The 144,179-nt window shown below is 44.7% G+C and overlaps 4 protein-coding genes across 7 annotated transcripts; 1 reads left to right on the forward strand and 3 right to left on the reverse strand.

The window, feature by feature from the left end:
- Positions 1-1,663: 1,663 nt before the first annotated feature.
- LOC106561605 (sodium- and chloride-dependent glycine transporter 2) lies at positions 1,664-19,087 on the forward strand. Its single transcript, XM_014125722.2, has 15 exons — positions 1,664-1,892; positions 2,768-3,208; positions 3,673-3,817; positions 4,268-4,399; positions 4,529-4,702; positions 6,648-6,798; positions 7,129-7,261; positions 7,479-7,717; positions 7,886-8,010; positions 8,105-8,217; positions 8,720-8,851; positions 9,138-9,237; positions 9,453-9,553; positions 10,049-10,216; positions 17,409-19,087. Exons 1-15 carry the CDS (start codon positions 1,890-1,892, stop codon positions 17,565-17,567), a joined length of 2,316 nt encoding a protein of 771 aa, XP_013981197.1. The 5' UTR covers positions 1,664-1,889; the 3' UTR covers positions 17,568-19,087.
- A 1,651-nt stretch (positions 19,088-20,738) lies between these two features.
- On the reverse strand, positions 20,739-64,073 carry LOC106561606 (cytoskeleton-associated protein 5-A). Of its 3 annotated transcripts, none has more exons than XM_014125724.2 (44): positions 63,919-64,073; positions 62,427-62,523; positions 61,704-61,897; positions 60,850-61,056; positions 60,535-60,706; positions 60,179-60,311; positions 59,632-59,732; positions 59,371-59,484; positions 59,143-59,247; positions 58,944-59,033; positions 58,380-58,544; positions 57,999-58,127; positions 54,898-55,062; positions 54,378-54,476; positions 54,039-54,149; positions 51,437-51,529; positions 51,033-51,218; positions 48,252-48,346; positions 47,896-48,079; positions 45,715-45,857; positions 45,334-45,508; positions 45,049-45,162; positions 44,695-44,823; positions 44,290-44,484; positions 42,378-42,510; positions 39,980-40,080; positions 39,059-39,181; positions 38,410-38,562; positions 37,899-38,102; positions 33,869-34,004; positions 33,332-33,525; positions 31,757-31,953; positions 31,205-31,228; positions 30,691-30,864; positions 29,980-30,100; positions 29,347-29,526; positions 28,936-29,123; positions 28,645-28,720; positions 26,805-26,993; positions 26,298-26,426; positions 26,096-26,179; positions 24,009-24,171; positions 22,104-22,228; positions 20,739-21,883 (listed from the first exon to the last, which is right to left on the reverse strand). In XM_014125724.2, the coding sequence occupies exons 2-44, from the start codon at positions 62,481-62,483 to the stop codon at positions 21,629-21,631; spliced, it is 6,105 nt and encodes a 2,034-aa protein (XP_013981199.2). In that variant the 5' UTR covers positions 62,484-62,523; positions 63,919-64,073; the 3' UTR covers positions 20,739-21,628. The 3 variants fall into 3 exon arrangements, with proteins under 3 accessions (XP_013981199.2, XP_013981198.2, XP_045544412.1); XM_014125723.2 differs by having other exon boundaries at positions 63,773-64,059; XM_045688456.1 differs by lacking the exon at positions 31,205-31,228.
- Positions 64,074-82,187: 18,114 nt separating this feature from the next.
- Positions 82,188-83,877, reverse strand: LOC106561635 (ladderlectin). The gene is made up of 5 exons (XM_014125761.2): positions 83,671-83,877; positions 83,250-83,383; positions 82,947-83,081; positions 82,524-82,635; positions 82,188-82,363 (listed from the first exon to the last, which is right to left on the reverse strand). Exons 1-5 carry the CDS (start codon positions 83,744-83,746, stop codon positions 82,293-82,295), a joined length of 528 nt encoding a protein of 175 aa, XP_013981236.2. The 5' UTR covers positions 83,747-83,877; the 3' UTR covers positions 82,188-82,292.
- Positions 83,878-112,345: 28,468 nt separating this feature from the next.
- LOC123723969 (ladderlectin-like) lies at positions 112,346-115,116 on the reverse strand. 2 transcript variants are annotated; one of them, XM_045688785.1, is made up of 6 exons: positions 114,973-115,078; positions 114,096-114,180; positions 113,745-113,878; positions 113,442-113,576; positions 113,019-113,130; positions 112,346-112,858 (listed from the first exon to the last, which is right to left on the reverse strand). In XM_045688785.1, exons 2-6 carry the CDS (start codon positions 114,169-114,171, stop codon positions 112,788-112,790), a joined length of 528 nt encoding a protein of 175 aa, XP_045544741.1. In that variant the 5' UTR covers positions 114,172-114,180; positions 114,973-115,078; the 3' UTR covers positions 112,346-112,787. The 2 variants fall into 2 exon arrangements, with proteins under 2 accessions (XP_045544741.1, XP_045544740.1); XM_045688784.1 differs by having other exon boundaries at positions 112,354-112,858; positions 114,096-114,183; positions 114,973-115,116.
- Positions 115,117-144,179: the final 29,063 nt, after the last annotated feature.

Below are 144,179 nucleotides of genomic sequence, written 5' to 3' on the forward strand. Positions count from 1 at the left end.
GCCGCCATTCTAGAGTAGTTTAGTAAGCCAACCATCCCTGTGCCTTATTCTGGTGAGTGTGAGGAGCTCACGCTTCACTAAACCCCATACAACCCCATTATCTGGCTGTTCCTAAGACATGCTACTGACGTGTATCAGACACACGCTGTTCCCACATGATACCAGTAAAGGAAAGCTGATTAATTACTCCCTGTACCTTTTGAGGTTGGTCCTGATAAGTATCTATTTCACCCTGCCTAGGGAGAGATAGCAGTGTTTTGTCTCTCTCCCTCCCCCTCTTCTTTATTTTACCAGGCAAGTCAGTTAAGAAACAAATTCTTATTTACAGTGACGGCCTACTCTGGCTAAACCCAGACGACACTGGGCCAATTGGCACTCCCAATCACGACCAGTTGTGATACAGCCTGGAATCAAACCAGGGTCTGTAGTTACGCCTCTAGCACTGAGATGCAGTGCCTTAGACTGCTGCGCCACTCGGGAGCTCTTCTGCCTCTTGGCTGCAAACAGTTTGTTTAGGAGATGGCATCTTGAGGAGTCCTTTAGTGAGATGCCAGAGTTCATTAAAGGACTATCCCCCGATACACACACACACACACACACACACACACACACACACACACACACACACACACACACACACACACACACACACACACACACACACACACACACACACACCCACCCAACGAACTGGGCCCAGAGCTTTGGGTTTTTCTCTGCTGTTGGGAGCAGGAAGCTGTTTCAGGACTAAAAGCTATTAGTTCTGCATCATTGGCCCCTCCAAGCACCCTCAACACATAGATCAACAGAAGCTGTTAGGAAATAACACACAGAAACTCTCACCTCCAGATACACATTCAAATATATTTACTGAAATAATCAAATATTATTAATGAGTATGAGGTTATTATGGTGTTGATTATTCATTTCAGCCATAATTACTTTATCTTTCGTAAGGTCAGATGTGTTTTATATAGGCCTATATTGATTAATTAAATGCAATAAATAGTAATTATTTTTCAATGAACATGTTTTCCTGTTTGTTTTTAGCAAATATGATAAGCACGATATCCAATAGCAAATATTTCCGATCCACTCGATAAAAATGTGATAACAATTATTTTTTACAACAATGTATTTCTTCTCAGAATGGTCTTGGTCTGAGAAACAAAGTATGGTGTAAGGGGAGACGAAAAGAGATCAATTACAATTAATCTTGGTTGAGAAAGTAATTAAACCCGTATTGGCCAGTTAAATGTGGAAGAGCGTATCACTGCCAAGCACAGATGTTCAGCTTGGCTCGCGATGCGAGGCGTTCATTCCTGCTGAATGGCTAAAATGTGCTGTATCGCTACCTGGCATAGGTGATGATGAAAACAGAAAATTGTCAGATCTGGATGCACTCTGACATTGTAGGTTTACTAATCATAATATGGAAACTATAAAATAATTATAATTGTATTTCAATATAATTCAATTATTGAGGTCATTGCCCTGAAACGAACCCGTGAAGTCCATGGTTAGGTCGCATTTCTCTTTATGTGACGAGATTCATGTTGGTTTTTATTGTTTTGTGTATTCCCTCGTGTATTCTTTGTCCATTAATTTGTCCAGCCAAACACCAGAGCTGGCAGCGAACGACGAGTGACAAAGCGTGCACACTGCAGTAGGCATGCATAGTTGTTCCTGGAAGAATTGTGAATCTCCAACTGAAGATGCATTGAATATATATTAGCAGTAAAACGTTCCTCGAAGGGCACCTTGCAATACTCTGACGTAGGCTAAAGAAACTCCCACCGACAGAGCTTTGCGTTTGCAGTTTCTTTCAATCTCGCTGCAGTCCTGACTTCTCTTCTCAGCTTCCGGCTGTCCTGGAATTTACTACAAACATGGTGAGATGCGTTCATTGATCCTCAATTCCTAGCCTAAATAATGATTGTGGCTACTTACAGTTATTTTAGACTAACATTTATGAAAAATCACAAGTGGCACTTATTCAGTCAACACAGTGGACTACTGTAGACTGTACAGTAGTCGAACCACTGTCACCGTCCATTGTGCTGAAATGCATTGTGCTGAAACTATGATGCGTCTGTTTATTGCTCATTCCCTCTACTCCAGGCAGCGAAACATTCCTTACTCGACTTCTTCTGTTCAGTTTAATCTGTCATTTTATTTGGCTAATCTTATTCTAGCATCTTTTTTAATTTTTGCAAGATTCTCTTCTATTGTCATTAGCTTAGTCATTTTTATAGCATACGTGCCTGTGTTTGTGTGTTTTTACTTTGGCAAAGTAGCTTTATGTATCTCAATTTTAAAACAATAACGATTATTGGTTCTACGCGGGTAATCATTTGATCTGTTTGGTGTGTTTATGTTTTACTTCCGTGGAGAATGCCTGCTGGGCAGGGACTGGGGAGAGGGGGCTCAACAGCTTGTCTATTGCCTGTTCAATCAGAGAGAGGGGCCGCTGCTGCTGCACGGAATGACCGAGCGCAAATGAGCCGTAAAATTAAAGAATCTCTGCAATAATGAATACATAACCAATCCAGAGTCGACCAATGCCCCACCAAGGAATTGCCACAAATATGCAATAATAGTATTTAAATAATAAACACATGCACTAGGCCTAACTGTATATATGTTATCCAATATGTGAATAGCCACCAATTAAGCCACTTGATTTTCCAGTCTATTTTACCATTTATTTTGTACAGTTATATGTATATGCCTATATTCTAACGAATCTTAATTTCACCTTTTGTAGGATTGGTCTGAAGAGATGAACAACCGCCAGGTATCTGATCCTTCCACTCAGGAGTCGTTACCACAATCAGATAATGGAGCGGTAGGAGTAGCAATAAACAAACAAGAGAATGTCCCAGATCTACCCTCTTCAAACTGGCAGCATCCCTCAAAAACCGAGGAACAAACTTTTTCTCAACCGGTGGATAGGCCTAACACAAGAAATGGAACGTTTAAAACCGACGCACCTGCAACGCATAATACCGACATTGATGGAGCCGAATGTGCCTCTGTGGATCATTTTACGATACACTGTCATGGCACAGCTTCCTGTCCCAATCAAAGTGTTACAACGAGCCCAGTAGAGCAAAATGGCACGGGGACGGCGATTAGTCCCACCACTGTGATACTGGGGACAGATGGAAACATTTCGGTTCTACCTGGCACAGTGACCGGGGACGGGGTAAGAGTCCGTTATTTTATTACTCAGGCATGACGCGACTAAAAAGCATGCCCAGAACATAGCCAGTGGCTGATTTCATCTGACAAGTGTAAACTGGTGTGCTGCCTAAACGAATTTCACTTTCCTGAGAGCATTTTGCTGGTGTTCTTTCCCAATGCATTACTTACCGCAGAGCAGGGTGTTGCGGAGTAATTTGTAGCGCTGCAGGCCCTCTCCATTGTTCTATTCCCTGGGGACATATCAAACCAAATAGCGCCCTTCGTGTGGAAGTGATGGAAAGCATCATGATTGTAGCCTAATCGAAACAGAATCATTAGAATGAATAGTCCTACATTTATAAATACAAAAACGGTGAAATGTGCAGGAATAGATTACATTGATCGGTGATAATTAAACACTTTTCGACATCAATCATTTATATTTGTGTTTTTAAATAACCGTTAAACGTTAATTGTTTCCTTCAGGATGATGATGATGAAGGAGGAGATGAGAATAAAGCGAGGGGAAACTGGTCCAAAAAAATGGACTTCATTCTCTCTATGGTTGGATATGCTGTTGGTTTGGGGAATGTCTGGAGATTCCCATACCTAGCCTTCAAAAATGGAGGAGGTAAAGGACACATTTATGTTGCAAAACAATTTTATTCGTTTGCATACTTCATCATCAACTGCATCTGCTTATCGCAGCAAAGAAAACGGAATACATAAAAATAATTAAATCCCTATCTGTTTATTTCTTTTGGAGACTTTATTCGTTTTAGCGTTTGACTATTATTTCAATAGCCTATTTTAATAAATTAAATAATAATAAATTAACAATTTACATACAAGAATAATAATTACAATAATAATTGTGTGATTCGTTTAATATTGATACTAATGCAGTTTATATTATTAAATAAAACGAATAATAATTGTGATTCATCTACAATTTACATTTATATGTTGTGAAATTACATATTTCTTGTCCAATAATTTCACCATTCAGCCTGTTTCATGCAAAACTGTAATCGGATTGAGCTGCCTGACATTCAACTCCGTTTCCACTTTCTTCCTGTAGGTGCTTTCTTGATTCCTTATCTAATCATGTTGGGCCTTGCTGGAATCCCCATATTCTTATTGGAGGTGTCCTTGGGGCAGTTTGCAAGCCAAGGACCCGTGTCCGTATGGAAAGCAATCCCTGCTCTTCAAGGTAAGCCAAACAACAGCGATCATACTTGAACAGTACGTAAGTATAGTCTATTTTTTATTTTTTATTATAACCTATACATTTCAGGTGCAAAAGAGTAATTTCTATATTTCGTCTCATTCGTTATTTTAGGTTGCGGGATTGCCATGTTGATAATATCAGTCTTGATAGCCATATACTATAACATAGTAATGTGCTGGACATTGTACTACCTGTTCGCTTCGTTGAAGGGCTCACTCCCCTGGGCGAACTGTAAGAATAAATGGAACACTCAAGATTGCAAGGACAAAGACATGCTTCTTCTTGGTAAGTATTCAGAAGGCAGAACACCTTCCAATTTGGAATGCAAGGATTAATTGTTGTTAGAAATGTTTATTGTGGGAAAATACTGTGTATTTCATTTATTCAGGGATATAAAATCAAAATACATTGTATTTGGATTGTAAGTCATATAAATAGGGCACAATCGAATACTATGGCAAAGCATTAATGTCAGGTACTGTACAAACGCTTACTAGACACAATTCTTGCAGGAGGGCAGGCTACTGTGACGCCCTCTAGCGTCCATCTGTTCTTCTTGCGCTGCATAGTGGATTTATTCATACCACCTCAATTTTAGCCACCACAGAACTTAACTACTCACACATGCTACCAGGGGCGAAAATCTGATATCAACTTTGGAGGGGACAATTACATGACATTTTCTCAAGAGCAATTCCTGAGGGGGACACCAAAAGTAGTGCTGTAACACATAGCCTACATTGTAATATGGTAAATGTATATTGAGGAACCAAATAAATAGTGTTTTTGCCGTTCTCCTAACTACCGGTACCCAAAACTACACAACTAATCACAACAGCAATACCATTGCCTTTAACAAATCTTAGTTCAGTCACCAGTTTAAGCAGAGTCTGGGTGTATCCATGCCATTTTCCAATTATGTTCCTATTTTACAAGTTAAAAAAAATTGAGAACCTTTCATAATGTTGCCAAACAAAGACTCAACAAACTTACCTGAGACTCCCTGTCTCTGCCAGTCTGTCCCTGCATATCTGTCCCCAACTCTGCTGTGTGTGCCATCTGTTGCCTGCTCTGCCTAATGACATCATTGTGAAACATTTCCATTAGAATTTCATTTCTTTCTTATGAACATTTTATCAACTAGTCTTTGAGATATTAGGCTACTAGGGTTCTTACTTTGCGTTTTGGTGTACTGAAAAATACTCTGATGTCCGTCTTTTATTTTTCTGCCATTTTTCTACCTGGCTGGCTACACACACACGCAGTGTGTAGGTTATTTACAGTAGGAGATGGGCTTCTATCATCTTATCTTTTATCATTCTATTTGGGCTTCGATCTAAAAGGTAGCTAGCAAATGTGAAACGGATTAAAATGACAAGAGTTGACAGCTGTATGAGTTCACCATTTACACAACATATGCTGCAACCTTTTGTAATTTTAATAGTTTGTTTCATATTGGCTGGCTTCCAACAATTGCTGAATTTGCAAAGCTAGCGAGCACCAATTCCGTTTCAGTGGTGTTTGCTATAATCTTTGCTACCCGGGTTAAATAAAGATGAAATAAAATAAATAAATAAAAGTTCCCTTGCGACAATTTAGCTTTTGCAACGAGACCATTAAATATATTTAAGACAATGGTAGAAGAGAGTGTAGTTCTGTTCAGTTTGGACTTCAGTTTATCGCTAACCTTATCACAGGGACTTTGAAGCACTAACTTACATCATCTGCGTGCTGATCTTGGAATAAATTGACGATAGCAAAGATTCCATCTTTGACGAGGCCACATAAATGGAATAGGTACTAGCTAGCTTAATAGTTAATATTTGCGCGCTAGCTCTGCATATTCAGCTAGTGTGTGTGCGCGATTGACTGGATTAACCTCACGTCAGTTACGTTCATTGAGTGCCTTTCAGACAGTAGACACGACCCCTCTGTTACCTTGCCAACTAAGGAACTGGCAGTGGATCAAACCATTGTGAGGCTAAGGGTGGGGGGGGGTCGCAATCTTTTGAAACTTAAAAACGCGCTATTAAGTGTCTATAATCAGCACAATTGCTTTCATTGTGTATTATTAATATTATTTAAATGACATAGTTATGTTTCAGTGATATGTTGGGGGGGACAAATCATATTTTTCCCAGGATGGGGGGGTCATGTCCCCCCCGTCCCCCCCGGGATTTCCGCCCCTGCATGCTACCACCCACTTTCTTCGCTTTTGTTCTCCTGTCAGATTCATGCATTTTGCGCGATGGGAACGCCACCTCTATAAGGAATACTACACTATGTTTGTCTGCTGATGTCATTGGGAATCTGAGCAAACTCACTAACATCACATCTGAGATCAACAAAACCTATGTCAGTCCAAGTGAAGAGTATTTTAAGTAAGTATTGTTTATTATGTTAGGCTATGTAATAAAATAAAAAATATATGGTGTGTGTGTGTGTGTGTGTGTGTGTGTGTGTGTGTGTGTGTGTGTGTGTGTGTGTGTGTGTGTGTGTGTGTGTGTGTGTGTGTGTGTGTGTGTGTGTGTGTGTGTGTGTGTGTGTGTGTGTGTGTGTGTGTGTGTGTGTGTGTGTGTGTGTGTGTGTGTGTGTGTGTGTGTGTGTGTGTGTGTGTGACTGAAGTTAGATCTTTCAGTGAAAATAATATCTTATTGATTTGAAGACATAGCGTTGTAGCCTGATGTCTCCCACTCCCTCTCTCCATGCAGATATAATGTACTGAACATCTCCAAAGGAATAGAATACCCAGGGGAAATCCGCTGGCCTCTGGCCCTCTGTCTTCTCTTGGCCTGGGTTATTGTCTACGCCTCACTGGCTAAAGGAATCAAATCATCTGGGAAGGTAATCATTGTCACTTTCCAGCCAACATACTTAAATGATCCTTTTGAGGCTTTTCTTAAGAGAGATATGTTGTGGTTATTGGTGTCTGTTTTTGGATTGCTGTCTTTGTGTCTACGTTGCTGCACTGATTGACAATAGGATTAAAGGATTATTAAAGTTTTTCTATTCTATTTTATTGGATTGGATTGGATTCTTTGGATTCTGTTCTATTCTATAGGTGGTGTATTTCACGGCTACGTTTCCCTACGTGGTGCTGGTGATTCTGCTGGTCAGAGGAGTTACTCTACCTGGAGCTGGAGATGGCATCCTCTACTTCATCACTCCCAGGTGGGAGAAACTCTACGATGCCAAGGTGTGGAAGGATGCTGCAACCCAGATCTTCTTCTCCTTGTCAGCAGCCTGGGGTGGACTTATCACGCTGTCCTCCTACAACAAGTTCCATAACAACTGCTACAGGTGATCAGGGTTAAACCTTATGGGACGTTTTCCCAGACACAGATTCTCTATTGAGTATGCTTCTCACTCCAGGACTAGTCGGGTCCAGGAAACATGCCCTACAGGCAAACTATACTGTAGATGCAACAACTTCTTTCAGACAGTTTCAGACTGTCTTTGATCTTTTAGGGACACCATCATTGTGACCTGCACCAACAGTGCCACCAGCATCTTTGCAGGGTTTGTCATCTTCTCTGTCATCGGGTTTATGGCTCATGAGCTGAAAGTGCCCATCGAACAGGTGGCTGATGGGGGTAAAGAAAACCGTTATTCTATTCTATTAAAATAACTTATTGAACTAACATTAGTGTAACCAGACAGTTCTATTGTCTTGTTGTGATTCTGCAGGTCCTGGCATAGCCTTCGTAGTGTATCCAGAGGCCCTCACCAGACTTCCTCTCTCTCCTTTCTGGGCCATCATCTTCTTCCTCATGCTACTCACCCTGGGATTGGATACCATGGTAACTATTGTTCTGCTTTCTGTTTTGTGTGGATGTAAGTGTTTGTATTTAATTACTTGGTGGTCTTTTATTTTTATTTTATCTTTATTTAACTAGGCAAGTCAGTTAAGAACTCATTTTTATTTTAAAATGATGGCCTACCCTGACCAAACCCTCCCCTAACCCAGACGATGCTGGGCCAATTGTGCGCCGCCCTAATGATTCATAAGACCTCCACAAGGTCTTAGTGGTTGATAAGACCTCCACAAGGTCTTAGTGGTTGATAAGACTTCCGCAAGGTCTTAGCGGTTGATAAGACCTCCACAAGGTCTTAGTGGTTGATAAGACCTCCACAAGGTCTTAGTGGTTGATAAGACCTCCGCAAGGTCTTAGTGGTTGATAAGACCTCCGCAAGGTCTTAGTGGTTCATTGTAAGTGTGTGTAGTACCAAGATTGTCATTTTGCTTTCTGTTGCTCGACGGAATCTATTGTATTAACTAAGTATCTACTGTCCCTGTCTCAGTTTGCCACCATTGAGACCATAGTGACGTCTGTGTCAGATGAGTTCCCCAGATATCTGAGGAAGTACAAGGCCCTCTTCACCCTGGGGTGCTGCACCTCTTTCTACATCCTGGGGTACCCCATGATCACAGAGGTAAGGCCTAATCTGATCCTCAACATGCATCTGTAGTGTTTACCATAAATGGCGAATGCCTTGAGAAGGCGCTGTGTAGTGCGCTGCTCTGCAACAACTAGATCCCGGCCCTAGTCATTTTGTCAATACCGCAAATGTATTATACAGTTTAGGTGTCTGAGTGGCACGTCTCAAACACTAAGGATACACAGTCAAACTAATAGAATGACATTGAGAGTCAGTGAGGCTGTATAGAGGACTGCTACGTTTTCAGTGCTCTGATGGGTCTTGTATCCCATCCTGGCAGAATGGGATGTATATGCTTCAGCTGGTGGACACATATGCAGCCTCATACTCTCTGATCATCATCGCCATCTTTGAACTTGTGGGAGTTTCATACATTTATGGTGAGTCATGTATAGCCTTGACAGGCATTGGTCCAGTGTTTGTACAGTTTTTTCAGACCGTATTCGAAAGATACCTTATTCGACAAAGACCTTATTTGGCATAGGCCATCCTGTAAATGTTTTCAAGATATGCTTTACTAATTGTGGTTGAGTAACATTATCAACCTTGGTACTGTGCGTGAAAGGACTCAAACTAACTGGTTGTTGTGTTCTAGGTCTGAAGAGGTTCTGTGAAGACATTGAAATGATGATCGGGTTCCAGCCAAACATGTTCTGGAGGGTCTGCTGGGCCTTTGTGACCCCCTCCATTCTCACAGTAGGTGCTACCATCCCCAGGCCAAGATGAAATATATTCTATATTCCCATGTTGCACTGTGTGATTTTATATAGAACATGTTGCTTTCAGCATAAGAAACGGTGTTAACTGCATAAAAATCTAATTACATGGACATTGTGCATCACTATACCATGTCAGTCATATTGAGTGTTTGCATGAGTGTTCTAGTCCAGGGTTTCCCAAACTCGGTCCTGGGGCCCACCCTGGGTGAACATTTTGTTTTTTGCCCTAGCACTACACAGCTGATTCAAATAACCAACTCATCATCAAGCTTTGATTATTGAATCATCTGTGTAGTGCTAGGGTAAAAAAACAAAACGTGCACCCAGGGTGGGCCCCAGGACCAAAAACGTGCACCCTGTTCTAGCCAAATGCAGGGGCTTTATCCCTTCTAATAATTATATTTCTATAGTTCACCTAATGCTCAGTAGCCTTTAATGTCTTGGTTGTCCCTGTCTTCTGCCTGCACTACAGTTTATCCTGGGTCTGAGTCTGTACCACTGGAAGGTGATGACCTATGAGACCTACACCTACCCCACCTGGTCCATGGTGATGGGCTGGCTCATGGTGGTGTGTTCTGTTATCTGGATCCCCATCATGTTTGGCATCAAGATGCACCTGGCCCCCGGCAGCTTCATCCAGGTATGAGATGATTTACAGTAGCTATCCCCCCACTAAAGACATTTACTGTAGCTCCCCTCCCCCCACTAAAGACATTTACTGTAGCTCCCCTCCCCCTGCTAAAGACATTTACTGTAGCTCCCCTCCCCCCACTAAAGATATTTACTGTAGCTCCCCTCCCCCTGTTAAAGACATTTACTGTAGCTCCCCTCCCCCTGCTAAAGACATTTACTGTAGCTCCCCTCCCCCTGCTAAAGATATTTACTGTAGCTCCCCTCCCCCTGTTAAAGTCATTTACTGTAGCTCACCTCTCCCCCGCTAAAGACATTTACTGTAGCTCCCCTCTCCCCCCACTAAAGACATTTACTGTAGCTCCCCTCCCCTGCTAAAGACATTTACTTTAGCTTTCCTCCCACTAAAGACATTTACTGTAGCTCCCCTCCCCCTGCTAAAGACATTTACTGTAGCTCCCCTCCCCCTGCTAAAGACATTTACTGTAGCTCCCCTCCCCCACTAAAGATATTTACTGTAGCTCCCCTCCCCTGCTAAAGACATTTACTGTAGCTCCCCTCCCCCTGCTAAAGATATTTACTGTAGCTCCCCTCCCCCTGTTAAAGTCATTTACTGTAGCTCACCTCTCCCCCGCTAAAGACATTTACTGTAGCTCCCCTCTCCCCCACTAAAGACATTTACTGTAGCTCCCCTCCCCCTGCTAAAGACATTTACTGTAGCTCCCCTCTCCCCCCACTAAAGACATTTACTGTAGCTCCCCTCCCCCACTAAAGACATTTACTGTAGCTCCCCTCCCCTGCTAAAGACATTTACTGTAGCTACCCTCCCCCACTAAAGACATTTACTGTAGCTCCCCTCCCCCTGCTAAAGACATTTACTGTAGCTCCCCTCTCCCCCCACTAAAGACATTTACTGTAGCTCCCCTCCCCCTGCTAAAGACATTTACTGTAGCTCCCCTCCCCCTGCTAAAGACATTTACTGTAGCTACCCTCTCCCCCACTAAAGACATTTACTGTAGCTCCCATCCCCCGCTAAAGATATTTACTGTAGCTCCCCTCCCTCTGCTAAAGACATTTACTGTAGCTCCCCTCCCCCTGCTAAAGACATTTACTGTAGCTCCCCTCCCCCACTAAAGACATTTACTGTAGCTCCCCTCTCCCCCCGCTAAAGACATTTACTGTAGCTCCCCCTCCCTCTGCTAAAGACATTTCATGTTGCTCCCCTCCCCCACTAAAGACATTTACTGTAGCTCCCCCTCCCTCTGCTAAAGACATTTACTGTAGCTCCCCCTCCCCCTGCTAAAGACATTTACTGTAGCTCCCCTCTCTCTGCTAAAGACATTTACTGTAGCTCCCCTCCCCCTGCTAAAGACATTTACTGTAGCTCCCCTCCCTCTGCTAAAGACATTTACTGTAGCTCCCCTCCCCCACTAAAGATATTTACTGTAGCTCCCCCTCCCTCTGCTAAAGACATTTACTGTAGCTCCCCTCCCTCTGCTAAAGATATTTACTGTAGCTCCCCCCTGCTAAAGTCATTTACTGTAGCTCACCTCCCCCCGCTAAAGACATTTACTGTAGCTCCCCTCTCCCCCCACTAAAGACATTTACTGTAGCTCCCCTCCCCCCACTAAAGACATTTACTGTAGCTCCCCTCCCCCTGCTAAAGACATTTACTGTAGCTCCCCTCTCCCCCCACTAAAGATATTTACTGTAGCTCCCCTCCCTCTGCTAAAGACATTTACTGTAGCTCCCCTCCCTCTGCTAAAGACATTTACTGTAGCTCCCCTCTCCCCCTGCTAAAGACATTTACTGTAGCTCATCCCCCCGCTAAAGATATTTACTGTAGCTCCCCTCCCTCTGCTAAAGACATTTACTGTAGCTCCCCTCCCCCTGCTAAAGACATTTACTGTAGCTCCCCTCCCCCCACTAAAGACATTTACTGTAGCTCCCCTCTCCCCCGCTAAAGACATTTACTGTAGCTCCCCTCCCCCTGCTAAAGACATTTAATGTTGCTCCCCTCCCCCACTAAAGACATTTACTGTAGCTCCCCTCCCTCTGCTAAAGACATTTACTGTAGCTCCCCTCCCCCTGCTAAAGACATTTACTGTAGCTCCCCTCCCTCTGCTAAAGACATTTACTGTAGCTCCCCTCCCCCTGTTAAAGTCATTTACTGTAGCTCACCTCCCCCTGCTAAAGACATTTACTGTAGCTCCCCTTCCCCCACTAAAGACATTTACTGTAGCTCCCCCTCCCCTGCTAAAGACATTTACTGTAGCTTTCCTCCCCTGCTAAAGACATTTACTGTAGCTCCCCTCCCTCTGCTAAAGACATTTACTGTAGCTCCCCTCCCCTGCTAAAGACATTTACTGTAGCTCCCTCTCCCCCACTAAAGATATTTACTGTAGCTCCCCTCCCCCTGCTAAAGACATTTACTGTAGCTCCCCTCTCCCCCCACTAAAGATATTTACTGTAGCTCCCCTCCCTCTGCTAAAGACATTTACTGTAGCTCACCTCCCTCTGCTAAAGGCATTTACTGTAGCTCCCCTCCCCCTGCTAAAGACATTTACTGTAGCTCCCCTCTCCCCCGCTAAAGACATTTACTGTAGCTCCCCCTCCCCCTGCTAAAGACATTTACTGTAGCTCCCCTCTCCCCCCACTAAAGACATTTACTGTAGCTCCCCTCCCCTGCTAAAGACATTTACTGTAGCTCCCCTCTCCCCCACTAAAGACATTTACTGTAGCTCCCCTCCCTCTGCTAAAGACATTTACTGTAGCTCCCCTCTCCCCCCACTAAAGATATTTACTGTAGCTCCCCTCCCCCTGCTAAAGACATTTACTGTAGCTCCCCTCCCCCTGCTAAAGACATTTACTGTAGCTCCCCTCCCCCACTAAAGACATTTACTGTAGCTCCCCTCCCTCTGCTAAAGACATTTACTGTAGCTATCCCCCCGCTAAAGATATTTACTGTAGCTCCCCTCCCTCTGCTAAAGACATTTACTGTAGCTCCCCTCCCCTGCTAAAGACATTTACTGTAGCTCCCCTCCCCCCACTAAAGACATTTACTGTAGCTCCCCTCTCCCCCCGCTAAAGACATTTACTGTAGCTCCCCCTCCCTCTGCTAAAGACATTTCATGTTGCTCCCCTCCCCCCACTAAAGACATTTACTGTAGCTCCCCCTCCCTCTGCTAAAGACATTTACTGTAGCTCCCCCTCCCCTGCTAAAGACATTTACTGTAGTACCCCTCTCTCTGCTAAAGACATTTACTGTAGCTCCCCTCCCCCTGCTAAAGACATTTACTGTAGCTCCCCTCCCTCTGCTAAAGACATTTACTGTAGCTCCCCTCCCCCACTAAAGATATTTACTGTAGCTCCCCCTCCCTCTGCTAAAGACATTTACTGTAGCTCCCCTCCCCCTGCTAAAGATATTTACTGTAGCTCCCCATCCCCCTGTTAAAGTCATTTACTGTAGCTCACCTCTCCCCCCGCTAAAGACATTTACTGTAGCTCCCCTCTCCCCCCACTAAAGACATTTACTGTAGCTCCCCTCCCCCTGCTAAAGACATTTACTGTAGCTCCCCTCTCCCCCCACTAAAGACATTTACTGTAGCTCCCCTCCCCCCACTAAAGACATTTACTGTAGCTCCCCTCCCCCTGCTAAAGACATTTACTGTAGCTCCCCTCTCCCCCCACTAAAGACATTTACTGTAGCTCCCCTCCCCTGCTAAAGACATTTACTGTAGCTCCCCTCCCCCTGCTAAAGACATTTACTGTAGCTCCCCTCTCCCCCTGCTAAAGACATTTACTGTAGCTATCCCCCCGCTAAAGATATTTACTGTAGCTCCCCTCCCTCTGCTAAAGACATTTACTGTAGCTCCCCTCCCCTGCTAAAGACATTTACTGTAGCTCCCCTCCCCCACTAAAGACATTTACTGTAGCTCCCCTCTCCCCCCGCTAAAGACATTTACTGTAGCTCCCCCTCCCTCTGCTAAAGACATTTCATGTTGCTCCCCTCCCCCCACTAAAGACATTTACTGTAGCTCCCCCTCCCTCTGCTAAAGACATTTACTGTAGCTCCCCCTCCCCCTGCTAAAGACATTTACTGTAGCTCCCCTCCCTCTGCTAAAGACATTTACTGTAGCTCCCCTCCCCCTGCTAAAGACATTTACTGTAGCTCCCCTCCCTCTGCTAAAGACATTTACTGTAGCTCCCCTCCCCCACTAAAGATATTTACTGTAGCTCCCCCTCCCTCTGCTAAAGACATTTACTGTAGCTCCCCTCCCTCTGCTAAAGTCATTTACTGTAGCTCCCCTCCCTCTGCTAAAGACATTTACTGTAGCTCCCCTCCCTCCACTAAAGACATTTACTGTAGCTCCCCTCTCCCCCCACTAAAGACATTTACTGTAGCTCCCCTCCCCCTGCTAAAGACATTTACTGTAGCTCCCCTCTCCCCCACTAAAGATATTTACTGTAGCTCCCCTCCCTCTGCTAAAGACATTTACTGTAGCTCCCCTCCCTCTGCTAAAGGCATTTACTGTAGCTCCCCCTCCCTCTGCTAAAGACATTTACTGTAGCTCCCCTCTCCCCCCACTAAAGACATTTACTGTAGCTCCCCCTCCCCCTGCTAAAGACATTTACTGTAGCTCCCCTCTCCCCCCCACTAAAGACATTTACTGTAGCTCCCCTCCCCCTGCTAAAGACATTTACTGTAGCTCCCCTCTCCCCCACTAAAGACATTTACTGTAGCTCCCCTCCCTCTGCTAAAGACATTTACTGTAGCTCCCCTCTCCCCCCCACTAAAGATATTTACTGTAGCTCCCCTCCCTCTGCTAAAGACATTTACTGTAGCTCCCCTCCCCCTGCTAAAGACATTTACTGTAGCTCCCCTCCCCCCACTAAAGACATTTACTGTAGCTCCCCCTCCCTCTGCTAAAGACATTTACTGTAGCTCCCCTCTCCCTGCTAAAGACATTTACTGTAGCTCCCCTCCCTCTGCTAAAGACATTTACTGTAGCTCCCCCTCCCTCTGCTAAAGACATTTACTGTAGCTCCCCCTCCCTCTGCTAAAGACATTTACTGTAGCTCCCCTCCCCCTGCTAAAGACATTTACTGTAGCTCCCCTCCCCCTGCTAAAGTAATTTACTGTAGCTCACCTCTCCCCCGCTAAAGGCATTTACTGTAGCTCCCCCTCCCCCTGCTAAAGACATTTACTGTAGCTCCCCTCCCCCTGCTAAAGACATTTACTGTAGCTACCCTCTCCCCCCACTAAAGACATTTACTGTAGCTCCCCTCCCCCTGCTAAAGACATTTACTGTAGCTCCCCTCCCCCTGCTAAAGACATTTACTGTAGCTATCCCCCCGCTAAAGACATTTACTGTAGTTCCCCTCCCTCTGCTAAAGACATTTACTGTAGCTCCCCTCCCCCTGCTAAAGACATTTACTGTAGCTCCCCTCCCCCCACTAAAGACATTTACTGTAGCTCCCCTCTCCCCCCGCTAAAGACATTTACTGTAGCTCCCCCTCCCTCTGCTAAAGACATTTCATGTTGCTCCCCTCCCCCCACTAAAGACATTTACTGTAGCTCCCCCTCCCTCTGCTAAATACATTTACTGTAGCTCCCCCTCCCCCTGCTAAAGACATTTACTGTAGCTCCCCTCCCTCTGCTAAAGACATTTACTGTAGCTCCCCTCCCCCTGCTAAAGACATTTACTGTAGCTCCCTCCCTCTGCTAAAGACATTTACTGTAGCTCCCCTCCCCCACTAAAGATATTTACTGTAGCTCCCCCTCCCTCTGCTAAAGACATTTACTGTAGCTCCCCTCCCTCTGCTAAAGTCATTTACTGTAGCTCCCCTCCCTCTGCTAAAGACATTTACTGTAGCTCCCCTCCCCCCACTAAAGACATTTACTGTAGCTCCCCCTCCCTCTGCTAAAGACATTTACTGTAGCTCCCCTCTCCCCCCACTAAAGACATTTCATGTTGCTCCCCTCCCCCCACTAAAGACATTTACTGTAGCTCCCCCTCCCTCTGCTAAAGACATTTACTGTAGCTCCCCCTCCCTCTGCTAAAGACATTTACTGTAGCTCCCCTCCCTCTGTTAAAGATATTTACTGTAGCTCCCCCTCCCTCTGCTAAAGACATTTACTGTAGCTCCCCTCTCCCCCCACTAAAGACATTTACTGTAGCTCCCCTCCCCTGCTAAAGACATTTACTGTAGCTCCCCTCTCCCCCCACTAAAGACATTTACTGTAGCTCCCCTCCCCTGCTAAAGACATTTACTGTAGCTCCCCTCTCCCCCCACTAAAGACATTTACTGTAGCTCCCCTCCCTCTGCTAAAGACATTTACTGTAGCTCCCCTCTCCCCCCACTAAAGATATTTACTGTGGCTCCCCTCCCTCTGCTAAAGACATTTACTGTAGCTCCCCTCCCCCTGCTAAAGACATTTACTGTAGCTCCCCTCCCCCCACTAAAGACATTTACTGTAGCTCCCCCTCCCTCTGCTAAAGACATTTACTGTAGCTCCCCTCCCCTGCTAAAGACATTTACTGTAGCTCCCCTCCCCCGCTAAAGACATTTACTGTAGCTCCCCTCCCCCTGTTAAAGACATTTACTGTAGCTCCCCCTCTCCCTGCTAAAGACATTTACTGTAGCTCCCCCTCCCTCTGCTAAAGACATTTACTGTAGCTCCCCTCCCCCGCTAAAGACATTTACTGTAGCTCCCCTCCCCTGTTAAAGACATTTACTGTAGCTCCCCTCCCCCTGTTAAAGACATTTACTGTAGCTCCCCCTCTCCCTGCTAAAGACATTTACTGTAGCTCCCCCTCCCTCTGCTAAAGACATTTACTGTAGCTCCCCCTCTCTCTGCTAAAGACATTTACTGTAGCTCCCCCCTCCCCCTACTAAAGACATTTACTGTCTCTCTCATCTTCCATGTTATGTAGTGGTCCAATAATGTAGCCTAATAATGCTTAATGTAGCCTAATAATGCCTAATGTAGCTTGATAGTGAAATTGAGATGCTTGGTAAGATCATCCTACAAAAGAGTGAAAATAATTGGAATATTCTTCTGATGCTATGTTGCTACACATGTTCCAGAACATCTGGCTCAACGGACAATGGTTTTTATACAGCAGTGTTCTAATGTTGTCCTGCTGTGTACCCTGGTATTACGACATGTTATGGTAATGAATTGAACTATGTTTCAGCGTCTGAAGCTAGTGTGCTCCCCTCAGCCGGACTGGGGCCCCTTCCTGATAAAGCACAGAGGAGAACGCTACAAGAACATGATCGACCCGCTAGGAACCAACTCCCTGGGGCTCAAACTCCCTCCTAAAGGCCTTCTACTGGGCCAGACCCAGTGCTAATGTCTATTCCTGGACAGTAACAAAGTTCACCAACTCTGCAGTAGTCATCTGTTGTTCGCTCTATTCACCGTTTGCACACTTTTCTATAGATTACACCAAGGGAAATTGAAAGTCAAAGTCCAAGATTATGCATGTTGTCTTCTGACAAAGACCATCCCTTTAATACAGCAGTAGAGCTATGATCGATTTTACAGTAAACAGGGCTGATTTGGTGCCTACTGTGCTTAATCTCCAGTCTTCCACATTGCTGTTTATTTTATGTGTTAAAATAACTATTCTGAGCCCACTGAATAGGAGAATGGTTATAGACATGTACCTCCCAGCACATAAAACAGGTCACTTCTCAACACTGTTACTAAATAGATTTGAATAATGAGATTTGTTGTGATGCATGTCATTGTCAAGAAATCTGCAACAGGAAACATGTGGATGAAAGATATATTGCCACCCCTATCTGTTTGCGTGTACTGTTGCATAGTTATATGTAAACATTCCATGTCAGCTACTCAATGAACTAATAAGCACATCCCAACAGAGAAAAACTGCTGCTACAACGAATGCATCAACCTCAAACGTCTCTTGTTCTAAAATGACACTGCCTTTTGTATAAGCAACGTGTAACTTGTATGTCAAATAATTTGTGTTGCATGTGCCTACAACTGAATCAGAAAACATTGTCCTTTGTCAAGAATTTGGCACGTTACACATAATGTTGCCGTCCTTGTGTGTCATGCTTCTATTTGTCTTTGGCTGCTGAGAGTGTTTCTAAATGTATTGTATGCTTGCACTTGTTTGAATACAGCCCTCATCTTCCCTTGCATGTAGTCACAAAGCATGCTTGGAGGCTGTACTGTTGAATCTACTGTGTTTTCCATTCTTTTACATTAACTTAGGATGTACAAAACCAAAGATGGAGTGCTTAGTGAAAGATTTGTAGACAGAAACATCGATGGGAAGTTGAATATACTGCCAGTCAATTTCAATTTGATCACAAATGTTTTCCAGCATGTTTATGCCACATCTTCAGGTAACCTTTGGCCTTTGAGATGTACTCGAATTTTAGAAGATTGTATGGATTGAAAATTAATTAAGTTATTAGATTGTTTAAAATAGTGTGCTTTTGCAGTACTTTATGGATATTTGAGGCAATACCTCAGATTTTGTATTTATCTACACAATTGCGATATGTATATTTGCCTTTATTGTAAATGTTGAAAATACAATTTTAAGACTTGGATTCAATCCGACCCATGCTATAGTGCAGCTGCGGTATAGGGGACATTTTGCCTTTGAAAAGGTCATTTACACTTGAGCCGACATTCAAAGCGTTTACCATGAATGTGAACTCTGCAAAGGGCAGGGAAGTAGCCTTTAACAGGCAAATTGTCAGCTGTTTAGCGCAGCAGCATTAAAAACCATGTTCGGATTAAATCTTGGCCTAAACCTGATGACATCCTGAAATACCTTTATTAATATACATTGTGTATACTGAACAAAAATATAAACGCAACGTGCAACAATGTCAATGATTTTACTGAGTTACAGATCATATAAGGAAATCAGTCAGTTGAAATAAATTCATTAGACCCTAATCTATGGATTTCACATGACTGCAGGGAGGCGAGAGAAACGCACGCCTGTTTAGGCGAGGTGCTGGCTAGCGGAGTAGAACACTTGAAAAAGAAAAGGAGAGCCGCACACTAGGAGCTCAGATGCAATAACCTCATAACCAACATTTCGACAGACAAACTGTCGTCATATAATGACGAACACTGCGGGTCACTAGTTAATATAATGTCAAAGAACACAAACAGCTGTCGGTAATCATGGCCGGGCGTGGTTTGATATCATTGGTTAATTTACAGTTGATATCATTGGTTAATTTACAGTTGATATCATCGGTTAATTTACAGATATAAATAGAACACATAAAAAACATAAATGAATAGCATACGATCATAGATACAATTTGGCTGCATAGACCTACAAACATTTTCAATGAATTGCAAAATTACAATAATGGTTTCAGGTCAAAGTCGACGTTGAGACCGAAGGGAGCAAGGTTCTTTAAATTAAAGATCCAGGCAGCCTTTCGTTTTAACAATAAATTGTCGATGTCAACCCCTCTCCTAGGGATGGTGACGTGTTCAATGCCGATATAACGTAGGGACAGATCGAGTGGTTCACTTCCAAAAAGTGGTCCATAACTGGGTACGTAGAGTTTTTTTTTACCACAAGGACGAAGATAAATAACTGCACTTGTAGTTTCCATCCGGTAGAGGCGCAAATGGACGTTGTGCCGGGGTATTTTGGGGTGGTAAATCAGAGTTTACCAATTGATCTCTGAGATGTCTTTCCCCGTGAGAATACGACCAAGGGAGGGTCCAAAAACACATTACCGATACGGTCATCGGATCTTAGAATGTGCCAATGTTTGTAAACGATTCCCTTAGTTTGTTCAGAGCGTTTCGAATAGCGGGTAGTAAAAACGCAAGAATGCTTCTTTTTGCGAGACTGTCCTTGAAATATATCATGCTTAGAGTCGTTTAATTTTCTTTGTCTCAGCCATATTTCGGTTGAAATCTGATTGTGTATGGGCCTGTTTTTTTTTATTTTACCTTTATTTAACTAGGCAAGTCAGTTAAGAACAAATTATTATTTTCAATGACGGCCTAGGAACAGTGGGTTAACTGCCTTGTTCAGGGGCAGAACTACATATTTACCTTTGGTTACTAGAAGCTTTAACCACTAGGCTACCTGCTGCCCACTGGGGAGCCAGGCCCAGCCAACCAGAATGAGTTTTTCCCCACAAAAGGATTTATTACAGACAGAAATACTCCTCAGTTTCATCAGCTGTCCGGGTGGTTTAGATGATCCCACAGGTGAAGAAGCTGGATGTGGAGGTCCTGGGCTGGCGTGGTTATGCGTGGTCGCCGGTTGTACGTACTGCCAAATTCTCCAAAATGACATTGAATGCGGCTTATGGTAGAGAAATGAACATTCAATTATCTGGAGGACATGCCTGCAGTCAGCATGCCAATTGCACACGCCCTCAAAACTGGAGGTATCTGTGGCATTGTGTTGTGACAAAACTGCACATTTTAGAGTGCCCCTTTGTCTCCAGCACAAGGTGCACCTGTGTCATGATCAAGAATAAAATGCAAAACATAGTTTGTTCAAAAACAAACTTGCTTTATTGCCATTTTCACTACAGATTAAACACTCATAAGAGCAACAATTTAAGACTACTTCCATTTGAATTAAATACAAAAACAATGAGTCAGAATTAGCAACATTCTGCTACAGTATGCAAGATGGGCGCATCATTAAATCAATGATTTAATAAGCAGATTTTAGTAATGCAAACTTTATTTACAAAACATTAATTCCTTCATGCCATGCTCCTTCCTTCACTTTGAGAACAGAATCCTTCAGGTTTTATGAGTCTTAACTTCATAGATGAAAAAGCTCATTAGCAAGTTCAGCAAACAGTGGTATAAACTAACAAGGCCTGGAAACAGGTTTGGGGTCAATTCCATTTCAATTTCAGAAGTAAACTGATATTCCAATTCTGATTTTCCGCAATACTTCTCTATGACAATCTTTTAAAAATGGGAATGTCAGTTTACTTCATGAATTGAAATGGAACACACTGCAACCTTGCTGGAGGCTCAGAGAAGAGACATGTTATGGTTTAACCAAGGAATTCTAAAACCTAAAAAAGGATAGGTTAACTTACACATATTACAGCATTTTGCACATGGAAACTGTACACTATAACCCTAACTTGACACTTAAAAGCATTGAGTGGTTAGCACACATGAGTATATACAAACAATTGTGCCACGATACTAAACAAAAACTAGTCCACTTATAGAATATTATACAATGACAGGTTCTTTTTTTCTAATTTATACACAGAAGAGGGGATTGCCCTGAAAAATAAGGCCAGGATAAGAGCAGGGTTTTGGGGCAGGTAAAGCCAATGCTTGCTGGGTTTCAGGGTGGAGGCTGGCTAACACATTGGATAGACTGGTTATAGAGGTGGGGTTAGGGGTCACTCATTGGCGGTTGCTCTTTATCCGCTCCAGCCTCTTCTTGAGGTCGTCGAGGTTGGCGGCGGGGGACGAGGAGCGTGTGGGGCTGTGGGAGTGGGACTGCTCCTGCTGGAAGTGGGACTCACGGGACTCCTTGAGCTGAGACAGTTTGCTTTGGAGCATGTCTGTGGAGGAGGCCACTGAGGGCTTGGACAGCAGGGACGTGGTGGGACGCATCTGTCCACTGTCCCCCTCCACCTGCTGCAATAACTGAGCCTGCTGTTATGACAGAGAGGAGGGAAGAGGAGAGAATATATAGAGAAAAAGGTCAAGAGAGAACAGGTGATACAGTTTAAAATTGTGTGACACTAGCTATAATATAATGGGGACACTCATCAATACAGCAAGTATTACAAATCTACATCATAATATCAATATATACATCTAAATGTGAAATTGCTAAGCCAAGTGGCATCAATGTGATCAATATTAAACTAACCCTGGAGTTGTTCTCCAGTCCCTGTCTCTGTCTCAGTATCTTCAGTCTCTCATAGTACACTGCAGGTTTCATCTCCTCTCCGTTCAGAGGCACTGAGCCAGAGTCTAGGCCATGTTGGGGAATCACTGGAACAGAGAGAGAAACATCACACTTCAACTCTTCACAGCTACTGAGCTGCTTTTTAACCAGTCCAGCAGATGCATATAATATCAATGAATTGACATACAGTAGCTCGCTACTAGTAAACCACAACAGTAATAACACTCCTTATACCAGAGCACTGGAGCCAATGTTACAGGATTACATTCCCTACTGCTCAGGTAAAGGGTAGGGACTAAAGTCTGTGGGTTGGACATGGTAGACACTAGTCGTATCAGATAACCTGTTGAGGGTAGGGGGCAGTATTGACACGGCTGGATAAAAAAAACATACCCGATTTAATCTGGTTACTACTCCTGCCCAGTAACTAGAATATGCATATAATTACTGGCTTTGGATAGAAAACACTCTAAAGTTTCTAAAACTGTTTGAATGGTGTCTGTGAGTAAAACAGAACTCATATGGCAGGCAAAAACCTGAGAAGATTTCATGCAGGAAGTGGCCTGTCTGACAAGGTGTCGTTCTTCTTGTCTCTGTTTATTGAAGACTGAGGATCTTAGCTGTCCCGTGACACTTCCTACGGCTGCCATAGGCTCTCAGAAGGCGGCAAAATGCTGAATCGTGGCTTTGCAGGCTCTGGCTGAAACAAAGTAGCGCGTTTGGGTAGTGGCTGGTTACAGTACTGTGAGACTCAGGCTCGTGCCCGCGTCGACCGAAAGCTTTGTTTTCTTTCCTCTGTTTAGCTAAATGGACATTCCCGGTTGGAATATTATCGCTTTTTTACGAGAAAAATGGCATAAAAATGGATTTTAAACAGCGGTTGACATGCTTCGAAGTACGGTAATGGAATATTTAGATTTTTTTTGTCACGAATTGCGCCATGCGTGCGACCCTGATTTACCATTTCGGATAGTGTCTGGGACGCACGAACAAAACGCCGCTATTCGGATATAACGATGGATTATTTTGGACCAAACCAACATTTGTTATTGAAGTAGCAGTCCTGGGAGTGCATTCTGACGAAGACAACAAAAGGTAATCAAACTTTTGTAATAGTAAATCTGATATTGGTGAGTGCTAAACTTGCCGGGTGTCTAAATAGCTAGCCCGTGATGGCTGGGCTATGTACTTAGAATATTGCAAAATGTGCGTTCACCAAAAAGCTATTTTGAAATCGGACATATCGAGTGCATAGAGGAGTTCTGTATCTATAATTCTTAAAATAATTGTTATGCTTTTTGTGAACGTTTATCGTGAGTAATTTAGTAAATTGTTAGTGAATTCGCTGGAAGTTTGCGGGGGGTATGCTAGTTCTGAACGTCACATGCTAATGTAAAAAGCTGGTTTTTGATATAAATATGAACTTGATTGAACAAAACATGCATGTATTGTATAACATAATGTCCTAGGTGTGTCATCTGATGAAGATCATCAAAGGTTAGTGCTGCATTTAGCTGTCTTCTGGGTTTTTGTGACATTATATGCTAGCTTGAAAAATGGGTGTCTGATTATTTCTGGCTTGGTACTCTGCTGACATAATCTAATGTTTTGCTTTCGTTGTAAAGCCTTTTTGAAATCGGACCGTGTGGTTAGATTAACGAGAGTCTTGTCTTTAAATAGCTGTAAAATAGTCATATGTTTGAGAAATTGAAGTAATAGGATTTTTAAGGTATTTGAAAATCGCGCCACTGGATTAGACTGGCTGTTGCGTAGGTGGGACGAATTCGTCCCGCCTAGCCCAGAGAGGATAAAGTATCAAAAAAGGTAAAGACCAATAATTCCCTTTTAATCCTGCAGGGTTATTACCTGTGCTAGAGGACTGGATCCTGCCTTTGCCCTCTCTCTCAGACTCAATCATGCGCAGGCCTCTCTCCACATAACTCTGGAAGAACTGAGACGTGTTCCTCAGGAAGGGCTCCAGGTCAGCGTCTGAGTACTTCTGTTTATACTCATACAGCTCTGTCAGACCCTGGAGAGAACACAACACACAGAGTCACAACACAACACACAGAGTCACAACACAACACGCCCCCGCCCAGCCAGCCACAACACGCCCCCGCCCAGCCAGCCACAACACGCCCCCGCCCAGCCAGCCACAACACGCCCCCCGCCCAGCCAGCCACAACACGCCCCCCGCCCAGCCAGCCACAACACGCCCCCCCGCCCAGCCAGCTACAACACGCCCCCCGCCCAGCCAGCCACAACACGCCCCCGCCCAGCCAGCCACAACACGCACACGCCCAGCCAGCCAGCCAGCCACACACACCCAGCCACAACACACACGCCCAGCCAGCCAGCCAGCCACACACACCCAGCCACAACACACACACACACCCAGCCAGCCAGCCACAGACACGCACACACACACACACACACACACACACACACAGCCAGCCAGCCACAACACACACACACCCAGCCAGCCAGCCAGCCACAACACACACACACCAGCCAGCCAGCCAGCCAGCCAGCCACAAACACACACACACACACACCCAGCCAGCCAGCCACAACACACACACCCAGCCAGCCACAACACACACACACACCCAGCCAGACACCAGCCAGCCAGCCACAACACACACACACACCCAGCCAGCCAGCCAGCCACAACCAGCCACACACACACACCCAGCCAGCCAGCCAGCCAGCCACAACACACACACACACACACACCCACACCCAGCCAGCCAGCCACAACACACACACCCAGCCAGCCAGCCAGCCAGCCACAACACACACACACACACACACCCAGCCAGCCACAACACACACACACACACACCCAGCCAGCCAGCCACAACACACACACACACCCACCCAGCCAGCCAGCCACAACACACACCCACCCAGCCAGCCAGCCACAACACACACCCACCCAGCCAGCCAGCCACAACACACACCCAGCCAGCCAGCCAGCCACAACACACACACCCAGCCAGCCAGCCAGCCACAACACACACACCCAGCCAGCCAGCCAGCCACAACACACACACCCAGCCAGCCAGCCAGCCACAACACACACACCCAGCCAGCCAGCCAGCCACAACACACACACCCAGCCAGCCAGCCAGCCAGCCACAACACACACCCAGCCAGCCAGCCAGCCAGCCACAACACACACACCCAGCCAGCCAGCCAGCCAGCCACAACACACACCCAGCCAGCCAGCCAGCCAGCCACAACACACACCCAGCCAGCCAGCCAGCCAGCCACAACACACACCCAGCCAGCCAGCCAGCCAGCCACAACACACACCCAGCCAGCCACAACACACACCCAGCCAGCCAGCCAGCCAGCCACAACACACACCCAGCCAGCCAGCCAGCCAGCCACAACACACACCCAGCCAGCCAGCCAGCCACAACACACACCCAGCCAGCCAGCCAGCCAGCCACAACACACACCCAGCCAGCCACAACACACACCCAGCCAGCCAGCCAGCCAGCCAGCCACAACACACACCCAGCCAGCCACAACACACACCCAGCCAGCCAGCCAGCCACAACACACACCCAGCCAGCCAGCCAGCCAGCCACAACACACACCCAGCCAGCCAGCCAGCCACCAACACACACACCCAGCCAGCCAGCCAGCCAGCCAGCCACAACACACACCCAGCCAGCCAGCCAGCCAGCCACAACACACACCCAGCCAGCCAGCCAGCCAGCCAGCCACAACACACACGCCAGCCAGCCACAACACACACCCAGCCAGCCACAACACACACAGCCAACTTAAAACCGTTCTGGAGTGGTACTGGAAATTCATTTAACCAGTTATTGAGAACGCATTCTCTTTTACAATTAGGATCTGAGCAGGGGGGGGGGAGTTAGGTGTGCAAACAGTAAAACTAAGATACATGAACAGGAAAAATAAAGAAAATACATCACCTCTTTTGTGTTTTCCTTGGAACCAATCTTCTTGAAGATCTCAGAGAGGATGTCGCTCACTTTAGCTTTCGACATCCTGTCATCCTGGAAGCAGTAAGAAGAGATTAGGCTTTATGGAAGCTGACTGAATTATTTTTAATTCAGTATATTGACTTGGTGTTCAATAAATCTAATAATTAGAGGTGGGGTTAAGTGAACAGACCTGTCCTTTCTCTGAGCCCCTGTCAGACTTCATGCCAGAGAAGTTTCCAGAGTGTTTAACCACACGTCTCAGGTGGGCCTCCAGCTCAGACTCATTCCTGTTCTCGATCATGGACATGTGGTCTAGGATCTAGCCACCGCAAAACAACATGGTCAAAACAACCACAACAGCCCACCTATGGTCTACTTAATGAAAACCAGTGAAAATAGACAGCAGTACCTCTGAATAATGAAAACCAGTGAAAATACACAGCAGTACCTCTGAATAATGAAAACCAGTGAAAATAGACAGCAGTACCTCTGAATAATGAAAACCAGTGAAAATACACAGCAGTACCTCTGAATAATGAAAACCAGTGAAAATACACAGCAGTACCTCTGAATAATGCACTAATAAATAGTAAGGTGGTTCAATTCAACACAACTTAATTGTTCCTCAAGGGGGAAATTAATCTGTGTACATAAAACATAACTGAACCATTGGCTGTGAATGACGTGTGTATAGTACCTTGCCTCCAGTGAGTTTACACAGTGTGTGCAGCAGGGTCTTGAGGGTCCTGTGGGGTACGTCACTCTTCAGCTGCTTGAGCTTCTCTTTGGGAAACACCTTCATGAAGTTGTGAACATCCAGCAGGATGCGGTCCAGATTGATGCTGTTGATGGTCTCTGGCAGTAACCGGATCATTCGCCACAGGCACTGAAGACACAAAACAAAATGAATTCCATGTAACTCCAATCATCAGTTTAGATTGTACCGTCAGTGTAAAGGGAGAAATTCACCACTTTTTAAAGTCAAATTCATTATCCTCCATTTGTGTTAGTTGGGAATACAAATAACAGGAAGTTTATGTCTGACAAAATCACGTGACAATGTACATAGTATGTAGTGATTGGGGGGAATAGATAGTTACAAATTACAATATTATATTGATACTTTGACAGCAAGTATTCATTCTGTAAAAATATAAATAGTAATTGCTAGGTAGTGTTAGCTAGCGCTAGTCGGCTGTACCGGTGTCAAAACTCAGGGATTTTTCATCCTATAGCTTGTTCTCCATTTTGTTTTTAAATAATGAGCCAAAATGTTTTCAGCACTCATTTTCTCGTCTCTCTGTAGCAGACATATCGTGAGCAATGTTTGTAACATCAAATTGTAATAAATCCTCAGTAACGAATCGCAATACATAGAATCATGAGAACCACGATACATATCAGCACCTGAGTATGGTGATAATATATTGTGAGGTCCTTAATAACCTGTTTGGGATAGGGGGCAGTATTTTCACGGCCGGATGAAAAACGTACCCAAATTAAACTGGTTACTACTCTTGCCCAGAAACTAGAATATGCATATTATTAGTAGATTTGGATAGAAAACACTCTGAAGTTTCTAAAACTGTTTGAATGGTGTCTGTGAGTATAACAGAACTCATATGGCAGGCAAAAACCTGAGAAAAATCCAACCAGGAAGTGGAAAGTCTGAGAATTGTAGTTCTTCTTTTGAATCTCTATCGAAACTACAGTGTCTGTGGGGTCACGTTGCACTTCCTAAGGCTTCCATTGGCTGTCAACAGCCTTCAGAAAGTTCTTTCAGCATTCTCCTGTCACTGGGCAGAGTATAGGAGCTCAGTCACTGAGTGGACTGCCTGGGGACAAAGGGATTGGATATGCGCGGTCCGGCAAGTGAGCCGTTCCTTCTTGAATGAATATGCTATTGTCCGGTTGGAATATTATCGCATTTTTACGTTAAAAATACCATAAAGATTGATTTTAAACAGCGTTTGACATGCTTCTAAGAACGGTAATGGAACATTTTGACTTTTCGTCTCTGGTACTGCGCTCGTGCGTTATGCTTTTGGATAGTGCTCTGTACGTACGAACAAAACGGAGGTATTTGGACATAAATATGGATTATTTCGAACAAAAACAACATTTCTTGTGGAAGTAGCAGTCCTGGGAGTGCATTCTGACGAAGATCAGCAAAGGTAAGAGAATATTTATAGTACTAATTCTGAGTTTAGGTGACCCCGAACTTGGCGGGTGTCTGTATAGCTTGCTGTGATGGCGAGCTATGAACTCAGAATATTGAAAAAATGTGCTTTCTCCGTAAAGCTATTTCAAAATCTGACACAGCGGTTGCATAAAGGAGTACTGTATCTATAATTCTTAAAATAATTATGTATTTTTGTAAATTCACCGGAAGTTTTTGGTGGGAATACATTTTCTGAACATCACGCGCCAATGTAAAATCCTGTCCTCAACAGGTTAACAATTCTCAGCCCAAATAGTACGTGAAACGACAAAAGTAAACTCTCCCACAACAAAATATAGTGAAACAGTGATATTACCTTCATGACCAGTTCAGAGAACATAGGTGACCCTGAAGAAGTGGTAAGACTGTCCTGTAGCAGCACTAGAAGGGCGCTGCAGAGACATAGAACAGAGACTCTGTATAAACACTAGATACTGGAACTCACTGGAAACTCCAACATATAAAATCAGGAAACGTAGGATGTTTGTTTGGGGGTAGGTACATTTCAATATGAATAGAAGATGTGAGAAAAGTAGAAATTCCTTATTAAATCAGGAAGAAGGAAAATGACATCCCTGTCAGTCTCAGAGAGTGAGTGGAATCTGACCTGAGGATGTTGGTCTGGTCAGACTTCTCCAGTACTCTGACCACCAGCAGGTTGACAGAGCGGATGAGCTGCTGCCCGTCCTCGATGTCCTCCACCCGGGCATCCAGCATCAGGGTGATCAGACCGTGCATCAGGTCCTTCAGCACGCCCATCGACGCCTCCCGTGCAAGGCTCTCCATGGAGAACAGCTACAGGAGACAGACCCAGGGCAGGAACACAGATGTCAACACCAGTCTACTCTGGTGTGCTTGGCAAAAAACGTTTGGTAAAATGTTTTAATAAATACAATGACAAAGAACAATTCCTTTATAATTTCTCTCTAGAAAGATCTGCCAGGATACACTGACAATCTTCAGGCCTTAAATGGTCGAACAGAACCCCCTAGTGGTGTTCATGTGTAGTCACACTCACTGAGAGCATATTGCCGATGATGCAGCTGTAGAGCTTGAAGATGTCCTTCTTGTCGAGGCGGTCGTCAGCCATGTGTGTGTTGTAGATGAGGCGCAGCTGCATGAAGGTAGCAATGAGGAACTGGTCAATGTGACCTGACATGGCATCTGCCTTGTCCTCCTGCCTCAACACCTCGTCAATCTGGGGACAGGGGGAGGCACAAGGGTTACAGAGAGAATCACACACACTTTGGTACTGTCGTTATCAACCGTTTACTCTCTCCTAACCAGAGCAGAGTACCTCAGGTAAATAGATGGGTGTTAAGAGGTTACCTTACTTCCATTTCTTGTGATTGTGAGAGCTTGGGTAAATAGAATTTCTAATGTATTCATTACACATTGCAACAACGAAAAAGAAAAAAAGAGCTGAGGTTTAAAGTTGAACAGTAAAGCCTGGTATTGCCCCAGTGAGTGATGTTGCTATGCCTCAGTGGAGGCGGCTGAGGGGAGAACGGCTCATAATGTCTAGAACGGAGCAAATTAAATGGCATCAAACCACCTGGACACCATGAGTTTGATACCATTCCACTGATTCTCCCCAGCTAAGGTGCCACCAACCTCCTGTGCTATGCCTACACTAGAGTCAATGCTGTACCTGGGCCAGAGCCTGGATGCTGGTGTTGATGTCGCCACTGGCCACCTGGGAGATGACAAAGTTGATGGTGGACGCAGTGCTGTTGTGGAGGTCGTCAAAGTGGGGCGACACAGAGCGGATCCTGAGGGAACACAAGCAACTCACACCTTAAATAACCATGTGTCTTATGAGATCTCTTGATGATTAGTCTGAGGATGACAGAGTTGTTAAGTCTCTTGCACTTAAGATCCATCAACACACATCTCTCCCAGCCAGCTAACAACATGGCTATTTCAGAACAAAGTAATAAAGTTGGCAGGCAGAGCTCCCAACTTGTGTTGGTAGAGTATCGGGGCTCGGGGCAGCCGGGTAGAGTATCGGGGCTCGGGGCAGCCGGGTAGAGTATCGGGGCTCGGGGCAGCCGGGTAGAGTATCGGGGCTCGGGGCAGCCGGGTAGAGTATCGGGGCTCGGGGCAGCCGGGTAGAGTATCAGGGCTCGGGGCAGCCGGGTAGAGTATCAGGGCTCGGGGCAGCCGGGTAGAGTATCAGGGCTCGGGGCAGCCGGGTAGAGTATCAGGGCTCGGGGCAGCCGGGTAGAGTATTAGGGCTCAGTGCAGCCGGTAGAGTATTAGGGCTCAGTGCAGCCGGTAGAGTATTAGGGCTCAGTGCAGCCGGTAGAGTATTAGGGCTCAGTGCAGCCGGTAGAGTATTAGGGCTCAGGTGGACACTTACTTGGGCTCTGGCATCATGATGGGCTCCAGCAGTTCATCCAGTTTGTGTTGGACCAGGTCAGGCAGCTCACTGACCCGCGTGTGGTCATTCTCAATCATGTCTAGATCCAGCTGAAACTCCTTGGGGATAGAGGGGTGTGAGTGTTCCCGTTCTGCGTTCTGAGCCCGCGCTTGGCTGGTGGAGGGAGGACAGAAGAGGATCATACAGAATCAGAACCATGTCATGGAAACCAACACGGACAGAGAGGCAGGCAGGCAGCACACATTAGCTCTGTTCCAATATCCTCCACTAGCTTACTACTTAGAATGCATGCTCAATACAATGTGGTTTGTTAGTATGGACACTGGAAGGGTACCATGGACACATTAAGACAGTTACTACGAACGAGAAGGGGAGGACACCATAAATTAACTACTTAGTTTAGACTGGTGAGTGTTACATTACAGCCCCATTCTGAGTGCTTCTGGAGGAGAGCAGAGGGCACACTGTCTGGGAGAAGCTCGGCGGTACTCACATCCTATAAGTGCGATACATTATTCTGTCCATGGAGAGCAGAGCAGCGATAAGAGAAGAGCAATTATAAAGGAGAAGAGAGGCTCTGGATTAAGAGACCACACCATGCAACGAAACTGGGAAAACTAAAGGGTGACTGACCAGGGAACACGTGGAATTTCTAATTGGTTCAAGTTAGGTTGGAGGTTTGCATTAGGGGTTTGTTCAAGGTTAGGGTCATTTTAGGGTTGCCCATATTGGACTGTCAATGAGTTGCAGGCCAGTCACATGCCTTTAGTTGTACCCAATGAAACATAGGTTAGAGCAGGAGGAAAGACATTCAAGAGACATTGAGGAGGAGCATTAAAATATTCTTACGAGGGTTTGTAGATCTTAAGACATGGACAGAATGTATTTACCATGAATGTTAGTAATGGTAAAAAAGTGGTACTATCTACTAGATCACCAAACTTAAGTATAGTAAAAACCCCATAGGCAGGTTTGTTAGAAGAGAGAGAGCCATGCTGTGGCAGGTAGTAGAGGCACTAGGCCAGGGACTTGATCCTTCCCATACTTGAGCTTGTTGGGCACTTCTTCCTGAGGTTGCTGAACAGGCTTCCTCATGAAGGTAGCATTGGGGTTGGAGGGGTGCTCTCTCTGGGGCCTCTCCCTCTCTGCAGCCTGTCTGTTGGGTGGTGGGGCAGCTGTCGTGGTCTTCTTAGCCGAGCGCTTGACCCTCTCCTCTAACATACTCATCTCCTTCTCAGACAACTGCAGGAGAAAGACAGGATGTTTGAGATTAACACCGGAGATGATATATCCAGAGGGGTCTAGTCCAAAGCAGGATAGTAAATTGGCCAACTTTGATAAACATTCAGATTTGAATGGTTCATTAATAAATTAAATGGGTTGTTGGTTGAAACAGTCCATTCCCATTTCAAGCATATCTTTTCAAATGTATTCATTCCAGAAGATTTAAGCAAGTTAGCTGGTTAACTCATTGATCCTGCGTTGTGACATACCCTCTATTGTATTGAAGTTTACACTGTGTACAAAACATTATGAACACCTTCCTAATATTGAGGTGCGTGTTGCAGTTCTCGACACTCAAACCGGTGTGCACTTGGCACCTACTACAATACCGCATTCAAAGTGATTTAAATCTCGTCTTGCCCATTCACCCTCTAAATGGCACACATGGCCCTCGCTACCTATTCATCGCCAGACTCACTGGCTCCAGGTCATCTATAAGTCTATGCTAGGTTAAGCTCCGCCTTATCTCAGCTCACTGGTCACGATAACAACACCCACTCGTAGCATGCGCTCCAGCAGGTATATCTCACTGGTCATCCCCAAAGCCAACACCTCCTTTGGCCGCCTTTCCTTACAGTTCTCTGCTGCCAATGACTGGAAGGAATAGCAAAAATCACTGAAGCTGGAGACTTCTATTTCCTCACTAACTTTAAACATCAGCTATCTGAGCAGCTAACCGATCGCTGCAGCTGTACATAGCTCATCTGTAAAAAAGCCCATCCAATCTACCTACCTCATCCCCATATTGTTTATATTTACTTTTCTGCTCGTTTGCACACCAGTATTTCTACTTGCACATCATCATCTGCACATCTATCACTCAAGTGTTAATTTGCTAAATTGTAATTACTTCGCTACTATGGCCTATTTATTGCCTTACCTCCTCACGCCATTTGCAGACACTGTATATAGACTTTCTTTTTTTGTATTGTGTTATTGACTGTACGCTTATTTATTCCATGTGTAACTCTGTGTTGTTGTATGTGTCGCACTGCTTTGCTTTATCTTGGCCAGGTCGCAGTTGTAAATGGGAACTTGTTCTCAACTAGCCTACCTAGTTAAATAAAAGTGAAATAAAAATAAAATACACAATCCATATCTCAAGGCTTGAAACTTCTTTAACCTGTCTCCTCCCCTTCATTTACACTAATTGAAGTGGATTTAACAAGTGACATCAATAAGGGATCATAGCTTTCACCTGGATTCACCTGGTCAGTCTGTCATGGAAAGAGCAGGTGTTCCTAATGTTTTGTACACTGTGTTTCAGTACATTGAGGGCTCGGGGCAGGGGGAAATATAAGTATCTTACATTGCCAATGGAATAAATGTATCTTACATTGCCAATGAGTTTGTAGACTTGGTCGCCACAGACGTTGTACACAGCCACCACTGTGTTGAGGGCAGCATTGCGTACTGAGTTGTCCCTGTCTCCGATGTGAACAGCGATCTCTTTCAGGGACTTGGCCGGTGTTGGCTGACACACGTTCATCCCATAGTTTTCTATCAGACAGCCCAGCTCCTCAAGACATTCTGGGGAAATACAGGGATAGATGGATGGTAAGATCTGGAGCTTTTCAGACAGGAACGTCACATTTCAGGTATTCAGACAGTTTCCCCAAACACAGATTAAGCTTAGTCTTGGACTAAAACATCTTTTAATATCCCCCCATAAAATGGAATAGCTTTTATCCAGGACTAAGCATAATCTGTGTCTGGGAAACTAGCCCATAGAGTATTTATATAAGAACCTGAATGTTCTTACAATGAATTACAACATTTCTGACATAATCACTTACTGTAATGAATTCTAGAACCTGTTTAAGTCTTTATAGCCTTGGTCAACCTCAGTCACAACAAAGAGATTTTTACTTACCAGCTCTCTGTTTGGAGTTCTTGGACTTGGTCCCGTCCATGAGGAATGGGAAGACTTTGCTGGCGGGGTAGACCTTACACAACATGGTGAGGATGGCACGCACATCTTTACGCACCACATCCTTCGACTCTCCAACCTGGCAGGTGAAAAAGGGTTACAGATGGTTAGTCAATAGTCATATTGGCATTTGCAGCTTCACCGTGTATCGAATTTTCTACTAAACCTTTCCTTTTTTGTTAAGACTTGTTGTTTTTTATTTAACTAGGCAAGTCTATTAAAAACAAATTCTTATTTTCAATGACGGCCTAGGAACAGTGGGTTAACTGCCTTGTTCAGGGGCAGAACTACAGATTCTTACCTTGTGAGCTCGGGGATTCGATCCAGCAACCTTTTGGTTACTGGCTCAACGCTCTAACCACTAGGCTACCTGCCACTGAAATTCATACATGAAAACAACTTTTACGGCACAATTCACAGGGGACGCCCTACTTGGAGGACGAGGTGGCGGGACGCCCTACTTGGAGGACGAGGTGGCGGGACGCCCTACTTGGAGGACGAGGTAGGACAATGGTCACCAACCTTTTGAGTCAAGATCACTTTGAGTCCAAAAGCAAGCAGAGCTATACCGCTCAGATTTATTTTTATTTTTTTATAAACATGGCTTAAAAACGTAAGCCTACACATTAACCCATTAAAAACATAAGCCTATGCTACATTAACCTACTAAAAACAGTTTGTTTTATAGCAATGAGGTTTGTACAGTAAGCTATAGGCCCAATACATTATCACTGCATATTGGCAATGCTTGAATTACCCTGCCATTGTTCTTCACAGACCATTATGAAATTATTTCAACATTTTAGGTATATGATCACACTGGTAATACACTGCTCAAAAAAATAAAGGGAACACTAAAATAACACATCCTAGATCTGAATGAATGAAATAATCTTATGAAATACTTTTTTCTTTACATACCGTAATTTCCGGACTATTAAGCGCACCTGAATATAAGCCGTACCCACAGAATTTAAAAAAATATATTATTTTGAACATAAATAAGCCGCACATGTCTATAAGCCGCAGGTGCCTACCGGTACATTGAAACAAATGAACTTTACACAGGCTTTAACGAAACACGGCTTGTAACAAAAATTAAAAATTAGCAGTAAGCTTTAGTTGTCTTTCTGCACTGAGTCAATTCCTCACGCTGCCGTTTCCAACGTCTTATCATCGACTCATTAAGACCAAGCTTCCGTGCAGCAGCTCTATTTCCTTTTCCAACAGCCAGATCAATCGCCTTCAACTTCAAAGCTGCATCATATGCATTTCTCCGTGTCTTTACCATGATGAGGGTGACAAAATGACTACCGTAATCAGAATGATGGGAAGTTTGAGAGCGCTCGATTTAATCTAAACAGTAAACAAAAAAGTTGTTTGACCTTTCATTGGTCTAATGAAAGCTTCATGCCGGCAAAAAACTAAGCACGTCACAGAATGTTTAAAAAAAATAAAAAATTGAAAGCGGGAAAAATCCATATATTAGCTGCGTCATTGTTTAAGCCGCGAGGTTCAAAGCCTGGGAAAAAAGTTGCTGCTTATAGTCCGGAATTTACGGTAGTTGAGTGTGCTGACAACAAAATAACACAAAAATAATCAATGGAAATCCAATTTATCAACCCATGGAGGTCTGGATTTGGAGTCACACTCAAAATTAAAGTGGAAAACCACACTACAGGCTGATCCAACTTTGATGTAATGTCCTTAAAACAAGTCAAAATGAGGCTCAGTAGTGTGTGTGGCCTCCACGTGCCTGTATGACCTCCCTACAACGCCTGGGCATGCTCCTGATGAGGTGGCGGATGGTCTCCTGAGGGATCTCCTCCCAGACCTGGACTAAAGCATCTGCCAACTCCTGGACAGTCTGTGGTGCAACGTGGCGTTGGTGGATGGAGCGAGACATGATGTCCCAGATGTGCTCAATTGGATTCAGGTCTGGGAACGGGCGGGCCAGTCCATAGCATCAATGCCTTCCTCTTGCAGGAACTGCTGACACACTCCAGCCACATGAGGTCTAGCATTGTCTTGCATTAGGAGGAACCCAGGGCCAACCGCACCAGCATATGGTCTCACAAGGGGACTGAGGATCTCATCTCGGTACCTAATGGCAGTCAGGTTGCCTCTGGCGAGCACATGGAGGGCTGTGCGGCCCCCCAAAGAAATGCCACCCCACACCATGACTGACCCACCACCAAACCGGTCATGCTGGAGGATGTTGCAGGCAGCAGAACGTTCTCCACGGCGTCTCCAGACTCTCACGTCTGTCACATGTGCTCAGTGTGAACCTGCTTTCATCTGTGAAGAGCACAGGGCGCCAGTGGCGAATTTGCTAATCTTGGTGTTCTCTGGAAAATGCCAAACGTCCTGCACGGTGTTGGGCAGTAAGCACAACCCCCACCTGTGGACGTCGGGCCCTCATACCACCCTCATGGAGTCTGTTTCTGACCGTTTGAGCAGACACATGCACATTTGTGGACTGCTGGAGGTCATTTTGCAGGGCTCTGGCAGTGCTCCTCCTGCTCCTCCTTGCACAAATGCGGAGGTAGCGGTACTGCTGCTGGGTTGTTGCCCTCCTACGGCCTCCTCCACGTCTCCTGATGTACTGGCCTGTCTCCTGGTAGCGCCTCCATGCTCTGGACACTACGCTGACAGACACAGCAAACCTTCTTGCCACAGCTCGCATTGATGTGCCATCCTGGATGAGCTGCACTACCTGAGCCACTTGTGTGGGTTGTAGACTCCGTCTCATGCTACCAATAGAGCGAAAGCACCGCCAGCATTCAAAAGTGACCAAAACATCAGCCAGGAAGCATAGGAACTGAGAAGTGGTCTGTGGTCACCACCTGCAGAACCACTCCTTTATTGGGGGTGTCTTGCTAATTGCCTATAATTTCCACCTGTTGTCTATTCCATTTGCACAACAGCATGTGAAATTTATTGTCAATCAGTGTTGCTTCCTAAGTGGACAGTTTGATTTCACAGAAGTGTGATAGACTTGGAGTTACATTGTGTTCTTTAAGTGTTCCCTTTATTTTTTTGAGCAGTGTATATAATGTGTTGTATTACTTGTGAGGCACAGTGGAGTGAGCATAATAATTAGCTTTTTTCATTTTACTGGACTGATGGCCTGCATCTGATTGGCAGTGTGAGGGGAGGGAGCAGAGGTGAGGCTGCCTCTCACCCAACTCACCATCTCTCTCCCCCTCCCTCCGCTGAGAAAAGGGGACAGTCTTCCAGCTGATGACGAAACTGAATTCGTCATCATTATTTCTGCATTATTTCTGCCTCATGCGCCAACTTACACCAAGTTACTCGGAGGAAGGAATGACCAGAGGAAGAGAAATATTCCTTGATATTAAAATGGAAACAAGCCACTAATAATAAGAATGCAAGCTTATGGGAACACTTTGCTATACTCATTCATTACAGCTGCACCGCTGGTTGTAGCATGAGTGGAAGAAGAGAGAACACACATTTTATGTATTGACAGTGATGAATAACAACTTAAACATGAACTTACTCATAAAAACAGCAGCTAGTCATGGTTTTAAAAGTTTAGAAAACTCAAAGTATCAACTTTGCTGTGTGTTCGAGGTTTCTTATCACAACCTATGGCTTGAGGAAACTGTGCAGACACGGTGATCTGAGCTATCTGATTGGCCAGCGGTAGGTGCCCCTGATTTTCTCCCTAGGCCTGCCGTGTATGCAGAGTTCTACTTTCAGGCACGTGAAATGGTTCATAATGGGAATACCTTTCTTTCCAGGCACTAGGGCTGCTGAAGCAAGTGCACCAACCACCAACAGCACAAACCCCCCCCCCACCACCAAAGAAGGAACGCAAGGCTTTATCGTTGTTTTTTTTACACAGAAATGTTTGGTGATCGACTACGAATGCCTTGGAGATCGACCAGTTGGTGACCACTGAGGTAGGGGAATTACTTACTTTGAGGATGAGGTAGGGATGACTTACTTTGAGGATGAGGTAGGGAATGAAGGAGGAGGCCTCGTATTCATTGAGGTGGTAGTTCTCTCTACTCAGTGTGGGGAAGAGCTGCTTGAGGTACTCCAGCACCTTCATCAGCACAGTACTGTTGGTCTCAAAGAAACGCAGCGTGAACCACTTCAGGATCAGGTCCAAGCAGCTGACTGTGCCCTCAAGCTCATCCTCCATTCGCTACAGAGTGGAAACATAAGATTGTAGTCAGTCAAGTACACAAGCAACTCCCTTAGGTTTCTAAGAAACACTAATGGTTTTGGTCTAAGAGAAACTAAAAATCAAGATTCGATTTTTGAAGCCTTTTCAGTCTTCAGACTCAAACAACAAAAGCGGTTATGTAGAGAGTGCAGGTCCCTATTGCAAAAGAGATTTCATCTCAGTAACACACACCTGTATAAATAAAGGTTAAAGAAAAAAAGAAAACACTCAACCAAGGGCTCCATCTAATCATTAGTGCGTTTCACTGTCTCCTGCAGGTTCTCACCTCTCCCATGACCCCGATAGCCTTGACCTGGCGTTGGAAGTCAGAAGCATGGAAGAGCTCATCCTGGAGCCATCTGGCAAAGCAGGTGGACATCTGAGTCTTTAGCTGATCCACGTACTCATCTCGTGGGGTCTGGAAGTTCCACTTCAACACCTGCATCACAAGTTAGACGATTATCATTAGTCAAGAATGATAAAATCAGCATTCTTATTCACATTACAATCGTTATTTCTTGTTCAGCAAGAAAGGTTTTCAAAGTAAATACGAATTTGTTCTAATATTATTTGGCAGGTTAAATAAAAGGATAAAATAAAACAATATTTTCCTTTACACTTTTGCAGGGCTCCCTTGCAAAAGAGACTTTGCTCTCAATGGGACTCCAAGATTAAATAAAGAGTTAAAATGTCTTGCTCAGCAAACAGTCTTATCCTGGGCATCCAGAACACACTGTCAGGGAGCAGATGAAACATGACTGTCCTTTACAGCAACCTCTAGCTTCCATCTCCACCGCACAATTTACTTTGATTTTTGATTTATTCTTTATTTAACCAGAGAATTCACATTGAGATGTACATCTCCTTTTCAAGTGATTACAAAGAGAAATCTCACACTACTTTTATCAAAAGTGAAAAGGTCAAAGGTGACGTGCCTTCAGCCCTTTCTCTTCCTTTATCCTCTGCTCCTTGCCATTGGGGACCAGGATGAAGATGACACCAGACCGGTCCTCCTCATCCTTGGCCTTCGTGACCGGGGCCTTCTTCCCAAGCACACCCTGAAGACGGGGGAGAGAGATGGGGAGGTTTACAAGACAAAGCACAGAAATAGCATCATTAAAGATCCAAAGGTAGATACAAGCTAAAGGGTTGTGCTCAGAATGTGGTAGAGGTTTAACAGACAGAAACATTACTACAACATGTACAGCTATATATAAAAGCTGTAAAACTCATGTATAGTGTGGTCAGACAAAGACCAAGGTTAAGACAACACCAAAACACCATCCTCTTCATAATGTAAAGAGCTTTGTGATTTCAGCCTGTAAATGAAAAGCGCTATACACTAACCATATTTTTCACCAAGAATACAAAGATGAATATAAAGCTAGATTTAAAAGTCTTAGATACTGTGCAACGCCTTGGACAGAGCGCAGTGTCTGAACTCCCGACACAAGGCTCCACCCAGTTAGTCATTCCTGAGTCACACATTAGTAACACAGTGGTGCTTGACTCAGACCATGTACCTGCTGGCTGCTAGGCTTCCCCTTTGTAAGTCTTTTAGGACTACTGACTATCTTTATACGAGCTCGCAACAGATTCCTGGGTGGCATTCTATTAAATGCAAAATGAAATATCAATTTCACCGAGAGAAAAGCTGGCACATTGTAGGAGTTTGGTGTGCCAAGAGCTGAATGAGATGGTACTGAAATGATATTTTCATGACATTGGCAAGTAAGATTCCCAGGGACTGGAGATGAACATTATCAGTCCAACTATGTGGAACAATGCATCAAATGTAACTACATGGTCCCTGACAAATAAACTTAATACAAAAGAAAAGCTGAACAATTGCACACCTTTTTGGCTGCTCCAGGCTTGACCACTTTCTTAGACTTAGTCTCAGGCTCAGGATCGTCATCATCATAGTCATCAATGACAGGTTTAGGTTTAGACAGACCTGCACAAAAAACAACAGCGGTCAGGAAGTTTCTCTCCACACTCCAAAATAAATAAATAAATATGAAATTGTCAACAACTACAGCCACCCAAGTCATAGACTGTCCTCTCTGTCACAGCACGGCAAGCAGTACCGGAGCGCCAAGTCTGGGACTAAAAAGCTCCTGAACAGCTTCTACCCCCAAGCCATAAGACTGCTGAAAAGTTAATCAAATGGCTACCCAGACTATTTGCATTGCCCCTCCACCCCTTTTCTTTGGCACTGGCTCTATGCACACTCACTGGACTCTACCCACACATTACAACACACATGTTCAAACGTTTGGGGTCACTTAGAAATGTCCTTGTTTTTGAAAGAAAAGCACATTTTTTTGTTCATAAAAATAACATAAAATTTATCAGAAATACAGTGTAGACATTGTTAATGTTGATTTAAAAATGTTATTTTATGGAATATCTACATAGTACAGAGGCCCACTATTAGCAACCATCACTCCTGTGTTCCAATGGCACGTTGTGTTAGCATCTACGTTTATCATTTTAAAAGACTAATTGATCATTAGAAAACACTTTTGCAATTATGTTAGCACAGCCTCACAAGTCCTCAACTGGCAGCTTCATTAAATAGTACCTGAAAAACACCAGTCTCAACGTCAACAGTGAAGAGGTGACTCTGGGATACTGGCCTTCTAGGCAGAGTTGCAAAGAAAAAGCCATATCTCAGACTGGCCAATAAAAATAAAAGATTAAGAGGGGCAAAAGAACACAGACACTGGACAGAGGAACTCTGCCTAGAAGGCCAGCATCCCGGAGTCACCTCTTCACTGTTGACGTTGAGACTGGTGTTTTGTGGGTACTATTTAATGAAGCTGCCAGTTGAGGACTTGTGAGGCTGTGCTAACATAATTGCAAAAGTGTTTTCTAATGATCAATTAGTCTTTTAAAATGATAAACGTAGATGCTAACACAACGTGCCATTGGAACACAGGAGTGATGGTTGCTGATAATGGGCCTCTGTACGACTATGTAGATATTCCATAAAATATTTGTTTTAAATCTGCTGTTTCCAGCTACAATAGTCATTTACAACATTAACAATGTCTACTGTATTTCTGATCAATTTAATGTTATTTTAAAAATGAAAAAAATAAGTGCTTTTCTTTCAAAAACAAGGAAATCTCTAAGTGACCCCAAACTTTTGAACGGTAATACACACACACACACACACACACACACACACACACACACACACCTACTCTGGTTATTATCTACCTTGATTGCCTAGTCACCTTCACCCCTACCTACATGTTACCTCAAATAACTCGTAACCCTGCACGTTGACTCAGTGCTCCTTGTATATAGCCTTATTATTTTATTGACTCAGTGCTCCTTGTATATAGCCTTATTATTTTATTGACGCAGTACTCCTTGTATATAGCCTTATTATTTTATTGACGCAGTACTCCTTGTATATAGCCTTATTATTTTATTGACTCAGTGCTCCTTGTATATAGCCTTATTATTTTATTGACTCAGTGCTCCTTGTATATAGCCTTATTATTTTATTGACGCAGTACTCCTTGTATATAGCCTTATTATTTTATTGACTCAGTACTCCTTGTATATAGCCTTATTATTTTATTGACGCAGTACTCCTTGTATATAGCCTTATTATTTTATTGACGCAGTACTCCTTGTATATAGCCTTATTATTTTATTGACTCAGTACTCCTTGTATATAGCCTTATTATTTTATTGACGCAGTACTCCTTGTATATAGCCTTATTATTTTATTGACGCAGTACTCCTTGTATATAGCCTTATTATTTTATTGACGCAGTACTCCTTGTATATAGCTTTATTATTTTATTGACGCAGTACTCCTTGTATATAGCCTTATTATTTTATTGTGTGACTATTTCCTTTTTTCCTTCTTATTTGCCAATTTTTTTAAATTTTCTTACTTTTCAGGGCTCGTAAGTAAGCATTTCACAGTAAATTCCACACGCACATTAGAAATACCATTTGATTGGATTATTGCTCAAGATTAGAACACTGGAAAGAGAGATCCCCTCCTGGCTGACGTTACTTAGTTGGTGTAGCACATAAGGAATGTACTGGTGGCAGACATTGTGTCCCAAATGGCACCCTATTCTCTACATAGTGCACTACTTTTGACCAGAGCTCTATGGACCCTGGTCAAAAGTAGTGCACTTAATAGGGTGCAATTGGGGATGAACTCTCATCCATCATTCAGACTCATCCATCATTCAGACAGTAATGGAGAGGCAAGCCAACCTGACTTTGCAGTGGGGGCGCCGTCGCTGCTAGACTTGGCTGCGCCAGCTTTGCCAGGTGGTGGAGCAGGCTTGGCTGGCATCACTGCCCGGGCCTTCTCCAGCAGGGCAGACACTGGCTCCTTGGAGGCCGGCTATAGGGAGGAGGAGGACATGGACACACACAGAGTCAGATGACAGAACAATACCCCAGCCCATTGTCTTGTGAGTCCCTACCCAATAACAATACCCCAGCCCATTGTCTTGTGAGTCCCTACCCAATAACAATACCCCAGCCCATTGTCTTGTGAGTCCCTACCCAATAACAATACCCCAGCCCATTGTCTTGTGAGTCCCTACCCAATAACAATACCCCAGCCCATGGTCTTGTGAGTCCCTACCCAATAACAATACCCCAGCCCATTGTCTTGTGAGTCCCTACCCAATAACAATACCCCAGCCCATTGTCTTGTGAGTCCCTACCCAATAACAATACCCCAGCCCATTGTCTTGTGAGTCACTACCCAATAACAATACCCCAGCCCATTGTCTTGTGAGTCACTACCCAATAACAATACCCCAGCCCATTGTCTTGTGAGTCCCTACCCAATAACAATACCCCAGCCCATTGTCTTGTGAGTCCCTACCCAATAACAATACCCCAGCCCATTGTCTTGTGAGTCCCTACCCAATAACAATACCCCAGCCCATTGTCTTGTGAGTCCCTACCCAATAACAATACCCCAGCCCATTGTCTTGTGAGTCCCTACCCAATAACAATACCCCAGCCCATGGTCTTGTGAGTCCCTACCCAATAACAATACCCCAGCCCATTGTCTTGTGAGTCCCTACCCAATAACAATACCCCAGCCCATTGTCTTGTGAGTCCCTACCCAATAACAATACCCCAGCCCATTGTGTTCACACAGATGGCGTCATTCTAACGCAAGTGTTGCCATGAACCACTGCACTATCTGACCTAAGACAATGTATTCTAGCCTCGAAATCCAGACTGAGTTCAGCTCTGTTTTCCACTATGAATCCAGACTGAGTTCAGCTCTGTTTTCCACTATGAATCCAGACTGAGTCCAGCTCTGTTTTCCACTATGAATCCAGACTGAGTCCAGCTCTGATTTCCACTATGAATCCAGACTGAATCCAGCTCTGATTTCCACTATGAATCCAGCTCTGATTTCCACTATGAATCCAGCTCTGATTTCCACTATGAATCCAGCTCTGATTTCCACTATGAATCCAGCTCTGATTTCCACTATGAATCCAGCTCTGATTTCCACTATGAATCCAGCTCTGATTTCCACTATGAATCCAGCTCTGATTTCCACTATGAATCCAGCTCTGATTTCCACTATGAATCCAGCTCTGATTTCCACTATGAATCCAGCTCTGATTTCCACTATGAATCCAGCTCTGATTTCCACTATGAATCCAGCTCTGATTTCCACTATGAATCCAGCTCTGATTTCCACTATGAATCCAGCTCTGATTTCCACTATGAATCCAGCTCTGATTTCCACTATGAATCCAGCTCTGATTTCCACTATGAATCCAGCTCTGATTTCCACTATGAATCCAGCTCTGTTTTCCACTATGAATCCAGCTCTGTTTTCCACTATGAATCCAGCTCTGTTTTCCACTATGAATCCAGCTCTGTTTTCCACTATGAATCCAGCTCTGTTTTCCACTATGAATCCAGCTCTGTTTTCCACTATGAATTAGTAATTCAAATTATACTCTACCATCTACTGTAATTCAATTGTTTTCAAAAGCTATTCAATGAACTTGCACCTCACCCATTTCTGGTAGATATATTTTAGCCAAGTTATCTTTAATTGAACCTGTCCTAGTCGTCTCTTTCATCCATAACGCACCTTGAGTTAGTGTCTCTAAGTCATCTCCTCCATGGCATAATGTACCTTCAGTTTGCCAGTGGCCTTCAACATCTTCTCATAGCCCAGGTGCATCATGAAGGTGGGCAGGGCGTCCTGGGCCTTCTTCCTCACGTCTCCGTTGCGGTCCTCCAGGCAAATGAACAGGTAGGGCACACACAGCATCAGGTCAGAGGGCACCGTACGCATGGTGGGGAGCTTCTCTGCCAGCCAGCCCAGCACCTGGGGAGAGGAGGGGTTACATGGGTCTTCCTCAAACATGGTTGGAGGTATTATGCTCCCCCTTTTTTTAACAGTCCAAATGCCCCCAGTGAATCCACACAATACCCATGACAGACATCTAACCACATTGTCAGTACACATTACTGCCAGCTACAAGAGGTAGGCTTTAACAGAGATTCTAAGAGATGACCTGAAGGGCTGTGTTTGTACCTCCTGCCTGAGGAAAGGGTTCTCCCTCTTGAGCTCTTCAGACAGGTCCTCTCCCTCCAGCCAGTCCTTCATGCCGGTCTGTTCTACCCAGGCCTGCAGGGTTGTCATGGCAGCAGCACGCACATTGGTCTACAGGGGAGGAGGGGACACAGAGCGCCAACACCATTATTCACTCAATCCAATACAGAGAGTGACAAGTGATTCTGATAACTCTACACTAGTCTATCAATGGAATGAGATTGTTATGCTTGTATTATGTATGTTCTATGCATACAGTATAATATCCTCTATCACATTAATCCTAATGCCTACCTATTCCTTTGTGTAGGTATTTTAGAGTATGATAGTCTTTACCTTACTGTCTCCCAGTACAGTGATGATGGGCATGCCCAGGCTCTTAACATGTTGTTTCAGAGCTGGGCCCATCGCTACGGCTATTTGTTGAAGAATAGTCAGGGTTTGCTGGCACTGGGGAGAGACATAATTCAGTGTCAGAAATACCTACAATATGGCAGGACATCTACAAATGATGTTTGCACTGATACTCCAATATCCTGGAGAAAAACAGATGACTAAGGATCTCTAAAATGGTCATTTTTTTATGTCATGGTATCTGTCAGAGCAGAGTCCATTTCTTACCAGGATCTTGTTGGAGTCGTTGAGTCGGCCCTTCAGTGCCATGGGCAGCTCTCCTATACTGGGCTGGATGAACTTGGCCTCAGAGATGACTGCTGCCACCTCATCCAGACCTTCCTTACGGATCTTCCAGTTCTTATCAGCCATCTTATCCACCATGTCTTGTGTGATCTTATCACTGACAGGAGATGAAGAAAATAGATTCATAAGGTGAAATGGCTAAACCATTAAACATCAAAACCAAAATAGTCCAAGTAGTATAGGGCTTTTCACACCAAACCAATCGAAGCAGGACTGAGCTGGCCTGTTTACACATCCAGCATACTTGTTGAAAATATGGAACAGTGCTGAAAAGGAGCGGTGAGGTAGTGTGTGAATTCAAACCTGACGTCAGTTCTAGGTAGCAGATCCATGATGTTAGGTGCTCCTCCTCCATCCTCCTCCTGCTCGTCTGCCTCCTCACCGTCCTCCTCTGCACCTCCTTTCTTGGTTCCTCTGAACGCAGCTGGAGGAGACTGGCCTTGCATCTGAAGAGGCAAAAGCAGCAATCTCAGTCACATTGGAAAATATATACCTGTGCATATAAACATTTCTTATATGCCTTCCTGACATCAATCTTATGTTGATCTCAGTTAAACCATAAAGAGGGGGGGGCGTTACAAATTGAGATTTCTGGTCTGGGGAAGTCTCCACTAGGGATGCAAATGTCAGTCAATTTTGCTGCAGACTAACTGACCCTCAACAAACGGTTACATTTAAAAAATAAAAAAGTAAAATGACGTGACCAACAGAAAATACTATCAGAGATCGGCATATAATAACAAGATGTTTATGTTTCCACCCCAACAATGGCAAGGCGGGAAGGCAGGTGACAAGCTTATGCCCAAAATAAGCCTAAAGAAATCGCATTGAACTTGTTTTGGCAAGAGCGAAACCGCTCGCGTCGCTTCTTCCTCCCTGATACTGACATGCATGCATACAAGGACTGGATATTTTTCATGAATCGCAAGTCTATCGTCTTACAGTCAAAAAGCTATAGCCTATTATTGAACAAGCAACTGCTGTAATGAAGCAGCTAATAAATACAATTAATGGAAAACAGTTATTTCATGGAAAACACAGTTCTAAACTACACACCTAATGGCGAGCATTTTCATGTGACAGACGGAAATCTCAGTTAGAAACGTGCAAAAAGGGGGAATCTAATGGCAACTACTATGATGGGTTGCTAATATGACTTGGATTGTGGCTTTGGCTTCTGGACAACGAAAGTAAGTTGATATGAAATCCAATAGAACAGGAGAGAAATGCTGGTTAATGGCATGAGGAAGTCTTTAGAAAATAATTACCTGCACACTTCTATGGATGGATTTTCGCATGGCTACTTTGAAGTAAAGTAAAACGTCCAGCTCACATTACACTCCCCTGCCTCCAGCTCACATCTCACTCCCCTGCCTCCAGCTCACTCCCCTGCCTCCAGCTCACTCCCCTGCCTCCAGCTCACTCCCCTGCCTCCAGCTCACTCCCCTGCCTCCAGCTCACTCCCCTGCCTCCAGCTCACTCCCCTGCCTCCAGCTCACTCCCCTGCCTCCAGCTCACTCCCCTGCCTCCAGCTCACATTGAAAAGAAGTGTGTGATGTGCTGATAGTAAGACAGTAAGCAGTCTATAGCCTATGCATCCTAAAGACAAATGGGAGGTGCGCTTCACCAAAAAAAGAAATGCTACTTTTTTGATATCGTGGCCACCAAAGTTAAACACGCGATTGCATTTAGAATTGTTATTTGCTGCCAATGACTGGGCTTATAAAAGCAGGTTTCACTCCAGTAACCTACAGGCTTTTTAAGGAGCTACTCTCGTGCTGACTGACAGGTGGTAGGCTATTCAGCTCCTCAAACTAGGGTCTGTATGCTGTGATAAATTAAATGCATGACGACTACGAAAATAGACGAGCTAATTTAATTCCACAAAATTATGAAAACAACCTATAGACCATTAAGCATGTATTTTCGGCAGCTAACCGATTAACATCACTAGTCTCCACCCTTGCAAAATAAAACCCTCAGCCCCACCCCCCCGATAATTCTGGATGTTTTTATTCAGGCTGGATATCCCCACCCCCCGATAATTCTGGATGTTTTTATTCAGGCTGGATATCCCCACCCCCCCGATAATTCTGGATGTTTTTATTCAGGCTGGATATCCCCACCCCCCCGATAATTCTGGATGTTTTTATTCAGGCTGGATATCCTCACCCCCAGTTGGACCACTGCCTTCGCCCAAACCCAATTCGTCTAAATAACCAGAGACGAAAATCCAAACACTGAACTAATTCTGCTCGTTATCTCATGCAGCCCAAATCCTGATGACAGATCGACGGTACCAGAATGTTAAAATAGTCGGTTCACAAGAGATTCATCTTATGTTGACCAAACAGATCAAAGTTTAAATAAACCTCTAGCTACAAATTTCAAACAGAGGCCAGTCATTAGGAAGAAGGGAAAAAAACACATCAAATACTATATTGTTTACTTCACTCAACATGTTGCTCACACGTTTTTTCCTACCTTTTCAAACTCATCGTCTATCTGTTTCAGCAGGGCAGGTTTCTCATCCTCGAAGAACATGCGTAGAGGAGCTCCCATGTACAGGTACATGACTCCTAGGAGGGTGATGGCTGCTGTCCGCACCGCAGGGTTGGTCGCTCCCAACGCTGTCTTTACATTGTTGATGAAACCCTTCACATTGATGCTGCAGGGGATAAACATGATCATAAATGTTTATAACGCAAAGCATTCTACCTGCAGACTTGTGTTACCACAATGATTTGGTGAATTCAAATATCTAAATCATAGGACGTTAAAGGCTTTGATACTGTTATTGGTAGATGAATACACCTCCAATAATGGAAATTAAGACTAACCCAGTAAATCCAAATTCCTTCATGGCGTTAGACAACCAGTTGAGGGTTTCAGCTTGATTTTTTGGATTCTTCTGTGCAAAAACCATGGAGACCACCTGAGGGATGAAGCACACTAGTGAACAACTACACGATGTCCATGAACGTCCTGGGAACGTCCTAAAATGGTCCTCTGATGTCCTGGGAACGTACAGGGAACTAGACAAAGGTCCCACAGAGAATGTTCCCTTAGGACCATCAGGCGACGTTCTTAGAGAAAGTGGAATCATATCTAGAAACCAGTCAAATCATAGTTTACAGACCAGGGACCGGTTGAAAAAATAAAAAAGGCCCATGACTGAAACTGAAGAGGATCTCAGTTTGATTGGTTGGGGCCAAGTTAAACTCCCTTCATGTATTGAAAGTCATGACCATCATCATGCTTTTAGGGGAAAATTATCATTTTGTACATGTACTAAACAGAGTCCACCTCCAGAAATGGCCCAAAAACAAACATGTTGATAAAAATGTTAACATCATTTTAACATGTATGGCCTATGCATGGTCTATATTATCAGATGTGCTATTAGCAATAAGCATTATCACCTGTAGCCCAACTGATGAAGCATAGTGGCTATAAAATGTACATAGATTAACATTCTTCAGCCTGCATTTATCCCATTGGACACATCCTGATTGTCATTAATATTATGAATATATGACTATACTTAACTCTGAAAATGGAGAAAAAAATATATACAGTTGAAGTCAGAAGTACACATACAGCTTAGCCAAATACATTTCAAACTCAGTTTAACAATTCCTGACATTTAATCCTAGTAAATATTCCCTGTCTTAGGTCAGTTAGGATCACCACTTTATTTTAAGAATGTGAAATGTCAGAATAATAGTAGAGAGAGTGATTTATTTCAGCTTTTATTTCTTTCATCACATTCCCAGTGGGTCAGAAGTTTACATACACTCAATTAGTATTTGGTAGCATTGCCTTTAAATTGTTTAACTTGGGTCAAACATGACAAAACAGGTCCTCATGATGCCATCTGTTTTGTGAAGTGCACCAGTCCCTCCTGCAGCAAAGCACGCCCAAAACATGATGCTGCCAGCCCCGTGCTTCACGGTTGGGATTGTGTTCTTCGGTTTGCAAGCCTCCCCCTTTTTCCTCCAAACACAACGATGGTCATTATGGCCAAACAGTTATATTTTTGTTTCATCAGACCAGAAGACATTTCTCCAAAAAGTACAATCTTTGTCCCCATGTGCAGTTGCAAACCGTAGTCTGGCTTTTTTAATGGTGGTTTTTGAGCAATGGCTTTTTCCTTGCTGAGAGGTCTTTCAGGTTATGTCAATATAGGACTCGTTTTACTGTGGATATAGATACTTTTGTACCTCCAGCATCTTCACAAGGTTCTGTTGTTCTGGGATTGATTTGCACTTTTCGCTCCAAAATACATTCATCTCTAGGAGACAGAACGCGTCTCCTTCCTGAGCGTTATGACGGCTGCATGGTCCCATGGTGTTTATAACTGCGTACTATTGTTTGTACAGATGAACGTGGTACCTTCGGGCGTTTGAAAATTGCTCCCAAGGATGAACCAGACTTGTGGAGGTCTACCATTTTTTGTCTGAGGTCTTGGCTGATTTCTTTTGATTTTCCCATGATGTCAAGCAAAGAGTTTGAAGGTAGGCTTTGAAATACATCCACAGGTACACCTCCAATTAACTCAAATTATGTCAATTAGCCTATCAGAAGCTTCTAAAGCCATGACATTATTTTCTGGACTTTTCCAAGCTGTTTAAAGGCACAGTCAACTTAGTGTATGTAAACTTCTGACCCACTGGAATTGTGATACAGTGAATTATAAGTGAAATAATCTGTCTGTAAACAATTATTGGAAAAATTACTTGTGTCATGCACATAGATGTCCTAACCGTCTTGCCAAAACTATAGTTTGTTAACAAGAAATTTGTGGAGTGGTTGAAAAATGAGTTTTAATGACTCCAACCTAAGTGTATGTAAACTTCCGACTTCAACTGTATATTACGAAGTATGTCACTGTCCTTTTAAGATGACAATGCCCCTTTAAGAGCTCTGTTGCACAGCTGCGCCTAAACCATGCTTGAAACTCAGGTTGTAAAACTGCATTTGTAAAACTGGGATTCCCCTCTTAAAAAAAAAAAATCCAAAAATCAAAAGCCAAAACTGCTTTCAAAATATTTGCCATAGCCACTTTCAAAAGTGTTCTTGCAATTGCATTTAGAATTGTTGTGCACTGACTGCTTGTCAGAATACACGTTTATGGCTCTCCCGACTTGAATGCACCTTGAGAGGAATATTTACCCTGCATAGAACACACAGTAACTACAGACTAGGTCATAGGTCAACTACACATTACAATCTGATTTAGTATCATTAACACCATTACATGGCAAAGATAATTTAATACTTTCCAGTGCTACTATCGGCTTTGAATGCCTTTGCCAGCAACTACAGTAGGCTACACACTGCTGTCTGAGTTGAGCGCCGCTGTGATGTCCATTATAGACTATTTAATGACATTGATCAGAACATCGGAGCGTCATCAACAATCATGCATGTCAGTTCAGTGCACACATTGTAACAGAAAATGAAATATTTGGTAATATATTTTGTACAACAGACATAGTGGAACCCCTGTGATATTTATCTTACTCACGTTGCCATATTTCTTAGTTTTGTTCTTTTCATTCAAAAACAACAGACTAACAGAACAGCAGTGTCATAAACAAATACTGACAACAACAGACCTGTTCAGCAGTCCAGGGGAGGGAGCAGGCCTCGGCAGTAGCAGTCAGGCCCTCCTTGGCTTTACCCCCACACTTCACATCTCCTATTTTATCAACCAAGCCGTCCAGCACCACGAAGGCAGACGTCTTGGAGAAGGAGCCCTTCTGGGCTATCAGACCCACAATGTGGAGCTTCATCTGCATCACCTGAACAAACCCAAGAGCCAAAAGTCAGTTATGCAGACAGAGGCATGTGGGCGGATTCATCTAGTGAATACGTTTTCTTTCTACACGCATCCAAAATAAATGACAGGAGCTGGACAAAAACAAGGTCCAATACCAAAAAAGGGACTGTACACTAAAATATATATTTTATTGTGATACTTCCATTTTAGCGGTAAGTGTTTAAAGTTGGAATACTGTACCTGGAAGTTAGTCTCTTTCCAGCCTGGTTTCTTGGCCAGCATCCTGACCAGAGCCTGGCACGGCATCTCATTCTTGTCCATCTGCTCCACAGCCTGATGACAATCACATGAAAGAACATAGCATAAGATAACAGTACATGACGCCGCCACTTAAACCATGTCTATAACCTATTTACACATGTAATCCCCAGGTAGGTTAAAACCTGTTAGGGATAGGGGGCAGTATTTTCACAGCCGGATAAAAAAAACGTACCCGATTTAATCTGGTTACTACTCCTGCCCAGTAACTAGAATATGCATATAATTATTGGCTTTGGATAGAGAACACCCGAAAGTTTCTAAAACTGTTTGAATGGTGTCTGTGAGTATAACAGAACTCATATGGCAGGCCAAAACCTGAGAAGATTCTATACAGGAAGTGCCCTGTCTGACAATTTGTTCTCCTACTAGGGCATATCTATCAAAAATACAGCATCTCTGCTGTAACGTGACATTTTCTAAGGCTTCCATTGGCTCTAGGAAGGCGCCAGCAAGTGGAATGAGAGCTCTCCAGTCTCTGGGCGAAAAACAGCAGGGGTTTTTGTGAGTGGTCCTTCTGAGAACAATGACACTGGAGCGCGCGTGCACGAGACGACTCCATGTTTTACTTTCAGTGTTTGAACGAATACAACGTCGCCCGGTTGGAATATTATTGCTATTTTACGAGAAAAATCGCATAAAAATGTATTTTAAACAGCGTTTGACATGCTTCAAAGTACGGTAATGGATTTTTTTTGTCACGAAATGCGCCGGCGCGTCACCCTTCGGATAGTGACTTGAATGCACGAACAAAACGGAGCTATTTGGATATAACTATGGATTATTTCGAACCAAAACAACATTTGTTGTTGAAGCAGAAGTCCTGGGAGTGCATTCTGACGAAGAACAGCAAAGGTAATCCAATTTTTTTTTAATAGTAAATCTGTGTTTGGTGAGTGCCAAACTTGGTGGGTATCAAATTAGCTAGCCGTGATATCTACTCAGAATATTGCAAAATGTGCTTTCACCGAAAAGCTATTTTAAAATCTGACACAGCGATTGCATAAAGGAGTTCTGTATATATAATTCTTAAAATTATTATGTATTTTGTGAACGTTAATCGTGAGTAATTTAGTAAATTCACCGGAAGTTTGCGGTGGGTATGCTAGTTCTGAGCATCACATGCTAATGTAAAAAGCTGGTTTTTGATATAAATATGAACTTGATTGAACAAAACATGCATGTATTGTATAACATAATGTCCTAGGAGTGTCATCTGATGAAAATCAAAGGTTAGTGCTGCATTTAGCTGTGGTTTTTGTGACATATATGCTTGCTTGAAAATTGGCTGTGTGATTATTTTTGGGAGGGTACTCTCCTGACATAATCTAATGTTTTGCTTTCGCTGTAAAGCCTTTTTGAAATCGGACAGTGTGGTTAGATTAACGAGAGTCTTATCTTTAAAATGGCGTAAAATAGTCATATGTTTGAGAAATTGAAGTTATAGCATTTTTTAGGTGTTGTGTATTTCGCGCCACGCTATACCATTGGATATTGGTGAGGCGTTCCGCTAGCGGAATGTCTGTCCCTAACAGGTTTTAAAGCAAAAAAATAAAAAAATTAAAAAAAGAGGTTTATATGCCAGTTGTAGATGCCAAAAAATTCACTGGAATTCAGTAGACAATACCATTATGTTGTATGGAGCATGTTCATGATATGAGCAAAAGCACCAAATTAAATAGAACACAAATGTATTTTATTATGAGGTACAGTGCATTTGGTAAGTATGACTTTTTCCACATTTTGTTACACTACAGCCTTATTCTAAAATGGATCAAATCGTCCCCCCCCCTCAATCTACACACAATAACCCATAATAACAAAGCAAAAACAGTTCAGACATTTTTGGTGCCTTTCTTCCTCCAGACATGACGCATTGCATTCAGCCAAAGAGTTCAATCTTGGTTTCATCAGACCAGAGAATCTGGTTTCTCATGGTCAGAGTCATTTGGGTGCCTTTTGGCAAACTCCAAGCGGACTGTCATGTGCCTTTTACTGAGTGGCTTCCATCTGGCCACTCTACCATAAAAGGCCTGATTGGTGGAGCGCTGCAGAGATGGTTGTCCTTCTGGAAGGTTCTCCCATCTCCAGAGGCACTCTGGAGCTCTGTCAGAGTGACCATTGGGTTCTTGGTCACCTCCCTGACCAAGGCCCTTCTCCCCCGATTGCTCAGTTTGGCCGGGCGGCCAGCTCTAGGAAGAGTCTTGGTGGTTCCAAACGTCTGCCATTTAAGAATGATGGAGGCCACTGTGTTCTTGGGGGATACTGAATGCTGCAGAAATGTTTTGGTAACCTTCCCCAGATTATTTGTTCACATTTGCCAAAAAAAATCTAAAAACATGTTTCGTCTTTGTCATTATTGGGTATTGTGTGTAGATTGATGAGGGGAAAAAACAATTGAATCAATTTCAGAATAAGGCTGTAACGTAACAATATGTGGAAAAGGGGAAGAGGTCTGAATACTTTCCAATTGCACTGTATGAGCAAAAAAGAAGTCAAACTATACAAGGTCAAAACTAGTCACCTTCTGAAACTCCTCCATGCTGGCCAGTCTCTCCTTCCAGTTAGCAGAGTCCAGCAGCTGCATGCAGGAGGCAGGGAGCACCGCGGCCGACTTCTCCTCACATATCTCAATCTAGTGGACACAGACATAAGAACGCACTCAAGTTAACGGAGAGCAAAAACTCCCTAGAAAGAAGAAACCTGGAGAGGAACCAGGGTCAGAGCCAACCATAGAGACGACTGCCTCACTCATATTGAAACAGATTACTAAAGCATCAAAACGCAACTGAGTATTCCTACGGTGAAATGGCTGCACATTACAATCTGCGAAACAGCCGTGAAACGTTATGAGCCAACTTACCGATAGCTCTGTCTCTATGAATTCCTTTGTTTCAGGAACTTTCTTTCCTTTGGCACTCAGAGCAGAGGCAGATTTCCCTTTCTTAGGAGGTCCACCAGACTGCAAAATAATGAAAAACACAAAAAAAATAACTTTAGTAGTAGTTGGCCACCTAATCATTGCCCGATTCCCCAATTGGTATTGATCACTCCTCACCTCTCCACCATGATAGCTGATGTATAGTGAGCGTTCTGGCAAAAAATGGTTGCTGTGCGTCACCCAACTGGTTGCTACACATTGGTGGTGGAAGTAGTGAGTTTCCCCCCTTTACTATGTAAAGCGCTTTGAGCACCTACTGTAGATGGAAAGGCGCTATATAAATGCAATCTATTATTATTCCTATGGTTCCTGTGTCTCATTAGGAGCAGTGTAGTGAGCCTAGTAAACAAAACTGGTAGCCTGGGATTCACTTTGTAATGTTGTCTCAGACCAGAGTGGCTTTATTTGCATTTTAATTGTATAATTAATCTCCAAATCACACCTTAGCTGCTGAGGCCTTCTTGGGTGGTCCAGAGGATCTAGCTGGATTCTCAGCAGGCGGTGCAACCTTTGCAGGCGGTGCTACCTTTGCAGCAGGTGCCTTCTTCTCCGCCCCTCCACCACCTTTCTTTCCCAGCAGTTCCACTTTATCAGCACTTTCTTTAATCTGTTCATTTAGAGATGGAGGTCAGGTCATTTCATTTGTTGTCAATTCTTTAACGGCTAAACTTCAAAAAGGGTACAACGTCACTCACTCATAATAGAACCCTTATCCAATAAAGAACTCATCACATTGGCCTCAACTAGTCTGAAGGGGTAAACTAGTTTTTCACAGGATAAGCAACAAGATAATTTTATTTATATATATGAAAACGATAGACTGATACATCTTTTATATAGACTTGCCTAGGGCTGTGGCGGTCACAAAATTGTCACGCAAATAACTGTCGGTCTCATGGTAATTGACAAACACATTTAGCATCTCCTGGCTTCCATACAAGCCACTGATGCAGACCTTTGGAACATCTACATTTTAAATCCATTTAATATAGCCTACACCATCACAAATCCATTATTTATTTTAGGTCTAAAGAAATATGATATGAAGAAAATGTAGTCTATTTCAGAAGAACAAAATAGCATACTTTGAGTTGTCCTCATGTTAGGTCCTGATATGGCTATGACAAATGGCTGCAGGCTACACTAGTTTATTTAGCAGACAAGATTTGCTTAGAATTCCGTGGCATTACTTTATAGTATGAAGAATTACAATTGAACATAGCCGAATTAAAATAGAAAGGATATTTTCTCCAAATGATTTGAGTGCGCACATTTGGCTATTCTGTGTTGAGCGGTTAAGAAAAAAAGATGTACTCCTATATGCTTAATTTAGAGTTATTAATTTAACTTTAGTTGTTCTACAAACGTTGGACTATATGTTTACATTTAATACATTGTAAGGCTGCATGATGTGACTAATGATCACTTGAAAAGTCGCACTTCATCAGTCTCTTATTCACAATTTGACAAGCACTTGATAATGCCTCGAATTTCCCGACGGCATCCCTTTGTGTGGCCATAATGCACCATAAAAAAACGATGCCTTTTGCGGCCAGTGGCTGTTGTGCCCTTGGCCCGGAGTGCTGCGTTGTGCCCTTCTCCCTGAGTGCTGCGCGCTCCGAAGCACCTCTCACTCACATGGTTCTCCATCACGTGATCAGGTGTTACTCATTGGCTACAAGCGTAGACAGACATTAGGGATGCAACTGCGTGCGTCCTTATACAATTCCGAGATGCATATTGGAAGAACGGTCCATATTTACTTTTCGTCAGCCAACAAGATGAGTAGGCCTAACAAACAGCAAAAGCACTAGTCTATGTCAATCTACTATCCCCCATAGTACAAAAGTCCACCTATTCTGTGCGAGAAATAAATATTCCAAACATAGTCTGGGACAGTTGTGGGATGAGATAGATTCCAAACTAATACAACCACTAGCATCAAAAACACGATTTTTCACAATGTGGCTGACGCAACAGATCAGAACATTTGGCTTAAAATATGTTGATAAACTATTAGGATATTTCTTCACATTATAAGCGCAGCAATGCACACATGATAGTAGGCTATAAGCGTTAATGTTCCATTAGTGGAAAACACCATTATCAAAAGTGATCGCAAGTGCGATTATACATGTAATGCTTTTATTATAAAGGTGCATTTTTAATGGTGAAAATTATCTTCCCCAAACTTGAAACTCACGTGCTGCTTATGTACGCCAGTTAGGCTCTACACCCCTTGTAAAGCGGATTAATGTGCTTCATTTTTAAGACGTTATTTGGCCACTTTAGTTGTGATACAAACCTTATGAAAACACAAAGGCCCATGGGCTAAGCTAAATGAGGTGTGCGACTGATTTGAAAAGGTCACGCAAAAAAATGCATTGTTTCTTATACTGGGCATCATTCACAAGTGATAATATATCATTCACAAGTGATAGGCTAATATTGTCACCCATCAGACTATTCTTGATTTAAATCTTGTCAGGTTCTAATTTTCAGAGTAAAAACCCGACGGACACTATGAAAGCTTAAACCAAGTTTATTCTTCCCAGAGGATCAATACAGCTGCATTAGACAAAAACCTTTACACACAAGCACAGATTTTTAACCCTTCCTCATAGGCTGAGTCTCCTACACATCTGTACAAACATTGTATCTTAACTGCAAGGCACGACACTTAAGTGATACGGGCCATAAACTTTTATTTCTCCCTTAATGTGACCTGACCTAGACCCCCTTCATCACTAATCCATGGCTCTCTCCCCTTATCAAGGCCATGCCACATGTGAACGCTTTCCTGCAATCAGTACATTCCAAGCTTAGTTGCACACACTATATACCTTCCTCCTACAGATACCCATTAACTTCTGGTGTAGACCCTCTAAACCTGAGCACTCAATATTTCAATAGGATACCTGACAATTAACCTTATCCCAAGATTAGGAGTTTAGTACCCAGAATCCATCAACATATACGTGTGAAGTTTGGATTTAGACAGGTGCATGACAATGGTCCTGTCTCCAAACAGGGGTAGCGGGGAAAAAAACATGTAATCTATGCACTTAAATAGTGAATGGAGGAGACTTTTCCCGTGGTTCATTTTCATGCCAGCCAGGTAGGCTATACTCCTGTTGTAAAGATAAGCAATGTGCTTAACATTAGGAAAGTTGAGAAATAAATATAGTAGGCCTAGCCTATAGAAAGCTGATGGGATCCTCTTTTTAGCAGAGGCCATCACTCTGTTTTCTCACACAATTGCATAGCCTATAGAAATGTTGCTCAACATGAGCTCTCATGTTTGATTAGATTTGAGTACATTTGAGTACATTTGCATTGACGTCAGAGTGATTAGAGGGACAATAGAGTGCTGAGTACCAGGCAGTTAGCAAGTTCGGTAGGCTACTAATGATCAGCAGCAGCATTAGAACTTGGAGAATCATCATTACCATGACTAAACGGTCACGTGGAATTTGACTGCCTTCATGACTTGCGATCACCGGTGTGGTGGTAATACGGTCATCGCAACAGCCCTAGCCTCACCTTGTCAAGCTTGAGTTTATCCAGATCAGCCAGGAATGGGTTGACAGCCTTCTCACCCACCACCTTCATGGCTGTACCCAAAGCTTCATACGCAGCATCTCTCACCTCTGGGGCCGAATCATTCACTTGCTGAGAGGGTTAATCAAGAGATCAGGAGTAGGAGCATTACTCCACACACTCAATCACAAATTGGAGGACAGAGCATAATCTGAACAGAGGGCCATTTTCCCAGACACAGATAAAGCCTAGCCCTAGACTAAAAAGCATTTACAATGTTAGAGTCTTGATTAAGCATGCTTTTTAGTCCAGGACAACGCTTAACCTGTGTCTGGGAAACCAGCCCTGAATTTGCCTGCTTAGAAATAGGAAATGTTCAGATACCTTGAGAAATGCAGGGCAGAAAGCTTTGAGCATGCTCTTTGGCAATGTGGCTTGGGTACAGTGGCGGAAGCTTCTGGCCAGGAACAGAGAGGCCTGTTGTTTGATGGAAGGGTTCTTATTGTCCATCACCCCCAATACATCCTCACTGATATTCTGGAGAGTTGTCTGAAAAACATTGATAGCATTGTGTCAAAAACAAGACATTGAGGGCCTCCCGAGTGGCGCAGCAGTCTAAGGCACTGCATAGCAGTGCTAGCGGCGTCACTACAGATCTGGGTTCGATCCCAGGCTGTGTCGCAGCCGGCAGCGACCGGGAGACCCATGAGGCTGCGTACAATTGGCCCAGCATCGTTAGGGAAGGGTTTGGCTTTAGAGACTCATGTGGCGGGCCGGGAGCATGCAATGACACGTCGCCAGTTGTAGGGTGTTTCCTCCGACACTTTGGAGCGGCTGGCTTCCGGGTTAATCAAGAAATTGCAGAACTATTAACAACCCAAATATCACTGTGACAGTAATCCAAATGCAATCTATATGCATCTACACTGGATGAAACAGTATACTCACAGTAAGGAAGACTGCATCAATAGCCTCTTGCAAGGCCTGGACCACTTGAGGTTTCTTCTCTTTAAACTTTTCTAAAATCGTTGGCACCACCTTGAAAACATTGCGCATAATATATAAGTACTTCTCTTTTTTCGTCAGAAATCAAGATGTATAAAGAGATGTTCCCTCTGCTGTGAGGATAGCTACCTAGTTAACTTACATGTCCTGCATATGTTCCAAACTTCTTCCGGAGCCCAGCAGCTAGTCCAGCCAAACATTTGGCTGCCAAGGTCACCAACATAACATTTGCATCTTTCCCAATAACCTGGAAAACAAGACAGAGTTGTTCAGTAGATTTTTCATTGTCGACTGACCTAATTCCTTGAGACGCATTCCATTTCCCAGGATCCCTGGCATCTCCATTAAGCAGATATGCATGTTACTGTACCTTTTTTAGTGCTCTGACTAAGTCCCCATAGTCACCGTTCTCCAATTTAGGGTTTTTAGCCAAGGTCTCCAATGCTTCCAAGGCCTCTTTCCTCTCCTGCCATTTTTTGGCCTCCTATGGTCAAATAAAAATCAGATAGTTGTTACAGGAAACAAATTTGCAGTGAAACTCATCATATAAAATAATTTAGACACATTCAGCATTACATCATATCCAAAGATCCAATAGGGCCTTTCCTAAAACACAGGGGCCCAAACTTACAATTTTGTCATAGAAGTCTTTAGGTAGTTTGGAGAGGATCTCCACTGGTTCCAGCAGCTCATAAGGATCAACCTGAGGTGCAGGTTCGTCATCATTATCTCCTGAAAGAGTTTACAGACTGAGACCATCTGATATTGTAGTCCTAGACCCATCTCATCAGTAAGAGTATAGAAGAAGAAAAAAGACAAGAGGGGATATATTGGAGACGGTTTGATGTCGACGCTTCAGCACAAAGGCCTTTCTCAAGACCAGTTTCCATCATACGTCAATCTTCTTGTCTGTCAACAACACCTGGGCATTTAAAGTTCACTTTCACAAAGATATAAAGCATTGCACAAATTCATTCTCAAACGCCATTGATGAAGATCAATTGTTCCACAAATGGAATTAAGCTGCAAGGGGTAAAAAGCAGCCTAGTCACAGATCTATTTGTGCCATCTAGCCAACATTTCCATAAGGAGTGGGCAAGATAGCACAAACACACCGGCACCCAGGCTAGGAAAAAGGCTTAAATGTGAACATCAAAACTATTTATGATAAAGCCTACCGTCTGCCTCGTCTCCTCCAGCCGCCTGCTGCTGTTCAAACTTGGCCTTGAGGGCCTGCTGGGAGCGGAGGAAGCGACTCTGTTTAGGGGCCGTTGTTGGCAGCTTCACCCACTCCTCTTCCAGCTCTTTCAACTGTGGAAGAAAGAGGAAGAAACCCAACTGTTAGACATCCCATTCATCGGTTGTTCCGGCATTTAGGGAGACCCATATTGCACATGAGCATAGAGAAACTCTGGCTGCATCTCAATTTGTCTTGCCACAATTCCATGCTATAATCCTATTATTGGAGACAGTCCAACGTCCCTCCCCTCAGAAGAGAGGATGTGAAAGAAAGTGTTCAGAAGTGTCATCTCACCTGAACAGAGTTGATGCCCTGGAGAGGAGGTCGCAGGGCATCCCGGATCCATTTATAGATCTCTACTGAGAGTAGTTTGGCCTCATCTCGGACTGCCTTTTCTCTCGACTCAAACTGTTTGGGCAAAACTTTCACCACTGGCTTCAGGGTAATAATCTTGGAGCCAAATTCACTGGAAATTAAAGAATAAAAATCATGTTACATTTCAGAATTTAGGGCTATGTATGTAATGAAAATAGCGATGAAAAAAAAAAAAAAAAGTGAATTAATTGGTTGGAGAAATCTCTAGGAAATCTAAGAAATTGAACAGCTCACCTAAGTGCCTTCCTTAAAGTTTCAATACAGGTGACAACAATCTTAGGGTTTTTGTTATCGAGGCCTTTGATGAGCTCGTCCTGAACCACCTCAGCCCTCTCGATCTCTATGTACATGAGGCAGATGTCAGAGCCCAGCTCTTTGGCCCTGGCTTTAGGCTGGTTAAACACTTTACTGACCACTCCAGACACCACCTCTCCTGATGTTCTGGAACACAAGTACAATACAGAGAAGAATACTTAGCCAACCATTCAAATACAAGCTGTTGAAATTCTGTAAAATGTGGGATACATACTGTAGAGTGTACATCATATAACAAGGGTTTGTGGAAACAATACTTGACATTGGATACCATTGTAGAATGCAATATAATACCATGTTGTTCATAACCTGAAGCTGTCCAGGAGGTGTATGAGGTCATCTGGAAATACCACCTTTTAGCTAAACTCAGTATCTACCAGTCATTCAATAGTGTAATCCTTGCCCAATAGGCTGCACACAATAGATGGATATGATGTCAGACTGACTCACGCCATAAATAAATATCAGACAGGCATCACATTTCTCCTGACTGTGTTGCAGCATACTGGAGCTTTCCACAACAAGCCAATATTCACACAGAGAGCAGTACTTATAACACAAACAGAAAGCTTTCACTGGGAGACTGTTGTTATATTCACCCATAGAATTACGATGAGTCACGTATTATAATTCTATGAAATCACCTACCCTGTAGACCCAGGCTATAAGTTAGGCCTCTTCATTAGTCTCTATACAGTGTTTACATCAGGACATATTCAAGTAGCCTGAAGACTGAGAACAAGTCAGATGACAGATGTAGGTTTAATACTTACTTGCCAGACAAATGAGCTTTCTCAACGTAAGCAAGTGCTGCCTCGAGGCCCTTGAGCTGGGCCACAGCATTTGAGTCTGTCACAAACTTCTTAAGCAGGCCCAGGTATTTGCCCCATTCTGGGCTCTTCTCATCCTCTATACGCTGGAAGAGCTTCAGGGCTTCTTCATAGCCATTTAGTCTGGCTTTCCATACCTTGGTTGGGATGAAGCAGGAGAATAGTGAGCATTGTGAGGAGAGGGAGTCAAGGTCATTTTGAGTTTATAATTAAGTGATAGGGTGATGTGATCCAGATTCTAGTTGGAATGCCAGAGTAGAGAAACTAATTTAAAATGGGCCTTCTTTGGATGTTATATTGGGCTGTTGCTTGGCCTAGCATATAATCCATTGTGATTGAAGCAGCCAGTAAGGGGTTTCGATCATTTGAGAGAAACTGAAGAGCGGGATTAGTTATACTATTGTATTAGTTATACTTTTGTAAGAAGCCAATAAGCCTTCTCCAGTCTAGCTCTATGCTGCTGGAAATCCAGTTTAAATGAGATGTTTTTGTGGGGAAAACCATGTTCAATAAAAGCTGCTCTATAAATGATCTTACAATGAAAATACTAGGTGTGCTATTGGATAACATTTTATGAAACAAAACCACCGCTGCTGAAACCCATCCAGCAAGGATTCAACACAGAGGAAAGTCAGGTTTGTTTTAGTGTGTTTAAGGGGTAATCACCTTGTGTTCACACTTCTGGTCGATGGGCAACTTCATCCACTCACTGTCGTCACCCATGATGACCTCTGTGTGTTTGCCTTAGGCCTTACAAATTCAACTGTAATGGAAATATGAAAACAAAGTGAGTCACCATTTTTTATGTGACATCTATTTTAAGTTGGAATGAGTGCTGGTATGTCAATAGTGCAGTCATTTCCATAGTTATCATACCAACGTGAAATTAGAAAACATCATGCAATTTATTTATGAAAGCATCAGTATGATACTCTGGCCCACACCAATAGCACTTGTGTGCAAAGTGCAGACATAATTCAGTAGAACCATTAGCTTTTCTAATGCAATGTCTAAGTAGAGATCTAAAAGACAAAACGTGGCCATTACAATACCCCGCTAGTTGTGGTTAAAATGGCTGTGCTACAGCTCTATTTGAAAGGACAAACCATGCGATTCTCCCCTAATGCATTCGCAGGAGAGAGGCTGCCTTTTCAGATTTCATATTGATCCATGCAGTTTGGGGTAAACAGCTTTGACACATGAAGTGCATATTTCGTCAACAATATGTTAGTCATCTATCCATCTGTCTAGTTATCTAGCTAACGTTAGCTAGCCAAATTAGTTACTTGCAAACATAACCTATATGGTTTTATTAGCTGAGTGATATGTAAAGATTTGCCAAATAACATGGCAACAGAGTCTGGCAAAAAGCTATGATATGGCAGACTGGCTGGGGCGAGTTCAATATTTTGGCTGGGTAAGGTTAGATGGCTTAACTACACTAACTAACTAGCTAAGTTAGCTACATGAATTAACTGCGAGTCTGCGACACTAGCAAACATCGATTTAACTAGTTAGCTAAGTAATGCCAAACATAGTGTGTTCAATGATAATACAATAAAACACATGTATGGCATGATGGAAAAAGGCTTGGAAAAGGCTCCATCTTCAAACAATCTCAATAGGTTAACTAGCTAACGTTAGGCTAATGATAAACATTATTGACAGAACCTCGCCCGCAAATCAAATAACGATATATATATATATATACGCATACTTTAGAATCAAGGAGCACAGTTAAGCATCAATGCACAGCTAGTTAGCTAACTAACGATGCTAAGCTAAGACTGTTCTTGCAAACGTCAGCTGACAACATCAACTGAAGCTAGCTAATAATGGTTAGCAACAGTAGCTAGCAACTTAGCTAGATGCGCCTGTCAACACGCCCAAAACTCAACCATCCATTTTAACTTTTTACAAGGATACTTTATCACCAACCAGTATAACGTGGAGTAAAATATAAAGCATGATGACATTGTATTAAGCTGACATATGCACACAATAAGACTCACTATTGTCTGCCACAAAGCTAATCCATCCGCGAACCACAGGGCCCAGAAATCGCAGAACAATAATGTCGAAGTCCGCGTGAAAGCGCGGGCTCGCCTTTCAGTAGGAAGCTAACACGCAAACCAATGAATAAAGGCCTTTTGGTTACCTGGGGGTCTTTCTGGTAGGCAAATGAACGTTAGCTAGCTAACGTTATATAGATAGAGACGATATTTGATCATTACTCTCTGCGAGCTTTGAAACGCCTCCAAGGGCGGAGAGTCTGAGGGAGCACCACAGAGAGGGGCACCGCCTCAAGCAGTCATCCTACGTCATTGCCAGTAAAAAAATGTTTAGACCTCAACCAACCTGTGCTTACATGGCAACATTCAATCACAAGTATTCTGATGCCAATTCCTGCTCATAGAGCAAATGGTATATCTGCATATAGCACAAGGCATATGTATTGAACATAATGTGAGCCCTGAAACTGTAAAGGTACAGACAGCATGGTCATGGTCTCTTCTATTCATCCCCAGTGCCTGAGGGTTAATGAATCAGTCCTCAAACTAATACCACTGTCTTTCCTGAGGTGAGTTTGGTGCTCTCTCTATTGTCTTCAGTCCACCCCTGTCCCTTCCTTTCTCTGCTCTAAAACACTCGTTTTAAGATTAAGGGTAAACTGTGCAACTTTCATAAGGTCTGGATGCCTTATATGGAACACTGTACGACAAAAGGAGTCTGTATTGAAAACATGCCCACGTCAGGGAAGATACCTATTTAGGCAATCCCTAGCTGCTGGGTTGCTCAGTCCTGTCCCTGGGGCTGTACTGTTGTCACTCTGGCCTCGACCTAACACATCTGAAACCAATAATAAATGTTTCACTAAGATCCTAAAGCTGAGTGGGGTGTGTTGGGTTGAGGCGCTGCAGGGCAGTGGACCCCTAGGGGCAGGACAGGGTGACCCAGCTATATTGTGTGCAAGTAAAAAGAGCTCTACAGTACTATTAGGCCTATGGTATGAATTATATGGAACGTGTACTGTTTCTGTGTGTTAATGTGTAGGTGTATGTGTGTTTTCATTCAACTTTTGTTTTCCAAACCTTTCCCTTGAGACATAAAAAAAAAAGATGGGAAGGCAGTTGTGCTGCAGAGAGAGTTGAGTTATTGACTAGACTGGTGGGGGTCGGGTGTGTAGGCGGCTTTGGTTGGCTGGGTTGTCTTTCTGAAATTTGTACTTTATTTGTAAGAGTTGTTTATTTGTAGGCAATTGGTTAAAGGTGCAACACAATATTGATTATTGAATGATCATGGATCAAGTTCAATCTTATCAATCACTTAAACATATTTAATAATATCTTACCTAGCTTGATGACTGTGGGCATTTTTGCTTACTTTTTGTTGTTCTAAATAGAGAAGGCTAGAAGGGCCATGGGTCATATTAGATTGTGTAGAAATGTAGGAAATGTGCTTTAGATGCCCCCAAAAATGGGAGGACCCCCAGACACCGTGCCAAGTTATGTTCCTTTCTGCAAATAGCACTGCTGGGTGATTTAAAAAGTTGTAGTCAATCGATCAATAATAAAATGATACTCTTAGCAAAACATTTTTTTAACGTACAATATGTAGAATCTATGAAAATAGAAAGGTTCAGAACATTAGTGAAACAACACAGCACAGTTGAAAATATATGGATGGTGTTCAGAGATAGATTGGAGGGGTTGAGTGGAGCTGGATGGGACTAAAAATAAACAAAATATAACTATTGTAAAATATACTGGCCGGTTTCCACGTCCTCAGATAATCCATATAAAGTACAGTAATGTGTTAAATTAGAGGCATGTGTGAAAGAGAAACCATTGTTGAAATACACTGCTCAAAAAAATAAAGGGAACACTTAAACAACACAATGTAACTCCAAGTCAATCACACTTCTGTGAAATCAAACTGTCCACTTAGGAAGCAACACTGATTGACAATAAAATCCAACTGCTGTTGTGCAAATGGAATAGACAACAGGTGGAAATTATAAGCAATTAGCAAGACACCCCCAATAAAGGACTGGTTCTGCAGGTGGGGACCACAGACCACTTCTCAGTTCCTATGCTTCCTGGCTGATGTTTTGGTCACTTTTGAATGCTGGCGGTGCTTTCACTCTAGTGGTAGCATGAGACGGAGTCTACAACCCACACAAGTGGCTCAGGTAGTGCAGCTCATCCATGATGGCACATCGATGCGAGCAGTGGCAAGAAGGTTTGCTGTGTCTGTCAGCGTAGTGTCCAGAGCATGGAGGCGCTACCAGGAGACAGGCCAGTACATCAGGAGACGTGGAGGAGGCCGTAGGAGGGCAACAACCCAGCAGCAGGACCGCTACCTCCGCCTTTGTGCAAGGAGGAGCAGGAGAAGCACTGCCAGAGCCCTGCAAAATGACCTCCAGCAGGCCACAAATGTGCATGTGTCTGCTCAAACGGTCAGAAACAGACTCCATGAGGGTGGTATGAGGGCCCGACGTCCACAGGTGGGGTTTGTGCTTACAGCCCAACACCGTGCAGGACGTTTGGCATTTGCCAGAGAACACCAAGATTGGCAATTTTGCCACTGGCGCCCTGTGCTCTTCACAGATCAAAGCAGGTTCACACTGAGCACGTGACAGACGTGACAGAGTCTGGAGACGCCGTGGAAAACGTTCTGCTGCCTGCAACATCCTCCAGCATGACCGGTTCGGCGGTGGGTCAGTCATGGTGTGGGGTGGCATTTCTTTGGGGGGCCACACAGCCCTCCATGTGCTCGCCAGAGGTAGCCTGACTGCCATTAGGTACCAAGATGAGATCCTCAGACCCCTTGTGAGACCATATGCTGGTGCGGTTGGCCCTGGGTTCCTCCTAATGCAAGACAATGCTAGACCTCATGTGGCTGGAGTGTGTCAGCAGTTCCTGCAAGAGGAAGGCATTGATGCTATGGACTGGCCCGCCCGTTCCCCAGACCTGAATCCAATTGAGCACATCTGGGACATCATGTCTCGCTCCATCCACCAACGCCACGTTGCACCACAGACTGTCCAGGAGTTGGCGGATGCTTTAGTCCAGGTCTGGGAGGAGATCCCTCAGGAGACCATCCGTCACCTCACCAGGAGCATGGCCAGGCGTTGTAGGGAGGTCATACAGGCACGTGGAGGCCACACACACTACTGAGCCTCATTTTGACTTGTTTTAAGGACATTACATCAAAGTTGGATCAGCCTGTAGTGTGATTTTCCACTTTAATTTTGAGTGTGACTCCAAATCCAGACCTCCATGGGTCGATAAATTGGATTTCCATTGATTATTTTTGTGTGATTTTGTTGTCAGCACATTCAACTATGTAAAGAAAAAAGTATTTAATAAGATTATTTCTTTCATTCAGATCTAGGATGTGTTGTTTAAGTGTTCCCTTTATTTTTTTGAGCAGTATACTATAAAATACTAATATAATGGCAAATCGAATGAGAGATGGCTGATCTTGCCCTGTTTGAAGATTTAGAACAGGCTGCATTCCACAGAGAGCGTGTTTTTAGAGACAGGTGGGACTTTTTTTTGCAGAAAGTACTGATTGGCTCATCAGATATACTGTAGTGTTCCAAAACCAATCACATAGGATCTTTGCGAGGATTTAAGACATACTTTAGAAAAACAAACACTTTCCACTGCACATCAAAGTGCTCTCCACCCTCAGGTTTTTGGCAACGGGTACTTTTCAGTGGGAGCTTGGCGATCACCATCTCACATCCCTCAATGAGTCAATGTTTTGGGTGCAATCATCAGTAAAATGAACTGTAACATTCAATTTCCATATACCATCGCACAACAGGTTAAATTCAAGAATGGTTTCTTTCCCATCAGTGGGTTCCCAAATACGAACGCAGTAATAGACGGAATCCACACCGCCATCCCAAACGACTTCAACTAACAGAAAAGGCTTCCACTCCTAAAGTGCAGGTGATGGGTTGTGTGATACCCAAAAAACGCTGCTGAATGTGGTGGCAAGGTGGCTAGGTGGAACGTACTACTCATTCATTCTGGAGAACAGCAATGTTGGCAATGTTAAGTCAAAAAATCCTATAGCATTTGTGATTTTTAAAATAGAATCCCATAGGATTCTCACGATCCTACAGGATTTTGCAACATCTCAATCAGAATCCTTTTGGAATCCTATTGGACAACATTTTTCCTATTGGTTAAGTGCTTGTAAGTAAGCATTTAACATTATATTTGGCGCATGTGACAAATAACATTTGATTTGATTGAAATTAAAAAGTTACCATATTGGATCCTTTAGGATTCTCGCAGTCCTATAGGATTTTGTGTCACCTGTATCAGAATCCTATTGGAATCCTATTAGACCCATTTTTTTCCTATTGGAAATAAAAAGTAATACTGTTGGACCCCATATGATTCTAGCAATTATATAGTATTTTGTAATCACCTCTATCAGAATCCTATTGGAACGGTTTTCTTAATTGCACCCATGAATTTATATACTGAACAAACATGCAACAATTTCAAAGATGTTACTGAGTTACAGTTCCTATAAGGAAATCAGTCAATTTATATAAATTCATTAGGACCTAATCTGTGGATTTCACATCAAATCAAATCAAATCAAATCAAATCAAATCAAATTTATTTTTATATAGCCCTTCGTACATCAGCTGATATCTCAAAGTGCTGTACAGAAACCCAGCCTAAAACCCCAAACAGCAAGCAAAGCATGTGAAAGAAGCACGGTGGCTAGGAAAAACTCCCTAGGAAAAACTCCCTAGAAAGGCCAAAAACCTAGGAAGAAACCTAGAGAGGAACCAGGCTATGAGGGGTGGCCAGTCCTCTTCTGGCTGTGCAGGGTGGATATTATAACAGAACATGGTCAAGATGTTAAAATGTTAAAATGTTCATAAATGACCAGCATGGTCAAATAATAATAATCATAGTAGTTGTCGAGGGTGCAACAAGCACGTCCGGTGAACAGGTCAGGGTTCCATAGCCGCAGGCAGAACAGTTGAAACTGGAGCAGCAGCACGGGCAGGTGGACTGGGGAAAGCAAGGAGTCATCATACCAGGTAGTCCTGAGGCATGGTCCTAGGGCTCAGGTCCTCCGAGAGAAAGACAGAAAGAGAGAAAGAGACATGACTGGGAATACGATATATCTGTATTCCAAAATCATGGGCATTATTTGCTGCTTTAGTGGAGGCTTTCCACTAGATATTGGAACATTGCTGCAGGGACTAGCTTCCATTCAGCCACAAGAGCATTAGTGAGGTCGGGCACTGATGTTGGGCAATTATGCCTGGCTTGGAGTCGGTGTTTCAGTTCATCCCAAAGGTGTTCAATGGAGTTTAGGTCAGGGTTCTGTGCAGGCCAGGCAAGTTCTTCCACACCAATCTCGACAATCCATTTCTGTATTGACCTTACTTTGTGCACAGGGGCATTGTCATGCTGAAACATGAAAGGGCCTTCTCCAAACTGTTGCCACAAAGTTGGAAGCACAGAATTGTCTAGAATGTCATTGTGCTGTAATATTAAGATTTCCCTTCACTGGAATGGCGTGATTCATCACTCCAGAGAACGCATTTCCACTGCTCCAGAGTCCAATGGCGGCAAGCTTTACACCACTCCAACCAACGCTTGAAATTGCGCTGAAACACAACCCATCCATGCTGCACTGCTTCTTGACACAATGTGCGGCTGCTTGGCCATGGAAACCCATTTCATGATGCTCCTTACAGTTCTTGTGCTGACGTTGCTTCCCGAGGCAGTTTGGAACTCAGTAGTGAGTGTTGCAACCAAGGACAGATTATTCTTTTTTTTAAATTTATTTTTATATAAAAAAAATAATCTTTTTTTTTCTTTATTTAATTTGTTGTTCTTTATTTTTAGATCTTATTTTTTACATTTCTTTAGTTATTATTATATAAAAAATGTTTACCCCTTTTTCGTGGTTAAAGTCCCATCACTGCAACTCCCGTATGGACTTGGGCTAGGCGGAGGTCGAGAGGCGTGCATCCGCTGAAACACAACCCATCCATGCTGCACTGCTTCTTGACACAATGCCCACTTAACCCGGATGCACCAATGTGTCGGAGGAAACATGTACAGCATGCATTGCGCACGGCCCGCCACAGAAGTCACTTGTGCACAATGGGACAAGAACATCCCTGTCGGTCAAACCCTCCCCTAACCCGGACGACGCTGGGCCAACTGTGCACCACCCCATGGGTCTCCCGGTCACAGCCAGCTGCGATAGAGCCTGGACTTGAACCAGGATCTCAAGTGGCACAGCTAGCACTGCAATGCAGTGCCTTAGACCACTGCGCCACTAGGGAGGCTAGGACAGATGATTTTTACGCACTACGTGCTTCAGCACTCGGTGGTCCCATTCTGTCAGCTTGTGTGTCCTACCACTTACCGACTGAGCCGTTGTTGCTCCTAGACGTTTCCACTTCACAATAACAGTACTTACAGTTGACCGTGGCTCTAGTAGGGCAGAAATTTTTACGATCTGACTTGTTGGAAAGGTGGCATTGCCACATTGAAAGTCACTGAGCTCCTTACTAAGGCCATTCTACTGCCAATGTTTGTCTATGGAGACTGCATGGCTGTGTGCTTGATTTTATACACCTGTCAGCAACGGGTGTGGCTGAAATAGCCGAATCCTCTCATTTTGAGTGTCCACATACTTTTGTATAACTAGTGCTTTCACGTTTCCATTTACATTTTTGACAAATGCGTGAATCTCTCTTGTCTACAGTTATAGCGTAAGTACAGTATGTTTTAATAATTTCCAAACAGGAAAATGACCTTTCAGCTGATGTACTTGTAACAGTGATGGTGAGCATCAGTTTCAGGAACTTGCATACCTAGGGTAAAGTGGTGGTCAGGTCATTTTTCACAAGTGATTGCAGCAGCTCATCTGGTGGTTTGTTGAACAAGGCATCAGCATAGACTACCTGCAGCTCATTTTTCAATCTCTGGTTGTCAAAGAAAGGGTACGTCTGGAACAGCTGTGTGAGTACTCTATCAGGAAACCCCTCTTGCTTTGAGTACTCAGGAAATTACCTATGATCAAGAACATGGACGAAGTCGAGGCTCTTCATGTCAGGAAACCTCTGGGTCATGTGTAGTATGATTCCATTGAGTATTTTGAAGTACAGTCGTCGGTATCTGTCCAGGAAGCCTAGGTCATAGTCAGCGTTGTCCCGGTGGTTGAGCTCATAGTCATCCCAGCCACCGTGGTGTCTTATGAGTTTTTCATCTTCCATTCCAACAGTCTGGATAGTGTTGTCATCTATCCCTTGAAACTTTGCATCACTTCTGATGGCTTTCAATGCATTCAGTGTACCATCTACCTGTACACAAGAATGTCTTACGTCAAAAGATTTGCTCTGTAGGGCCTGAAACAGTTGTTCGGTGAATCAAAAAATGGCCTCAAACATCAACTAAAACAATTAACATGTAGTCCTTCAGTTTCTGTTTCAGAGCACTGCTCTGGGCGATTGAATCTTCATCACAGCTGGGCTCAGTAATGAACCGATCAAAAACAATGTCCAATGATCTCTGGCCTTCGTGCACAGCATGCAATGCTCTGCTTTTGAAGTTCCAATGAGTTGCACAGCCTCCTGGTAACCGAATGGTATTGTCAACCTCAGTAAGCGTGTCTGTAAAATGCATGACAGGTAAAATTGTCAATGGATGCAAAAAAAAAATAAGCGTTTTCAATATTGCTTGTCCCCTGTGCTAAAACTAAGTTTAGTTTGTGGGCATAACAATTCATGAACAGGGCATATTGACAATGAGTTTTCACGAGCGCCTGAACCCCACCTTGCTGCCCACGCAAATCAAATCAAGCTTTATTTATAGAGCACATTTCAGACATGGAATGCAACGTAATGTACTTTACAGGAAAAAAACTAAGAAAGAACAATGAAAATAAAAGCTGAAATATTTACTATACAACAAATATAAGATAAAAACAAAATAATTACACAAACTAAACTAAAAAGCAGCCTAAGGAAAAGCAGAGGTAAAAAAGTGTGTTTTAAGATCTCTTTTAAATATGTCCACAGTTTCAGCCCCCCTCGGGTTCTCTGGCAGGCTATTCCAGAGACTGGGGGCTTAGTAACTAAAGGCTGCCTCTCCATGCCTCTTGGTCCTAGACTTTGGGATAGATAAAAGGCCAGTGCCAGAGGGCCAGAGGGAACTACTGGGTACATAACATGCAGCTTTCCCCCATCGTAAGCTTGGCAGATGAGTTTGGGTTGAGTTGTATTTGCCAGTAGTTTCCATTATAATAGCGATGATCGCCTCTGCATTTAACTCTGTGCTCACATGGAAAAAAAATCAGGAATCTCTCGCATTCAACACCCTTATCATTGACATAGCGTGCTCTGATTGTCAATTGACATTTGCAGGATATGTCTGTGGTGTCATCCACCTGGACTGCTATGAAGGGTGCTGAACTGATCTCACTGTCAATTTCACTTTGTATCACATCTGCGATGCTCTGAGTGATGTCATTCTCTATGATGTTTGACATACCTGTAAATACGGTGCTTGTCCCAAGGTGTTCAGCCATGGTAGTATTGAACTCTGCAAATGCATTGACAAGTTCCAATAAATGACCTTTGTTAAGGCTTGTTGCTGACTCGTCATGCCCCCTAAAGGCTTGCTGTCCCAGGTACATTACTGCGATGACCAGTTTCTTCAGAATGTCTCTGTTTTTATTCACCTGTTCGTTGTGCCTCTGGACACTGATCACTGCGACCTGGTTGAGAGACTCTTTGATCCAGACTCGACCAAAGAGCTTTAGTTTCAAGCTCGTCATAACTTGCATTTTAGATTTTCCATGCCAGTCAAGGGATCTGCTCAAGTTTGCATGTTCAGAAAAACCAGTCATGGCCCAAGAGTTGTTGAGCAAACATGCTCTTCTCAAATAGAAGGCATATCCAGCAAAACAGCTTCTTCAGCATAGCACTCTGAGGTCGCCAGTTGGTCCTATGGTAATTATCAGTGTTGAAAGATCAGGTCCAACCCGTGCTCCTCTCCCCTGCACAATATCCAATTTCAGAGTCTGCCTCCCATTCTCTTTGATTTTACAAAATCGTTTTGAACTAGAAACTCTAGATCCCCATCTCCATCCATAGCAAACTACTGCAGGACCAGTGGCGATTTTTGCATATAAATCTTGGTGGGGCAAAACAAAATTAAAGTGGGATACATCCCAGCACAGCTGCTACACAACACAACACTAAACAAAACATTAATTGCGCTATAACAGTGACAAAAGGTGATCACAAACTGTTAGAGCCTACTTAAAGCTGACCCAACAGCAGTCACAACAGTAGTCCCAACACCTTACCACTGCTACACCTGGCTATCAGCTGAGCCTTGTGTGCCAGCGAAACAGTTAATTCAGCCTCATTTACCTCCTTTTAAAAAAACATAGCTGATATGGCTGACTTGCTTAAACAATTGTGGTTGGTTTCTACTGACAATTGAGATGTACAAACTATGGCAAAAGGGGAGGACAAGCGGACAAGAGGCAATCCGTAATTTCGATTAAGACAATTATGAGGGAGCTAGGACGGACGTAGTCAATATAACTATTTGTTCAGCACTTTTGAAATGTACAGAAACAAAATTTAAAAAATGAGCCGTTCTTAGTGTTCTCCCTGTACACCAAGTCAGAACCGTAGGATAAATAAAGGGGGCATATAAGCAGACAACGAAAGCTCTTACAATATTCAGTGGTTACATTGACCAAAAACAGGTTATAGGTTACATGTGCCCCACCAGGTCAGAAAAGTAGGCGAAATTAAGAAGTGTAAATAGACCAAATTATTACGGTGAGGCACATGTGCTACTAACAGCTTACTACACAACATACACTTAGTATTACTTTCTTAGCTACAGCATACATCTCCCTGGCATATTACATCATTTATGCAGCAGCATACAAAACATTTTTGGACGTGCTCACTTGAACAGGAAGGTGGCACGGCGGTCCTTTGTGGGCAAATTTTGTCATCAAAGTCTAGCATTTTCTGGATTTATGATGCTTTCAAGACAACTGAGAACTCAGGAAAAAAAAGGTAGAATCATGATGACGTCAGTGATCTTCAGGTCGTAGCTCTAGAAAGAGGCCTGAGTTCAGAATGTACAATTCCGAGTTGGATGAAAGTTCAAAACGTATTTTCCCAGTCATAGCTTGTTTTTCCCGAGTTCCCAGTTGTCTTGAACTCACTAAAGTAATATTTTGCACTTACTAGTTAACAGTTGTTTTGAGCGTGGCACAAGTCATGCTTCATTGACAGCATAGCCAATGTTGAATGTTTATCATTTTAAACTAGGAAAAGAGACCCTTAATATTAGACTTGGGACAACACTGCCACTCCACTGAATAGCAGGCTATTTATTGCATTGCAGTGCTTGCAATTAGCCACTGTCACTGATTCCTTCCAAACCACTCATTGTTGAATTTGCGATTTACAACTTGTTGTGTAATGTTTATGTCCAATGGCCGATGAGCACTGATATGTTTTATCTATAATTTCTCTTCATTAATTATTTTCATATGACAAGGATTAAAAAGTATTTGCCAGTAGATTGTTGAAATGATTCATGATGATGACTGCTAGTTAAGATTTTGAAAGTATGATGTTGACATGATCAGTCCAATCAAATCTATTGTAGATATAATGTGATTTTATCTGTGGCCAATGGCATTGAACCTTTTTGGATGGGCACTTCTAATGTAACTCTATGGCAGCACCCAAGGGGCTTGAATTTTGTAAATCTACCCTTAGACTTGGTGGTGACGTAGTGTCCCCATGAGTGACAGAACACTGAGCCAATCACGACACAACACTCCGTATTTTCTGCTGGCTTGCTCTACCACCACAGAAAGCACTGAGCTAGGTTGAAACACCTGCATTTTGAAGCTGCCTTACTATAGAAAACAAAAAAGAGACCATGTTTGCATGCGGCTTTATTAACTCAATGATATATATAAACATATATTTGAAATGGTTTGCAAACTGATATGTGACACATATTAATGCCAAAATAACATGCAAAATAGGATAACCCCCCCCCCCCAAAAATGTAAATATATATTTTTACCTGACCGAAATGATGGGTCACCACTGTGCAGGACACAGACCAGAAGCTAACAGTGACGTTTTGCTTTGGTGTGATTTGATTGGAGTGAAGCCAAATCCAAAAGGGCCTCCTTTTACATTTTTGGGGGGCTGAACCAAGACCATTCAGAGTTGAGCTCTCTCATTTCAGTTCAATACTGATTGGCTATTATTTTAAACTATTTTTATTAAGGGAAGCAGTTGCTTCTGAATTCAATGCTACTGGCAGCAACATCATGTTATACTCTCTTTTTGACCAGACAGCATCAGATACATTGACTACACATAGACTACTGAGACAGCGGGGCACTGTTTCCCTCGCTCTGATGATTTCTCTGTTGAGATATACATTTAGCCTGGCCACTTGCGAATTTAATGAAAATGATGAAACACAGAGAGACTAAAATAAATTATACATACAGTATCAGTCAAAAGTTTGGACACACTTACTCATTCAAGGGTTTTTCTTTATTGTTACTATTTTCTACATTGTAGAATAATAGTGAAGACATCAAAACAATGAAATAACACATGGAATCATGTAGTAACCAAAATATTCTATATTTGTGAATCTTTAAAGTAGCAACCCTTTGCCTTGATGACAGCTTTGCACACTCTTGGTATTCTCTCAACCAGCTTCATGAGGTAGTCACCTGGAATGCATTTCAATTAACAGGTGTGACTTGTTCAAAGTTAATTTGTGGAATTTCTTTCCTTCTTAATGCGTTTGAGCCAATCAGTTGTGTTGTGACAATGTAGGGGTGGTATACAGAAGATAACCTTCTTTGGAAAAAGACCAAGTCCATATTATGGTAAGAACAGCTCAAATAAGCAACAGTCCATCATTACTGTAAGACATGAATGTCAGGCAATATCGTTGAACATTGTAGAATAATAGTGAAGACATCTAAACTATGAAATAACACATGGAATCATGTAGTAAGCAAAATATATTTTGGATTTTAGATTCTTTAAAGTAGCCACCCTTTGCCTTGATGACAGCTTTGCACACTCTTGGTATTCTCTCAACCAGCTTCATGAGCAATGCTTTTCTAACAGTCTCATCCCAAACCATCTCAATTGGGTTGAGGTCGGGTGATTGTGGAGGCCAAGTAATCTGATGCAGCACCATCACTATCCTTCTTGGTCAAGTAGCCCTTGCACAGCCTGGAGGTAAGTTTTGGGTCATTGTCCTGTTGAAAAACTTTATAGTACCACTAAGTGCAAACAAGATGGGATGGTATCGCTGCAGAATTCTGTGAATTCTGTATTGACTGACCTTCATGTCTTATGTTACGTTCCCCAGTTTCTGTGTTGTAGTTTGTGTATTTGTGAGTGTGTTTCAGGTAATGGATTCCTGAAATTCCCCAAGCAGCTGATTGGTCGGCCCCATTGCTGATTGGAGAGCTGACCCCGCACCCTCGTCAGGACGCAGCTGTCTCCAATTACCAACCCCACCTAAAGCTATATAAGCCAGTGTTCTGTTGCTCAGAAAGGGAGATGACCACTGAGAGATGATTTCAGAGAGATAATTGCTGAGAGAGAAGGTTGATGGCAGAGAAGGTTGATGGCAGAGAAGGTTGATGGCAGAGAAGGTTGATGGCAGAGGGATATATATATATATATATATATATATATATATGTGTTGGTTGTTTCTCAGAAAGAGATTTGGTATGTACTTAGTTAGTTGTTGCTGAGAAAGCTTATTGTTATGTTCTGTGTTTGGTGCTCAAAGTTTTCTTTAATGTCCTGGTTTAGTGTTTTCTCAGTTTTGTTGTGAAATTGTTTATTATTCTGTTTCCTTTGTTCCCAGGGGGGAAGGGGAAGGCACCTAGGGAGTGCTTAGGCAAGAGGCCCGCGGGCATACATTACCCGTAGTAGTTTGCTGTCTATGCACACTAGGAAAGACCTGGGCGGACCATCCCCTGTATTTTGGTTAGTGCACCAGGTGGTGCTAGATAGGTAAGTAGTGGGTAGGCAGGTAAGGTAGGAGAGGGGGCTTTGATATTTACTTTCTTTGCTTTGGTTCCGTCCAGCCCCTTTTCCCCAAACTTACCGTGTGAAGGAATAAATTCCCTGTAAACGGTATTCTCTGCCTTTTGTCATCCTTACTCACACCTACACTCCCATACCTCTTTCACACCACGGAGAGTTAAGTTGTAGCAGGGTGTTGTGTTCCCTCTTTCTAGAGGCGTGCGTAACATCTTACAGTAATGATCGACTGTAATTTCTCTTTGCTTATTTGAACTGTTCTTGCCAACAACAAAAAAAGTGTGCTCATGGTGAGTGTCCCTATGACCAAGGTGTACCTGGACAGACCCAACCAATCAGCGAAAGTAATGCTGAATGTCGTGAAGGTCTTACTTCACAATGCTCGACGATGGCTCGGAGCGCAGCATCGTCCTGCCACAGGCTGTTCAACTACTACCTAGTAGCAGCTCTCCAAAGGCGATATGACCACCTCTGTAAGCGGCCTTTGCCACTGGTGGACCAAGCTCAACCTCTGCTGTTGATTGGTTCAGACATGCCTCCCTTCCTGATACCCATACAGCCAGTGGGTACAGGCCTGCCTAATGGACACTCACTCAATAACCTTCTTCTCCCTGGACCACCCTTGGGACCATCCCTGCTCGGTGTCCTCCTCAGATTCCATCAACATGCCGTACTTGTAAGTGGTGACATCAAAGGCATGTTTAATCAGATCCGCCTCTTACCAGCTGACAAACCGATGCTACCCGTCATCTGGCAGAACATGCATTGAACTGAAGGACCAAGGATCTATGAGTGGCATGTCTTGCCATTCGGAACGACTTGTAGTCCCTGTCGCGCCATCTACGCTCTGCAGCAACACGTTCAGGACAATGTAGGAGTCAGCCTTGCGCTTGAGAAGTCAGTTGAGGAGTCATTCTACGAAGCATCCCCTCTGCCGATGAAGCGAGAAACCTCATTTATGGACTCCGGCAGTTGCTCCATACTGGAGGTTTTGAGATACGGCAGTGGGCTAGCAATGTATCAGCTGTCATCGAGCACCTAACTTCCGAGGCCAGATCGAAAAGCAGCAAACTGTGGCTTTCCCAAAGTAGCACAGATCTCCAGGAACCAACCCTGGGGCTACATTGGAACTGCCTCAGAGACTCTTTGGTATACAAACACCACACTGTGGAGTGCTCCAAACCTACAATGAGGAATATCTACAGCATACTCACCCGTCAATATGACCCACTAGGCTACATTGAGCCTTTCACAACCCGGGCCAAGGTACTCATCCAGGACCTGTGAAAAGAACGGATAGGTTGGGTCAACCCCATTCAGCCTCAGAGCCTGCTGGGCAGATGGCTTGTCTGGGAACTAGAGATTCCTGACTTTGTCCAGATGGATTTCCCCAGAACTTACGCACAACCATATGCTGACAATCCAAAGTTGACCATAGACCTCCACATATTCTGTGATGCATCAGCGAGAGAATATGGCTCTGTTGCCTACATGCGGACTGTGTGTGACCAGAAGCAGGTACACATTTCCTTCGTTCTGGCTAGGTCTCATGTTGCGCCAAAGAAGCAGCTGTCGATGCCACGCTTGGAGCTGAGTGCTGCACTCACTGGGGCTCAGCTGGCCAGTGTCCTCCAAGCAGAACTCACCCTGCCGATCAGACAAGTCATCCTCTGGTCCGATTCCACCACATTCCTTCATTGGCTCAAGACAGAATCATGTAGGTACAAGGTCTTCTTAGGAACTTGTGTTGCAGAGATTCAGAACCTTACAGATGTAGTCAACTGGAGGCATATGGATATTGCGAACAACCCGGCTGATGACATCACTCGGGGCAAGACCTTGAAAGAGCTGGCCAACCACATGGATGGCACCAATGCCCTGAGTTCCTCCAACACTCAGAAGATCAGTGGCCTTCAATGCCTGTTGCTGACCCGGAGCCTGATGACAGCGAACTGAAGAAATCAGCCTTCTGCGGACATGTCTGTCAGTTCCAGTCCTCAGCTCCCAGGTATCAGCAAGTTTGATACATGGAAAAACTTTATGAAGGTAACAGCTAGATCCCTATACGGGGCGGCCGATAAACTCTCCAGTTCACCCAGTGAAGCAGCAGACTACATAGCTGCAGAGAACCTTCTCTTGAAGCAAGCTCAGATGGAATCGTTTCCTGGAGAGGTCAAGGCCGTCATGTCAAACCGGTCTATACCTTCTAACAGTCGTCTGGGTCCCTCGTCTCCTGAGTATGATAACGATGCAGGACTCCTTAGAGTTGGCGGTAGACTGCGAAGAGCAGAGCACCTGGAGATGGATGATATGCACCCCATCGTCTTGGATCCACATGATCCACTGACCAAGCTAGTTATTCAAGATTTCAACGAGACTCTCCTCCATCTCAGCCCAGAGAGGGTTCTGACGGAACTGCGCTGTAGATACTGGATTCTGTGGGGAAGAGAAGCCATCCGAAAGTTTCAGCACACCTATTTCAAATGCCAAAGATGGCTCGCCAACCTGAAGTTCAAAAGATGGCAGACCTACCTCCTGCTCATCTGCGACTGTACAAGCCATCCTTCTACTCTACCGAAGTGGATTGTTTTGGACCATTCAACATAAAAAACATTGCAATGACAACTGATGGGGCATCGTCTACAAAAGCATGACCAGCCGCTGCACCTACCTGGACCTCCTGGAGAGCCTGGATGCCGATGCCTTCCTGATGTCTCTTAGATGCTTCCTTGCACGTTGAGGCAAGCCTTTCGAGCTTCTTTTGGACAATGTTATGAACTTCGTTGGAGGAGACCGAGAACTGCGAGAGGCCTTCACAAAGCGATGGGCCCCCAGCTGAAGGAACAGTTGGCCGCACAGAGGATAACATTCTAATTCAACTCGCCAAACGCTCCTCACTTTGGAATGTAGAAAAGAGGTGAAATCAGTAAAGCCTGCTCTCAAGGTCATACTCAAGGAACAGACCGTCACTGAAACCGTGCCCCACACTATGCTTACCGAAGTGGAGGGAATGTTGCACTCAAAACCCCTCTGGTCCATCTCCTTTGATTTCGCCGACTCAGATCCCATCACACCAAGCCTCCTACTCATGGGACGCTACGACAAATCTCTTCCTCAGGTTTTGTATGACTCCTGTAACATCCTAGGGAAACGCCGCCGGAAGCACAGCCAAGTCCTTGCTGATCACTTTTGGTCCCAGTTCGTTTGCTATTACTTGCCAAGTCGACAGAAAAGACAGAAGTGGAGGAAGGAAGGGAACTTACTGTGGATCAAGTGGTTCTCATCGTGGTGGACGTATTAGGACTGCTGCTATCCAGGTCAAGGGTCGGACTTACCTACGCAGCTGGTTCAGCTCCCAGCCATCCTTGATGACAATGCAGAAGAACCTGTCATCTAGACTTTAAATCTGGTTAGAATGTCGTAGCAGACATTTGGGGTTGGCTGTGTAAGAAAGCCTGTCCCTTTTAAGAACTCAGTGATGACGTCACAGCTATCGCAAGCTGGTAGAGTGTTTAGTTCAAACCAAGTGCAGCTTTGAATGCAAAGTCTCAGATTTGGACATTATTTCCTTTATGACCAATTTATTCACTGTACGTGAATACCAGAACTGTAAGTACGGTATATGATTTCCCCTGTTTTTCTGACGAAGTTTTCAATAGTTAAAGAATATTTTCTTCATTATTACAGAATTATGTATTTTGTTTTTATGCTAGCTATCTCACATCGTTAGGTACATTTTCGCACGTCATTGATAGCTGGTTAGTCTGATGTTGCTAGCGACTTGTATTTTCACTTGTCATTGGATTATTATACATGAATATGCCTTATCTTAGTATTGATGCCATTGTATTAATGTTGATTATTTTCAGACCACATGTTGTATGGATAAATGGACAGTTAATTGGATAATCACAGTTGAGTGACATGGCACAGAATTTCAAACACTGCTAATCTCCAATCAACATAAAAAAAAAACTAAACTGAGGAACTGTCTCTCTCACCGTCTGTCTAATAGGAGTACAATCTCCATAACTTCACTTACTAAATCAGTGAATACATTTCATAACCATCACCCTCTAATTCAACCTTACAATACCAATGTTCCACGGGGGTTTAATTAATGAAACCCCAAACATCCTGTGCTGTTTCCTATGGAAACCTACCAAGGGTAACTCACAACAGTAGCATGAAAATGCAATGTCAGCTGTAAAATGTAAGTAGTGAATACATTTAAATATCTAGAGTTAACCTTTGAATTACAGACTCTGCAATATGCATGAAAATGAATCCTGATGTTTCAACTCTAACCTCTCCGTTGATAAGTGCCCAACCGGCCAAAAGATGGCGCTATTATTCCTTTTACATCCTTTGTCATAATGGTGGTGTGAAGAAGTTCTAAACGAATGCTTCAGATTTACAGCCACTGTGACATGTCTGGGTTTACCCTTTTGTTTGTGGCTTAGCTTAGTTTACTAGCTTATTGATCTAGCCTACATTCACCATGATCAGCTGACATAGCCCACCTCAGTAGTGGTTCTAGCAAATTATACTTTTAACAAACTCCCTTTCATCTGTGAAACTAGCTTGCTTAGCCTGCAATGTGTGATGATTAAGTGTGTTTTTGCAGAAAATGTTGGCCAATGTTAAAAAATATATAATTTTTCTACAGGAGCAGTTAATTAAGGTTGATTTATTTATTTTTGGTTGTGATTTGCCCTTTTTTCACTTTGACAGCATGGCCCTGTCACGCTGGGAGTACCATACCATACAAGACTAATACATTTGGCTATAACAAGCACATATTGTACTCAGTCATGCATATACCCAGTAAGAGTTTGGAAGTGTAAAGCTACATTCTGGGATTCGACAAAAAACAAAATGGCCGAACCACTACTTTTTATACAGGGAGGGGGATGTGGTAGGGAAATATAACACCTCTCAAATGCATAGACAGTGCTCTGACAGTCTGTGACATCCACCTGATAGTTTTGAACTTATTTTAAAGGTACATACATTGTTTGTTTACGTTCGTGGAGTAATACAAATTTGTGGTCTTAAAAGAGAAGAATTTATGAACTATATTCTTCAAGAATCAAAAGTTGAAATGACCATTGAACAGACTCTCAGATCCTAGACTGGAAGCCTTTCAAAGGATTTGACAATTATGGCAGTATCATTCATGTTTAATAATTAAAATAATGTGTACAGCAGTTTTATTGACAACAAACAACAGAATCATTACTCAACATTTATGCACAACAAGTAACTCAAATGTTAATTTTACAGAAACAAATAATTTTAAAAGTATTTGACTTGTGTGTTCAGTTAGGATGCTGACACTGGAAAAACATGTATTTTTCAGTTGAGTTGATGTTTTGCTGGATTTAACAGGTTCTCAGTGCGCACACCATGGGCAATTTCACTTCACAGTTTAAATCGTTCCACGTTTTGTCACCTTCAGAGGAAACACGGAACAGAAATGAACTCTTAAATCAACTCAGATATAGACACAACAATATCATTGTCTGTGTGTGTGCCAGATTTCTTTGTTAAATGTACAATTTAAAAGTTACATTTGATGAATGGATCAGTGAATGATAGTGGGCTAACTGTACCTCCCGCGTTCATCTGAAGACAGTGCTCATTGCCACCATAATTATTGGGCTCTCCTTGCCCCCAGCTCTGGTAATCAAATTTGGAGCCGTCACTCCAGAACCATAGTTTGTTCTGTGGGGAAGAATTAAGGTCTCAGTTTCAAAGAAATACCATATTATCATTATTAATTTTTTTATGATTATTATTGGTATTATTGTTAGTAGGTATGCTTGCTGAAACATACTTATTTTCTTTCCTGCACCACCTGTAATGCCAAACCGCAAAAGCTACCAACACAAAAACAACTTTAAAACGTGTAGACTGGCACTGGTACTGGGCATTTTTTGGGGGAGTACATCTATCAGATCTTTCAAACCTAGATCTGACTTCACAAGTGTCCCTTGAGATATTGATGATCCTATTCATCTGTGAGTATACTCTACCTCAACAGCATTACATCCTCCAATCCAGGTAGGTTGATTTTGGCCGGTGTTTCTCAACACCAATTGCTGTAAATTATAGTTCTCCCCATAGTTTTTTATAGACGCCAGGTTTGCTTGAAGGGACAGACAGTGGTTCTAGAGAATGCGGCGGACAGGGACAAAGACATTTCATAATGTAAGTATTAGTCAGTAGGCCAGTCTGTGAGAATTTGTCTTCTGGACTCACAATAACCTCAAAACAAATAAGCGAGTTGATTTCAATTGAACTTCTACTTTAAGTAGAAGTGGGTAAGCATGATATACCTCAGCTTGGGGCCATGTCATTGCATTGTTGACAAACATAAAGCAACGTGATTTGTATTTGGTCCAACCTCCGGGACATGGACGATCACTCTCTGCTGCTTCTGCTTCCTGCTGTTCCTCCACCACCCCAGCCTCTGTAAGGAGGAGACACAGTGCTCGTTCCAAATTGCAGTTGACTTTAAAGGTGAGAGGATACTGACTGATCTACATATCACCTTGCATAATAAATAACTATTCAATATTACTTGTAGATTAGTCAGTCACACACACACACACACACACACACACACACACACACACACACACACACACACACACACACACACACACACACACACACACACACACACACACACACACACACACACACACACACATTAATGAATTCATAATGTAAAGTGTAAAATGGATTCCCTCTTAATTGCGGCACGTAGATCAAAGGCCTCGCCCAGAACAATGGCAGCGCTGAGAAGCAGAAGAATGGTCAACATCGCCATTGAGATAGTCTTCTGAGAGAGAGAGAACGAGAGTGCGCCACACAGACAGACAGAGAGACAGACAAATACAGTGAGAGAGAGAAGCCGTTAAGATAAATTCAGTGAGTACTTCAGAGTAGGTGAATGCAGTTTCCCTAGCCTCTCCTCGATTACTCCCAGCCATTCCACTTAGCTGATGTATTCCACTGCTATCACATCATTTTCAATGAATTAAGGGCTAGTGATTAGTTGACCATTTGTCAGCTGTGGAATAAATCCAGTTTCACTTATTGAATAAATCCAATAAGTGAAACTGGGGGAACTGGAGGAGAGGTTATGGAAAAACAGTATGGAACTCCTAAGGCAACGTTTCCCCAACTCGGTCATGCGGTGCACATTTTGAACCGAGTTTGGGAAACGCTATGCTAAGGAATACCAGGTATCATTCCTTCAACCACATACAATAGAATAGCCTAGCACACAGGAATATGTATGCTTCCTAAAGGGCACCATATTCCCTATGTAGTGCACTACTTTTGACCAGGACCCACAGTGCACAGAAAAGAAAAAAAATAAATAAAAATAAATAAATGTTCAATTCACTACTGTAAGTCGCTCTGGATAAGAGCGTCTGCTAAATGACTAAAATGTAAAAAAAAAAAAAAAATGTAAAAAATGTGCACTACATAGGGAATAGGATGCCATTTGGATGCTTCCCATACCTTGTCTGAGATTGACTGTTCAATTCAATGGTAAGGAGAAGTCTATGCTCTTGAATTCAGGAGGCTGCTTTCCAAATGGCACCCTACTCCCTATATAGTGCACTACTTTGACCAGGAACACATACTGTAGGCCCTATGAGCCCTGTTCAAAAGTATCACACTACATAGGGAGTAGGGTATCAATTGGAATGCAAGCAGGTACAGTTTTAAATTAATATCTGTTGAAATCTCACCTTCTGAAATCTTCAGATGTAGCGTCACTTCTTCAGAGATCTTCAAAGAATTTCACTGGGTCTCTCTCTGTGTCCTAAATTCTACCTATCCCTCCTCTCCTTTAAATAGGTTTTTAAGAGACACCTTCTTCAAGAGTAGAGGAGGGTTGGTTTGTATGAACTCTGTTTGCTTCCCTGAAACAGCTGTGAAGGAAAACATGTCACATGCCTACTTAAGGCCTTAAGGCCACTGCATGGTGATCAGCCCTCCAGGCCTTTTAACAAGAACCACCAGATTCACCAGATGATCCTTGACCTGTTTGTTTGAATGCAGAATAAGAACCCTCTCTGTACCACAATTTTCCAACACTCTCAGAAAATGGGTACGGTTAGGTTACAGTATTGTTCCCTGGGGTATAAAATATCAAATTACACATAATGTACCTTTAGAGGTTCGGTATTTTAGGGTACATGTGCAGATAATCTAGTATTATGGTACATGTTTGTACCTATTATGTTTTATGTGAAGGTACAATCATTGGCGGTGTTTAGCTCCGTTCACATAAAATATATGTTGATTTGGCTCCCACATAGCTCTTTGTTCAAAATGCTTAAAAACTGACAGAGAATCATGGAAAAATTGCAAATCTCTTTTGCAAAGTCTAGAAAAGTAGCCTACCATTGTTTTGAATGTTTGAATGTCGTGTAATGTTTTTTACGCACCGCAAAAATGAGAGTGGCTCAGAATGAAGCACTCTCCCCAATATAGATTTTTTTCTGTGGTGAGAATTCAACATCTTCAGAGAATGATTCTGAAGTGAACTGCAGAGAAATGTTGTTTGCGCCTCAAAAAGCAGTAGTAGAAGCCTGCAAATCAGGGAGCCAAATGAACGGCTCTTTCATCCATTCGATTCAGTTCCTGACGTTCACCAAAAAGGTATATTCAAAAAGAGCTGTTCATTCGCAAACAACCCATCACTAGTACAGGCCTCTTGGGTAAATGATTAAGGTGCTGGTTTGACAAACCTGCAAGGGTACAAGTATTCACGTATAACTAATGGTACAATAGACCTTATAGGGTACAGCTACAGCAGGGGTTCCCAAACTTTTTTGGCCCACGACCCCATTTGATAAAAAAAAAATCATTCTGAAGGAAGTTTGCTTTGAAGTGACTGAAATGCATCAGAAAGGTATTGGGCAGTTCAGAAGATCATCAGGCAATGATTTTGTATGATTTTCAGTGTAGAAAATAACCTTCTCCCTCCAGCTGGATTTAGTGCCTTATCTTGTATATTCTGTTCTAAGGAGGCTTGTGGGCATTCTAGAGGCGAACAGAAAACACATGTGTTCCTGAGAGTCTCATCTTTCAGCGATGGGGTGATAATATTTTACACTTAAACCGTTCAAGAGATAAGACCACATTTGTAGGAAGAAAACAGAAACAGCTCTATTTATTAAACACATCGAGGGCCTACCGTTTACTGACGTAACCCAGGTTCTATAAACCAAGCGTGAGTTTCTCACGACCCCATGTTCAATTCAGCAACCCCACATGGGGTCAAGACCCCTAGTTTGGTGAACGCTGCACTACAGTGACAAGGGCTTGTACCCCTTTAAGTACAATTCAGTACCTTTTTTTCTTCAAGTACATGTTAAACCCTGGCGTAGTGACTGTGTGCATTGAGAGTTGTTTGTATTCTGTCAATGCCTCAGGATGCCACTGTGTAAACATTCCTTGGAATTATAATTAAGTGAATTATCTTATTGAATAAATAACTTTTCTGTGATGATATCTGGGAGAAGGCATGTCTGAAGTAAACAGAGTACTTGACCTAAAGCAAGTCCTGCCTAGTTTACCTGTTTGTGTCACGGCTGTCGAAAGGAGCAGACCAAAGTGCAGCGTGGTTGTAGTTCCACATTTTATTTAATCCGTGACTTAGCAATACATAAATAACTCAATTTGACAAAACAACAAACTGTGACGCAAAGAGAAACAAACACTACTCAAAATATAATAACCCACAAAACCCAGGGAGAAAAACCCCTACTTAAATATGATCTCCAATTAGAGACAACGAGGACCAGCTGCCTCCAATTGGAGATCAACCAAAAAAACAACATAGAAATAGAAAAACTAGAACTTAAACATAGAAATACAAAACATAGAAAAACACAAAACACCCCCTGTCACTCCCTGACCTACTCTACCATAGAAAATAACCTCTTACTATGTTCAGGACGTGACCGTACCCCCCCCCCAAAGGTGCAGACTCCGAATGCTACTAAACAAAAACAAAAGGGAGGGTAGGGTGGGCAACTCCTGTTTATGGCGGCTCAAATGCAGTCCACATAACCTTAACCTCCAGCAGAGGAGGCGGTTCCGGTTCGGGCGTAATACCCGCTCCACCCGCTGATCGTTCTGCTTTATTACCAAAGGACCGTGGATTGTCGTCGAAATAACCGGAATGTAGATCATTGCTGGAGACTCTGGGCTGCAGGCCGCCACTGGAGACTCTGGGCTGGGGACCGTCGCTGGAGACTCTGGGCTGGGGACCGTCGCTGGAGGCTCTGGGCTGGGGACCGTCGCTGGAGGCTCTGGGCTGGGGACCGTCGCTGGAGGCTCTGGGTTGGGGAGCGTCGCTGGAGGCTCTGGGTTGGGGAGCGTCGCTGGAGGCTCTGGGTTGGGGAGCGTTGCTGGAGGCTCTGGGTTGGGGAGCGTCGCTGGAGGCTCTGGGTTGGGGAGCGTCGCTGGAGGCTCTGGGTTGGGGAGCGTCGCTGGAGGCTCCGGGCTGCCGGCCACCGCTGGAGACTGCGGACCGGGGAGCGTCGCTGGAGGCTCCGGACCGGGGAGCGTCGCTGGAGGCTCCGGACCGGGGAGCGTCGCTGGAGGCTCAGTGCCATGGATCGTTGCTACAGGTTTTGCGCCATGGATCATCCCTGGAGGCTTCGTGCAATGGATCATCACTGGAGGCTCCAGGCCATGGATCATCCCTACAGGCTTCAGACCATAGATCATCAGTGGAGGCTTCTTTCGTGGAGCTGGAATAGGTCTCACCGGACTAGAGAACGTCGCTGAGAGTTCTGGACTAGGGAACGTCGCTGGAGGCCGAGTGCGCGGAGCAGGCACAGGGTATAGTGGGCCGTGGAGGCACACTGGAGGTCTGGAGCTTATGGCTGGCATAACCTGTCCTGGCTGAATAACCTCCGTAGCCCGACAAGCGCGAGGCGTTGTGACAGGTCGCAAAGGGTTTGTGTTGGCGAACTGGGGGTACCGTGCGTAGAGCTGGCACAGGATAACCTGGGCCGAGAAGACGCACCGGAGACAAGGAATGCTGAGCAGGCAAACACCTTCCTGTCACCGCACCTGTGAGGAGCTTGCACCGGGCTGTAGCTGCGCACAGGCGACACAGTACGTATCTCTGCATAACATGGTGCTTGCTCGATCACTCGCCCCCCACAGTAAGCACAGGGAGTTGGCTCAGGTCTCCAACCTGACTCTGCCAATCTCCCCATGTGCCCCCCCCCCCCCAACATTTTTGGGGGGGCTGCCTCTTGTGCTTGCCTTGTTGCCAGGCTAGTTCCTCCTCTCGTCGCCACTCTGCTCTCGCAGCCTCCACCTGTTCCCATGGGAAGCGATCTCATCCAGCCTGGATCTCCTCCCATGTCCAGGATCCCTTGCCGTCCAGAACTTCCTCCCAGGTCCATTCCTTTCCACGCTGCTTGGTCCTTTTGTGGTGGGTTATTCTGTCACGGCTGTCGAAAGGAGCAGACCAAATTGCAGCGTGGTTGTAGTTCCACATTTTATTTAATCCGTGAAACTTAGCAATACATAAATATCTGAATTTGACAACACAACAAACCGTGACGCAGAGAGAAACAAACACTACTCAAAATATAATAACCCACAAAACCCAGGGAGAAAAACCCCTACTTAAATATGATCTCCAATTAGAGACAATGAGGACCAGCTGCCTCCAATTGGAGATCAACCCCAAAAAAACAACATAGAAATAGAAAAACTAGAACTTAAACATAGAAATACAAATCATAGAATCTATATCATAAGGTGAATGCACCAATTTGTAAGTCACTCTGGATAAGAGCGTCTGCTAAATGACGTAAATGTAAATGTAAATAGAAACACACAAAACACCCCCTGTCACGCCCTAACCTACTTTACCATAGAAAATAACCTCTTACTATGGTCAGGATGTGACAGTTTGAATGCAGAATGAGTGAATCATCTCTGTTCCAGAGTTCTCCGACATACTGAACCCTGACATAACCTATTGAGGAAATTACTTTGAGGACACATTTTCGGAAATGTAAATAGAATCAATAACGTAAAAACAAAACAAAAAACATTTTCTAAACAGTGGGTAACACTTCTTTTGAAGGGGGAATACATCAGGCATCAATAACACCTGATGAAACCAGAGGGGTTGGGTTAAATGTAGAAGAGACATTTCGGTAGAATGCATTCAGTTGTGCAACTGACTATGTACCCCCTTTCCCCCTTCCCCTTCATAACACTTTCATAACACATTTACAGGTAACTACCAAAATCAATGAAACAACAACATAAAGCGTCTTAATAGGGCGTTGGGCCACCATGAGCTGCCAAAACTGCTTCAATACGCCTTGGTGTAGATTCTACAAGTTTCTAGAACTCTATTGGAGAGATGCAACACAATTCTTCCACAAAAAGTTTTGTTGATGGTGGTGGAAAACACTTTCTCATGACCCGCTCCAGAATCTCCCATAAGTGCTCAATTTGGTTGAGATCTGGTGACTGAGACTCATACAAACACCCTTTAAACCCACTATTGTCACGACTTCCACCGAAGGTGGCTCCTCTCCCTGTTCGGGCAGCGCTCGGCGGTGGTCGTCGGTGGTCTACTAGCTGCCACCGATCCCTTTTCCTTTTCGTTTGGTTTTGTCTGTCTTGTGTTTCACCTGTGTCGAGTTTAGGTTCATTAGTGGGGTATTTAATCTCGCCCTACCAGTGTGGTTTCGTGCGGGATTGTTTGTGTACCTGTCGTTGGTTTGCGGTTTATTTTGTTCGTTTAGACAGGTGTATTTTTCTGGACTCATTTAGTGGGCTGTTCTTATAATGGACTCTTGAATAAACGCCTTCTCTACATTATTTACTCTCCTGCGCCTGACTTCACACCCACCTCTCCTAGGGAGCTTTGACAACTATATTCCTTTGAGACCCTTCTTTCAAAGTCACTGAGATATCTTCTTCTAGCTATGGAAGCCAAAATAATGGGCAGCTGGGCATTTTTATACGTGACTCTAAGCATGATGGGATGTTAATTACTGAATCAACTTAGGTACCACACCTGTGTGGAAGCACCTGGTTTCAACATACTTTGTATCCCTCGTTTACTGAAGTGTTTCCTTCATTTTGGCAGTTAACTGTGGGTATTCATAAGGAGTTTTCAAAATAAAGACCCCTCAAATAGATATGTATTCATGTCCATTATGCAACAGAAATGTGTATTTTTACTGCCACAGTACCCAACCCTCTGATATACTCACAGGTGGGAGAATCAGGGTTAGAGATTAGTGACTGTGTGTATTGAGAGTTGTTTTTCTTCGCTTGTGATCTGTCAATGCCTCAGGACGTCACTGGGTAAACATTCCTTGGAATTATTATATTATTGAATTATAATGATCTAAATGATCTAATTGAAATATGAACTTTTCTGTGGAGAAGGCGTGTATAAAATAGACAGAGTACCTTATCTAGAGAGAGTCATGCCTGGCATAATTATCAGGCTTAGTTTTACTCATTGATAAATTTAATAATTTTATCAATAAACCATAACTAAATTACAAATGGACTATTACGGGTCATCTTTTACACAAACAGACATAATTACATTTACATTTACATTTAAGTCATTTAGCAGACGCTCTTATCCAGAGCGACTTACAAAATGGTGCATTCACCTTATGATATCCAGTGGAACAACCACTTTACAATAGTGCATCTAAATATTTTAAGGGGGGGGGGTTAGAAGGATTACTTTATCCTATCCTAGGTATTCCTTAAAGAGGTGGGGTTTCAGGTGTCTCCGGAAGGTGGTGATTGACTCCGCTGTCCTGGCGTCGTGAGGGAGCTTGTTCCACCATTGGGGTGCCAGAGCAGCGAGCAGTTTTGACTGGGCTGAGCGGGAACTGTGCTTCCTCAGAGGTAGGGGGGCCAGCAGGCCAGTGGTGGATGAACGCAGTACCCTTGTTTGGGTGTAGGGCCTGATCAGAGCCTGAAGGTATGGAGGTGCCGTTCCCTTCACAGCTCCGTAGGCAATCACCATGGTCTTGTAGCGGATGCGAGCTTCAACTGGAAGCCAGTGGAGAGAGCGGAGGAGCGGGGTGACGTGAGAGAACTTGGGAAGGTTGAACACCAGACGGGCTGCGGCGTTCTGGATGAGTTGTAGAGGTTTAATGGCACAGGCAGGGAGCCCAGCCAACAGCGAGTTGCAGTAATTGAGAATAAGGATACTCCTTTACAGTGTTCAAATGTTGAATTTCAACTTTATTTGCCAAAACACTTTCTTACAGCAAGGGGAAGAATGTTGTTTACAAGCAGACACGTGCCATGTATTCCAAGGAGCCTACTCAATCCAAGGAGAAATCCAGACCCAAGCCATACTGCCTTACCGCCCCCACTGTGACAATAAAGAACACTTTCTCAACTCAAGTGAAGAGTTCAAGGAGCTGAACACACGATAGATCGTCAAGTGGATAAAGGATGGAAAAAGGTGTTGGAATTGCGGATGATCCCACAAAGCTGATGCTTGCACCCTCAGACGACCTTGCAAGACATGTAAAGAGCAGCACCTAACGATCCTTCATGACGCCATACTGGAAATCCAGAAAAGCCTGCTCATGGTGAGTGTCCCTACGACCAAGGTGTACCTGGACAGACCCACCCGATCAGTGAATGTAATGTTGAAAGTTGTGAAGGTCTTACTTCACAATGGAGACTGAGCCCTGGAGACATACGCAATGCTCAACGATGGCTCGGAGTGTAGCATCGTCCTGCCACACTCTGTTCAACAACTAAACCTCAGTTCTGAGCCGGAGACCCTCACCCTCAGGACTGTTCGACAAGATGATTTGCAACTGCAAGGTGCCTCAGTTACCTTTGACGTGTCCCCTCTTGCTTAAACAGTTCAAGAAGTGTCAGACACGTCAGGCATTCACTGCAGACAACCTAGGCTTTTCTGAACACTCCTCCCAGTAGCAGCTCTCCAAAAGCGATATGACCACCTCTGCAAGCTGCCTTTGCCACCTGTGGACCAAGCTCAACCTCTGCTGCTGATTGGTTCAGACATGCTTCACCTTCTGATACCCATACAGCTACACTGGCTGTCCACACCAAACTCTGCTGGTACTAGCAAGGCGCTCCTAGCTTTGTGCACACAGCACCAGCTGAACAACAGTGCCTGCTCACCGCTACTGTTTCGCCTTCTGCCGAGCTCTTCAAAAACGTGGAGTGACTTTGGCAGATTGATACCCTTCCCTATGTGAGTGAGAAGCTGGCGACTCGCTCGAAACAAGACCAGCAAGCCATGACGCTTCTCTAGAAGTCATCTTCTAGGATAGAAGTTGATGTCGTTCAGCGTTACACTACACCCATGTTTCGTTGAGTCAACGATGCAACTCTCCGCGCTCCAAAGGAAGCTGTATTGCCAAGCCTCCGTAGCACGGAGCGAAGACTCGCAAACAAGCCAAAATGCACAGAGGTGTACCGTCAGGAGATCAAGAAGCTGCAGATGGCAGGTTACGTGTCACTGTTGCCACCCGAGGTAACTGAACAATCTACTGAGTCCTGGTTTATACTCCACCATATTGTGCATCACAATGGAAAGGATAGGATTGTGTTTAACTGTTCGTTCAAGCATAAAGGACAGTCGCTCAATGACCTTCTCTTCCCTGGACCAACGTTGGGACCATCCCTGCTCAGTGTCCTCCTCAGATTCCGTCAACATGCCGTACTTGTAAGTGGTGACATCAAAGGCATGTTTAATCAGATCCGCCTCTTACCAGCTGACAAACTGATGCTACGCTTCGTCTGGTGGAACATGCATAGAACTGAAGAACCAAGGATCTATGAGTGGCAGGTCGTACCATTCGGAAAGATTTGTAGTCCCTGTTGTGCCATCTACGCTCTGCAGTGACACGTTCAGGACAATGTAGGAGTCAGCCTTGAGCTTGTGAAGTCAGTCGAGGAGTCATTCTACGTGGACAACTGCCTTCGAAGCATCCCCTCTGCTGATGAAGCAAGAAACCTCATTAATGGACTGCGGCAGTTGCTCCATACCAGAGGTGTTTAGATACGCCAGTGGGCTAGCAATGTATCAGTTGTCATTGAGCACCTAACATCTGAGGCCAGATCGGAAAGCAGCAAACTGTGGCTTTCCCAAAGTAGCACAGATCTCCAGGAACCAACCCTGGGGCTACGTTGCCTCAGAGACTCTTTGGTGTGCAAGCACCGCACTGTGGAGCACTCCAAACCTACAATGAGGAGTATCTACAGCATGCTCGCCCGTCAATACGACCCACTAGGCTACATCGAGCCTTTCACAACCCGGGGCAAGGTACTCGTCCAGGACCTGTGAAAAGAAGGGATAGGTTGGGTCAACATTCATCATCAGAGCCTGCTGGACAGAATGCTTGTCTGGGAACTAGAGATTCCTGACTTTGTCTAGATGGATTTCCCCAGAACTTACGCACAACCATATGCTGACAATCCAAAGTCGACCAGAGACCTTCACATATTCTGTGATGCATCAGAGAGAGAATATGGCTCTGTTGCCTACATGCGGACTGTGTATGACCAGAAGCAGGTACACATTTCCTTCGTTCTGGCCAGGTCTCATGTTGCGCCAAAGAAGCAGCTGTCGATGCCACGCTTGGAGCTGAGTGCTGCACTCATTGGGGCTCAGCTGGCCAGTGTCCTCCAAGCAGAACTCACCCTGCCCATCGGACAAGTCATCCTCTGGTCCGATTCCACCACAGTCCTTCATTGGCTCAAGACAGAATCATGTAGGTACAAGGTCTTCTTAGGAACTTGTGTTGCAGAGATTCAGAACCTTATGGATGTAGCCAACTGGAGGTATATGGATTTATGGATATTGCGAACATATTGCGAACAACCCGGCTGATGACATCACTCGGGCCAAGAGCTGGCCAACCACATGGATGGCACCAATGCCCTGAGTTCTTCCAACACTCAGAAGATCAGTGGCCTTCAATGCCTGTTGCTGACCCGGAGCCTGATGACAGCGAACTGAAGAAATCAGCCTTCTGCGGACATGTCTGTCAGTTCCAGTCCTCAGCTCCCAGGTATCAGCAAGTTTGATACATGGAAAAACTTTATGAAGGTAACAGCTAGATCCCTATATGATAAACTCTCCAGTTCACCCAGTGAAGCAGCAAACTACATAGCTGCAGAGAACCTTCTCTTGAAGCAAGCTCAGATGGAATCGTTTCCTGAAGAGGTCAAGGACGTCATGTCAAACCGGTCTATACCTTCTAACAGTCATCTGGGTCCCTGTCTCCTGAGTATGATAAGGATGCAGGACTCCTTAGAGTTGGCGGTAGACTGCGAAGAGCAGAGCACCTGGAGATGGATGATATGCACCCCATCGTCTTGGATCCACATGATCCACTGACCAAGCTAGTTATTCAAGATTTCAACGAGACTCTCCTCCATCTCAGCCCAGAGAGGGTTCTGACGGAACTGCGCTGTAGATACTGGATTCTGTGGGGAAGAGAAGCCATCCGAAAGTTTCAGCACACCTATTTCGAATGCCAAAGATGGCACGCCAACCTGAAGTTCAAAAGATGGCAGACCTACCTCCTGCTCATCTGCGACTGTACAAGCCACCCTTCTACTCTACCGAAGTGGATTGTTTTGGACCATTCAACATAAAAAACATTGCAATGACAACTGATGGGGCATCGTCTACAAAAGCATGACCAGCCGCTGCACCTACCTGGACCTCCTGGAGAGCCTGGATGCCGATGCCTTCCTGATGTCTCTTAGATGCTTCCTTGCACGTTGAGGCAAGCCTTTCGAGCTTCTTTTGGACAATGTTATGAACTTCGTTGGAGGAGACCGAGAACTGCGAGAGGCCTTCACAAAGCGATGGGCCCCCAGCTGAAGGAACAGTTGGCCGCACAGAGGATAACATTCTAATTCAACTCGCCAAACGCTCCTCACTTTGGAATGTGGAAAAGAGGTGAAATCAGTGAAGCCTGCTTGTCACGCCCTGACCAGGTGAACTCGGGTATTTTGGTCAAGGTGTGTCATGTTGGGTATTTTTCCTTGGTTTGTTTTCTATGTGTGCGTTATAGCCTTGTGTTAGATCTATGTGGGTTATTTCTATGTTTGGTTCTGTCGATTCCCAATCAGAGACAGCTGTCGCTAGTTGTCTCTGATTGGGATTACATTTAAGTTCCTTTTTCCCCCACGCTGTTTGTGGGGTGTTGTCTCTTTGTTTTTGAGCAGTTAACGTATCGGCATTTTCTTGATTTTGTGTACGTGTTTATTTCAGTGTAAAGAATAAACATGTGTTCGCTCCCAGCTGCGTTTTGGTCCGCTTCCTCGTCACCCGACGACGATCGTTACAGAACACCCCACCAAACCAGGACCAAGCAGCGGGAGGATAAGGAGCGCGAGAGATGGGCTCGCGAGGGGAAGGAGTTCTGGACCTGGGAGGAGATCATGTCGGGGAAAGGACCCTGGCGAAAGGATTCCCAGGTCGAGGAGGTAATGCCAGCCGGTGGACGGAGTCGCAGGCGGCGGTCGAGGAGGCCCGGAAGACACCCCCAAGACATTTTTTTGGGGGGGCTAATGGGGTGGTCCGGAAGGGCAGAGGAAGAGCCCAGACCACTGCTCTCGTGGGGGTTGACGGCGGAGGAGGAGACGAAGATGAGGCGGTTGATTGAGGACCTGCTGAGGGAAGATCTGGAGGAGGAGCCATGGGATGCGGAGTTGCGTGCTGTGTCGCCAGTGCGCCCGCACAGCCCGGTGCGTCCGGTGGACATGCCCAGCACATGCCGTGCTAGGATGGGCATCCAGCCAGGACGAGTGGCTAAACCGGCTCCACGCTTCAGTTCACCAGTGGGTGTTCACAGTCCTGTCTGGCCCGTTCCTGTTCCCCGCACCAAGCCCACGGTGCGTGTCCACAGTCCTGTCCGGCCCGTCCCTGCTCCCCGCACCAAGCCATGGGAGGCGGAGTTGCGCGCTGTGTCGCCAGTGCGCCCGCACAGCCTGGTGCGTCCGGTGGACATGCCCAGCACATGCCGTGCTAGGATGGGCATCCAGCCAGGACGAGTGGCTAAACCGGCTCCACGCTTCAGTTCACCAGTGCGTGTTCACAGTCCTGTCTGGCCCGTTCCTGTTCCCCGCACCAAGCCCACGGTGCATGTCCACAGTCCTGTCCGGCCCATCCCTGCTTCCCGCACCAAGCCATGGGATGCGGAGTTGCGCGCTGTGTCGCCAGTGCGCCCGCACAGCCCGGTGCGTCCGGTGGACATGCCCAGCACATGCCGTGCTAGGATGGGCATCCAGCCAGGACGAGTGGCTAAACCGGCTCCACGCTTCAGTTCACCAGTGCGTGTTCACAGTCCTGTCTGGCCCGTTCCTGTTCCCCGCACCAAGCCCACGGTGCATGTCCACAGTCCTGTCCGGCCCGTCCCTGCTCCCCGCACCAAGCCATGGGATGCGGAGTTGCGCGCTGTGTCGCCAGTGCGCCCGCACAGCCCGGTGCGTCCGGTGGACATGCCCAGCACATGCCGTGCTAGGATGGGCATCCAGCCAGGACGAGTGGCTAAACCGGCTCCACGCTTCAGTTCACCAGTGCGTGTTCACAGTCCTGTCTGGCCCCTTCCTGTTCCCCGCACCAAGCCCACGGTGTGTGTCCACAGTCCTGTCCGGCCCGTCCCTGCTCCCCGCACCAAGTCAGTGGTGCGTGTCCCCAGTCCGGCCCGGCCCGTCCCTGCTCCCTGCACCAAGTCAGTGGTGCGTGTCCACAGTCCTGTCCGGCCCATCCCTGTTCCCTGCACCAAGCCCACGGTGCGTGTCCACAGTCCTGCCCGGCCCGTCCCTGTTCCCCGCACCAAGCCCACGGTGCGTGTCCACAGTCCTGTCCGGCCCGTCCCTGCTCCCCGCACCAAGCCCACGGTGCATGTCCACAGTCCTGTCCGGCCCGTCCCTGCTCCCCGCACCAAGTCAGTGGTGCGTGTCCCCAGTCCGGCTCGGCCCGTTCCTGCTCCCCGCACCAAGCCAGTGGTGTGTGTTCCCAGTCCGGCCCGGCCCGTCCCTGCTCCCCGTACCAGGTCAGTGGTGCGTGTCCCCAGTCCTGTCCGGCCCATCCCTGTTCCCCGCACCAAGCCCACGGTGCGTGTCCACAGTCCTGTCCGGCCCGTTCCTGTTCCCCGCACCAAGCCCACGGTGTGTGTCCACAGTCCTGTCCGGCCCGTCCCTGCTCCCCGCACCAAGACCACGGTGCATGTCCACAGTCCTGTCCGGCCCGTCCCTGCTCCCCGCACCAAGTCAGTGGTGCTTGTTCCCAGTCCGGCCCGGCCCGTTCCTGCTGCCCCCACCAAGCCAGTGGTGCGTGTTCCCAGTCCGGCACGGCCCGTGTCCGGTCCACCGGTGCCCAATCCTGTTTCCGGTCAACGGCTCCGCTCCGGAGCTTGAGCATGCCGCTCCACAGTGGTCCAGTCCGGGCCAGAGGGGTAGGGCTAAGGTGGAGGCGGGGGAAAGAACACGCCCGGGGCCAGAGCCTCCACCGAGGGTGAGGCGCCCACCCGGGTCCCCCCCTAATAGACTTAAGTTTGGTGCGCCCGGAGTACGCACCGTTGGGGGGGGGGTACTGTCACGCCCTGACCAGGTGAACTCGGGTATTTTGGTCAAGGTGTGTCATGTTGGGTATTTTTCCTTGGTTTGTTTTCTATGTGTGCGTTATAGCCTTGTGTTAGATCTATGTGGGTTATTTCTATGTTGGGTTCTGTCGATTCCCAATCAGAGACAGCTGTCGCTAGTTGTCTCTGATTGGGATCACATTTAAGTTCCTTTTTTCCCCACTCTGTTAGTGGGGTGTTGTCTCTTTGTTTTTGAGCAGTTAACGTAACGGCATTTTCTTGATTTTGTGTACGTGTTTATTTCAGTGTAAAGAATAAACATGTGTTCGCTCCCAGCTGCGTTTTGGTCCGCTTCCTCGTCACCCGACGACGATCGTTACACTGCTCTCAAGGTCATACTCAAGGAACAGACCGTCACTGAAACCGTGCCCCACACTGTGCTTACCGAAGTGGAGGGAATGTTGCACTCAAAACCCCTCTGGTCCATTTCCTTTGATTTCGCCGACCCAGATCCCATCACACCAAGCCTCCTACTCATGGGACGCTACGACACATCTCTTCCTCAGGTTTTGTATGACTCCTGTAACATCCTAGGGAAACGTCGCCGGAAGCACAGCCAAGTCCTTGCTGATCACTTTTGGTCCCAGTTCGTTTGCTATTACTTGCCAAGTCGACAGAAAAGACAGAAGTGGAGGAATGAAGGGACCTTACTGTGGATCAAGTGGTTCTCATCGTGGTGGACGTATTAGGACCGCTGCTATCCAGGTCAAGGGTCGGACTTACCTACGCAGCTGGTTCAGCTCCCAGCCATCCTTGATGACAATGTAGAAGAACCTGTCATCTAGACTTTAAATCTGGTTAGAATGTCGTAGCAGACATTTGGGATTGGCTGTGTAAGAAAGCCTGTCCCTTTTAAGAACTCAGTGATGACATCACAGCTATCGCAAGCTGGCAGAGTGTTTAGTTCATTACCAAGTGAAGCTTTGAATGCAAAGTCTCAGATTTGGACATTATTTCCTTTATGACCAAATTATTCATCACAGTACGTGAATACAAGAACTGTAAGTACGGTATATGATTTCCCCTGTTTTTCTGACGAAGTTTTCAATAGTTAAAGAATATTTTCTTCATTATTACAGAATTATGTATTTTGTTTTTATGCTAGCTATCTCACATCGTTAGGTACATTTTCGCACGTCATTGATAGCTGGTTAGTCTGATGTTGCTAGCGAATTGTATTTTCACTTGTCATTGGATTATTATAAATGAATATGCCTTATCTTAGTATTGATGCCATTGTATTAATGTTGATTATTTTCAGACCACATGTTGTATGGATAAATGGACAGTTAATTGGATAATCACAGTTGAGTGACATGGCACAGAAATTCAAACACTGCTAATCTCCAATCAACATTTAAAAAAAACTAAACTGATGAACTGTCTCTCTCACCGTTGTCATGACGTTGGCCTGTGGGTAAGGTTTATGACCCCCCCCCCATAAATACCTTTCTCCCTTCCCCTCTCTGACCCTACTGAAGGACTTGAATAGCCTGTGTTAAATATAGAGAGTCTGGGAACATCAAACAAATGGGGAAAAGGAACCATATTTTGGTAATAAAACCAGTTGGAAATATGCTTGGGAACGTAATGAGTATGTATGTCAGTTCGGTTGTCATCTGAGACATTATGACTGATGACAGGACGACATAAACTGTACCTGAGAAAGTATACACCCTCTAGTTATCAGAGTAACATGGAATTGTTATGCAATTGAAATGTTTGATATTGAAATTGTTTGTTAGGAGATTAAATGTAATTTTAGCTTCCAAATGAGAGAATTGGGTTTTCATAAGGAAAGTGCCCTGCTTGATCAGTGGCCCACCCCTGTGAAGAGACAGGGGTTATAAACGATGAAACACATCCACCCCCTCTCCACTATATAAGCCTTTGACGAAAAGATAACCACGTTGTTCCAGTACGTGAGGTCTGCAGCCTCTACGTTAGAAGGACACACAGGTCAAGTACAGAACTAAGCCAACCTCGGCGTGAGCTTTGGTGGCGAATGGTATGAACTTTGAGCTTATTCACCACAGAAGTGATACTTCCTAGCCGTTGAGTTAGCAGCGGCCGCTGTAGACGTGGGCTAGGAAAGGACGGACGACGGATCCAGTCTAACAGACGGACGAAGATACCACCACGTATCCAATTTACCACCAGAGACATTCTTCCGAGTACAGGAAGATCTGTTGGCCAACCCGGCCAGCATCTACGACCAATCTACCGAAGCGCAGCTCAGAGTAAATATTTATTGCATTTTCCTTTTCCAAATGGGCGGTAATGTAGAATGCATAAGATAATGTATTTACGATAGCATAGCTGCTGTTTCTTTGTTCCTAAATCTTCCCGCTCTTTCATTCAAGCCCAACCCCCTTTCCTTTGTGTAACCAGCCATGATACAGGTTCCGTCCACCAGGACGTTTTCTGTATGACATCATTTGTGTTCTGTGTATTTGTAATTCTGTGTGATTGGTTTAGGTATTTAGTAAATAAATAATTAAACCCAATTTTGTATTGCTGATTCAACTTGTTAGCCAGGGTTCGTGAAGCTAGCCAAGAATTTACAACTTTCATTATGAGACTGAAAATAAGATAAGGGTTAATATTGACTGCTACTGATGTAAAGTATTACTAAGTATTTTAAGAGTTTATTCGGAAGATAACGGCTCTATAAACGTTCTTCCGTGGTGCCCCGACTTTCTAGTTAATTACATTTACATGATTAGCTTAATCAGGTAATATTAATTAGTGAAATAATTTTATAGGTTAGCATGTCATATCACTTAATCCGGCATAGCCAAAGACACGACATTTGGTGCCCCGTGTGAGGCATCTAAAATAGGATGAAGCTTTCATTTTGATTCAGCCTATATAAAATTGAAAAGCAGATTACATAATATACCAAGTTTATTTTTTACATTATGGGAATTGTAGACCGGATTTATTGGTGCGTGTGTGCTCTGGAGAATCGCCTCCGTGTTGTGCTCTGACGTAGTCAGTGGGTAGCATAAACTATACATTTATGTATGATGGCTGATAAAGCTATCTGAGAAATAGCGCGTTTGGCCAAACGCTGGGCTATTTCTGCCTCTCGCGTTTCAGACGCGTGTTGGCTAGGTCATTATTAATTTCTCGAGCGAGGACAAAGAGCCAGCCGATTGAAATTTAGGAGAGATTAGCTTGACCAGCGATAAGGTTACTCGTGATATCCAGACGGATATCGATGTCTTATTCAATTGAACTAATAAGTGAAATTGCCAGATTTACATTCTCAAGTGGATCTTTTAAATAATATCCAAATTGATGAGTTTTCTAAATGAGACATTGTAATCTTTTTTCCACATTAACCTAGATGAATAAACCTCTCAGGCTTGAGTGTCACCTGACTAATTATTCTTGAAGGAAAGTACTGGTGACTCTTCAGAGGTCCCTGCTGGCACACGCTGAAATCAAGCGGAAGTACCCAAGGCGGAGGATTTACAATGTGGCACATAACAAAATGGCTGTTTTCCCTTTTGTTAGCTTAGCATCTCGAGCAAGCTAATGCTACTTTATGCCTGAAAAATGCTCAACATAGGATTCCCTTGGCAAGGGAAAGGTTTTACTTATAATGTATTATGTTCAAACCCTTTTCGGCGATATTTGACGATATTTTAACCGGAACTCGCGGCAAACAACAGTTGATTAAAGTTTAAATCCCAAATAGCCTATACAGGTTTGATTTATCATTAAAATTGATCAATCAGTAAAATTTGGTTTTTGCAAAACCCATTCAGTAATCCAGTACTGACAGAAGTCCCGCCCCCTTGGGAATCCCATGTGGCTTCGGCCCAAGGAAGAAGTGTACCATAGTGGGGAGTGTTCCCAACATTTGAACTACTGTTTACACTTATGATATCCAATCAATGGAGATTGTATGGATTATCATCTCATTCAATTTAGTAAGTTAAATTGTTGAACATACCTTAATGTTCTTGCAATCAAATGAGACACTTTTAAACTTCCCATATTAACCTGGATGAAGCAACCTCTCAGGTTAATTCAAGTTTAATACCCAGATAGCCTACCCAGGTAGGATTAACCTCTATGGGCTAGGCGGGACGTAATCGTCCCACCTACGTAACAGCCAGTGTAATCCAGTGGCGCGATTTTCAAATACCTTAAAAATCCTATTACTTCAATTTCTCAAACATATGACTATTTTACAGCTATTTAAAGACAAGACTCTCGTTAATCTAACCACACTGTCCGATTTCAAAAAGGCTTTACAACGAAAGGAAAACATTAGATTATGTCAGCAGAGTACCCAGCCAGAAATAATCAGACACCCATTTTTCAAGCTAGCATATAATGTCACAAAAACCCAGAAGACAGCTAAATGCAGCACTAACCTTTGATGATCTTCATCAGATGACAACCCTAGGACATTATGTTATACAATACATGCATGTTTTGTTCAATCAAGTTCATATTTATATCAAAAAACAGCTTTTTACATTAGCATGTGACGTTCAGAACTAGCATACCCCCGCAAACTTCCGGGGAATTTACTAACAATTTACTAAATTACTCACGATAAACGTTCACAAAAAGCATAACAATTATTTTAAGAATTATAGATACAGAACTCCTCTATGCACTCGATATGTCCGATTTTAAAATAGCTTTTTGGTGAAAGCACATTTTGCAATATTCTAAGTACATAGCCCAGCCATCACGGGCTAGCTATTTAGACACCCGGCAAGTTTAGCCTTCACCAAAATCAGATTTACTATTATAAAAGTTTGATTACCTTTTGTTGTCTTCGTCAGAATGCACTCCCAGAACTGCTACTTCAATAACAAATGTTGGTTTGGTCCAAAATAATCCATCGTTATATCCGAATAGCGGCGTTTTGTTCGTGCGTCCCAGACACTATCCGAAATGGTAAATCAGGGTCGCGTGCATGGCGCAATTCGTGACAAAAAAATTCAAAATATTCCAATACCGTACCTCGAATCATGTCAACCGCTGTTTAAAATCAATTTTTATGCAATTTATCTCGTAAAAAAGCGATAATATTCCGACCGGGAATCTCCTTTTCGGCAAACAGAGGAAAAAACACAAAGACGGGGGCGACCAGTGCACGCGCCTAAGCCCACAGTCCCTTGATCGGCCACTTGAGAAAGGCGATAATGTGTTTCAGCCTGGGGCTGAAATGACGACATTCAGGTTTTTCCCGGGCTCTGAGAGCCTATTGGAGCCGTGGGAAGTGTCACGTTACAGGCAGAGATCCTTTGTAATTGAATGAGATGTCAAAGAAAGACAATAAATGGTCAGACAGGCCACTTCCTGTAAAGGAATCTCTCAGGTTTTGACCTGCCATTTGAGTTCTGTTATACTCACAGACACCATTCAAACAGTTTTAGAAACTTTGGAGTGTTTTCTATCCAAAGCCAATAATTATATGCATATTCTAGTTACTGGGCAGGAGTAGTAACCAGATTAAATCGGGTACGTTTTTTATCCAGCCGTGTCAATACTGCCCCCTAGCCCTAACAGGTTAATCATTGGCATTGATTAATTAATTCAATTTGCTTTTGCAAATTCATTCACGTCCAACTTCCACATTACTGGTACAGTACTGATGGTTCGTCAACATCTATGAATAGATTAAACTTGTCTTTGCAGCTTCCAATGAATTCCAAACCCAAACATTGAAAAAAATAGGAACATTTTTCCTCTACATTTTTCTAATAATGTGCAAGCTACCAAAGGAGGTGGTCACCACTCCTCCGCTAATTAGTGTACCTCAACCCATAAAAGGATCGATCTCTGACCTCAGCAGGGATACCAACCCTAATTATGACATTAGCGAAAACACAGCCGAAATTGCGAACGCTCTCCAAAATCAACCATCAAACACAGGCTTTGTGACGGTTCTCTCCACTTTAGCACTTATGTATCACCATCAAAGGTTGGCATCGATCCAATACCACAGTGCACAGCTGAAGCACGTGCACGACATGGCTAACATGAGGGCAAAGGTGGAGAGAACTGAGCAACTATTGACAAAAGAAGGAAATGAAAACATTCTGCTAGTTGAGGAACTGCGTTTGAAATCGGAAGAATTAAAAGTAATTGCAAATACTTATGACGATGAACGAGCACAAACTCTCCAACAAAATCATCGTCTGCAGGAACAACTCGATTTAGCCAAAACATAATGCGATGTAGTCCACGCCAAACTAGATAAATCTGTCGAGTTATCTACAAACAGGAACGCGCAATTTGATAACATGCAGGCAGTTTTGTTGAACGTTACTCAAGGTAACAATGTTCTACTCCAAATTCTGCAGACCAAAGACGATCAGTTGATGAACACAATGACAACGTTGGATGACAAATCAGCAGAACTTATTGAAGTTGCTGACCAAATGAATGATGAGAGAACTCAGGTGATGAGGATGGAAATATTGATTTCTAAGCAAGCAGAGGAAATCTCATCACTGAATCTCTCGCTCCGTACTCGAGACCTCAATCTGCAAACCATGACAGATAATTTTGAGACCGAATGGAGCAGGTGTGACACTCACGTGTCCAAAATTGGTACTCTAAGCGCTCAAGTGGACTCTGCAAGGCAGCAGAAGACCACCCTTAGGTACCATCTGGAGGAAGTCCAGAATGGTCACGCTCTACAGCATCCTACCCATCCAAGCAACCGGAGTCCGGTACTCAAAGGAGTGAAGACGATAGGTTTCAGACATTGCCTCCATCATGTGTCCCTCAGTCTTCTCCTCTTGGCCATTCGGCACTGAGTAATATGGAGCCTCTTGGCCAACAAAGCCAAAGCACGGCTTCTCCTCTTGGCCTGTCGGCTCCAATTTCTCCACAGGATGAAGCCAACACTCTCCGCCCGCTTGGCACGGAATACCTTGACAAACTCGTCAAGAATTTCCCCACCTTTGACCCCGTTCCAGGTCAGCCAAACGATACTGAGACGTTCCTAGCTGACATAGAGGACGCGTTGGGTGGCTACCCGAATGCTACGGGTTCTGACAGGGTTTACCTGTTGAAGCGAACGTCGAATAGACACGTGACGAGGTTCATTCGCCTACAACAGCAACACGTGCTAAATGACTACGCTAAACTTGCCACAGCTTTGAAATTAGAATTCAGTGGTTCTGCGACTCGCAAACACGATAGCTCACTGGCTAACACGGTCAAACAAGCTCGGAACGAGCCTTCCCTGTAGCTCAGTTGGTAGAGCATGGTGTTTGCAACACCAGGGTTGTGGGTTCGATTCCCACGGGGGGCCAGCACAGAAAAAAAGGAAAAAAAATGTATGAGTTGTATGAAATGTATGCATTCACTACTGTAAGTCGCTCTGGATAAGAGCGTCTGCTAAATGACTAAAATGTAAATGTAAATGTAACGAACACCCACAAGCTTTCTATCATAGGCTTCGTTCAGCTTACTTTGGCCTATTCACGGAAACAGGAATGGAAGAGCTGTTACCATTCAAACAAATGTTTCTGTCGAACATGTATCCCACCGTCATTACCTACTTGGGCCCTGCAGCCCACGTTGGCTTGCCTATCTTACAACTCAGAGAGCTTGCAAGCACAGCTTTTGAGGCATCAAAAGCTCGCAACGCTAAGAGCCCTGACCACTCGGTTTTGAAGTTTGACCAGGAGCACTCACTCCAGTTAGAGGGTGCATTATCAGGTATTGGAGCGTCGAGAGCTGACGCACAACAACAGTTTCTACAACGAAACCATGATTCCAATAACCGCTGCGGTCGAAATAACTGTAAAGTACGTCGCCTTCAAAACGACTACCGCTACAATCGACCTGTTCGCTACGTTCCTGCACCCAACCCACACAAAGTGTCAGAACACAAGGGTAACAAAGGGTTGAAGGACGATCAAAACGTAGACCAATGTTCTCCAGAAGTTCCACTACGTGAAGAACTAAAGCGAGAACAATTTGACAAAAGGGTAAAAGATAAGTCACAAGGACTAGACTGGGAATTACCGGACACCAGGTCCGCAGGAATTAACACCCATAGCAAGGACGTTAAAGTTCAAATTTCTCCCGCTCTCATTCAAGACCCTATCCAGGGCCCGCCTGATCAAGAAACAAGCCCCGGGCTTTGTCTGTAGACTCTGATACAAAATTTAAGAAGAAATGGTCAAACGCTTCGTTAAAGAATATGTCCACTAACCACGAATCTAAACGGCCATACCTGGAAACAGTCCTGGAGGACTGCTTAACTTGTCATGCGCTAATTGATTCGGGTGCGACAATATCACTCATCTCTCAAACATTGTTTGATGATCTCAAAAGGGCTTTGAAGCCAACTAAACGTTGGTTAAAAGTGGAACGATGCGAAACTACACTTCGAGGGGTCACTCAGACTACCTCGCCTCTCACATTGAGAGTCATGCTGAAACTACAGTTCAAGGACGTATCGCTCGTTCACCCTGTGTATGTTACCAGCCTCGAAACTGTACCCCTGCTACTTGGAGCAGACTTGATGGATCGATTACTCCCATTGATGGATTGGAAAACCAACCAGGTATGGTCACAGGCCACAGTGCCTTCTCCACTGACCACACTGTCTTCCCCTAACGCTAGCTGCAACGCAGTCATTCACGAGGGGTATCTGTCGAAAGCACCCCTTGGGAAAAAGACGTTTAGAAACCTCTGGGTGCAGAATCCGATCCAAGGAGATATTACGATATCTCGACACATTCCATCAGCCAATCTGATTGACCATTCTTTTCATGATTTCGAGCCAGCTGTCTCTGTGAATGAGCAACTTCCCTCCTCCTTGCAGTTGTGCAATACGGTAGTTGAGATGAACTTCTCTTGCCCTTCGGACACTTCTGCAAGCACTGCGGCCGTCTCAGCAAGAAAAACATTGATGCGCAGAGTACACTCTGCTTCCGATGATACACCGTCTGCTTTGTTGGGGACTGTCACCCCTTACAATGACACTAATGGCGTCAGTCCAGCAACTGACCCGATGACTCCCACTGGTGAAACACTTTGCGATATCACAGACCGATATCCTCGTCTCAGTTTACAGGTACTGAAGAGGTTGCCACACTCGGACGCGGTGGTGACTGACAGACCTCGACAGCCACTGAGGGTGTTGAAGCACAAACACCAGGAGATTTGGTTGAAAGGTTACAGCCATTATCATAATAACGCGGCCACTGACAACTCGTACATAGGGTCCGACCTTTTCGTTTGCGCCTCGGACACCAACACCACCCGCTGGTGGGGGGGTCCCGAGACACAAAGGGGGGGAATAGTAGCCCAGACCCATGATGAGCCTCATCGAGGCCGGTGGGGGGGTCGAGACTACGGACAACACCGTACGAGGCCGCCAGAGCATAAATCAAATCTAGTTGTAAACTCCCCTATGAGAACAGTGAGGAGCAGACAGGCCCCTAGACGGGGATTATCTTAGAACACATCTAAGATAGTACTGAGGTGTACCACACTGGTCGTAAAGGAAGTCCAATGGACTTGTCCACCTCCAAAACAAATGGCAACAATAATCATTCCTTGCCATGTGTAGGTTCAACTACAATACAACTAGTAATATGCTCCAATCATGTGTTCCGATAGATAATATTTCAGAATAAATCGGTAGGACAACTGGACCCCTTGAATACCAGTACCAATACCACAGTCAGTCCAGCAACACTCAGTAAGAGGATTAGTAACCTCACAAGTTAAATTGCTATTGATAATAGCGTCATAGGAGTCACTCAGAGTGCAACACGGGGAAGGGAATCTCCATTGCACTCTTCCAATGGTTAACACATGCCACTAATAAATAGAACCCTCCGTTCAGGAGAAAAGTTATTAGAAGTCATGAACCATGATCACGCCACGTACGACTGGTCTAATACTTAAAGAGTACTTCCGTCGTGAGGTTAGCTCCTCCGTGGATAACATAGCTATGAAATAGACTTCATACCTACTGCCACTACAATAGTGGAAGACACAGTGACTTGTAGAAAAACTACTACAGACTCCCTTGACACCAATTCTGACTGACCTCCAGGCATTGACCTGAAAATTACCTGACTACGTCAGACTCATTCTGAACAAGTTGTAATCTGCCAGGATACTTGGTTTTCTTCCCTTGACATGCGCGATTGTGTAAGCATAAATGCACATGCACAACGGAACATCCAATTAGGATTTATGCTAGGATCACTTAAGGGTCCAAGCAAAATACCAGCCTTAGTAAAGTTGAACATTTACTTCTAGGCCTTTGACTCTACAGCACTCACCAGTTTTCTAACCAGAAGTCCATAGGTCATCTCTGTAGACTGCCCAAAACTAGTGCCTTACAGCTGTAGACTTATCATATAGTTGTCAACTTAGGATAGTACCCTAAGCGCCACCCCGCAAATTAGGAAAGCCCTAGATATGACATTAGACAATGCCATGATAGGGTCATTTTGCCAAGACCATGGACGTAGATAGAATACAGTCCAATTAGATGATTAAGGTGGCATAACTATATTTTGTTTTGTTTATGCTTTCATTCATTTTGTTTCATTTTCTTCGGCACATAGAAAGTGATAGAGCCATAAACAACTCCCCCATACAACCATCAGTTAGTGCCACAACGCTGCTCATTTGGGAGGAAATGTAATGATATATTTCATGAGTGTGTGTGCATTGTTAACCTGTTAGGGCTAGGGGGCAGTATTGACACGGCTGGATAAAAAACATACCCGATTTAATCTGATACCACTCCTACCCAGTAACTAGAATATGCATATACTTATTACATATGGATAGAAAACACCCTAAATTTTCTAAAACTGTTTGAATGGTGTCTGTGAGTATAACAGAACTCAAATGGCAGGTCAAAACCTGAGAGATTCCTTTACAGGAAGTGGCCTGTCTGACCATTTCTTGAACTTCTTTTCCATCTCTATCATTTACTAAGGATCTCTGCTCTAACGTGACACTTCCCACGTCGTCCATAGGCGCTCAGAGCCCGGGAAAAAACAGAATGTCGTCATTCCAGCCCCAGGCTGAAACACATTATCGCCTTTCTCAAGTGGCCGATCAAGGGACACTGGCCTTATGCGCATGACCCCGACCGCCCCCGCCTTTGGGATTTTTTCCTCTGTTTGCCGAAAAGGAGATTCCCTGTCGGAATATTATCGCTTTTCTACGAGAAAAGTGTCGTAAAAATAGATTTTAAACAGCGGTTGACATGCTTCGAAGTACGGTAATGGAATATTTAGAATTTTATTGTCACGAATTGCGCCATGCGCGCGACACTTCTTTACTATTTCGGATAGTGTCTGGAACGCACAAACAAAACGCCGCTATTCGGATATAACGATGGATTATTTTGGACCAAACCAACATTTGTTATTGAAGTAGCAGTCCTGGGTGTGCATTCTGACGAAGACAACAAAAGGTAATCAAACTTTTATAATAGTAAATATGATTATGGTGAGTGCTAAACTTGCCGGGTGTCTAAATAGCGAGCCCGTGATGCCTGGGCTATGTACTTAGAATATTGCAAAATGTGCTTTCACCAAAAAGCTATTTTAAAATCGGACATATCGAGTGCATAGAGGAGGTCTGTAAAAAGCTGGTTTTTGATATAAATATGAACTTGATTGAACAAAACATGCATGTATTGTATAACATAATGTCCTAGGGTTGTCATCTGATGAAGATCATCAAAGGTGAGTGCTGCATTTAGCTGTCTTCTGGGTTTTGGTGACATTATATGCTGGCTTGAAAAATGGGTGTCTGATTATTTCTGGCTTGGTACTCTGCTGACATAATCTAATGTTTTGCTTTCGTTGTAAAGCCTTTTTGAAATCGGACAGTGTGGTTAGATTAACGAGAGTCTTGTCTTTAAATGGCTGTAAAATAGTCATATGTTTGAGAAATTGAAGTAATAGGATTTTTAAGGTTTTGAAAATCGCGCCACAGGCTGGCAGTGGCTGTTACGTAGGTGGGACGCAAGCGTCCCACCTAGCCCATAGAGGTTAACATCTGCCTAAGTTACCTCCCAGATATTCCAGTCTGAACGACCAGACGACGGGTCCGGAACGGCGATCCCAATCCGGACATCCGCTGCCGAGCCATGGAACGGACTTCTTCATTTGCAGAGACCCTACCCGGGTCGACCACCAGAGGGGGGACTGCAATAGCAACCACCAACTGGACATTTGCTGCCCAGCCTTGGAGCGGATTTCTTCATTTGCAGACACCCTACCCGGGTCGACCGCCAGATGGGGACCAGAACGATGATCCACAACCAGGACAACCCACGTTCATTTTTATGTTGGTTTACAACATGCAGTTTAATCGCAAGATTGAACCCAACATGGGGGGACTGTCATGACGTTGGCCTGTGGGTAAGGTTTATGACCCACCCCCCCATAAATACCTTTCTCCCTTCCCCTCTCTGACCCTACTGAAGGACTTGAATAGCCTGTGTTAAATATAGAGAGTCTGGGAACATCAAACAAATGGGGAAAAGGAACCATATTTTGGTAATAAAACCAGTTGGAAATATGCTTGGGAACGTAATGAGTATGTATGTCAGTTCGGTTGTCATCTGAGACATTATGACTGATGACAGGACGACATAAACTGTACCTGAGAAAGTATACACCCTCTAGTTATCAGAGTAACATGGAATTGTTATGCAATTGAAATGTTTGATATTGAAATTGTTTGTTAGGAGATTAAATCTAATTTTAGCTTCCAAATGAGAGAATTGGGTTTTCATAAGGAAAGTGCCCTGCTTGATCAGTGGCCCACCCCTGTGAAGAGACAGGGGTTATAAACGATGAAACACATCCACCCCCTCTCCACTATATAAGCCTTTGACGAAAAGATAACCACGTTGTTCCAGTACGTGAGGTCTGCAGCCTCTACGTTAGAAGGACACACAGGTCAAGTACAGAACTAAGCCAACCTCGGCGTGAGCTTTGGTGGCGAATGGTATGAACTTTGAGCTTATTCACCACAGAAGTGATACTTCCTAGCCGTTGAGTTAGCAGCGGGCGCTGTAGATGTGGGCTAGGAAAGGACGGACGACGGATCCAGTCTAACAGACGGACGAAGATACCACCACGTATCCAATTTACCACCAGAGACATTCTTCCGAGTACAGGAAGATCTGTTGGCCAACCCGGCCAGCATCTACGACCAATCTACCGAAGCGCAGCTCAGAGTAAATATTTATTGCATTTTCCTTTTCCAAATGGGTGGTAATTTAGAATGCATAAGATAATGTATTTACGATAGCATAGCTGCTGTTTGTTTGTTCCTAAATCTTCCCGCTCTTTCATTCAAGCCCAACCCCCTTTCCTTTGTGTAACCAGCCATGATACAGGTTCCGTCCACCAGGACGTTTTCTGTATGACATCATTTGTGTTCTGTGTATTTGTAATTCTGTGTGATTGGTTTAGGTATTTAGTAAATAAATAATTAAACCCAATTTTGTATTGCTGATTCAACTTGTTAGCCAGGGTTCGTGAAGATAGCCAAGAATTTACAACTTTCATTATGAGACTGAAAATAAGATAAGGGTTAATATTGACTGCTACCGATGTAAAGTATTACTAAGTATTTTAAGAGTTTATTCGGAAGATAACGGCTCTATAAACGTTCTTCCGTGGTGCCCCGACTTTCTAGTTAATTACATTTACATGATTAGCTTAATCAGGTAATATTAATTAGAGAAAGAATTTTATAGGTTAGCATGTCATATCACTTAATCCGGCATAGCCAAAGACATGACACCGTCTATCTAATAGGAGTACAATCTCCATAACTTCACTTACTAAATCAGTGAATACATTTCATAAGCATCACCCCCTAATTCAACCTTACAATACCAATGTTCCATGGGGGTTTAATTAATGAAACCCCAAACATCCGGTGCTGTTTCCTATGGAAACCTACCAAGGCTAACTCACAACAGTAACATAAAAATGCAATGTCAGCTGTAAAATGTAAGTAGTGAATACATTTAAATATCTAGAGTTAACCTTAGAATTACAGACTCTGCAATATGCATGAAAATGAATCCTGATGTTTCAACTCTAACCTCTCCGTTGATAAGTGCCCAACCGGCCAAAAGATGGCGCTATTATTCCTTTTACATCCTTTGTCATAATGGTGGTGTGAAGAAGTTCTAAACGAATGCTTCAGATTTACAGCCACTGTGACATGTCTGGGTTTACCCTTTTGTTTGTGGCTTAGCTTAGTTTACTAGCTTATTGATCTAGCCTACATTCACCATGATCAGCTGACATAGCCCACCTCAGTAGTGGTTCTAGCAAATTATACTTTTAACAAACTCCCATTCATCTGTGAAACTAGCTTGCTTAGCCTGCAATGTGTGATGATTAAGTGTGTTTTTGCAGAAAATGTTGGCCAATGTTAAAAAATATATAATTTTTCTACAGGAGCAGTTAATTAAGGTTGATTTATTTATTTTTGGTTGTGATTTGCCCTTTTTTCACTTTGACAGCATGGCCCTGTCACGCTGGGAGTACCATACCATACAAGACTAATACATTTGGCTATAACAAGCACATATTATACTCACACATGCATATACCCAGTAAGAGTTTGGAAGTGTAAAGCTACATTCTGGGATTCGACAAAAAACAAAATGGCCGAACCACTACTTTTTATACAGGGAGGGGGGTGTGGTAGGGAAATATAACACCTCTCAAATGCATAGACAGTGCTCTGACAGTCTGTGACATCCACCTGATAGTTTTGAACTTATTTTAAAGGTACATACATTGTTTGTTTACGTTCGTGGAGTAATACAAATTTGTGGTCTTAAAAGAGAAGAATTTATGAACTATATTCTTCAAGAATCAAAAGTTGAAATGACCATTGAACAGACTCTCAGATCCTAGACTGGAAGCCTTTCAAAGGATTTGACAATTATGGCAGTATCATTCATGTTTAATAATTAAAATAATGTGTACAGCAGTTTTATTGACAACAAACAACAGAATCATTACTCAACATTTATGCACAACAAGTAACTAAAATGTTAATTTTACAGAAACAAATAATTTTAAAAGTATTTGACTTGTGTGTTCAGTTAGGATGCTGACACTGGAAAAACATGTATTTTTCAGTTGAGTTGATGTTTTGCTGGATTTAACAGGTTCTCAGTGCGCACACCATGGGCAATTTCACTTCACAGTTTAAATCGTTCCACGTTTTGTCACCTTCAGAGGAAACACGGAACAGAAATGAACTCTTAAATCAACTCAGATATAGACACAACAATATCATTGTCTGTGTGTGTGCCAGATTTCTTTGTTAAATGTACAATTTAAAAGTTACATTTTATGAATGGATCAGTGAATGATAGTGGGCTAACTGTACCTCCCGCGTTCATCTGAAGACAGTGCTCATTGCCACCATAATTATTGGGCTCTCCTTGCCCCCAGCTCTGGTAATCAAATTTGGAGCCGTCACTCCAGAACCATAGTTTGTTCTGTGGGGAAGAATTAAGGTCTCAGTTTCAAAGAAATACCATATTATCATTATTCATTTTTTTATTATTATTATTGGTATTATTGTTAGTAGGTGTGCTTGCTGAAACATACTTATTTTCTTTCCTGCATCACCTGTAATGCCAAACCGCAAAAGCTACCAACACAAAAACAACTTTAAAACGTGTAGACTGGCACTGGTACTGGGCATTTTTTGGGGGAGTACATCTATCAGATCTTTCAAACCTAGATCTGACTTCACAAGTGACCCTTGAGATATTGATGATCCTATTCATCTGTGAGTATACTCTACCTGAACAGAATTAAATCCTCCAATCCAGGTAGGTTGATGTTGGCCGGTGTTTCTCAACACCAATTGCTGTAAATTATAGTTCTCCACACAGTCTTTTATAGACGCCAGGTTTGCTTGAAAGGACAGACAGTGGTTCTAGAGAATGCGGCGGACAGGGACAAAGACATTTCATAATGTAAGTATTAGTCAGTAGGCCAGTCTGTGAGAATTTGTTTTCTGGACTCACAATAACCTCAAAACAAATAAGCGAGTTGATTTCAATTGAACTTCTACTTTAAGTAGAAGTGGGTAAGCATGATATACCTCAGCTTGGGGCCATGTCATTGCATTGTTGACAAACATAAAGCAACGTGATTTGTATTTGGTCCAACCTCCGGGACATGGACGATCACTCTCTGCTGCTTCTGCTTCCTGCTGTTCCTCCACCACCCCAGCCTCTGTAAGGAGGAGACACAGTGCACGTTCCAAATTGCAGTTGACTTTAAAGGTGAGAGGATACTGACTGATCTACAAATCACCTTGCATAATAAATAACTATTCAATATTACTTGTAGATTAGTCAGTCAGTCACACGCACGCACGCACGCACACACACACACACACGCACACATTAATGAATTCGTAATGTAAAGAGTAAAATGGATTCCCTCTTACTTGCGGCACGTAGATCAAAGGCCTCGCCCAGAACAATGGCAGCGCTGAGAAGCAGAAGAATGGTCAACATCGCCATTGATATAGTCTTCTGAGAGAGAGAGAGCGCCACACAGACAGACAGAGAGACAGACAAATACAGTGAGAGAGAGAAGCCGTTAAGACAAATTCAGTGAGTACTTCAGAGTAGGTAAATGCAGTTTCCCTAGCCTCTCCTCGATTACTCCCAGCCATTCCACTTAGCTGATGTATCCCACTGCTATCACATCATTTTCAATGAATTAAGGGCTAGTGATTAGTTGACCATTTGTCAGCTGTGGAATAAATCCAGTTTCACTTATTGAATAAATCCAATAAGTGAAACTGGGGGAACTGGAGGAGAGGTTATGGAAAAACAGTATGGAACTCCTAAGGCAACGTTTCCCCAACTCGGTCATGCGGTGCACATTTTGAACCGAGTTTGGGAAACGCTATGCTAAGGAATACCAGGTATCATTCCTTCAACCACATACAATAGAATAGCCTAGCACACAGGAATATGTATGCTTCCTAAAGGGCACCATATTCCCTATGTAGTGCACTACTTTTGACCAGGACCCACAGTGCACTACATAGGGAATAGGATGCCATTAGGATGCTCGCCATACCTTGTCTGAGATTGACTATTCAATTCAATGGTAAGGAGAAGTCTATGCTTTTGAATTCAGGAGGCTGCTTTCCAAATGGCACCGTACTCCCTATATAGTGCACTACTTTGACCAGCAACACATACTGTAGGCCCTATGGGTCCTGTTCAAAAGTATCACACTACATAGGGAGTAGGGTACCAATTGGAATGCAAGCAGGTACAGTTTTAAATTAATATCTGTTGAAATCTCACCTTCTGAAATCTTCAGTTGTAGCTTCCCTTCTTCAGAGATCTTCAAAGAACTTCACTGGGTCTCTCTCTGTGTCCTAAATTCTACCTATCCCTCCTCTCCTTTAAATAGGTTTTTAAGAGACACCTTCTTCAAGAGTAGAGGAGGGTTGGTTTGTATTAACTCTGTTTGCTTCCCTGAAACAGCTGTGAAGGAAAACATGTCACATGCCTACTTAAGGCCTTAAGGCCACAGCATGGTGATCAGGCCTTTTAACAAGAACCACCACAGACGAAGGCCAAATTCACCAGATGATCCTTGACCTGTTTGTTTGAATGCAGAATAAGAACCCTCTCTGTACCACAATTTTCCAACACTCTCAGAAAATGGGTACAGTTAGGGTACAGTATTGTTCCCTGGGGTATAAAATATCAAATTACACATAATGTACCTTTAGAGGTTCGGTATTTTAGGGTACATGTGCAGATAATCTAGTATTATGGTACATGTTTGTCCCTATTATGTTTTATGTGAAGGTACAATCATTGGCGGTGTGGCCTAGTTGGGCCATGGCTTTCAGTTAGTTATTTTTGGCCACCCGCAAAAATAAGTCTTGTAGCAGTTTAAGTCATTTATGGATATGTTAATTAAAGTTTGAACATGTCTGCTAACTGTTCTGAAGTCTTTAAAAAGGCTTACATAATAGCATTTGACATTAAAGTGCTGAGCAAAAGTATTTTCTGTGAGCCGGATTGTTTAGCTCCGTTCACATAAAATATATGTTGATTTGGCTCCCACATAGCTCTTTGTTCAAAATGCTTAAAAACTGACAGAGAATCATGGAAAAATTGCAAATCTCTTTTGCAAAGTCTAAAAAAGTAGCCTACCATTGTGTTGAATGTTTGAATGTAGTGTAATGTTTTTTACGCACCGCAAAAATGAGAGTGGCTCAGAATGAAGCACTCTCCCCAATATAGATTTTTTCTGTGGTGAGAATTCAACATCTTCAGAGAATGAGTCTGAAGTGAACTGCAGAGAATTGTTGTTTGCGCCTCAAAAAGCAGTAGTAGAAGCCTGCAAATCAGGGAGCCAAATGAACGGCTCTTTCATCCATTCGATTCAGTTCCTGACGTTCACCAAAAAGGTATATTCAAAAAGAGCTGTTCATTCGCAAACAACCCATCACTAGTACAGGGCTCTTGGGTAAATGATTAAGGTGCTGGTTTGACAAACCTGCAAGGGTACAAGTATTCACCTATAACTAATGGTACAACAGACCTTATAGGGTACAGCTACAGCAGGGGTTCCCAAACTTTTTTGGCCCACGACCCCATTTGATTAAAAAAAAATCATTCTGAAGGAAGTTTGCTTTGAAGTGACTGAAATGCATCAGAAAGGTATTGGGCAGTTCAGAAGATCATCAGGCAGTGATTTTGTATGATTTTCAGTGTAGAAAATAACATTCTCCCTCCAGCTGGATTTAGTGCCTTGTCTTGTCCATTCTGTTCTAAGGAGGCTTGTGGGCATTCCAGAGGTGAACAGAAAACACGTGTTCCTGAGAGTCTCATCTTTCAGCGATGGGGTGATAATATTTTACACTTAAACCGTTCAAGAGATAAGACCACATTTGTAGGAAGAAAACAGAAACAGCTCTATTTATTAAACACATCTAGGGCCTACCGTTTACTGACGTAACCCAGGTTCTATAAACCAAGCGTGAGTTTATCTCACGACCCCATGTCCAAGTCGGCAACCCCACATGGGGTCAAGACCCCTAGTTTGGTAAACGCTGCACTACAGTGACAAGGGCTTGTACCCCTTTAAGTACAATTCAGTACCTTTTTTTCTTCAAGTACATGTTAAGCCCTGGCGTAGTGACTGTGTGCATTGAGAGTTGTTTGTATTCTGTCAATGCCTCAGGATGCCACTGTGTAAACATTCCTTGGAATTATAATTAAGTGAATTATCTTATTGAATAAATAACTTTTCTGTGATGATATCTGGGAGAAGGCATGTCTGAAGTAAACAGAGTACTTGACCTAAAGCAAGTCCTGCCTGGTTTACCTGTTTGTGTAACGGCTGTCGAAAGGAGCAGACCAAAGTGCAGCGTGGTTGTTGTTCCACATTTGATTTAATCCGTGAAACTTAGCAATACATAAATAACTCAATTTGACAAAACAACAAACTGTGACGCAAAGAGAAACAAACACTACTCAAAATATAATAACCCACAAAACCCAGGGAGAAAAACCCCTACTTAAATATGATCTCCAATTAGAGACAACGAGGACCAGCTGCCTCCAATTGGAGATCAACCCAAAAAACAACATAGAAATAAAAAACTAGATCTTAAACATAGAAATACAAAACATAGAAAAACACAAAACACCCCCTGTCACTCCCTGACCTACTCTACCATAGAAAATAACCTCTTACTATGGTCAGGACGTGACCGTACCCCCCCCCCAAAGGTGCAGACTCCGAATGCTACTAAACAAAAACAAAAGGGAGGGTAGGGTGGGCAACTCCTGTTTATGGTGGCTCAAATGCAGTCCACATAACCTTAACCTCCAGCAGAGGAGGCGGTTCCGGTTCGGGGCGTAATCCCCGCTCCACCCGCTGATCCTTCTGCTTTATTACCAAAGGACCGTGGATTGTCGTCGAAATAACCGGAATGTAGATCATTGCTGGAGACTCTGGGCTGCAGGCCGCCACTGGAGACTCCGGGCTGGGGAGCGTCGCTGGAGGCTCCGGGTTGGGGAGCGTCGCTGGAGGCTCCGGGTTGGGGAGCGTCGCTGGAGACTCCGGGCCGGGGAGCGTCGCTGGAGACTCCAGGCCGGGGAGCGTCGCTGGAGGCTCCGGACCGGGGACCGTCGCTGGAGGTTCCGGACCGGGGACCGTCGCTGCATGCTCAGTGCTATGGATCGTCGCTACAGGTTTTGCGCCATGGATCATCCTTGGAGGCTTCGTGCAATGGATCATCACTGGAGGCTCCAGGCCATGGATTATCTCTGGAGGCTTCGTGCCATGGATCATCCCTACAGGCTCAGGGCCATGGATCATCACTGGAGGCTTCGTGCCATGGATCATCCCTACAGGCTTCAGACCATAGATCATCAGTGGAGGCTTCTTTCGTGGAGCTGGAATAGGTCTCACCGGACTAGAGAACGTCGCTGAGAGTTCTGGACTAGGGAACGTCGCTGGAGGCCGAGTGCGCGGAGCAGGCACAGGGTATAGTGGGCCGTGGAGGCACACTGGAGGTCTGGAGCTTATGGCTGGCTCAACCTGTCCTGGCTGGATAAACTCCGTAGCCCGACAAGCGCGAGGCGTTGTGACAGGTCGCAAAGGGTTTGTGTTGGCGAACTGGGGGTACCGTGCGTAGAGCTGGCACAGGATAACCTGGGCCGAGAAGACGCACCGGAGACCAGGAATGCTGAGCAGGCATACACCTTCCTGGCACCGCACCTGTGAGGAGCTTGCACCGAGCGCACCGGGCTGTAGCTGCGCGCAGGCGACACAGTGCGTATCTCTGCATAACATGGTGCTTGCTTGATCACTCGCCCCCCACAGTAAGCACAGGGAGTTGGCTCAGGTCTCCAACCTGACTCTGCCAATCTCCCCATGTGCCCCCCCCCCAAAAAAAATGTTTTGGGGGGGGCTGCCTCTTGTGCTTGCCTTGTTGCCAGGCTAGTTCCTCCTCTCGTCGCCGCTCTGCTCTCGCTGCCTCCACCTGTTCCCATGGGAAGCGATCTCATCCAGCCTGGATCTCCTCCCATGTCCAGGATCCCTTGCCGTCCAGAACTTCCTCCCAGGTCCATTCCTTTCCACGCTGCTTGGTCCTTTTGTGGTGGGTTATTCTGTCATGGCTGTCGAAAGGAGCAGACCAAATTGCAGCGTGGTTGTAGTTCCACATTTTATTTAATCCGTGAAACTTAGCAATACATAAATATCTGAATTTGACAACACAACAAACCGTGATGCAGAGAGAAACAAACACTACTCAAAATATAATAACCCACAAAACCCAGGGAGAAAAACCCCTACTTAAATATGATCTCCAATTAGAGACAATGAGGACCAGCTGCCTCCAAATGGAGATCAACCCCCAAAAAACTACATAGAAATAGAAAAACTAGAACTTAAACATAGAAATACAAATCATAGAATCGATATCATAAGGTGAATGCACCAATTTGTAAGTCACTCTGGATAAGAGCGTCTGCTAAATGACGTAAATGTAAATGTAAATGTAAATAGAAAAACACAAAACACCCCCTGTCACGCCCTAACCTACTTTACCATAGAAAATAACCTCTTACTATGGTCAGGACGTGACAGTTTGAATGCAGAATGAGTGAATCATCTCTGTTCCCGAGTTCTCCGACATGCTGAACCCTGACATAACGTATTGAGGAAATTACTTTGAGGACACATTTTCGGAAATGTAAATAGAATCAATAACGTAAAAACCAAATAAAAAACATTTTCTAAACAGTGGGTAACACTTCTTTTGAAGGGGGGATACATCAGGCATCAATAACACCTGATGAAACCAGAGGGGTTGGGTTAAATGTAGAAGAGACATTTCGGTAGAATGCATTCAGTTGTGCAACTGACTATGTACCCCCTTTCCCCCTTCCCCTTCATAACACTTTCATAACACATTTACAGGTAACTACCAAAATCAATGAAACAACAACATAAAGCGTCTTAATAGGGCGTTGGGCCACCATGAGCTGCCAAAACTGATTCAATACGCCTTGGTGTAGATTCTACAAGTTTCTAGAACTCTATTGGAGAGATGCAACACAATTCTTCCACAAAAAATTCCATAATTTGGTGTTTTGTTGATGGTGGTGGAAAACACTTTCTCATGACCCGCTCCAGAATCTCCCATAAGTGCTCAATTTGGTTGAGATCTGGTGACTGAGACTCACACAAACACCCTTTAAACCCACTATTGTCACGACTTCCACCGAAGGTGGCTCCTCTCCCTGTTCGGGCAGCGCTCGGCGGTCGTCGTCGGCGGTCTACTAGCTGCCACCGATCCCTTTTCCTTTTCGTTTGGTTTTGTCTGTCTTGTGTTTCACCTGTGTCGAGTTTAGGTTCATTAGTGGGGTATTTAATCTCGCCCTACCAGTGTGGTTTCGTGCGGGATTGTTTGTGTACCTGTCGTTGGTTTGCGGTTTATTTTGTTCGTTTAGACAGGTGTATTTTTCTGGACTCATTTAGTGGGCTGTTGTATTTGGTCCTGTGCCTGTTCATATAATGGACTCTTGAATAAACGCCTTCTCTACATTATTTACTCTCCTGCGCCTGACTTCACACCCACCTCTCCTAGGGAGCTTTGACAACTATACTCCTTTGAGACCCTTCTTTCAAAGTCTCTGAGATATCTTCTTCTAGCTATGGAAGCCAAAATAATGGGCAACTGGGCATTTTTATACGTGACTCTAAGCATGATGGGATGTTAATTACTGAATGAACTTAGGTACCACACCTGTGTGGAAGCACCTGGTTTCAACATACTTTGTATCTCTCATTTACTGAAGTGTTTCCTTCATTTTGGCAGTTAACTGTGGGTATTCATAAGGAGTTTTCAAAATAAAAGACCCCTCAAATAGATATGTATTTATGTCCATTATGCAACAGAAATGTGTATTTTTACTGCCACAGTACCCACACCTCTGATATACTCACAGGTGGGAGAATCAGGGTTAGAGATTCGTGACTGTGTGTATTGAGAGTTGTTTTTCTTCGCTTGTGATCTGTCAATGCCTCAGGACGTCACTGGGTAAACATTCCTTGGAATTATTATATTATTGAATTATAATGATCTAAATGATCTAATTGAAATATGAACCTTTCTGTGGAGAAGGCGTGTATAAAATAGATAGAGTACCTTATCTAGAGAGAGTCATGCCTGGCATAATTATCAGGCTTAGTTTTACTCATTGATACATTTCATAATTTTATCAATAAACCATAACTAAATTACAAATGGACTATTACGGGTCATCTTTTACACAAATAGACATAATTCAGAATAAGGATACTCCTTTACAGTGTTCAAATGTTGAATTTCAACTTTATTTGCCAAAACACTTTCTTACAGCAAGGGGAAGAATGTTGTTTACAAGCAGACACGTGCACATATAGGGGTCAAGGGGTGCCTGAGAATCTGCCATTTTGCCATCGACCAGTAATCGGCTCTGGTATTTCTAACACACTGTCCCATCTTTTCATTGAGGCCCCCGGCCCATTATTGCCTTGCCAACTGATGGCCAAATTCACCAGATTAACCTTTTCCTGTTAGTTTGAATGAAGAATGACTGAATCATAGCGTCCTGCCACACGCTGTTCAACAACTAAACCTCAGTTCTGAGCCGGAGACCCTCACCCTCAGGACTGTTCGACAAGATGATTTGCAACTGCAAGGTGCCTCAGTTACCTTTGACGTGTCCCCTCTTGCTTAAACAGTTCAAGAAGTGTCAGACACGTCAGGCATTCACTGCAGACTACCTAGGCTTTTCTGAACACTCCTCCCAGTAGCAGCTCTCCAAAAGCGATATGACCACCTCTGCAAGCTGCCTTTGCCACCTGTGGACCAAGCTCAACCTCTGCTGCTGATTGGTTCAGACATGCTTCACCTTCTGATACCCATACAGCTACACTGGCTGTCCACACCAAACTCTGCTGGTACTAGCAAGGCGCTACTAGCTTTGTGCACACAGCACCAGCTGAACAACAGTGCCTGCTCACCACTACTGTTTCGCCTTCCGCCGAGCTCTTCAAAAACGTGGAGTGACTTTGGCAGATTGATACCCTTCCCTATGTGAGTGAGAAGCTGGCGACTCGCTCGAAACAAGACCAGCAAGCCATGACGCTTCTCTAGAAGTCATCTTCTAGGATATAAGTTGATGTCGTTCAGCGCTACACTACACCCATGTTTCGTTGAGTCAACGATGCAACTCTCCGCGCTCCAAAGGAAGCTGTACTGCCAAGCCTCCGTAGCACGGAGCGAAGACTCGCAAACGAGCCAAAATGCACAGAGGTGTACTGTCAGGAGATCAAGAAGCTGCCGACGGCAGGTTACGTGTCACTGTTGCCACCCGAGGTAACTGAACAATCTACTGAGTCCTGGTTTATACTCCACCATATTGTGCATCACAATGGAAAGGATAGGATTGTGTTTAACTGTTCGTTCAAGCTTAAAGGACAGTCGCTCAATGACATTCTCTTCCCTGGACCAACGTTGGGACCATCCCTGCTCAGTGTCCTCCTCAGATTCCGTCAACATGCCGTACTTGTAAGTGGTGACATCAAAGGCATGTTTAATCAGATCCGCCTCTTACCAGCTGACAAACTGATGCTACGCTTCATCTGGTGGAACATGCATAGAACTGAAGAACCAAGGATCTATGAGTGCCATCTACACTCTGCAGTGACACATTCAGGACAATGTAGGAGTCAGCCTTGAGCTTGTGAAGTCAGTCGAGGAGTCATTCTACGTGGACAACTGCCTTCGAAGCATCCCCTCTGCCGATGAAGCAAGAAACCTCATTAATGGACTGCGGCAGTTGCTCCATACCAGAGGTGTTTAGATACATTGCTAGCCCACTGGCGTATCAGCTGTCATTGAGCACCTAACATCTGAGGCCAGATCGGAAAGCAGCAAACTGTGGCTTTCCCAAAGTAGCACAGATCTCCAGGAACCAACAATGAGGAATATCTACAGCATGCTCGCCCGTCAATACGACCCACTAGGCTACATCGAGCCTTTCACAACCCGGGGCAAGGTACTCGTCCAGGACCTGTGAAAATAAGGGATAGGTTGGGTCAACATTCATCATCAGAGCCTGCTGGACAGAATGCTTGTCTGGGAACTAGAGATTCCTGACTTTGTCTAGATGGATTTCCCCAGAACTTACGCACCACCATATGCTGACAATCCAAAGTCAACCAGAGACCTTCACATATTCTGTGATGCATCAGAGAGAGAATATGGCTCTGTTGCCTACATGCGGACTGTGTATGACCAGAAGCAGGTACACATTTCCTTCGTTCTGACCAGGTCTCACATTGCGCCAAAGAAGAAGCTGTCGATGCCACGCTTGGAGCTGAGTGCTGCACTCATTGGGGCTCAGCTGGCCAGTGTCCTCCAAGCAGAACTCACCCTGCCCATCGGACAAGTCATCCTCTGGTCCGATTCCACCACAGTCCTTCATTGGCTCAAGACAGAATCATGTAGGTACAAGGTCTTCTTAGGAACTTGTGTTGCAGAGATTCAGAACCTTATGGATGTAGCCAACTGGAGGTATATGGATTTTTGGATATTGCGAACATATTGCGAACAACCCGGCTGATGACATCACTCGGGCCAAGAGCTGGCCAACCACATGGATGGCACCAATGCCCCGAGTTCCTCCAACACTCAGAAGATCAGTGGCCTTCAATGCCTGTTGCTGACCCGGAGCGTGATGACAGCGAACTGAAGAAATCAGCCTTCTGCGGACATGTCTGTCAGTTCCAGTCCTCAGCTCCCAGGTATCAGCAAGTTTGATACATGGAAAAACTTTATGAAGGTAACAGCTAGATCCCTATACGGGGCGGCCGATAAACTCTCCAGTTCACCCAGTGAAGCAGCAAACTACATAGCTGCAGAGAACCTTCTCTTGAAGCAAGCTCAGATGGAATCGTTTCCTGAAGAGGTCAAGGACGTCATGTCAAACCGGTCTATACCTTCTAACAGTCATCTGGGTCCCTCGTCTCCTGAGTATGATAAGGATGCAGGACTCCTTAGAGTTGGCGGTAGACTGCGAAGAGCAGAGCACCTGGAGATGGATGATATGCACCCCATCGTCTTGGATCCACATGATCCACTGACCAAGCTAGTTATTCAAGATTTCAACGAGACTCTCCTCCATCTCAGCCCAGAGAGGGTTCTGACGGAACTGCGCTGTAGATACTGGATTCTGTGGGGAAGAGAAGCCATCCGAAAGTTTCAGCACACCTATTTCAAATGCCAAAGATGGCACGCCAACCTGAAGTTCAAAAGATGGCAGACCTACCTCCTGCTCATCTGCGACTGTACAAGCCACCCTTCTACTCTACCGAAGTGGATTGTTTTGGACCATTCAACATAAAAAACATTGCAATGACAACTGATGGGGCATCGTCTACAAAAGCATGACCAGCCGCTGCACCTACCTGGACCTCCTGGAGAGCCTGGATGCCGATGCCTTCCTGATGTCTCTTAGATGCTTCCTTGCACGTTGAGGCAAGCCTTTCGAGCTTCTTTTGGACAATGTTATGAACTTCGTTGGAGGAGACCGAGAACTGCGAGAGGCCTTCACAAAGCGATGGGCCCCCAGCTGAAGGAACAGTTGGCCGCACAGAGGATAACATTCTAATTCAACTCGCCAAACGCTCCTCACTTTGGAATGTGGAAAAGAGGTGAAATCAGTGAAGCCTGCTTGTCACGCCCTGACCAGGTGAACTCGGGTATTTTGGTCAAGGTGTGTCATGTTGGGTATTTTTCCTTGGTTTGTTTTCTATGTGTGCGTTATAGCCTTGTGTTAGATCTATGTGGGTTATTTCTATGTTGGGTTCTGTCGATTCCCAATCAGAGACAGCTGTCGCTAGTTGTCTCTGATTGGGATTACATTTAAGTTCCTTTTTCCCCCACGCTGTTTGTGGGGTGTTGTCTCTTTGTTTTTGAGCAGTTAACGTATCGGCATTTTCTTGATTTTGTGTACGTGTTTATTTCAGTGTAAAGAATAAACGTGTTCGCTCCCAGCTGCGTTTTGGTCCGCTTCCTCGTCACCCGACGACGATCGTTACAGAACACCCCACCAAACCAGGACCAAGCAGCGGGAGGATAAGGAGCGCGAGAGATGGGCTCGCGAGGGGAAGGAGTTCTGGACCTGGGAGGAGATCATGTCGGGGAAAGGACCCTGGCGAAAGGATTCCCAGGTCGAGGAGGTAATGCCAGCCGGTGGACGGAGTCGCAGGCGGCGGTCGAGGAGGCCCGGAAGACACCCCCAAGACATTTTTGGGGGGGGGCTAATGGGGTGGTCCGGAAGGGCAGAGGAAGAGCCCAGACCACTGCTCTCGTGGGGGATGACGGCGGAGGAGGAGACGAAGATGAGGCGGTTGATTGAGGACCTGCTGAGGGAAGATCTGGAGGAGGAGCCATGGGATGCGGAGTTGCGTGCTGTGTCGCCAGTGCGCCCGCACAGCCCGGTGCGTCCGGTGGACATGCCCAGCACATGCCGTGCTAGGATGGGCATCCAGCGAGGACGAGTGGCTAAACCGGCTCCACGCTTCAGTTCACCAGTGGGTGTTCACAGTCCTGTCTGGCCCGTTCCTGTTCCCCGAACCAAGCCCACGGTGCATGTCCACAGTCCTGTCCGGCCCGTCCCTGCTCCCCGCACCAAGCCATGGGAGGCGGAGTTGCGCGCTGTGTCGCCAGTGCGCCCGCACAGCCCGGTGCGTCCGGTGGACATGCCCAGCACATGCCGTGCTAGGATGGGCATCCAGCCAGGACGAGTGGCTAAACCGGCTCCACGCTTCAGTTCACCAGTGCGTGTTCACAGTCCTGTCTGGCCCGTTCCTGTTCCCCGCACCAAGCCCACGGTGCATGTCCACAGTCCTGTCCGGCCCGTCCCTGCTCCCCGCACCAAGCCATGGGATGCAGAGTTGCGCGCTGTGTCGCCAGTGCGCCCGCACAGCCCGGTGCGTCCGGTGGACATGCCCAGCACATGCCGTGCTAGGATGGGCATCCAGCCAGGACGAGTGGCTAAACCGGCTCCACGCTTCAGTTCACCAGTGCGTGTTCACAGTCCTGTCTGGCCCCTTCCTGTTCCCCGCACCAAGCCCACGGTGTGTGTCCACAGTCCTGTCCGGCCCGTCCCTGCTCCCCGCACCAAGTCAGTGGTGCGTGTCCCCAGTCCGGCCCGGCCCGTCCCTGCTCCCTGCACCAAGTCAGTGGTGCGTGTCCACAGTCCTGTCCGGCCCATCCCTGTTCCCTGCACCAAGCCCACGGTGCGTGTCCACAGCCCTGCCCGGCCCGTCCCTGTTCCCCGCACCAAGCCCACGGTGCGTGTCCACAGTCCTGTCCGGCCCGTCCCTGCTCCCCGCACCAAGCCCACGGTGCGTGTCCACAGTCCTGTCCGGCCCGTCCCTGCTCCCCGCACCAAGTCAGTGGTACGTGTCCCCAGTCCGGCTCGGCCCGTTCCTGCTCCCCGCACCAAGCCAGTGGTGTGTGTTCCCAGTCCGGCCCGGCCCGTCCCTGCTCCCCGTACCAGGTCAGTGGTGCGTGTCCCCAGTCCTGTCCGGCCCATTCCTTTTCCCCGCACCAAGCCCACGGTGCGTGTCCACAGTCCTGTCCGGCCCATTCCTGTTCCTCGCACCAAGCCCACGGTGTGTGTCCAGAGTCCTGTCCGGCCCATCCCTGCTCCCCGCACCAAGACCACGGTGCATGTCCACAGTCCTGTCCGGCCCGTCCCTGCTCCCCGCACCAAGCCATGGGATGCGGAGTTGCACGCTGTGTCGCCAGTGCGCCCGCACAGCCCGGTGCGTCCGGTGGACATGCCCAGCACATGCCGTGCTAGGATGGGCATCCAGCCAGGACGAGTGGCTAAACCGGCTCCACGCTTCAGTTCACCAGTGCGTGTTCACAGTCCTGTCTGGCCCGTTCCTGTTCCCCGCACCAAGCCCACGGTGCGTGTCCCCAGTCCGGTCCGGCCCGTCCCTGCTCCCTGCACCAAGTCAGTGGTGCGTGTCCCCAATCCTGTCCGGCCCATCCCTGTTCCCTGCACCAAGCCCACGGTGCGTGTCCACAGTCCTGCCCGGCCCGTCCCTGTTCCCCGCACCAAGCCCACGGTGCTTGTCCACAGTCCTGTCTGGCCCGTCCCTGCTCCCCGCACCAAGCCCACGGTGCGTGTCCACAGTCCTGTCCGGCCCGTCCCTGCTCCCCGCACCAAGTCAGTGGTGTGTGTCCCCAGTCTGGCTCGGCCCGTTCCTGCTCCCCGCACCAAGCCAGTGGTGCGTGTTCCCAGTCCGGCCCGGCCCGTCCCTGCTCCCAATACCAGGTCAGTGGTGCGTGTCCCCAGTCCTGTCCGGCCCATCCCTGTTCCCCGCACCAAGCCCACGGTGCGTGTCCACAGTCCTGTCCGGCCCGTTCTTGTTCCCCGCACCAAGCCCACGGTGTGTGTCCACAGTCCTGTCCGGCCCGTCCCTGCTCCCCGCACCAAGCCCACGGTGCATGTCCACAGTCCTGTCAGGCCCGTCCCTGCTCCCCGCACCAAGTCAGTGGTGCGTGTTCCCAGTCCGGCCCGGCCCGTTCCTGCTGCCCGCACCAAGCCAGTGGTGCGTGTTCCCAGTCCGGCACGGCCCGTGTCCGGTCCACCGGTGCCCAATCCTGTTTCCGGTCGACGGCTCCGCTCCGGAGCTTGAGCATGCCGCTCCACAGTGGTCCAGTCCGGGCCAGAGGGGTAGGGCTAAGGTGGAGGCGGGGGAAAGAACACGCCCGGGGCCAGAGCCTCCACCGAGGTGAGGCGCCCACCCGGGTTCCCCCTAATAGACTTAAGTTTGGTGCGCCGGGAGTACGCACCGTTGGGGGGGGTACTGTCACGCCCTGACCAGGTGAACTCGGGTATTTTGGTCAAGGTGTGTCATGTTGGGTATTTTTCCTTGGTTTGTTTTCTATGTGTGCGTTATAGCCTTGTGTTAGATCTATGTGGGTTATTTCTATGTTGGGTTCTGTCGATTCCCAATCAGAGACAGCTGTCGCTAGTTGTCTCTGATTGGGATCACATTTAAGTTCCTTTTTCCCCCACGCTGTTTGTGGGGTGTTGTCTCTGTTTTTGAGCAGTTAACGTATCGGCATTTTCTTGATTTTGTGTACGTGTTTATTTCAGTGTAAAGAATAAACATGTGTTCGCTCCCAGCTGCGTTTTGGTCCGCTTCCTCGTCACCCGACGACGATCGTTACACTGCTCTCAAGGTCATACTCAAGGAACAGACCGTCACTGAAACCGTGCCCCACACTGTGCTTACCGAAGTGGAGGGAATGTTGCACTCAAAACCCCTCTGGTCCATCTCCTTTGATTTCGCTGACCCAGATCCCATCACACCAAGCCTCCTACTCATGGGACGCTACGACACATCTCTTCCTCAGGTTTTGTATGACTCCTGTAACATCCTAGGGAAACGTCGCCGGAAGCACAGCCAAGTCCTTGCTGATCACTTTTGGTCCCTGTTCGTTTGCTATTACTTGCCAAGTCGACAGAAAAGACAGAAGTGGGGGAATGAAGGGACCTTACTGTGGATCAAGTGGTTCTCATCGTGGTGGACGTATTAGGACTGCTGCTATCCAGGTCAAGGGTCGGACTTACCTACGCAGCTGGTTCAGCTCCCAGCCATCCTTGATGACAATGCAGAAGAACCTGTCATCTAGACTTTAAATCTGGTTAGAATGTCGTAGCAGACATTTGGGGTTGGCTGTGTAAGAAAGCCTGTCCCTTTTAAGAACTCAGTGATGACATCACAGCTATCCCAAGCTGGCAGAGTGTTTAGTTCATTACCAAGTGCAGCTTTGAATGCAAAGTCTCAGATTTGGACATTATTTCCTTTATGACCAATTTATTCATCACAGTACGTGAATACCAGAACTGTAAGTACGGTATATGATTTCCCCTGTTTTTCTGACGAAGTTTTCAATAGTTAAAGAATATTTTTTTCATTATTACAGAATTATGTATTTTGTTTTTATGCTAGCTATCTCACATCGTTAGGTACATTTTCGCACGTCATTGATAGCTGGTTAGTCTGATGTTGCTAGCGACTTGAATTTTCACTTGTCATTGGATTATTATAAATGAATATGCCTTATCTTAGTATTGATGCCATTGTATTAATGTTGATTATTTTCAGACCACATGTTGTATGGATAAATGGACAGTTAATTGGATAATCACAGTTGAGTGACATGGCACAGAATTTCAAACACTGCTAATCTCCAATCAACATTTAAAAAAACTAAACTGAGGAACTGTCTCTCTCACCGTTGTCATGACGTTGGCCTGTGGGTAAGGTTTATGACCCCCCCCCCATAAATACCTTTCTCCCTTCCCCTCTCTGACCCTACTGAAGGACTTGAATAGCCTGTGTTAAATATAGAGAGTCTGGGAACATCAAACAAATGGGGAAAAGGAACCATATTTTGGTAATAAAACCAGTTGGAAATATGCTTGGGAACGTAACTGTCACGTCCTGGCCAGTATATAAGGTTAATTGTTTTGTAGTTTGGTCAGGGCGTGGCAGGGGGTATTTGTTTTCTGTGGTTCGGGGTGGTGTGTTTGTGTAAAGGGTGTTTAATTTAGTAATTCCGGGTTTTGGTTTATGTTTAGTAATTCTATGGTTAGTCTAGGTTGTGTGTTTCTATGTTTGGTTGATTGGGGTTGGGACTCTCAGTTGAAGGCAGGTGTTGTCTATCTGCCTTTGATTGAGAGTTCCATATATTAGGGTGTGTTTGTATGTGTGATTTGTGGGTGATTGTTCTGTGTTTCGCCTTGTGCCTTACCAGACTGTTTTTGTTGATCGTTCGTGTTTTTGTTATTTTGTATGTTCGTTTTGAAAGATAATTAAAAAGCAAGGTGAGCATTCACGTACCTGCTGCGTTTTGGTCCACATTTTCTGATGACGATTTCGCATTATCGTCAGAAGACGAAGACAGTTGTGACAGAATCACCCACCACCAAAGGACCAAGCAGCAGAGGAAGGAGCAGACGGAGTTCGAGTTGGACTGGCGGGAGAAGTGGACTTGGGAGGAAGTTCTGGACGGGGCCGGACCCTGGCATCAGGCTGGGGATTATCGACGCCCGCAGGGGGAAATTGAGGCAGCCAAGGCAGAGAGGCGGTGGTACGAGGCCAAGTACGCGCTGAAGGAGAAGCACGAGAGGCACCCCCAAGAAAATTTTGGGGGGGGGCACACGGGTAGTTTGGCTAGGCGTAAGAAGAGCCGGAAGCCAGCTACTCGTGGTTATATGGAGGAGCGTATGGGGTGGAGAGCGCTATGTTTCGCTGAGGAGCGCACTATCTCACCCATACGCACGCACAGTCCGGTGCGCGTTATTCCAGCCCCTCGCAGGTGCCGTGCTAGAGCGGGCATCCAGCCTGGTAGGAGGATGCCTGCGCAGCGCATCTGGTCGCCGGTACGCCTCCGAGGACCAGGCTACCCAACTCCCGCTCTACGCACGGCTACCATCAGGCCCCTGCACAGCCCAGTCTGCCCTGTACGAGCACCCCGCTCGTACAGGGCTACTAGTTCCATCCAGCCAAGGCGGGTTGTGCAGGAGGTAAGATCTAGACCGGCTGTGCGCCTCCATAGCCCTGGGTTTCCAGCTCCTGTCTCTCGTGCGGACCCGGAAGTGCGTCAACCCAGCCTCGCCAGTCAACAGTCTTCATCAGAGCTGCCCGCCAGTCAACAGTCATCATCAGAGCTGCCCGCCAGTCAACAGTCATCGTCAGAGCTGCCCGCCAGTCAACAGTCATCGTCAGAGCTGCCCGCCAGTCAACAGTCATCGTTAGAGCTGCCCGCCAGTCAACAGTCATCGTCAGAGCTGCCCGCCAGTCAACAGTCATCGTCAGAGCTGCCCGCCAGTCAACAGTCATCGTCAGAGCTGCCCGCCAGTCAACAGTCATCGTCAGAGCTGCCCGCCAGTCAACAGTCATCGTCAGAGCTGCCCGCCAGTCAACAGTCATCGTCAGAGCTGCCCGCCAGTCAACAGTCATCGTCAGAGCTGCCCGCCAGTCAACAGTCATCGTCAGAGCTGCCCGCCAGTCAACAGTCATCGTCAGAGCTGCCCGCCAGTCAACAGTCGTCAGAGCTGCCCGCCAGTCAACAGTCGTCAGAGCTGCCCGCCAGTCAACAGTCGCCAGAGAGGTCAGACTGCGCTGAACTGCCGGAGTGGTCAGACTGCGCTGAACTGCCGGAGTGGTCAGACTGCGCTGAACTGCCGGAGTGGCCAGACTGCGCTGAACTGCCGGAGTGGCCAGACTGCGCTGAACTGCCGGAGTGGCCAGACTGCGCTGAACTGCCGGAGTGGCCAGACTGCGCTGAACTGCCGGAGTGGCCAGACTGCCCTGAACTGCCGGAGTGGCCAGACTGCCCTGAACTGCCGGAGTGGCCAGACTGCCCTGAACTGCCGGAGTGGCCAGACTGCCCTGAACTGCCGGAGTGGCCAGACTGCCCTGAACTGCCGGAGTGGCCAGACTGCCCTGAACTGCCGGAGTGGCCAGACTGCCCTGAACTGCCGGAGTGGCCAGACTGCCCTGAACTGCCGGAGTGGCCAGACTGCCCTGAACTGCCGGAGTGGCCAGACTGCCCTGAACTGCTGCCGGAGTGGCCAGACTGCCCTGAACTGCCGGAGTGGCCAGACTGCCCTGAACTGCTGCCGGAGTGGCCAGACTGCCCTGAACTGCCGGAGTGGCCAGACTGCCCTGAACTGCCGGAGTGGCCAGACTGCCCTGAACTGCCGGAGTGGCCAGACTGCCCTGAACTGCCGGAGTGGCCAGACTGCCCTGAACTGCCGGAGTGGCCAGACTGCCCTGAACTGCCGGAGTGGCCAGACTGCCCTGAACTGCCGGAGTGGCCAGACTGCCCAGACTGTCCCGAATTGCCAGACTGCCCAGACTGTCCCGAATTGCCAGACTGCCCAGACTGTCCCGAATTGCCAGACTGCCCAGACTGTCCCGAATTGCCAGACTGCCCAGACTGTCCCGAATTGCCAGACTGCCCAGACTGTCCCGAATTGCCAGACTGCCCAGACTCTCCCGAATTGCCAGACTGCCCCGACTGCCCCCCGGGCGAAGCCAGAGTGGCCCGACAGCCTGGAACGGCCGGAGCCAGAGCCACCTCCAGAAATAGGTGGGTTGGGGAGGGGGGTGTAGCACAGTGCCGTCGTTGACGGCAGCCACCCTCCCTTCCCTCCCTTTAGAAAAGGGGACTTTTTGTTGGTGTTGCTTGGGGTTATTTTTTTGTTAAGGTGCTTCTGGGGTAGCACCTTTAAGGGGGGTACTGTCACGTCCTGGCCAGTATATAAGGTTAATTGTTTTGTAGTTTGGTCAGGGCGTGGCAGGGGGTATTTGTTTTCTGTGGTTCGGGGTGGTGTGTTTGTGTAAAGGGTGTTTAATTTAGTAATTCCGGGTTTTGGTTTATGTTTAGTAATTCTATGGTTAGTCTAGGTTGTGTGTTTCTATGTTTGGTTGATTGGGGTTGGGACTCTCAGTTGAAGGCAGGTGTTGTCTATCTGCCTTTGATTGAGAGTTCCATATATTAGGGTGTGTTTGTATGTGTGATTTGTGGGTGATTGTTCTGTGTTTCGCCTTGTGCCTTACCAGACTGTTTTTGTTGATCGTTCGTGTTTTTGTTATTTTGTATGTTCGTTTTGAAAGATAATTAAAAAGCAAGATGAGCATTCACGTACCTGCTGCGTTTTGGTCCTCATTCACCGACAACAACCGTGACAGTAATGAGTATGTATGTCAGTTCGGTTGTCATCTGAGACATTATGACTGATGACAGGACGACATAAACTGTACCTGAGAAAGTATACACCCTCTAGTTATCAGAGTAACATGGAATTGTTATGCAATTGAAATGTTTGATATTGAAATTGTTTGTTAGGAGATTAAATGTAATTTTAGCTTCCAAATGAGAGAATTGGGTTTTCATAAGGAAAGTGCCCTGCTTGATCAGTGGCCCACCCCTGTGACGAGACAGGGGTTATAAACGATGAAACACATCCACCCCCTCTCCACTATATAAGCCTTTGACGAAAAGATAACCGCGTTGTTCCAGTACGTGAGGTCTGCAGCCTCTACGTTAGAAGGACACACAGGTCAAGTACAGAACTAAGCCAACCTCAGCGTGAGCTTTGGTGGCGAATGGTATGAACTTTGAGCTTATTCACTACAGAAGTGATACTTCCTAGCCGTTGAGTTAGCAGCGGCCGCCGTAGACGTGGGCTAGGAAAGGACGGACGACGGATCCAGTCTAACAGACGGACGAAGATACCACCACGTATCCAATTTACCACCAGAGACATTCTTCCGAGTACAGGAAGATCTGTTGGCCAACCCGGCCAGCATCTACGACCAATCTACCGAAGCGCAGCTCAGAGTAAATATTTATTGCATTTTCTTTTTCCAAATGGGCGGTAATTTAGAATGCATAAGATAATGTATTTACGATAGCATAGCTGCTGTTTCTTTGTTCCTAAATCTTCCCGCTCTTTCATTCAAGCCCAACCCCCTTTCCTTTGTGTAACCAGCCATGATACAGGTTCCGTCCACCAGGACGTTTTCTGTATGACATCATTTGTGTTCTGTGTATTTGTAATTCTGTGTGATTGGTTTAGGTATTTAGTAAATAAATAATTAAACCCAATTTTGTATTGCTGATTCAACTTGTTAGCCAGGGTTCTTGAAGAATTTCCAACTTTCATTCTGAGACTGAAAATAAGATATGGGTTAATATTGACTGCTACCGATGTAAAGTATTACTAAGTATTTTAAGAGTTTATTCGGAAGATAACGGCTCTATAAACGTTCTTCCGTGGTGCCCCGACTTTCTAGTTAATTACATTTACATGATTAGCTTAATCAGGTAATATTAATTAGAGAAAGAATTTTATAGGTTAGCATGTCATATCACTTAATCCGGCATAGCCAAAGACACGACATTTGGTGCCCGGTGTGAGGCATCTAAAATAGGATGAAGCTTTCATTTTGATTCAGCCTATATAAAATTGAAAAGCAGATTACATAATATACCAAGTTTATTATATACATTATGGGAATTGTAGACCGGAATTATTGGTGCGTGTGTGCTCTGGAGAATCGCCTCCGTGTTGTGCTCTGACGTAGTCAGTGGGGTAGCATAAACTATACATTTATGTATGATGGCTGATAAAGCTATCTGAGAAATAGCGCGTTTGGCCAAACGCTGGGCTATTTCTGCCTCTCGCGTTTCAGACGCGTGTTGGCTAGGTCATTATTAATTTCTCGGCGAGGACAAAGAGCCAGCCGATTGAAATTTAGGAGAGATTAGCTTGACCAGCGATAAGGTTACTCGTGATATCCAGACGGATATCGATGTCTTATTCAATTGAACTAATAAGTGAAATTGCCAGATTTACATTCTCAAGTGGATCTTTTAACCTCTTACATCTAGACGTTCTGCTAGCGGAACACCTGCTCCAATATCCAATGATAGGCGTGGCGTGAATTACAAATTCCTCAAAAATACAAAAACTTCAATTTTTCAAACATATGACTATTTCACAGCATTTTAAAGACAAGACTCTCCTTTATCTAACCACACTGTCCGATTTCAAAAAGGCTTTACAGCGAAAGCAAAACATTAGATTATGTCAGCAGAGTACCAAGCCAGAAATAATCAGACACCCATTTTTCAAGCTAGCATATAATGTCACAAAAACCCAGAAGACAGCTAAATGCAGCATCTTCATCAGATGACACACCTAGGACATTATGTTATACAATACATGCATGTTTTGTTCAATCAAGTTCATATTTATATCAAAAAACAGCTTTTACATTAGCATGTGACGTTCAGAACTAGCATACCCCCGCAAACTTCCGGGGAATTTGCTAAGAATTTACTAAATTACTCACGATAAACGTTCACAAAAAGCATAACAATTATTTTAAGAATTATAGATACAGAACTCCTCTATGCACTCGATATGTCCGATTTTAAAATAGCTTTTGGTGAAAGCACATTTTGCAATATTCTAAGTACATAGCCCAGCCATCACGGGCTAGCTATTTAGACACCCGGCAAGTTTAGCACTCACCAATATCAGATTTACTATTATAAAAGTTTGATTACCTTTTGTTGTCTTCGTCAGAATGCACTCCCAGGACTGCTACTTCAATAACAAATGTTGGTTTGGTCCAAAATAATCCATCGTTATATCCGAATAGCGGCGTTTTGTTCGTAAGCGTCCCAGACACTATCCGAATGGTAAAGAAGGGTCGTGCGCATGGCGCAATTCGTGACAAAAAAATTCTACATATTCCATTACCGTACTTCGAAGCATGTCAACCGCTGTTTAAAATCAATTTTTATGCAATTTATCTCGTAAAAAGCGATAATATTCCGACCGGGAATCTCCTTTTCGGCAAACAGAGGAAAAATCACAAAGACGGGGCGGCCAGGGCACGCGCCTAAGCCCACAGTCCCTTGATCGGCCACTTGAGAAAGGCGATAATGTGTTTCAGCCTGGGGCTGGGATGACGACATTCTGTTTTTTCCCGGGCTCGGAGCGCCCATGGAAGATGTAGGAAGTGTCACGTTAGAGCAGAGATCCTTTGTAAAAGATAGAGATGGCAAAGAAGTTCAAGAAATGGTCAGACAGGCCACTTCCTGTAAAGGAATCTCTCAGGTTTTGACCTGCCATTTGAGTTCTGTTATACTCACAGACACCATTCAAACAGTTTTAGAAACTTTGGAGTGTTTTCTATCCAAAGCCAATAATTATATGCATATTCTAGTTACTGGGCAGGAGTAGTAACCAGATTAAATCGGGTACGTTTTTTATCCAGCCGTGAAAATACTGCCCCTAGCCATAACAGGTTAAATAATATCCAAATTGATGAGTTTTCTAAATGAGACATTGTAATCTTTTTTCCACATTAACCTAGATGAATAAACCTCTCAGGTTAATTAAAGTTTAAATCCCAAATAGCCTATACAGGTTTGATTTATCATTAAAATTGATTAATCAGTAAAATTTGGTTTTTGCAAAACCCATTCAGTAATCCAGTACTGACAGAAGTCCTGCCCCGCGGGAATCCCATGTGGCTTCGGCCCAAGGAAGAAGTGTACCATAGTGGGGAGTGTTCCCAACATTTGAACTACTGTTTACACTTATGATATCCAATCAATGGAGATTGTATGGATTATCATCTCATTCAATTTAGTAAGTTAAATTGTTGAACATACCTTAATGTTCTTGCAATCAAATGAGACACTTTTAAACTTCCCATATTAACCTGGATGAAGCAACCTCTCAGGTTAATTCAAGTTTAATACCCAGATAGCCTACCCAGGTAGGATTAACCTCTATGGGCTAGGCGGGACGTAATCGTCCCACCTACGTAACAGCCAGTGTAATCCAGTGGCGCGATTTTCAAATACCTTAAAAATCCTATTACTTCAATTTCTCAAACATATGACTATTTTACAGCTATTTAAAGACAAGACTCTCGTTAATCTAACCACACTGTCCGATTTCAAAAAGGCTTTACAACGAAAGGAAAACATTAGATTATGTCAGCAGAGTACCCAGCCAGAAATAATCAGACACCCATTTTTCAAGCTAGCATATAATGTCACAAAAACCCAGAAGACAGCTAAATGCAGCACTAACCTTTGATGATCTTCATCAGATGACAACCCTAGGACATTATGTTATACAATACATGCATGTTTTGTTCAATCAAGTTCATATTTATATCAAAAAACAGCTTTTTACATTAGCATGTGACGTTCAGAACTAGCATACCCCCGCAAACTTCCGGGGAATTTACTAACAATTTACTAAATTACTCACGATAAACGTTCACAAAAAGCATAACAATTATTTTAAGAATTATAGATACAGAACTCCTCTATGCACTCGATATGTCCGATTTTAAAATAGCTTTTTGGTGAAAGCACATTTTGCAATATTCTAAGTACATAGCCCAGCCATCACGGGCTAGCTATTTAGACACCCGGCAAGTTTAGCCTTCACCAAAATCAGATTTACTATTATAAAAGTTTGATTACCTTTTGTTGTCTTCGTCAGAATGCACTCCCAGAACTGCTACTTCAATAACAAATGTTGGTTTGGTCCAAAATAATCCATCGTTATATCCGAATAGCGGCGTTTTGTTCGTGCGTCCCAGACACTATCCGAAATGGTAAATCAGGGTCGCGCGCATGGCGCAATTCGTGACAAAAAAAATCTAAATATTCCAATACCGTACCTCGAAGCATGTCAACCGCTGTTTAAAATCAATTTTTATGCAATTTATCTCGTAAAAAAGCGATAATATTCCGACCGGGAATGTCCTTTTCGGCAAACAGAGGAAAAAACACAAAGACGGGGGCGACCAGTGCACGCGCCTAAGCCCACAGTCCCTTGATCGGCCACTTGAGAAAGGCGATAATGTGTTTCAGCCTGGGGCTGAAATGACGACATTCAGGTTTTTCCCGGGCTCTGAGAGCCTATTGGAGCCGTGGGAAGTGTCACGTTACAGGCAGAGATCCTTTGTAATTGAATGAGATGTCAAAGAAAGACAATAAATGGTCAGACAGGCCACTTCCTGTAAAGGAATCTCTCAGGTTTTGACCTGCCATTTGAGTTCTGTTATACTCACAGACACCATTCAAACAGTTTTAGAAACTTTGGAGTGTTTTCTATCCAAAGCCAATAATTATATGCATATTCTAGTTACTGGGCAGGAGTAGTAACCAGATTAAATCGGGTACGTTTTTTATCCAGCCGTGTCAATACTGCCCCCTAGCACATACAGGTTAATCATTGGCATTGATTAATTAATTCAATTTGCTTTTGCAAATTCATTCACGTCCAACTTCCACATTACTGGTACAGTACTGATGGTTCGTCAACATCTATGAATAGATTAAACTTGTCTTTGCAGCTTCCAATGAATTCCAAACCCAAACATTGAAAAAAATAGGAACATTTTTCCTCTAAATTTTTCTAATAATGTGCAAGCTACCAAAGGAGGTGGTCACCACTCCTCCGCTAATTAGTGTACCTCAACCCATAAAAGGATCGATCTCTGACCTCAGCAGGGATACCAACCCTAATTATGACATTGGCGAAAACACAGCCGAAATTGCGAACGCTCTCCAAAATCAACCATCAAACACAGGCTTTGTGACGGTTCTCTCCACTTTAGCACTTATGTATCACCATCAAAGGTTGGCATCGATCCAATACCACAGTGCACAGCTGAAGCACGTGCAAGACATGGCTAACATGAGGGCAAAGGTGGAGAGAACTGAGCAACTATTGACAAAAGCAGGAAATGAAAACATTCTGCGTTTGAAATCGGAAGAATTAAAAGTAATTGCAAATACTTATGACGATGAACGAGCACAAACTCTCCAACAAAATCATCGTCTGCAGGAACAACTCGATTTAGCCAAAACATAATGCGATGTAGTCCACGCCAAACTAGATAAATCTGTCGAGTTATCTACAAACAGGAACGCGCAATTTGATAACATGCAGGCAGTTTTGTTGAACGTTACTCAAGGTAACAATGTTCTACTCCAAATTCTGCAGACCAAAGACGATCAGTTGATGAACACAATGACAACGTTGGATGACAAATCAGCAGAACTTATTGAAGTTGCTGACCAAATGAATGATGAGAGAACTCAGGTGATGAGGATGGAAATATTGATTTCTAAGCAAGCAGAGGAAATCTCATCACTGAATCTCTCGCTCCGTACTCGAGACCTCAATCTGCAAACCATGACAGATAATTTTGAGACCGAAAGGAGCAGGTGTGACACTCACGTGTCCAAAATTGGTACTCTAAGCGCTCAAGTGGACTCTGCAAGGCAGCAGAAGACCACCCTTAGGTACCATCTGGAGGAAGTCCAGAATGGTCACGCTCTACAGCATGACTACCCATCCAAGCAACCGGAGTCCGGTACTCAAAGGAGTGAAGACGATAGGTTTCAGACATTGCCTCCATCATGTGTCCCTCAGTCTTCTCCTCTTGGCCATTCGGCACTGAGTAATATGGAGCCTCTTGGCCAACAAAGCCAAAGCACGGCTTCTCCTCTTGGCCTGTCGGCCCCAATTTCTCCACAGGATGAAGCCAACACTCTCCGCCCGCTTGGCGCGGAATACCTTGACAAACTCGTCAAGAATTTCCCCACCTTTGACCCCGTTCCAGGTCAGCCAAACGATACTGAGACGTTCCTAGCTGACATAGAGGACGCGTTGGGTGGCTACCCGAATGCTACGGGTTCTGACAGGGTTTACCTGTTGAAGCGAACGTCGAATAGACACGTGACGAGGTTCATTCGCCTACAACAGCAACACGTGCTAAATGACTACGCTAAACTTGCCACAGCTTTGAAATTAGAATTCAGTGGTTCTGCGACTCGCAAACACGATAGCTCACTGGCTAACACGGTCAAACAAGCTCGGAACGAACACCCACAAGCTTTCTATCATAGGCTTCGTTCAGCTTACTTTGGCCTATTCACGGAAACAGGAATGGAAGAGCTGTTACCATTCAAACAAATGTTTCTGTCGAACATGTATCCCACCTTCATTACCTACTTGGGCCCTGCAGCCCACGTTGGCTTGCCTATCTTACAACTCAGAGAGCTTGCAAGCACAGCTTTTGAGGCATCAAAAGCTCGCAACGCTAAGAGCCCTGACCACTCGGTTTTGAAGTTTGACCAGGAGCACTCACTCCAGTTAGAGGGTGCATTATCAGGTATTGGAGCGTCGAGAGCTGACGCACAACAACAGTTTCTACAACGAAACCATGATTCCAATAACCGCCGCGGTCGAAATAACTGTAAAGTACGTCGCCTTCAAAAAGACTACTGCTACAATCGACCTGTTCGCTACGTTCCTGCACCCAACCCACACAAAGTGTCAGAACACAAGGGTAACAAAGGGTTGAAGGACGATCAAAACGTAGACCAATGTTCTCCAGAAGTTCCACTACGTGAAGAACTAAAGCGAGAACAATTTGAGAAAAGGGTAAAAGATAAGTCACAAGGACTAGACGGGGAATTACCGGACACCAGGTCCGCAGGAATTAACACCCATAGCAAGGATGTTAAAGTTCAAATTTCTCCCGCTCTCATTCAAGACCCTATCCAGGGCCCGCCTGATCAAGAAACAAGCCCCGGGCTTTGTCTGTAGACTCTGATACAAAATTTAAGAAGAAATGGTGAAACGCTTCGTTAAAGCCAAGCCCACTCAAAATCGGAAAAGTCAATCTGCTTTCACCTTGAACAGAAATGGCACATCACGTCGTTGCGAACGACCACTCCACTTTGTGGGGAATATGTCCACTAACCACGAATCTAAACGGCCATACCTGGAAACAGTCCTGGAGGACTGCTTAACTTGTCATGCGCTAATTGATTCGGGTGCGACAATATCACTCATCTCTCAAACATTGTTTGATGATCTCAAAAGGGCTTTGAAGCCAACTAAAGTATTTGCACAGCTGGATAAAAAAATGTACCCGATTTAATCTGGTTACTAATCCTACCCAGTAACTAGAATATGCATATACTTATTATATATGGATAGAAAACACCCTAAAGTTTCTAAAACTGTTTGAATGGTGTCTGTGAGTATAACAGAACTCATTTGGCAGGCAAAACCCTGAGACAGATTCTGACAGGAAGTGGATACCTGATGTGTTGTATTACCTTTAAACCTATGCCATTGAAAAACACAGGGGCTGAGGAATATTTTGGCACTTCCTATTGCTTCCACTAGATGTCACCAGCCTTTACAAAGTGTTTTGAGTCTTCTGGAGGGAGATCTGACCGAACAAGAGCCATGGAACGATGATGGCCCATTAGACACCTGGCGCGCGAGTTCATGTTGGGTACCCTCGTTCTAATACGTTATAAAAGAGAATGCATTCGTCCACCTTGAATATTATTCATGTTCTGGTTAAAAAAGGCCCTAGTGATTTATGCTATACAACGTTTGACATGTTTGAACGAACGTAAATATATTTTTTCCCCTCGTTCATGAAGTGAAGTCCGGCGGGCTTAGATCATGTGCTAACAAGACGGAGATTTTTGGACATAAATGATGAGCTTTTTTGAACAAAACTACATTCGTTATGGACCTGTGATACCTGGAAGTGACATCTGATGAAGAGAATCAAAGGTAATGGATTATTTACATAGTATTTTCGATTTTAGATCTCCCCAACATGGCGGCTAGTCTGTATCGCAACGCGTATTTTTCTGGGCGCAGTGCTCAGATTATTGCAAAGTGTGATTTCCCAGTAAGGTTATTTTTAAATCTGGCAAGTTGATTGCGTTCAAGAGATGTAAATCTATAATTCTTTAAATGACAATATAATATTTTACCAATGTTTTCTAATTTTAATTATTTAATTTGTGGTGCTGACTTGAATGCCGGTTATTGGAGGGAAACGATTTCCTGAACATCAACGCCACAGTAAAACGCTGTTTTTGGATATAAATATGAACTTGATAGAACTAAAAATGCATGCATTGTCTAACACAATGTCCTAGGAGTGTCATCTGTTGGAGATTGTAAAAGGTTAGTGCATAATTTTAGCTGATTTTATGGTTTTGGTGACGCCTGTCTTTGAATTGGCACAACATTACACACAACTCTTGTAAATGTACTGTCCTAACATACTCTAAATGTATGCTTTCGCCGTAAAACCTTTTTGAAATCGTAAAACGTGGTTAGATTAAGGAGATGTTTATCTTTCAAAGGGTGTAAAATAGTTGTATGTTTGAAAAATTTGAATTTTGACATTTATTTGGATTCAAATTTGCCGCTCTTGAAATGCACCTGCTGTTGATGGAGTGCACCACGGGTGGGACGCTTGCCCATAGAGGTTAAAAGTGGAACGATGCGAAACTACACTTCAAGGGGTCACTCAGACTACCTCGCCTCTCACATTGAGAGTCATGCTGAAACTACAGTTCAAGGACGTATCGCTCGTTCACCCTGTGTATGTTACCAGCCTCGAAACTGTACCCCTGCTACTTGGAGCAGACTTGATGGATCGATTACTCCCATTGATGGATTGGAAAACCAACCAGGTATGGTCACAGGCCACAGTGCCTTCTCCACTGACCACACTGTCTTCCCCTAACACTAGCTGCAACGCAGTCATTCACGAGGGGTATCTGTCGAAAGCACCCCTTGGGAAAAAGACGTTTAGAAACCTCTGGGTGCAGAATCCGATCCAAGGAGATATTACGATATCTCGACACATTCCATCAGCCAATCTGATTGACCATTCTTTTCATGATTTCGAGCCAGCTGTCTCTGTGGATGAGCAACTTCCCTCCTCCTTGCAGTTGTGCAATACGGTAGTTGAGATGAACTTCTCTTGCCCTTCGGACACTTCCGCAAGCACTGCGGCCGTCTCAGCAAGAAAAACATTGATGCGCAGAGTACACTCTGCTTCCGATGATACACCGTCTTCTTTGTTGGGGACTGTCACCCCTTACAATGACACTAATGGCGTCAGTCCAGCAACTGACCCGATGACTCCCACTGGTGAAACACTTTGCGATATCACAGACCGATATCCTCGTCTCAGTTTACAGGTACTGAAGAGGTTGCCACACGCGGACGCGGTGGTGACTGACAGACCTCGACAGCCACTGAGGGTGTTGAAGCACAAACACCAGGAGATTTGGTTGAAAGGTTACAGCCATTCTCATAATAACGCGGCCACTGACAACTCGTACATAGGGTCCGACCTTTTCGTTTGCGCCTCGGAGACCAACACCACCCGCTGGTGGGGGGGTCCCGAGACACAAAGGGGGGGAATAGTAGCCCAGACCCATGATGAGCCTCATCGAGGCCGGTGGGGGGGTCGAGACTACGGACAACACCGTACGAGGCCGCCAGAGCATAAATCAAATCTAGTTGTAACCTCCCCTATGAGAACAGTGAGGAGCAGACAGGCCCCTAGACGGGGATTATCTTAGAACACATCTAAGATAGTACTGAGGTGTACCACACTGGTCGTAAAGGAAGTCCAATGGACTTGTCCACCTCCAAAACAAATGGCAACAATAATCATTCCTTGCCATGTGTAGGTTCAACTACAATACAACTAGTAATATGCTCCAATCATGTGTTCCGATAGATAATATTTCAGAATAAATCGGTAGGACAACTGGACCCCTTGAATACCAGTACCAATACCACAGTCAGTCCAGCAACACTCAGTAAGAGGATTAGTAACCTCACAAGTTAAATTGCTATTGATAATAGCGTCATAGGAGTCACTCAGAGTGGAACACGGGGAAGGGAATCTCCATTGCACTCTTCCAATGGTTAACACATGCCACTAATAAATAGAACCCTCCGTTCAGGAGAAAAGTTATTAGAAGTCATGAACCATGATCACACCACGTACGACTGGTCTAATACTTAAAGAGTACTTCCGTCGTGAGGTTAGCTCCTCCGTGGATAACATAGCTATGAAATAGACTTCATACCTACTGCCACTACAATAGTGGAAGACACAGTGACTTGTAGAAAAACTACTACAGACTCCCTTGACACCAATTCTGACTGACCTCCAGGCATTGACCTGAAAATTACCTGACTACGTCTGACTCATTCTGAACAAGTTGTAATCTGCCAGGATACTTGGTTTTCTTCCCTTGACATGCGCGATTGTGTAAGCATAAACGCACATGCACAACGGAACATCCGATTAGGATTTATGCTAGGATCACTTAAGGGTCCAAGCAAAATACCAGCCTTAGTAAAGTTGAACATTTACTTCTAGGCCTTTGACTCTACAGCACTCACCAGTTTTCTAACCAGAAGTCCATAGGTCATCCCTGTAGACTGCCCAAAACTAGTGCCTTACAGCTGTAGACTTATCATATAGTTGTCAACTTAGGATAGTACCCTAAGCGCCACCCCGCAAATTAGGAAAGCCCTAGATATGACATTAGACAAGGCCATGATAGGGTCATTTTGCCAAGACCATGGACGTAGATAGAATACAGTCCAATTAGATGATTAAGGTGGCATAACTATATTTTGTTTTGTTTATGCTTTCATTCATTTTGTTTCATTTTCTTCGGCGCATAGAAAGTGATAGAGCCATAAACAACTCCCCCATACAACCATCAGTTAGTGCCACAACGCCGCTCATTTGGGAGGAAATGTAATGATATATTTCATGTGTGTGTGCATTGTTAACATCTGCCTAAGTTACTGCCCAGATATTCCAGTCTGAACGACCAGACGATGGGTCCGGAACGGCGATCCCAATCCGGACATCCGCTGCCGAGCCATGGAACGGTCTTCTTCATTTGCAGAGAACCTACCCGGGTCGACCACCAGAGGGGGGACTGCAATAGCAACCACCAACTGGACATCTG

Source organism: Salmo salar, chromosome ssa10 (assembly GCF_905237065.1).
Source record: "Salmo salar chromosome ssa10, Ssal_v3.1, whole genome shotgun sequence".
NCBI classification, from domain to species: Eukaryota; Metazoa; Chordata; class Actinopteri; order Salmoniformes; family Salmonidae; genus Salmo; species Salmo salar.

Bases quoted from the DNA above. Each gene is read 5' to 3' on its own strand.
- LOC106561605 (XM_014125722.2), top strand. The intron at 8,011-8,104 runs GTAAAGAAAACC...GTGATTCTGCAG, and splicing joins CGAACAGGTGGCTGATGGGG to GTCCTGGCATAGCCTTCGTA. The intron at 10,217-17,408 runs GTATGAGATGAT...ACTATGTTTCAG, and splicing joins CCCCCGGCAGCTTCATCCAG to CGTCTGAAGCTAGTGTGCTC.
- LOC106561606 (XM_014125724.2), bottom strand. From the start codon at position 62,483: ATGGGTGACGACAGTGAGTGGATGAAGTTGCCCATCGACCAGAAGTGT. The intron at 54,477-54,897 runs GTGTGATTTGGA...ATTATTTTGCAG, and splicing joins AGAAGGCCTCAGCAGCTAAG to TCTGGTGGACCTCCTAAGAA. The intron at 34,005-37,898 runs GTAAGTCATCCC...TTCACCTGCCAG, and splicing joins TTCCCTACCTCATCCTCAAA to GTTGGAGAGTCGAAGGATGT.
- LOC106561635 (XM_014125761.2), bottom strand. From the start codon at position 83,746: ATGGCGATGTTGACCATTCTTCTGCTTCTCAGCGCTGCCATTGTTCTG. The intron at 83,082-83,249 runs GTATATCATGCT...CGCATTCTCTAG, and splicing joins TGACATGGCCCCAAGCTGAG to AACCACTGTCTGTCCCTTCA. The intron at 82,364-82,523 runs GTACAGTTAGCC...TTTCCTCTGAAG, and splicing joins TCTTCAGATGAACGCGGGAG to GTGACAAAACGTGGAACGAT.
- LOC123723969 (XM_045688785.1), bottom strand. From the start codon at position 114,171: ATGGCGATGTTGACCATTCTTCTGCTTCTCAGCGCTGCCATTGTTCTG. The intron at 113,879-114,095 runs GTAAGAGGGAAT...TCCTCCTTACAG, and splicing joins CTTTGATCTACGTGCCGCAA to AGGCTGGGGTGGTGGAGGAA. The intron at 113,131-113,441 runs GTAGAGTATACT...TCTTCCCCACAG, and splicing joins GAGGATTTAATTCTGTTCAG to AACAAACTATGGTTCTGGAG.